Source organism: Schistosoma haematobium, chromosome 2 (genome assembly GCF_000699445.3).
Source record: "Schistosoma haematobium chromosome 2, whole genome shotgun sequence".
Taxonomy (NCBI): Eukaryota; Metazoa; Platyhelminthes; class Trematoda; order Strigeidida; family Schistosomatidae; genus Schistosoma; species Schistosoma haematobium.
In genome coordinates, this window is record NC_067197.1 from 44,157,035 (window position 1) to 44,276,428 (window position 119,394).

A 119,394-nucleotide genomic window follows, 5' to 3' on the forward strand; every position below is an offset into this window, starting at 1 on the left:
TCTGGAAACGCATCAATAATCACATGCCGTCTGAGATAATGTCTGCTCAAAAGTTAAGATGAATCATGTGGGTTGCTATTGTTACCATGCAACATACAGATCAGAAGCATGACAAACGAAATTCGGTTGATAACTATCGTGATTTGTAGGATTGAAAGATTAAACTTTACAGATTGCAACTTCATTATCAACTTGAAAGACACCTTATCCATGGGTTCTCCTGAGAAAATGGCACATAACGTGCAGTTTGGTGCTTTCAAATGCAAGACACCCGACTGCTTGCGGTCCACATTAGCCTGGTGTGTAAAACGAATGACTTTCGTATCGAAAAACTGTATTTATGGTAAAATAAGCTCAGGAATCGAGTGGCGGGTGACGTGAATGCACTCCCCATTACTAAAACAGACAAAAAGAGGAAAGTATAATCAAACTTGTTTGATTTAAGGCCGTTAAAAGCCTTGATGTAGTTAGTTCTATTCAGTCGCATCAAAGATCTCAGTCAATATAAATACCAACGATATTCGACAATCCTGGGCTTAATATTCAATTATGGAGTCGATATTGGACAAACCAATAACTTGCCACATGCAAGGAGGATTGACCATTCTCTCAGGCTCATCGTTGCTATAATCTACCGAACAGATGTTTCGACTCTTGCCGAAACACAGATGCTCAAACTAATGTTAATTAACTTCATGTACAACATCGATTACTACACAGTTAATTCGGAAGCAGCAGTTGCAGCAACGTGGAGACAATTTTGCCCCCAAATGCCCTGGCACGGCCGAGAGTGGGAAGAGTTCGCTCTCCCTCTCCAAATGCTCTCACATGACCACGCGTATATAGCCTCTGCAAAAGAAGTCCTACTCACTGCCTTCTCGTGGCGGCGGTGTTGTTTATGAAAATGAGAGGACGAAAAGCGAATGTTCGACGCTTTAACTGGATCCCAAACCGAGTCACTGGTGCACATGGGCTCCAGTATCCTGAGTGAACGAATGGCGTGTGAACAAATAGTTGGTCACCAGCTTCCATGGGACTGCATCTCCTTACGATGCTCCACTGCCTTGTGGATCAGATCTTCAGGTCGAAAGCTCTGGATGTGGCCCCTGAGAAAACCACCAGCTTCGGTTTGGGCACCCGGGCAGTATCACAGCCGTCACACATATCGAATGAGATTTGTGTGGCGCACATATATTTGGTGCCTCGTTGTACCAATATCTATGTGTTAAAATAAACAATAAATAAATAAGAGACAATTCTGGGGGTTATATGACCAAGTAACCCTGATGAATAAGAAGAGAACAACAACGCATGTTGCATGCCCTCTTACTAGGTAAAACCAGCAACTCAGCATTCGAATGTAGTTTTCTATGCAGGTGAGTTCACGTCCTATGTAACAGTACCGTACCCAAGCAGTGCAATGGGTTCGTTTTACGCCAAATATGTCAATGATTCTGGTTTGTATATTTGCAGGTAAGGGAACCAAACGAAAAGAAATATAAAGCTCCGTATATATATATATATATATAAAGCAACGAAGTACAGAAAACTCAGTAACAGCCTATGTGACAGTTTCAGTTGTAGTCCGGGAGAACCATAATACAAACCCTGCTAATTTATCTACGAAGCCACTGATCGCTCTAAAGGGCATAACTCTGGATCAATTGACTTCGGTCGGCAACCTATGATACAAGGCACTATCAACATAATCACATTGACTGAACTGACCACGAAGAAAACAAACTCATGTCACTTAACTCTTACAGAACTGAGAAACGTTTCTCAAAGCACACATATAGCAGCCGCTGTCTAGAAACATGACATCAGGCAAAAGGGAGCTGAGAATCTTCACACCACTGTAAGAGGATCTAGGGACGAAATGTGAGAGACCGAAAACATGTGCTTCGTGCATGGAATGAAGATCACAGTTTTGGAGGATACCTGGACCTCTAACGTAATGAACCACATATTGGACGTATAGGGCATGTAGTTATATAGATATGACAGGCAACACAAAAGGAGATGCAGAATGGGGGCATCTATCTCCAGCTACATCACTGCCGCAGTACTTTGATATGCTACCTGTTCAAGTACTCACTGAAGACGCAACAGATGCCATGAGAATGGAAGCAGACTACTTTCTTCAATCTTCAAAGGGGGGACATAGAAGATCCATCCGGTTGCAGATTAGTCATATTGCTCGAATGCAATCGAGGGATTGATCAGCGACTAAGTAAGCAAATACACACGCAATGAAAACGTCCCTCACGAAGCCTAACATTAGTTAAAAAGGCAGGTTTTCCATGTTCAATCTTCACCCAGAAATGGATGGCTGGATAAATCGCTGGTCCACGTAATATTACTCTATTGCAAGCACTCATCAAGGGGAAGACTAACAGTATGGTCTTTACAGGTCCGCCTCTATCTTGGTTTGAAAATTGCTTGTGGAACCTGACATTGCGTAATGAAGAAAGTAGTGTTCATGTTATATGGTGAGTCTCAACTTCAGCAGCCTCACAAAGAGCCGTTCATGACCCATTCCCCTTCTCGAATCTTACTGACGACTTTCTGGAAAAATTACCCCCCAACTTTCGTATACGCTAATGATGTCAAGACATGACGTTCATAAGAAGAGAAAAGGATTCACTCGAAATTAAGAAGGACCGCATGACTGAAATCGAATTGGCAGTGGATAAAATGTTAAAATTTAACCCGTCGGAATGTCATGTTATAAACATTCAACCACTTGGAACGAAGACAACAGAGACAGGTAACTATGTGGGTGAAATGGTTAGGAGATGAATCCCATTGAGATAGACTCTGGTATCTGTAATTATTCTATGTATGGGAGTGATGGGAGTTATGATAAGGGTGCACAATATACCATGTACGCCAAGGTACACCGACGCAGACATCCTTCAAAAAAAAATCACCACTTTGTTTGAAACAGCACCTGTAATACGGCACAATAGTGAAGGACGACCCACGTACGCTGTAATATTCTTTTAAAGTAATTACTCTCATTTGAAATGTCTACGGTTGCCTAGTGAGAACGTCTACTCCCTCGCAGATTACTATCTACTTCATAAACTAACCGTGCCTGACGCATTTCTCATAACTTATCCGGTGCCATCGTTATCACGTAATATCAGATTATTAATGTCTTCATTTCTATTCTATCCGTTTGTTCGTTATTCCTTCAGCTCTGTTGGCTCACACTGTTTGCATTAGTGCTCAGTTTACTTTCTTCAAACAATCATCTTATTTTTATTATTTTGGACACTGTAATAAACCGGCATTGTGTTAGGTAATTTGATAGTTATTGGTCTTGAAGACTCTAATGCACTCACGGAAACGTATACACACAGATCACAAGACATAAGTAACCACGGATAACTGCCAAACTTAATAGAACTAGTACAATAAAGTGGCCAGATTACCGCTCATTAGACATTATTAGACACCTGAAAAGCTGCCGAAACGTGGAGGAAGATAAGAAAAATCATTCGATGTATGGGAGTTGGTCACAAGGAAAGTCAATATTTAGAGGCAACGTTCTTCAGTTCTGACGTGAACTCGTTGACCTCCCACCAATAACTGGAAATATACACTTTTTCATTAACATGCAGTAACGTTTAAATATTTCCAAAGATATGAACTGCGTCCTCACCTTGTTGTCAGACAGCAAGACAAATAGACTTACAACCATACTGATCACAAACCTAAACCATTTTTCGGAAGCTCTAGCTTTCTCGGTCAATTTCTCTCCTCCTAACTGCCTTAACTGCAAAATACGCACATCCTGCAAACACAAGACTTGTGGAAAAGTCACCAGATCCAGTCCTAAGGCTTGGTAGTACAGTTAAACGTCACATTGCCAATTTAACAGCATTTCATGTTTTGTTATCATGCAACGTATATTCACTTGTCTCTGTTATATCCTTCCTAGGAAACTTCATCCCACGCACTTCCTCCTTAAATTGTCTCACATTTTACGCTGTGTTCACTTAGCGGTATGCGTATCAATAGCGATGCCACGAGTACTAACAGTATAGTCACAAAAACGAATAGCAGAGGTAGAGTTCTGAATTCATAAGTTAATAGTATATTACTAATCCCCGTTTGTAGCAACATGATCATGTGAAGCTCAGGACGACGCCAGAAAAAGGATCTCAGAGTAGTATGTACAATATGGATCTATCGTGCTGTTAGATACCCCTCGTTCTATTGACAGAAGAAACCAAACTAGTAGTGAATAGGTTTTTATTTTTATTCGTGGCACAGGATACAATGGAGCGCCAGGTTACTTGTTTGAACACACAAACCCTTTCAGCATTCAATGTCAGATAATGCTAAATATAACACTCATGCAAAATAACGGTTTGAATGAAAATTTGGGCTTTGTTGTTTTGACAAATACTTAAATGTCTAAGGTCAACTCTTAACTAATCGACACCTGTTACGGGAGAACTGAAGACATTTGGCGGATTAAAACCTTTTATTGTACATTAATAATTTACTGTTTTTTGGTGTAATTGTTTTACTTAACTTTTGAACCTGTTTGTTTATATCATTATTTCGGACATTTTGGTTTTGTTGTAACGGGTGACTGCATGTTTTGATAAGCAGCGTTATATCGATCGCTTCTGTGACACGTAAAACACGTAGTGGACGACCTAGTGCCCTGATTGGCCCTGCTTCGCTGTCTGTCCTAGCCAGTCGAGTCTAGAACGCAAGTCACAGCCTCTGAGTTGTGAATCGTTATATTTCAGACATACTCTATTTATATACCAAACAAACCACATCGTACCACAAAATAGAAAAAAACATTTACACAATATTTAACAAGTGAAACGAATATTGACCAATAGGGAGTGTGCATTTAAGGTCCAAGGCCACCACAGACTTAACACGATAATTATTGGTATATTTCTCCGACTATCCTAGCAGGTTTGTCTTTTGTTTGGTATTTTGGTGCTCTCTTTGTCTTTGCTTTGGTATTTGGGAGTTTTGCTCCGGGAACCTACAAAATTGAAGGTTTGTTTTGTAATTGTTATAATTATTGTTGTTAGAACGACATTTGGTCGATTATTTGTGAATTACGAATAAATTTGGTATCTAAATTGGAGCTTGGTTCCGTTGTTAATTTGGGTTCGTAATTTGCAAGTAGATCGATAGTCCATACTTCAATAACTAGAACGAGCAAACTTGGACGTAACATAAAGTTCTTCAATTATTAGTTCTGTTTTCGTACCTTGGATTTGTCTGGATATTTTGGGTTCAAATTCCTGGTCTTATTAGTCGATTTCGTTTGAATTAATTCAGATTTGTTTTGGCAATTGATTATTTGGAACAACGAATACGATGGAAACACGGAGCAAAAGGCTGAAGGAAAATGACGAAATGGATGGTAAAATTTCTAAAGCTGTTTGTGGTATGTCTGATGTTAATGATGATAAATGTGATAATGTTAGTATTAATAGTATGTCCTCTAGTCAGCTTAGTACCTCTAGATTAAAATTAGATAAAGCATTACTGAAGAAAAGGAATTTAGAAAAGAGACTTGAATTAGAACGGCAACTTAAGATGTTAGATCTCCAAGAAGAGGTTGACATCGCTGAATTAGAATACAAGGCCATCGAGGACGATGAACGATTACCCGTAGATAAATGTGGGATAAATGCTGAAGTGAAAAATTATTTGGATTATGATACTGGGTGTAATAATCACTCAGGGAAGGTATGTAACATCTCAAATATCGATTGGGTTGAGGAACTGAAGGACACGTTACATACAATGGTTAGTAACATGGTTTTACCTAGGATCGATATGATGTACTTTGATGGGCAACCGGGTCATTATTGCCGTTTCATTAGTCAGTTTAATAGCCTTATAGGGAGTAAATTGTCAGGTAAGGGCCAATTGTTGTCGTATTTGTTATACTATTGTAAGGGAAAGGCCAGGACAGCTATTGAAGCTTGCATTTCATTACCCATTCATTTGGGTTACGATAGAGCTAAACAGATTTTGTATGACCTGTTTGGTGAGGAACACCTTGTTGCTCGCGACATGATTACTGAGTTACTTAACCACAAATCTGTTGAAGGATCAGCCGATGGCTTAACTGACTTTGCAATTAAGCTACGTAATGTATGCATAACGTTTCAGGAAATGGGGTATATGTCTGATATGAATTCTCCGGCTAATTTGGAAAGAACTGTGTCATGTTTACCCCTAGAATTACAGAATAAGTGGGTGGAAGTTGCCGATAAGATCATGATGACCGAGAGGGAGCCGGTCTTTGAAGAATTTGTGATCTTTGTAGAAGAAAGAGCCAGGATTTCTCGAACACGTTTCGGTAGATTGGCACATTGTAACTCAAAGTCCAGTAAAAGTAATTATGAAAGCAAAGTTGATAAGAGATCGCGTCTTAATGTAGTTAAGCTGGAACCAAGCAACTCATTCACGGCTCTCAGTTGTGAAATTTGCTTTGCTGATCACAAAGAGACAGATTGTGCGAAGTTATTGAAAATGAATGTTACAGAAAGGAGACAGGAAATGAGAAGACGTGGTCTATGTTACCTGTGTTTAAGGAAGGGTCACATGGCTAAGTCATGCAACTCGGATATCAAGTGTGACGTTGGTAATTGCAAGGTTCTGCATAATTCATTGCTACATATTGATGGTATTAGTAACCGTGTAGTAAACGTAGTTAAGGATTGGAATTCGTCGAAGGTTTGCTTGGGTATCATTCCGGTCAGATTGTATGGTTCGAAAGGAACATTGGAAACGTACGCCCTTCTTAATAGTGGTTCAGATACTTCTCTTGTATGTGAAGAGTTAATTAATCAGTTGGGTCTCAAAGGTAAGGAGACTTCGATAAAGGTAACGACTGTGAATGGAACTACTACTTGTGAATGTTTGGAAGTAAATTTAGAGATATTTTCATTAGATGAACAGGGTTATGTGAAGATCAACAAGGCTTATACGACTAAGAAGTTTCCGATCGATTGTGTAGAACCTTTAACCGAGGAACAGCTGCGATCGTGGGAGCATTTGAAAGACATCACCCTCCCGACGCTGCAAAGTAATCCAGTAGGAGTGTTGATTGGGTGTGACACTCCAGACGCACATTGGGTTCTGGAACAACGTCTGAGAGACCGGGGACATCCGTTTGGTGTGCGTACGCCTCTCGGTTGGATGGTTTTAAGTCCCAGGGAGTCTTATAGGTCCATAAATACAGTACACAGTTGTCATTCTCATGATGTTTCTCCGGATCTAGAAAGATTATATAGTTATAAGTTCGAGGAGGGAGACTATTTTGGTAAACAGGGTTCACTTAAATCAAAGGTTTCTGTAACAGTGGAACTAAACGAAGAAATGTGTTTGGAAAATTCGCTTAATAAACGGCAATATAATGTAAGTGTTGATGGGTCTCGTAATGAATTTTACGGAAAGGTAGTAGACAATTCATCTGTATTTCCAAAAGATCTGATGTTCATATTGGATTTACGTAGCAACATTACCAGGCAGTGGTCCATACGATTTAATTTGTGGCTAATGATCATGGGAAAAAGATCTTTATGTTCTGCGGACTCAAATAGTTGTTTGTGTGTGAATATGGAATTGTGCCTCAAGCCATTCATTATGGTTACTCATTTTCTAAAAGGACTAGAAGAGTCTAGCAGTGTTGTGATTTGGAATCAGAATAAAGAGTTGGCGGTAAATGAAGAAATTAATGGCTTGGTACTCCATATGGGCTTATATGTTCATGTTTACGTTAGCTTATATGAGCTTCTATGGGGGATGAAGCATTTTGTTAAATGGTTGATATTGCGGTTGTTTATGTTGGTAGAAATATTTTGGAGACGTTTGTCTAAGGAATATTTTTCCTTGTTACAACTTAGACACAAATGGAATAGACCAGAGATAAACCTGGAAGAGAGTAACTTGGTAACGACATGTACTGGTTTTTTAGAGAAAGACAAATGGTTTTTAGTTCTGATAAGGAAAGTGATACTCAATAGAGATAAGTCAAGACCGATGGAGTTGAGGACAAGCCAAAGAATCTTGGTAAGAGACATTAGAAAACTGCGTCTGGAAGTTGTAGATATTAGGTAGCTACTCGGATCCGTAGGCGTACTGGTGTAAGTCCTAGGGATCACGAGATTGTTGGTGTATTGAATGTTTGTTGTTGATTGCTTGTGATGTATGTACTTAGATTCCTGCTATCTATTTATTTGTCTGTGAAAAGAACCAAGGTTCTTTTGGTCGGGAGTGTTACGGGAGAACTGAAGACATTTGGCGGATTAAAACCTTTTATTGTGCATTAATAATTTACTGTGTTTTTTGGTGTAATTGTTTAACTTAACTTTTGAACTTGTTTGTTTAAATCATTATGTCGGACATTTCGGTTTGTCTTTGGTTTGGTATTTTGGAGTTTTGCTCCGGGAACCTACAAAATTGAAGGTTTGTTTTGTAATTGTTATAATTATTGTTGTTAGAACGACATTTGGTCGATTATTTGTGAATTACGAATAAATTTGGTATCTAAATTGGAGCTTGGTTCCGTTGTTAATTTGGGTTCGTAATTTGCAAGTAGATCGATAGTCCATACTTCAATAACTAGAACGAGCAAACTTGGACGTAACAACATCAAAACCAAATCTTCAACTAATTAATCATAGCCACACTACAAACCAGGTTCGTACTTGTATTTGAAAATAACAGGATAGAAGGTAGTTTCAAGCTGCTCATGGTACTAACTACTACTACATTGCCGAAACGATACTCGTGTCGTTTGTTCGTCGTACATTAAAACTAGTGACTCCTGAAATGTCTGGGTTCACTACATTTATGATACTGCAGTAGTTTATGTTAAGTCACTCAAATCCATGATTCTGATACATTTGCCGACATATGGAAAGATACACCATTTGGAGCGATCGTAACAATCCCGACCAGTATGTTCAAATCTTCAAACAGATGCTGAAGCAAACATGCGACTATGGGAGCAACGACCCGAGTCCGGAAACTAATAAAATTGCCGTTTGTTGCTAATAACCAAAATATTCTTTGACGGAAGGGAACAGCAAATCCACCCGGAGTTCTTCTAGGGCTACTTCCGGTCCCCAGCTCATACCAAGTGGGAGGATAGGGAATGGGGTTGGCAACCACATCCCGTTGAAAAAACCTTGCCAAATAACGCTAAGGAGATTAAATAGATTAAGCCGTTTAAACTCCCCCCTGAAAACTGAAAGAAGAATTGTGGCACCTCATGATAAAAGCCAAGATACCTTGGAAGTCACAACTCCGATGCTCGTTCTAACATCCAGTGCAACCATTGATATAAGTGCGTGGAATATCCGTACAGTGTGGGAGACCGGAATGAACAGTCAAAAAACAACGGAAGTGCGAGGACACAACTTGGCAATTCTCCGAATCAGTGAAACCAGAAGGAGACGTTGGAGGTGGATAGGAAATAAATTACGGAAACAATCAAACTGCATCACGAGGCAAGCGATCACCTTGAATTCTGAAGGGAAATGGAAAAGTGGAAGACCAAGGAACAAATTGAGTCGGGAATTTTAAGCAGACATGAGTAGGCTTAATATAAACTGAAAAGGATCGCTCAGGGTAGATTCGGATGGAGAATGCTGATGGATGGCCCATGCCTTTTCACGAGGGGTAACGGCCTTAACTAAGTAATTAGGGCATAGTGGGTGAGTGAAGGGAAAAAGCATAGCTTCGGAATCTATAAAAAATAAGCGACGGATACGTCAGATGAATTACCTCATTCTATTTAACATCTCAGTGTTGGAGAGTGGTTTGCTATAAAAAAGGTCAACTTTTGACGAAGAATGGTGAAATAAATACTGTACAGTGTTACGAAAGAAAATCATTTCAGACAAGCTATCCCATCTACATCCGGGTCAAATCGTATTAAAAGATAAACCCCCTCCATTCAGGGTAAACTTAGATTAAGCACACGTTACAGAAGAAACTTTACTGACACCACTGAACCACTATGGTGGTTAGCGCGTCCAGAATACTTCGTCCGTTATACCTCACGACCATTAAGTCTCCGCTTTTGATGGCTGTAAACTTCAGAAACCGAGACGACTTAACTTGGGTTACCTGTTCTCTGGATAGAATATTTTAGGCGACAATGTTTTTAAACACCAGAAGACAAATGGTGCCGCAAAGTAGCACCAGGTGATGGGACAGAATGTCGAGTGTCTCTTAAGCAACGTAAGGGGAAACGCAGTAAAATCAGGAGTATGTATTTTCATTCAGATCTGAAGATTATATTCCTGACTGAAAAGTGGTTATCACCTAACATCATAGATAAAGAATTGAGATCGTAAAGTAAGACACTTTTCGGATACAAAATAGTACACAAAGTTGGTGGTGGAGTGACCATATATAATAACAGTTACTTCAAGCCGTAGCACCATACAGTACGGAATTGACCGAGTTGACAGAATTAGGCCAGAGTTGCTTCAATGTGAATGGCAACAGATTGGAAGAAAATGCTGACCCCCCCACAGGTTCAGACACCCAAAAAGATATAATAATACAGAGGATACTAGAGCTACAACACTTAGGTTCGGACAGATACTACCAAAGGAAGACATTAACACTCCATCCCTAAATCTCGGCAGGAAAAATACAACCCCAACAAGGTGGTCAACATTATATTTAGAAGTATTCTAATTAATGTAGTATCTAGGTATTCCAAAAATAGTGCAATTTACAACATGCCGAATTAGATGAGCATAAATGAACATACTATATTTGGGATTCCTAATAAGCAGGCAATCAAGTAAAAGAAATAACTGGTTCGTTCGAATACCACAGTTCCATAGGCGGCCTGTCACAACAATTAAAAGTTCAGGGCTGACAGAATATGTGAGATGGTACAGGACGGAAAATCTTCGCCACTATATTACTAGAACATCATCATATGGAGACAACTTTTGAGAGATCGCACGTAAAAGAGCGAGTACTTAGGTACGCTCCCACTTGTTCTCGTTAGGAGTTGTCCCTATTTGTAATTCTCCCCCAGAAGAAGTGACCACAGCTCTATCAGTGAAAAGCTTTAATACGGGATTTGAAAGACAAGTACTCAATCATGAATTACCATCTTTCTTCAAGATGATGCGGATATTTGTAGTTTGAGGACACTTTAGCTAGTAACACCTATAGTTGAATCGTGCCCACCCAGTGAAATCAATATTCAGAAGCGAGGAGGTTCGAAGATATATTTGGTAGGATATCAATGTACGGATCTAAACTGGCTAGCAGTTGCAAGAGAAGTTGGGCACAGTATTCCCACTTGTGATCTCGTGCGGATGCGTGACCAAGCGCCTTCATTTAAGTGAGTCCATTAAAAGTAATATGGTGAGCATTCAATGTCGGAAACTTACTGAGCTATTGATTTTGGGTATTTGTTTACCGCTACATCTTCTTCCACCATCTGTGTCAAATGAATGTCTCATAAATTACCACGATCATGAATAAAGGATATCAGTAACTAACTTCCACTTCTATTATTGCCATCTTCGCTCTCTCTTATTCCTGCAATTCTGTCTTCATATATCTTACCAATTCAACAACGTATTTATTTATAATTGAAACGATCATCTCTTTGCGTTTGAATTATAACTTTGTCGTTTACACATCACAACCAACCGACCTCCTGCTTGGTAATGTGATAGTTACTGGCATCTAGAAACGCAACTTTTCTGAGACAAATACTCTCACTCAAACTACATGATATTTTAATGACTATCAAACTGTCCAGAATAAGTTCAATCAGATGGCTAGACCTTCAATTACTGAAGACTATCAAATAACTGGAACTATACCTGGATAAAAAGAAGCGAGCGCAAAGAAATCAATAGGTTTACACAAAGATATTGAAGATATCTTGAGGACGACCTTAAAGTATGAGGAGATTTGAAACTGTGCGTTACAGTGACGTTTAGACTGGAGGTATGCTTTAGAGACAAACCAGTCAGTAATCCGAATATCACGTAAATTTATTAGTAAAATCATCTTTATATTCTACTCAGGATGTAGAATTATTTCTTAGAACCATCTTAAGAGATGATAATGCTGAACATATTGCACACCTAATTCTGTCAATTTTGATGGTAAACAATTGGAAAATCGACAATATCTTTAAGTTGTCATCTTAAACCCTTATTTCTGAAGCGAAGATTCATCTTTTAGAACCACATTTTATGGACGAATTAATCAGATGGTTTCTCTTGTGCTTCTGAGCAAAATTCATTTACTAGATGGTTAACCAGGAAAACATGTCGAGGTCCTTCAAAGAGTTCCACAATGTATATCTATTACGATATGTCAATCAGTTTCAGTTTCAGTTTGGGAAGGACAGGAGGCTCGATGGCCTATGTTAGTCCTGGCAATGGTGGTCTCTCAGTTGATCCAACTTTCTTTTGAAAGAGTCGACGGATGGAGCCTCAACCACGTGCTGAGGTAGTGAATTCCACTCGTTGATGATTCGATGGGAAAGTCGATAGTCAGCTGACAAGTAATTTGTTCTCGGCTTGTGAACTTTTTTGGAGTGTCCTCGTAAATTCTCTGTTTTGGAAGACAAGAAAAATGAGGGCATGTTAGGTGCAAATTTATCACTAAGCAATTTGTAGACTGTAATCAAGTCGCCTCTAGTTCTGCGATATGACAACGGGAAAAGGTTCAGCTTGGCCAGTCGAGATTCATACGGAAGCTTCGCTATTCCGGGAACCAGCTTAGTGGCCGTTCTCTAAACCTTTTCCAGAAGCTCACTTTCTTTTTTTAAGCAGGGGCTAGCCGCTTGTATGCAGTACTCAAGTTTAGGACGAACGAACACTGTATACAAAGTCAAAAACGTCTTAGCGTCGACATGACTAAAAGCTCTACGTATTGACCATAACGTTCTAAAACTTTTGGCGGCTATTGCACGGCAGTGTTCAGTAGTCTTTAAGTCTTGACTAACGATAACTCCTAAGTCATTATATGTCTGGACGACAGGTAGCTCAGTGTTATTCATCGTGTATGCATCTGTACCTTGATGACCGATATGCATCACAACACACTTGGAAGTATTTATCGGTAACTGCCAGGCTTCAGACCATTCAGATAATCTCTTCAGGTCATTTTGAAGTTCTAAGCTATCACTCTTACATCGTATCGTTTTCCATATCTTGACATCGTCAGCATATAGCAAGACCGATGATGATAGGAGACAAGGAAGGTCATTTACATACAAGAGGAATAGCACTGGCCCCAAAACTGTACCCTGGGGCACTCCACTAAGCACAGTTTCCCAGCTAGATAACTGTGAGTTCACCCTTACTCTTTGTTGACGCCCAACTAAGAAGTCTTTTACCCACATCAATAAATTGCCTGCAATCCCGACTTTTCTTAGCTTATATAACAGCCGGTTGTGCGGAACTTTATCAAAAGCTTTACTGAAATCAATGAAGGCGACGTCTACAGGTAGCTTTTGGTCCTTAAGAGCGCACCAGCTTTCACGAGCCACTAATAAGTTAGTGAGACAAGAATAACCTATTCTGAAGCCGTGCTGCTTCTCCGAGAGGATCCGGTTTTTATCGAGATACTTAAACAGCTCCTTCCGAATAATCTTTTCTAAGATTTTAACAACCACACTAGTTAGGCTAACGGGGCGGTAGTTCTCAGGTTTGTGTTTCGTGCCTGTTTTGAAGACAGGACTTACTATGGCGTTTTTCCAATCTTTCGGTAAGCGACCCTGCGTAACGGATAGGTTAAAGCATGTACTTAAAGGGCTTGCAACGAAGTTAGATAATTCCTTCAGTAGCCTAGGATGTAATTCATCGGGCCCCGTGGATTTACCTATGTCAAGCTTATTTAGCAGACCAAAGACATCGAGTTCTTTAATGGTCACGCTATCCAGTGTATGTATGGGGGATCTGTATACGCTGACGAGAAGGGCGCTTCTATGGTATACACGTTGCTAAAGTAGTTTGAGAACGCTTGAGCCTTACCAAAGTCGTCCTCCACTGATGATGAAGCAGTACTGTCTCCCCATAGAGCAGGAATATTTCCTTTTCTCCTTGTCCTTTGGTTTATATAGGAATACAAGCGTTTAGGACATTCTATGGATTCCTTAACAAGTTTTTCTTCGTACAATTTTCTAGACATACGGAGGGTCGAGGCACAAGTGTTCCGAGCCTTTCGATACTGAGATTTTGACTCATCAGTCCCCAGTATCCTAAATATATCCCACGTTTTCCTTTTCTTACGGAGAAGGATACGGATCTCCCTACTGAACCATGGTGGTGAGTTTTCGGCCCCTTTGGTATAGTCCAAGGGATGTGAGGTGTGGTAACTTTTAAGTATGAATTTCGAAATGCGTCCCAGGCCGTTTCAATGGAGGACTCTGGGTCTATTGTCCAATCTATTAACGATGCTGAGTGCATGATGTCTGGTATGTTTGCTTTCCAGACGTTGGGTCTGGACTGGACTGACGCGTCCTCATGACTGGCAGTTATATGGAAGTCGAAAGTTAAAACTGCGTGGTCACTTTTACCTAAGGGTGGCATATGATGGAGGTTCGCAACATCATCCTCATAGTGAGTCAGTATAAGATCTAATAAGGATGATTCAGTGTCCGAATCGTACCTTGTCGCTTCTTTCACATGTTGCACTAGAGCACATGTGATAACCCCATCAACTAGTTCCTGCTCGAGAGAATTCTCCGACGATTTAGTTCGCAGATTTTCCCAGTCTACCATAGGTGCATTAAAGTCCCCTAGGATTAGACATCGACCACTTTGTGGCCAAGTATTGAGACTGCTTAACAGGATCTCATTTGCCTCACAGCTTGGACTGCGATAGACCAAACCAATCAGCAGCTCTTGTCCCTTGCATTTTAAGCGAAGACTAACTAATTCACACGTCCCACTCTCATGGGATACACTATCGATAATGGTAAATGGGATAGCATTCCTAATGAATAGAGCTACTCCCCTCCTTTGCGTTTTTGTGTTCTGTCGGCCCTTACTAACGTAAAGCCCTCGAAATCAAGTTCTATACTATCTATAGCCTGTGTCAGCCAGGTTTCTGTTACTGCAATTATATCTGGCTTTGTAGATTCAATCTGTACACCTAGTTCCGATCGCTTATTAAGTAAGCTTCGTGCATTGGTGTAACAGATCCAAAGCCTCTTTAAGTGCCTTCGTGCTTCACCCAGAGTGGCTTCGGCATCATTCTCTGTCGAAGTCTTACAACCCGAAAATTTACAATTTTCAGGTCCTTTTCGCCAGCGTCTAACCTATGTTGTAGTTCTTTCTCGGCTTCCCGTCTTTTAACACGGTCTGCCAACGGTTGGTCCTTTCGGATAAAGACTCCTGAACCCTTTAATTTGTGTCCATTTTGTAAAATTAGGTCACGTTCGTTCGAAGAGCCGAATACTACTTTAAGCAGTCTGGAATGATTTGGTTTCGAGTCCGTTAGACTCCCTAGTCTGTACACCTTTAGCAAGGTGACCCCGGTCATATTTTGAGGCATGAGTTGATTAAGCAGCTGCCTAATCAGTACAATGTCATGCTCAAAACGAGCTTTAGGTTCAGAGCTATCGCTCTCCTTAATTCTATGAAAAATAGCTGATCTGTCGCTATAATCAGCTTTCGGTTTTTCAACCACTTTTACGGGGCAGGTTTCCCTTTTATATCAATACTTTTCTTCCTTACAACCTTTACCCATTCGTCAACGGTGCTGGTAGAAGCAATAATAGTTGCGTCAAACCTAGTGTTGGGTTTTGGGGGTTGTCGACGACCTGAGAGGTCGTGTTATGTTTACCGTTCGAAACCGATCGAGCCTTGCGATTGCGGCTTCTAGGTGTTTCCTGTTGGATCCCATCTGGAAGACGGGGAACAGAAGACCCTACTTTTCTTGAGCTTTTGTTTAAGGCAGGCCTCTTTGGAGACTGCTTTTCTTTCTTTGATGGGCGTGAGTCATCTATCACCGGACTAACCTTAGTTTCCTTCACGTTGATTTGCGTGTCGACAGATCGAGTGCTGTTTGACGCGTTCCGACTATGCTTGCTAAAATACTTCTTTGCAGCATCAACCAGTGAGATGGCCTCGGTTAGCAAGCTGTTTGCATCCGAGCAGCACTGTTGACAAAGCCACACACAACCCTTCTTACTGAACCGTTTGAAAGCAGCAGGCGTTAAGTTCGTGCAAACTTCGTGGTACCAGCCTTTGCACTCGTCGCACTGCATGCCGCTTTCAACAGGATAACGACAACCCGGACGTTGACAACTGCTTTTTTTACACTGTCCGGTCATTTAGGAGGGGTTCTTTTTTAAACTGTGATGACACTCAGAAACAAAAAAATTTATCAGTGACCAAAAGTGAAGAGCTGTAGATTGCTAGGACCAAAAGTACTAACAGATACAGTTGAAAAAGAGGTACTCAAGAGTACCAACGACAGAACAGTAAAAACGATACTTTAGTCGAATACTTTAACTGAAATAAATTCAATTACAGTGAAAACAGTAGTCTTGATACGTAATAAACGATCAAAACAAACAAATTTACTCAGCGAGGAAAAATACCACTGTCCTTTTTAAATAGCGTCTTTTATATTTATAGATAGAATAGCCTGTAGAAGACATTGACCGTCTTACTGAATATATCATATCGGTTCGTGCTGTGGAATATTATTATTTTCTTCACAGAATATCCGTCTACAATGGCTGTATCCTGACTGACTAAGAACTATCTGGGAATTCGTAATGGTTGTATTAAGATTGTTCATAAATTATACTTTTATTGTCACAAAAACATAAATCTTGGTTGAAGATGAAGCTACGGATCTTCGTCTCTCCCGAAACTTTTATGTCACCTGGAAGTAGTAATACGACGGGTCAAGGTAGGGAAACTCCAGTGGTTTGAAAGCGATGTCAGAGACCGGCTTTCGGAGGTAAATGATTTAACCATAGGTTCCAAAGTCTGATAATCCACCCTAGACATCCATGTATAAATCTACAGAAGGGGTCTAATCTTCTGCACCTACTAACATTATAGTTAGTTATGTAATATACCCTTGTGGGCCAGGGTCATTTTACATTGGTTTTCAGGAGAACCAGACACCATCCGGACTTTCACGTAAAAACCCAAACAGTACAGCTCAACCCCGTTTAGTAGGGGAACCGGACACTGTACAGGCTTTAACGCTACAATCTGAATAGTACAGCTCAATCCTGTGGCGCAACCACACAGGTACCAAGCACTCTGGTGGACCATTCGCACCATTCATATACACACTCACACCACGTGTATAGTTATTCCGACCAATGATCGCGTGAATCAATTATGCACAGCACGAACAGGCCAAAGTTGACTTATTCCGCTTATACGACAGTCAAACTCGTTAATGTTAGCAATGGCGGCATGCCTTACAATGTCCCAATGACAATGGCCCTCGGGAACACTGAAAAGCAACCACCAGTATGAATGAAATCAGTTAAACAGCAAACCAATTTTTCTCATGAACAGTCAGCAAAACTTGCCAAAGCAATGCCGAATCGTCCACAATAACAATGGCGAACCTTCAGCCTCATATGAGACCTTCAGCTCAATATAGCCACATAGCTACTAACATGTAATTAGTTTTCCAGGAGTTATGTAGGTTACAGATCAACTCGTTGATCAGCATTTGAAGTTTATTTTAAATACAGTGTTATTTGCTATTCTAAGTGAATGCGTTTTTGCCCCGGTTTAGTATTTCCATGACTGTTTTGGATATCATCAGTGGTTAGAGACCAGATGTTATAAAATGAAGTTGTAGTGGCACCGACATTTCTGATCTTTAAAACTATACTATAATAACCATAACAAGTTTGTTGTTTTTCTCTCCAAGTCTTCAATTTCACTTAAATCATCATTACTCCATTTTCTTCTTGTCTGGACTTTGTTAATATTAGTTAGAAAAACGTAAGCTAGTTCGGACCTGTTTCGTACTATATATTGTTAGTGTCTATTCTACTACCAAACTCAACGTTTACAGGTAGCACTTATTTGTGTGTAAGTGGTTACATTTAGTTATGTCTTATTTCAGTTTTTTTGGTGAGCATCACTATTTTTTATTCCTTGTGGTCTGACTTGTTAGCAAACATCATGTCTTAACTAATTGTACTTTTTGTATTATTTAGATAAATATGATCTATACACCTCTATCTATTTTTAAAGACGGTAAAAAGACTTTGTATACTAGTGTCCGCTTACAGATATAAAGAAGGCTGTTATTTACTTAAATCATCCAACATCTTTACCGGAGACACTTTTTAAACGACTATGGAAAAACGGTATTATCTCCTATTCATAATAGCTGTTTCTTTTATTCAGCTTACCCTGTAGCTTTTGTAGATGGGTTTGCAAATCATATTTACAGAAATATAAATCACAGAACTGGTTATTTCCCACATTTTTTGACTGGAGATTTTGATTCTATCCAACCGGAAGTTTTAGAATTTTATCGCTCAGCAGTAAGATTCTTTATTCTTCGTAATATTCTGGTGATTATAACCAGAAGAATGTTTCAGTCATCGAAACACCCGATCAAGAAGAAACTGATTTCACAAAATGTGTACGTATAATTATCAATAGTATAGAACAAAACAATGCAAGTCGCATATAGTTGAACAATTAATTTGAGCGTTCAGGCGGAATTAGATGTGCTCGTTGCAGTGCAAATGAGCGGTGGAAGGTTCGATCATGAAATGGGATTAATTAAAACTCTATATGAAACAAAGAAGTTAACTAACATTCCATTGCTTCTGGTGAGCGAGTGCTCAGTTACGTTCTTGTTGGATGAAGTAAGTGTCCATTTTTGCATATCATCTAATCTTGTAACAACACTTTAGGGTGAACATACTATACGTGCTAGCACAGGATACGAAGCACAACATGTAGGTTTAATACCTGTTGGACAACCATGTCAAGTAACAACTACAGGTCTTCAATGGAACTTGGGTAATTTTTTGTCAAAATTCTAAACAATTATTGTGATAATATTGCCGTTAACATTTTGTTGAAGAAACATAAAATCTGACTAATCTCTGGATGGTAAGACTATAATCCATGGACAACCTTTAAGCAACGTTAAAGTGACCTTGGAATATCCACCTACTTACTGGAGTTAAATTAGGGTTATATATTAGTGTAATGAACTAGGATTAGGATTTACAGTGGAATAGTACGGTTAGGAATTAGATTTAATGTTTTCATCACGTACTGACATAAGCTAAAATGCCAAAACGCTATTTAGCCAAATGAGTGAATGAATTTCGTGCCAAAATCTAAGACCCACTACCTCAGATGTGATTGGTTTGTCCATAAATTATAGTCTCTCCCCTCTGGATCAGTTGATATTGTTACACTAAAAATCGTTACTTTCTACTATAATTGAATATAAGTCATATGCATCATAAACATATAATAATTTACAACACAAATTGAGCTGTACGTAGATAGCACAAAAGAATAAGTTATTTAACACATACTCAACCTGTAAAATGATCATTTACTTGATCTATTGAATAAAGAAAGATCATATTATCATAAAGACACCTTGGTTATATTATGAAACGCAGCTACCGGATCTCATTATTAATGACCGATTAGAAGAATAGTCTTCATTGTTTAGGTAAACAGTAACAAGGATTAGCAAGTGTTACAACTAGAATATTCCCATAAGAATACTTTATTCTGATTGTCTGAACACTTTTACACATATATGATATATATTAATAGTATCTATGTTATTTTCCTCTACTATCGTTTAATAGATAATGGGACACTTTCATTTGATGATATTGTTTCAACTTCGAATCGATTATTAGATGAAATTGTCTATATAAAGTGTAATCGACCTTTACTTTTTACTATGGAATATAAAAATGATATGATTAACTAGCGTGAATATATGCCTAGATCATTGTTCTTGACTAGCCAATGATAATATAAGTTGAAAAGGTGAGACATTCATTACTTCTTTCAATGATTGCAATTCAAAACACATTTTAATAATAAGATAGTGACTTTTTATTTGAAATATCTTCGTTAAGTTCTTAATTCTCATGACTATTTGATGTTTATCGTGATCATCAATAGAACTGACTTCACCTATGTGTGTCAGTCATATTTATCATAACTTACTATGTGAGCATCGATATTAAGATTTCCCACAATGTATGTATACTCTAAGATATTTAATATTGTTTCTACCATGATGTGGTGGTTGCGCTTGCCTATCGTGATGACCAATCAAGCTATACTGACTGGAACAATCGTTCCTCAAGGTTCTACCATACCAGACAGGTCGGTTCAAGAGCGGCAAAACTAAAAGCAGCAAACTCAATGTCTGAAGGCGAAGTCGTACTGCTGACTGTACAGAGATGTGACAGCAGTAAGGTGTTCCCTTCAGACAACAAGCATAACAGCGAAAGTTGGTGTTAGAAAAGGTCGACCTTAAAAATGCACATCTCGCCTTATCCCACGAATATCTGTCTCCGGCCGTAAGGTCTCAACAAGTACGGAGCTAACACGAAAATTACTCACAAAAAGATTGTGTGTGACCGACTTCAAGCAGTTGTCTCTTGTGCACTGCGGTCAAGCTCTCAGGTCACTAAGATCACTTCTAACCATACTTCCTTTTCAGGTACCTCTAGAAGAACCCTTCCACAGTGTGAGCAACCGGGAAATGATAACCGCCCTCGTACCTCTAACAGCATTGTAATTCATGAATTAATACTGATGAGGTGGTCACTGTTTGTAAGCAGGTTTTCATTTAGAATGATAAATCATTCAAGAAATTTCATTGTATATAAAGAAGCTTGAATGCATTTTGTTTTTTTTAGAAAAGAACTCATCATCATACATATTGTAGAAAGTCAGTACAATACATAAACATGTTTGTTTCAGTTGAATAAATTGAAGGTAATTTAATTATTAAACTGAAATATCACAAAGTAATACTGAGTTTATGTTATTTCACTTGAACCAAAAAATATTTGGATGTTCCCAACTGAGCTCATTGTAATGGATGAGTTTCTTGTTTAGGTAAATCGTATAGGATATAATGAAGTGCTTTGGATAATTGTGCAGGGTCATATGCTAGAAAATAATTTTTTTTAAAAAAACAGTTGAATATTATAATAGAGCGATAGACAAAACACAAAGATATCGATCGGTCTATACTAGTAGTGAGATCATGTAGCACGTGGATTCCAGTTCAAAAATGTATATTTTAAATAAGACTACTGTTATTATGACCATTTTCGTAATAGAAGCGGTTTTCATTATGGTCCATCGGTGAGACTATAATTTGTGGATGACCTTGAGAGTGTCCACCTAATAACTAGGATTAAATGAGGTTTGTGAACCAATGTGAGGAATTACAATTATGATTTACAGTTGATGATTAGGAGTTTTCATCACAAACTGACATCAGCTACAATATCAAAACTCCATTTAGCCAAATGAGTGAATGAGTTTCGCGCCAAAATCTAAGACCTGTTATTCTATATGTGATTGGTTCGTCCATAAATTATAGTCTCGCCGGTCCATCATACATGGAATTAATTACTGATATGGGATGACAAGTGTTTTGTGATGTTCTATTGTACAATTGATAGGTGTTTGTGTTGTGTATTAATACTAGTGATTATCTAAATTTATGGAATGTGATCCGGTTCGGAATGCGATAAAATACAATAGGGAAAAGAAGTTAATGATAATCATATCGTAGTATTTTAATATTTCCTATGGAAAGTACGACGGAATATTACATCACATCCAACATCGAACTGACTTCGCACGATTTTTGCATTTTTATTTCTACTACTTAATAATATTCAGTAGTTTGTATTATTATCAATCATTTAGAAACTTGTGATATGACTGTGCTATTGTTAGGGATTCTAGATCTTCAGAATTCACTTAGTAAATGTCTTATTTTGGAAATTTAAATATTTGTTTTTGGGAATAAAGCATTCATTTTCTCTTTCATATCGTATTTCCCATTTGGAAGGACATTAAATACCATTGGTTCGTTTTCTCTTTTAATATGCTTTTCTGTAATGTTTCCCTAGGACATTTTTATATTGTATATATATATATATATATATATATATATATATATATACGCTTGAGTTATGCTTTTGGTTGTTGTTCGTTATGCTTCTAGTTGCTTGTGGAATATGTTTTCCCTCTTCTAAACCTGGAGTTCTCTCTTTAGTTAGCGGGGCTGGGATACATCGGGATAATTAGCTTATTTGGTTATTATGTTGCTGAATGCCCCCAAATGGCCTGGTACGGCTCTTCTTCCTCTCAATTTCGTAAACAACACCCCCGCCACGAAAAAGCAGTGAATAGGACTTCCCTGGCAGAGGCTATATACGCGTGGCCATGCGAGAGCATTTCGAGAGGGTGAGTGGACTCTCCCCATTCTCGGCCATACCAGGGCGGTCCGGATAGCCCAGTGGTAACGTTTCTGACTGTAAAGCTGGGCGACACTGGATCGAATTCGTCAGAGTGCACCAGTTCCCTCAAGATTGTAGGTACACTTTGTTAAAGAGTGCCAAGTAGCACATTTGATTAACAGATTTATCGTATACAAAAGTTTATGACTTTTGATAATACATTAGGACTCAGTATCTAAGTGGATAACGCGATGGCGTTTGAAGCGAACGGTACTGGGTTGGAGTCCAGGAGTGAACATCAACTCTCAGATGCAGGTGCATCCAGCTGACGAGTTTCAAATAAGACGAAATGCGCTTTGTCCTTGATTCCACTGTTAGCCATTATTCATCTTTGCTTATAATGCTTGTGAATAAGGGCAATATCGAGGCAATTCGCACAAGATGCACATATGTCAACAAGAGACTGATGATCAATGAGAAGATTCAAGTAAACTATACTAAATGAATTGAACACTTAACTTTCCTAACTATTTTGTATAATTAATGAGATTACCATATATAACATTTAAATTTTACTGTATACAACTTACGATCAACATTTTTTGATTGGAATTTCTTCACTAATATATGATCATTTAATATTGTACTATGTAAACTTTGTGCAGCAACATTATTTAAGCATAAATTATAATAAATTAATGTATTACGATCAAATGTTGAATAGATTAATACAGGTGAATTTCGACCAGGTTCTATAGCATATAAACCAGCTGTAAATGCTTGACATGAACGTCCTAATGGAAAACATAATGAATTATTATTTATATCAAATATATATGTAGTACCATCCCATGAACAAACAACTAATTGATCACCATCATCTTTCTAATAATATAGAGAAGAGAAAATAAGAGAGTTACAAAATTATACATATAGATTAGTCATTAAGGATAATTTGGTGTACTTGATCTTGAGTCATGATTTCCCATATCTATTGCTTATCTGTTTAACTAACCGATCAGAATAAGGATAAGACAAGTTCTGAACTAACAGGATCCAGTGATTGATAGTTGAATGCTTTAAATAGTAATATGTTACTTACTGATAAGTAAACTATGTTATACATAAGTCGTTTGAATTCAATTTTATCCTACTTCTGTGAAGTACTTCTAATAGGTAATCACTTACTCCCTTAGAGTATAAATGTCTCCCAACGTAGCATAGGCCGCCGACCAGTATTCTCCAACCCACTCTATTCTGGCCTTTCCTTTCTAGTTCTATCCAATTATTTTTCATTCTTCTCATATCTGTCTCCATTTCTCGACGTAATATGTTCTTTAGTCTTCCTCTTTTCCTTTGGTCTTGAGGATTCCAAGTGAGCGCTTGACTTGTAATGAAGTTAAGTGCTTTCCTAAATATGTGTCACATAATTCAATGTATATTATATATACTACAAGGAAGCGGAGGTCTAATTCATGGAGTTAAGGACTTATATTTTACTCCATCGTGTAACAGTTTTAAACTTCCAGAATAAGTAATCGTCAATGGTGTTATCCAAAACGACAACGGAGATTTGGAGTTTAAACTATCTGGCTTAGAGAATTCAACTTAATAACACCAACTTCACTTAATGCATAGATAACTACACGAACACAAAGTAGATATACTGTACAACCCCAATAGTAAGGTACCAAACTTTCTCTCTCTACATATATATATATATAGTAGTATGAAAATAAGAACTTACAGTTAATTTCATTTTACACAAAGCAAATAATTCACTACGTGTATGCACTTGAATTGACCATATAATTAATTCATCATTATCATTACCATGTATTGTTGGATCGACAAGTCGCATATTTCCATCAGCCGTACATAAACAAAGTAAACATGATGTCTTATTTGAGTTAATAGTTGTAGTAGTATTATTATTATGACAATTTGAATGTTTCACATTGCCAATAAGCCATGTACGTGTTTCTAAATTATTAGAACTTGTTACACGTGGAGGATAATAGGTTAATGTTGGTCTATTGAAAATAAGAATATCATCATTAAATTGATATATATATGAAAGAAAATACAAAGTTAATTTAATGGGAGAAGATAAAGCCATTTCGTTCTATTGTGGGACTCCTCAGCAGTGCGCACCCACGATCCCTCTCACGGGATTCAAACCCAGAGCCTTCGGTTTCGCACTCGAACGCTTAACCCCTAGACAACTGAATCGGCATCCAACGGTGTTAATGTCTAACTTCAACTTCATGACCTCATTTAAAAACCTAATGTTCTCCACAACCCTATACTGATAATTACCATGTGCTCACTAGTGACTAGCTTTTTCAGGGAATTCTAGTGAGAACCCTTGACCAGTGGAGTTAATTCATGTCAGATAGAGACAGGTATCTACTTCAGTACAATGAAAGATGGTCGCGTAACTTCGTGGACTGGTTGAAGTTAGACATCAACACCGTTGGATACCTGCCAGCTCAGTGGTTTAGAGGTTAAGCGTTCGCGCGCGAGACTGAATGTCTCATGAATTCAACTATTAAATAGTAGTATGTTAAGATTTCCATTTATTTTTTCACAGAACATGGAAACATTTGTGAAAACATTAAGATAGTAATTGTAGATTATATTCGGTTTGCTAGACCTGGATAGAGAGTGGTGGTGGGCGGACTATTCTCCTCCACGAGGGTTAACAGGCGTAAGTAATATTCGGTTTTTTTATTAACGAAATTGATGAATGACTTGATATCGTCAAGGAAACATTATTATCAACTTATAGTGGTCATCGTTAAACATCTGTAAAACGTCAGTGATCTGTTTGTTACAGAGTAAACCTATTGTTTGACAGAAAACTAGATAATTCACTGCTGCGGTGTGAGTTTGCAAAATCCAAATGAAGGCCTTACTAAGTATACTTAATTAGAGCCATAGAATAACTCTAATAACTGAATCTTTACTGATGTAGATGAAATATAAATCCTATTTACATCATATATTCTCTGTGGACAAATCCTATTAATGATACTCCGGGTATAAAAGTCAAAAACTAGTGTTTTGGATATTTATATTCCATTCATTAATTTCTGCGGATGGATGAAGAGAGGTCAAAAGTGCCTACTGAAAATACCACCCAATGCAAGCGTTAATACAGCCTAAAATGCCCCCCTGGTACGGCTAAAGGTGGAGAGAGTCCACTCTTCCTCCTACATGACCACGCGTATAAAGAGACTACGAGGGAAATCCTACTCATTGCCTTCTTGCGACACGCCTGTTTACGAAACTGAGAGGACGAAAAGCGAATGTCCAGCGCTTTAACACGGTTGGTGGACACGGAGGATCCACCTAAGGGAGTTGAAAAACCCTGATTCCATACCAATGGTATACATGGGCTCCAGGATCCTGAAGGAACAAATGACGTATGAACCAATTATTGGTGACCGGTTATCATGAGAATGCATCACCTGACATTGCTCCATTGTCTTGTGGATCAGACTTTTAGGTCGAAGGCTCAGGGTGCGGTCCTTCAAGAAAACCACCAGTTTCAATCTGGGCATTCAGGCAGTATTCTAGCTCCCATACAAATCGAATGATTTATGTGCCGCATATGTATTCGGTGCCCGTTTGTACCAATATTTTTGCGTTCCAATAAAATAAATAATAATAATTACGGTTATTCTAATGTAAACACTTAAAATCGGACATATTGAAGGACTTACGCAACTATATCGTGATATTTTTCAAATTTTCGATGTAAATGTGCAAATCCTCCACTTGGCTGTGAAGCAATAAGCTTGTAATTGAAACAAAAAGAAGATAATAATTACGTATCATATATGAATAATGCAATTTTGTTGACAATAACTTTATGAGAAAAACTAATTACAGACAAACTAATTGCAAGTGTTTCGAAAGGTTGAGATTATTCACAACGTATTCATGACCAGTAATTGTGTTGTAACTTTTCAAGCGTATTCCGTCTACTAAATGGATGTTGCTAATCTTTCTTTCCTACATAATCCTTTTTGTGCATTAAATTATACTACTCAATAATTTTCAGTACTCAACTTGATTTCGATAAATTTTTGAGCACAGTGTGTAACATATTTTCATGAGTCAATTGACGCTAGACCATCATGGAAAATCTGAATGCACTGGGCAGCCGTTCTATCCTATTGTGGGACTTCTCAGCAGTGCGCATCCACGATCCCATCTTGCGAGATTCAAACCAAAGACCTATCAGTCTCGCGCGCGAGCGCTTAATCACTAAATCACTGGGTCGGCATCCAACAGTATTAATATCTAATTTCAACTAATCCACAAAATTGAGCGACGCATCCACTCACCACAATTTTTGTGTTCTTAGTCATCATTTCGACTGTTGTCTACAACTATGGTTCTGGAACCAGCTGTGCTGTCTGTATCGTCTGTTTTGTAAATAAACTCGATGTAGATATTTCAGGAAGTGTTTTTTAGAAATGTACACTGATGTGATGAACACCATAGACATATTTTCGTAATGATGGTACCGAGGACAATGGGAGATGGTAGCACAATATTTTGAATTGATTACAGTTATACGTATACATCGTTGGATCCAGGCTCAGTGACCTAGAGGTTAGGCGTTTTCTCGCAAGACCGAAGATCCTGGGTAAGGTTCTCGAATGAGTGGATAGATAACCTAGAGCTAGCAAACATCCTAACTAGCAAGTAGCCTACATATCCCGAAAAAATTCATTTCAACAGTGAATAGTATCATGGATTGATTTCACGTCTTAGTTTGCTGGTACTTACTTATTTTCAATCTATTCCTGTCCTATCGAGAATAATTTATCAAGGTAGAAGATGACCAACACCATGCGTAATACATATATTAACTACAAAGGTTGATCAAAATTTACAGTCACAGAAGGCAACTTATATTGTTTAATGAATACATCATACGAGCTACCGATGTTATCGAAGGTAACACACAACCCGAAAGTGAGATATTAGGGTTATATATAGGCAGAGAGATAGTATTCATTCGTATACCAAGAGATTACAAATGTGATTACGTAACAAACATGTTACCAGGTAAAAAAGTCAATACTTACAATAAGACCATATTCCTGTGTTAGGCATGTGTCGATTCGGTTGACCTGAAGGTAATTTTAAGCAAGAGTAATAATAATATTATTATTATTACTGTTATCAACATCTTGGGAAGTATGTATACACATACAACGCATAGACCAATAAGCAAAGGTTCAGTATTGCACAATATTGTGTCTCACATCAAGTACTAGTTCACTCATGATTAAAAGTAGTAGTACAGTTTACTGTAGAATGCCAAACTTACTTACTTAGGCTTATTACCCCACGTGGAGGAGCATAGGTTGCCCACCAGCACTCTCCATCCAACTCCGTCCTGAGCAATCCTTTCCAGTTGCTATTCACCCTTTTCATGTCTTCTTCCAATTACCGGCGTAGTGTGTTCTCTGGCCTTACTTTTTTCCGTTTCTCTTCAGGATTCCAAGTTAACGCTTGCTACGTGGTGCAGTTTGGTGATTTTCGTAATGTATTTCCTATCCACTTTCAACGTTTTTTCCTAATTTCCTCTTTAGATGGAAGCTAGTTTGTCATCTCCCACAGTAGTCTGTTGCTAATGGTACCCAGACAATGGATATTGAGTATCTGGCGTAAACAATTGTTTATAAATACTTGTACCTATTTGATGATGTTTGTAGTAGTTCTCCACGTTTCAGCTCCACACAGTCGGACTGTTTTCACTTTAGTATTGAAGATTCTCACTTTGACATTGGTTCATAGTTGTTTTGAAGAATGTCAACTAGCACGAAATCTTTGTTTAGGGTATCTTGTCGATTACCCACAACCATTCAATGTTTCATGGATACATGGATACAAAAAAGTTTTCCTAACTACAATTAAAGGAGAGTAGCTGAAGCTTTCCATATAATGCTCAATCCTACTGCTCTCAATACAAAAGAAGGCCTAACTATACATCTGACTTGAACTATCTACCCAAGCTACCATGTCTGATATCATTCACACTTCACACTATTATCGTACATACAAATTAAACTCTACCGTTTCGCACCACAAAGGTCACAATTTTAAATCCCTGACCTTGTATACATACACATACATTTACATACATGTCGCTTATAAATGACCTTAATCGAAATGACATGACATTGACTTGTTCAGACCTGCTTTTTTGATTGATCGCACATCATGCTCTTGTTTTGTTTCTTTGTACTGTTTAAACTTGGATTAATTCTGATTTGGCTACTTATCCTCTGAAGAAGTGGCTTACACTGAGTCACGAAACTTATTGGGATATTACAAATATAATCGAAGAGGGGTTTTGTGGATATTATAGCAATTTAATAATTGATTACATGAGTCAATTGAAGCTAGACCACCATGGAAAATGGCTCAGTGGTCTAGAGGTTAAACGCTTGCGTGCAAGACTGATAGGTCCCGGGTACGAATCCCGCAAGGCGGAATCGTGGATACGCACTGCTGAGGAATCCCATACTAAGATGAAACAGCCGTCCAGGGCTTCCAGGTTTCCCATGATGGTCTAGCTTCAGTTGACTCATGAATTCTATTATTATATTACAAATATATATATTTTTAAGTTGTAGCTTTTTGTTACGGCCATAATTGATTTTTTAGTTGTTCTTTTTAATTTGAACATAAAATTCACATTTAATTCGACTACCTTTTTTTAAAAAAAACTTTAGTAAGGGTTCGAGCACAGAACGAAACAGGCGCTACTCAAATCCAACTGTCAGACATGTTCTATTTATTCCATAACGTTTATGAACTTCGTTTGAATTCTTATTATATTTGATACATGATCGCAACATACGTAGTTTACGTTAAAATTTAAGTAATTTCATCTCTTTAAAAGAACGAAAAATGCACTATATCATCATCAGTCAGTCGGCTACAACGTAGGACAAGGCACATATATGCATCGGTTCAAGTAGCCATACCGCATTAGCACGGCAAGGTGAAAACCGAATTAATAGAAGTAGTTAAGTCAATGGTGTGATATGTAAAAGAAAGATAGCATATAAGGATATAATACAGGAAGAAAGAATTAGTACGTAGAAAGATATGAAGCCATTTAAATCCCGTAGTTTAAGGGAAGGCATAGAGTGTATACACCTACGCCATTGTGATCGATTTAGAGTCATGTCACCAAGAATCTGACAAGTGGTCTGAGTCATGTCGGTAGGTGTAGACTACCTGATTGGGGACCGCGAGATGATGGCAACCGATGGTTAGAGACCCTGAATGACATGGCTCAAAATCGTTTGCAATGGCGCAGGTGCATACACTCTTTGTGTTCTCCCAAATTTTGATCTCCTTATTCCTCCTTGTCTCTTTTTTTTCTCCTCTCCAATTTATTTCACTGTATTATACTCTTTAAGTAACATCTCCAAACACTAATCTTCCCGACCACTGCTTATACTCTTATTACCTCTACTACTACTACTACTACGGGATTTGAGTCGACCATTGCATCTCTATGCTAATGTGGTGTGGCAACTCGAACTGATGTACGTACGTACGAAGTTCTACGTTGTTACTGACTGACTGAATCTCCAATAACTGGTTACGATAGTCACACGGACCGCAACCAATTAGTCTGTATCTAACAACATGGCTCAAACCACAAGTTAGTGACTTTATGGACTGATGCCACGTTTTGGTTTGACCACCCCAACCATACCCAACACCGATGGGCATTGAGCGTCGTGGTACTCGGTGTTCAAGCATACGCAGCACGTGGTCCAACCATCTCAGTCGATGAATATTCACAACCTCATCAACTGATTTACCATCATTCGCTAGTACCCTGCGTCTCACCTCACTATTACTTACTTGGTGATCATAGCAATATTTGTAAGGCATCTGTGGTCAAATACTAGTAGCCTACGAGTATCTTCTATCCTTAATGGTCACGTTTCACAGCCGTAAAGTAAAACGGAACGAACTTCTGCACAGTATATTCACTTCTTAATTGATAGACGGATATCTCGCCTTCGCCATAGGTGACGTAAGTTGGCAAAAGCCAAACGAGTTTTCTGAGTCCGTGCTGAGATTTCATCAGAAACCAACCGATTAGGGCTGATCAGACTTCTAAGATAAGTGAAGTGGTCAGCCCAAATGGGTTGGTGTCTGACAAAATCTGTGCATAGATTCAGAAAGCTCGTTTGGCTTTTGCAAACTTACGTTACCTACATCATTAAGCAAAATAACGATAGAGTTAAACGAAAAACAATTTTGTCTTTCAACAACTTCATTTACTATGAAAGTATCATATTTTCATTTCAGGCAGCTAGTAATAATATAATGAAATATCATGGATCCATGTTAGTCTACTTGAAGCTTCGGTTTTATTTTGTGGAAATCGTAAACTATTCTTGTTACTTTTCATAGTTGAATTTATGAGTCGATTAAGGCTAGACCACCATGAAAAGCCCGGAAACACTGGACGACCATTTCGTTCTAGTATGGGACTCCTTAGCAGTGTGCATCCACGATCCTGCACGCGAACTCGAACCCAGGACCTTTGGTCTCAGTCTCGCTTTAATCGACTCTTGTATTCAACTATTAAAAACTACTACAATATCCATAGGACTCCATTCTGATAATATTTTTATTATGGTGATCTCTATGGAATGTGCCGTTTCAGGATAACATGTGTATTTGGAGAGTTCGTAAGGCACATTTTGAATTTATTTAATTGAGTCTTTTTTTAATTGCATCAGTATGAACATCACAGGGATTCAAGTGAATACAGCTGATGAAATCCGCATTATGGATTCCACTGACGGCTGTGAACTATCTATCTCCTGTCAATATTAATTTGCTTTAATTGCTAATCAGCATCTGACCAATGATTTCAAGATACCGCAAAGTTCTGATTGATTAAATTGTTCAGTCGCAGTTCATAAAGAGCCTAGAACAAATGCATCTTAGTCTAAATTGTCATACATCATCAGTAAAAAGGGTAAAAATTTACAAAATAAACAGGGAAGAGATTAAAATAATTGTATTAGTAGTGACAATGAGAAAAACTAACACTGGAAATATGGTTCTAGAAGATGGAATGAAAAGAAAGTATATATGAAAGAGGTGAATAAAGAGCGAATTTACCTATGTTACTGTGATTGGTTTTGAGCCACATCACCCTAAATTTCAAACCATTGGTCAGGATAATCGCCTACGCCATAATTAGTACATATTGGGAGACACTGACCAAGCTTCTTGAAATCTTACCGATATTTCAGACACAATCTAGTATGATGATGATGAGAAATGTTACCCGGAAGTATTCGATGTCGATTAATGAGTTTCCAGGGGGGGATGGTGAAAGATTTGGGAGCAGGAAAAAGTGCCGATGGACTGGAAAGAAGGACACCTCATCAAGATTCCAAAGAAAGGAGATCTGAGCAAATGTGAAAACTACAGAGGCATCACACTACTGTCAGTGCCAGGGAAAGCCTTCAATAGAGTGTTGCTGGACCGGATGAAAGACAGCAGACGCCCAACTTCGAGATCAACAGGCTGGTGGCCGTAAGGATCGGTCGTGCACAGACCAAATTGCGACACTACGGATCATCGTCGAACAATCATTTGAGTGGAACTCGTCACTATAAATCAACTTCATTGATTACGAGGCGTTTGACAGTGTAGATAGAAGAACATTATAGAAAATTTTTTCGACACTATGGAGTCCCTGAAGGGAAGCGGAAAAGAGGAAGGCCAAAGAAAACATTACGTCGGGAAATAGAAGCAGATATGAAAGGTATGAATAACAACTGGAAAGAGCTGGAAAGGATTGCCCAGGACAGAATTGGATGGAGAGTGCTGGTGAGCGGCCTATGGTCCTCCACGACGAGTAAGTAAGGTGAATGATTAATAGCTGGAAAGTTAGATGAAGAAAGTGTGATTTTTGAGAAGATATCTATAATGAAGTCAAATAAAAAGGGAGATAGTGGTAAATCTTGAAGAACATCACTTGAAGTTAAAGGTTCTGATAACGGTAAACTATAAGCACTGATCAGACTAATAATGTTTAATTAAGGAGGATTCAAAAGGTTTACGCACTTTTCCAGTTAAGCTTTTAATGAGAAATACGACTATGAAATCTCACACTTAACAGAGTAGAACACCACTACAATATCGAGAAATATAATTATAGTCGAGCATCGGGTAAGAGGATACCTATGCTCCGAGAAAGTCAATTGTCCCATTTTAAACAAAATTAAACAATCACATTTGTATAAACAATCTACCTGACCAGCTAATTCCCATTTTATTAGTAGGATAAATTCTCCTAAATTTGATACTTTATTTGATGTTTTAGATTTATCATCAGTTGGTTTAAATGAACACCATGAATATAATCGAACAACACGATCAGAATGAGCTACTGCAATTTCTCCTAAAATAAGAAAAAGAAACAAAGGAGAAATTTTACAATAGATCACTCGAAATGATTCCGATTTATCTACATTATGACCACTATCAATTAGATATGCCAAGATAGAACTACGTATTGTTTTTATATGGCCCTTCATAAACCAAGCTGGGAGATGTTCACTCATTCGTTGTTTAAGTTGCCTGATAGTACACCCGATATAGTTATCTCCACAGGAGCAGCTGAATAGGTAAATGCACATTGATGAGGCCAACTCACGTAGAAATCGCTGGTCGACTCGAGAAAGTCAACGCAATATTGGCTGCGTAGAATGTCCTGCTAATTGCTTTCGCTAGCCTATCTTTCAGACTATCACTAGCCACATCCCCGTCGAATTGCAGTTTCATATATAGAGGCTTCTTTCGAACAGTCGAAATCTCCGACTTTTTTTATATTATACATGCACTTCTTAATGAACACACTGGGGTAGCCGATCTCGGTCAGTGAGTTGATAAATTCCAGCTCCTGACTTAAAGTATCTACTGGGCAGATCGTTTTTGCTCTGCTAGTGAGACATCTAACCAAATTTCTCTTGTAACGGATAGGTGTAAAACTATAGAAGTGAGTATACTGACAGACAGAGGGACTTTTTCTGTATACGCTTCTATTTAACGAACCATCACTTCGCCTGCTTAGTGTGATGTCAAGGAAATTCAGCTTTTTGTCACACTCGCCTTCACCAGTGAAACTGATCACCGGGTGTACACTGTCGAATTGTTCTAGGAGTTTTTCCTTACTGGTGTTCCGACCTATGATAATGAATGTGTCGTCGATGTAACGGCAATATAGATCAATCTTTTTAATAGCCTCATTCAGTGGTCCATTTTTTCGCTTTGCTAGGAAGAGATCAGCTAGAATCGGGCCTAGAGGTGAGCCTTGCTGCTCTTAAGATGTATGCTGAATGTCCATTTTGTTCTCAACAATACTTATTATAGACAAATAGACGGAATAGCTATGGGCTCAGTCTACAGACTGAAATCATTTACTTTTAAAAAAAAATAAAAAGTCATACTGTCATGTCAAGTATGGCACGTATCAATTCACAAGTGAATGGAATGGGTATATTTCAGTAAAATTCAATAAGCAACCCAACATTAGGATGTATGTCAATGAATTTATAAGTTTTGGTTTCGAACGTTAAAGACAATGGTCAGCTCTGACAAACTGTCATAGAGCAACTCCGACTTTACTTGATGACCTAGACTACAAATTTATGTTACTTGAATCTCAGTACGTCGCGAATACTGCATCGTTAAACGTACTATCCGAATCAGTTAGTTAAACGTTTGAAGAACGAAATGATCAACTCATCGATATTTGAAAGTTGGATACAGAATATTAGATTAGTTCTCAACAATGCATGAATCTGTAAAATGATGTGTAAAAACGCTTGTTGGTGAATTGAATACATTGTACAATGAGTAGTGTTAGTGATGAGTTGTCTGGAGTTCCGTTTGATATGATAATAATATATTATTTAAACATAAACATTGATACAAGGAGGCATCGAATAGATATGCGCCACATAAATCATTCGATTTGTGTGAGGGGTGGGATACTGTCCTGGTGCCCAAACCGAAGCAGGTGGTTTTGTTAGGGGGCCACACCCCAAGCCTTCAACCTAATGGTCTGATCCACAAGGCAGTGGAGTAACGTCAGGAGATGTAGTCCCATGGTAGCCGGCGACTAACAATTGGTTCATAAGCCTTTTGTTCCCTCAGGATCCTGGAGCCCATGTACACGATTGGTTTGGAATCAGGGTTTTCCAACTCCCCTAGGCGGACTCTCCGTGTCCATTAGCCCGGTTAAAGTGCCGGACATTCGCTTTTCATCCTCTCAATTTCGTAAAGAACAACAATGCCATGAAAAGGTAATGAGTTGGACTTCTCTGACAGTGATTGTATGCACATGGCCATGTGAGAGCATTTCAAGAGGGTGAGTGGACTATCCACACTCTCGGCCGTATTTTGGGGCAACAATATATCATGAAATCCAGCATTCCATTAACAAATGACAACTAAGTAGGTGAACTGGGTTTTAGAGGTAAACTGAATAACTTTCGTATTATGGGACTGGATTTGTATAAAATTACGTTGTATGGGAGAGTATTACTTGACATGGAGTCATGAACAAATTAGGTAATTGCATAAGTCACTACGGAATACACTGCTTTCCGTTTGAACTTATGACAAACATTGTCATTTGAATATGAATTATTTGTCAATATAGTTTATCTGACTAATACAAATCTTCGTAGATTAATGAGTAGAGAGATCTGATTATTTTTTGGTCATAATATTTCTGAAGCCCATCATCAAAATGAATCTACAGATCTTTATTGTCTAGATACAAACTTGAAACATAAATACCAATGAATCTTTCATACTTACATAGTGAATTATGTGAGGGTTATGGGAGCATAAACCGAACCAATTAGGTAAGCTAGACATTTATACGTTATTGGCTAACCTGAATGTTTAATATAGAGAGCAGTAGCAAATTAAGACGTTACATTACTATACTTGATAGTAAGTAAAGTAGATTTAGATTCAAAGCATTCTTTTTTTGGTCTTAGAATTTATGTGTAACATTCACTTGCAACCCAGTTGTTTGAACTTTTTTAGGTGAAGATTGAATTCGTTAACACCATCTTGACACTAGAAACTCTCGATCATTGCGCAACACTTGTGAGGAATACTTCCATCACCTAGAGGGAAGCGAACATAACTTCCATAGTTGAAGCAATATACATAAGACACACCAAAAGAGGATTTCGATATGTCAGTCAGCTACAACGTTAGACCAGGCACATATGTGCATCGGTCCAAGTTGCCATACTGCATTAGAACGTCAGTCAGTCAGTCAGCTACAACGTAGGACCAGGCACATATATACATCGGTCCAGGTTGCCATACCGCATTAGCACGGCAAGATGAACACCGGATTCATGGAATTAGTTAAGTCAATGGTAGTAATATGTAAAAGAAAGATAGCATATAAGGATATAATACAGGGAGAAAGAATTAGTACGTAGAAAGATATGAAGCCATTTTAATCCCATAGTTCAAGGGAAGACATAGAGTGTATAAACCTATGCCATTGTGATTGATTCTGAACCATGTCGCCAAGAGTATCCAACCATTGGTTACGATAGTCACACGGACCACAACCAAGTACTTTGCATCTACCAACATGGCTCAGACCAGAAGTTAGTGGCTTTATGGACTGATGCCACGTTTTGGTTTGACCGCCCCTAAATTTCTTCCAACCATTCCCAACACCGGTAAGCATTGCGTGTCGTGGCAATCGGTGTTCAGGTATATGCAGCACGTGGTCCAACCAACTCAGTCGATGAAGAATCACAACCCCATCAACTGATTTACAGTCATTTCCTAATACCCTGCGTCTCACCTCACTATTACTTACCCGATGATCCTAGTTGATGTGAGCAATATTTCTAAGGCATTTCGATATAATTTACTAATCCTATACATCACTGAACCATGTTACGACAATCAGAGGCAAAAATCCAGTAATAAATCCATCAACCAAGTAATTTAACATAGAGAAAATACAATTAACCTTAGGTAGTATTAACAGGTTAAGAACTCAAAAATACATTTTTTTATATTATTCCATAACCTATCAATCTTACCTTCATTAAATATACAGACATCTTTGGCATTGTAAGCTAATTCTTGATGATGAACCATTTTTAATGTATCAATTTCTGCTTTGATAGTTTGATCAGGCTTTGAAGAACCATGAACGTTAACTTTTTGTTTAGATTTACTTGAAATATTTTCCTATAGATGTGTAAAAATACAGACATTTATGAATAAAGTTTTGCTTGTTTTTCAAATCTATTGAGTGTAAATTAACAGAAAATATTATTTTCATAATGATACATGAAATACCTATATTATCAAACAACAGACAATGGAGGTAAATATACTAAGTATTAACAAGGTCATGACTACTTAATTTAATTATCTAGTGGTGTGTGATATGATGTTTTAGGTATGGATAACAATGAATAAAACAACGTCCTGGAAAGTATGTAATAAACATGTGATAAAACCAGCATAAGTAAGGGCTATGGCCTAGGATCTTAAGTATTTGATATGCGTTGACCACTGACTTATATGTTAAAAACTCGCTTCATTCATTTCAGCATATTTAACCCTTGCAAAACGTTGGGACTAACCCTGAACTTTCTGGATACGTTTACTGCTTCAGCATGACAGATCAACAAGGTGGAAAAAGATTTTCTTAACGATATACTACCGGTCCCCAGTACGAGACTTAGCTACATAAAATTTATCGGTAGTGTTAAGTAATGAGATATAAAAATGAACTTTGTCGGGGACAAAAAGAGGCACTAAAATATTTGAAATAACAATGTCCTACTACGTAGTCCATAGTTTATTTTTAGTCGAAGACCATATCATCTACCATCCGTCTACTTACTGTTTTCAGTCAGATGCAATGAATTATAATTGTTACCCGTATTACTACCGACTGGGAAGTTTTGGTGATACTCGAATACAACAACTGATTTAATTACAAGGTGGAAGGACATATGGAGTACAGAAACAAACTGTGGAAAGATTTATTCTAAGGACGGAGAAAACTGAATCTAAAGCTGAAATCCCTGAGCTGAATCGTTAAGTGATAGATATGCATTGCTGAGAAGTCCTAGAACAAGGATGAATAACTATTACGGTTTTCGAGAATTCATTTCACTTACATTAGCTTATTAAAAAAATCGCACGCTTTTTGAAGAAAACAGCAACTTATTTGTCATGAATGCATTAATATTAAGTATAGAAATGATAACTTACAGATTCTGGAGCGAGAGCACAAGCATCAAATGCATAGCAATGTGAATCAGCGCACAAAGCTATGATCCATGTCTAAAAAACAATTCATTCAAACAAATAAATCCATCAGAATGGACTCACTAACTTCATCGGGTTTGTATATACTACCTGCCGTAACACACGAAACCTGTAAAAAAAAGTCGAAATCCTCTTTTCAAGTAGAAAAGACGAACATACCATGCCAAGATGATAAGATGCCTTCCATACCTTCCTATATTTTAGCACGTGGACGGAACCCTCACTATTTGCTGCATTGGCTTCTCCATTTTCCAGTAAGGGTCCAGAATCCCAAGAGCCAATTATCAATTCATTATCCTGAGCAAATGAGAAAAAAACATTTTTTCTTAGAGAGATGTTACATACACATTCGCGTATAAATGGTGATAAATCCGTCCACATAATAAACTGGGCAATAGGGGTTATATGAGTACCATTGATGCACCCTAAGCTTTTGGAAATCAAATCGAACAACATGAAATGCAGCCTCTGACCCGAATACTGAGTTTCTAATAGCTAGGACATTAGACTACAGCTTCAGTTAGGATGTGATGACATTTACATAATATTTGAAACCGAATTTTCACAACTACTACGAAAGGCATTAGCACAACAATTAATGGGGTTCACATTAGTTCCGGCTGGCAGTTCTGAGATATTTACTACAAAGGTCGGTGCGACATGTACTAAAAAGGTGCGGGAAGCTTTTACACTGATATTTAATCCTACCTAGCGAATTATGATAAATAGTACCAATGAGGACGGAATCAAAAAGTAAAATCAGTTTAAATGGCAACTAAAGGCTAAGTATGATACATAGTCCAGGACTTTCCATGAAGTAACTGACAAGTAGTATCAATGGAGCAGATGTAGCCGTTATTTGTCTTCTCATAGACTATGGGTTTTGATGCTGTCCCGTACATTCTTTCCCTTTTTTTGCTTACTCTTCGTTATATTTGACTGTGGTCATCATTGATACTACTACCTCCGCTTTTTCCAGTTTCACTGTTGAATCAAAGTATGAAGACCCGTCAGATGCGAGTTTGTAACGAATCCTACTTCAACTGATTTTCTGGCTATTGGTAAGACAGAACTGTTCGGTTGCTGGGAGGTGAGTTTAAACCTCAAAAATTCGAAAGATGTGTAGATATTCTAGTCTCATTTAAATGAGCTTAATTAAGCTCACAGAAACTTATTTCGGCGAAATTTCAACATCAACTGGCAGGGAATTCTTAAAAATATTCACTGTTTAGTGAGTTTTGAAGTGGAATAGTCGTAATTAGGCTGAATATCATCATCTACATCGCATATTAATTTAAACCTTGTGAAACATGGGCTTATTGACAGGTAGGAATAAAGATAAGGTGTAATAATACCACAGATTACCCCATCATTGTCCACATCGTATAAGCAGAGATTACGTGAGTTGCTGGTATAGATATCTTTAAAAAATACACGATCGACTAAGCTTAATGAGCGCATCCGAATATCCGCTTAACCCGACCTTCAGACGTTGTAGGTCCAAATGGTTCAAATGGTTCAAATGGTTGTGGACGGAATAGAAGAAGCTTTCGCTTAACAGGCTTCCGTGTCTAGTAGCAGGGGGTCACCAAATCCTCCAGGCAGGAGCCTAGGTATGTTAACAAAAAAGGAGGAAAAGAAATTGGTAAATCATAGTGTGATGCTGTCCTTGGTCCTTAAGAATAGGTCAAGTGCCTCTTAAAGGATTCCTGAGAAGTCGCTTGGACTAGCTCGGCCGGCAGCGAATTCCAGCATTTGACAACTCTTAAGGAGTAGAAGTTGTGTCTACATTCCGTCTTGCTATGTTGTGTTTCCAGTTTCTGGGTGTTACCCCTTAGGTTATTATTCGAACTAAGCTTAAGTAGGTGTTTAAGAGGATGTCCAGAAGTGTTAAGAATACTATAAGCCATTAGTAAATCACCTCTAAGACGCCTATATTCTAGTGGGTAAAGGTCTAGTGAACGGAGGCGTTCTTCGTAAGGCTTAGATTTGAGTCCTCGAACTGATTTCGTGGCTCGCCGTTGGATACGCTCCAAAGTGACCTTGTCCTTATGGAGTGAGGGGGGAGTACTATGTTTCCGTACTCTAAATGGGGACGGATGAAACTATTGAAGATTGTATGGAAAGTTCGTCCGTCAAACTGTCCAAAAATGCGCTTCAACGTTACCAGTGCAAGGTTTGCTCGGAAGGCATTTTTGTCACAGTTAGCGTAAGACTTTAAATCATGGGGCACCAGGACTCCTAAATCTTTTTCGACTTGGGATACTACTAGAGAGGAGTTTCCTAAGTTGTAACTGTAGTTTGCGACATGTCGCAGATGGACTACTTTACACTTTGAAGTGTTAAAGGTAAGTCCGTTATCGTCTGCCCAACTTTGAAGTCGCGTCAGATCCTCCTGAAGTGCCTGTGTATCGTCTTGGTTGCGTATCTCTCTCCAAAGTTTCACGTCGTCGGCAAAAAGTAGTAAGTCTGACGTTACCTGTTGAGGAAGATCATTTATGTAGATCAAGAAGAGAAGAGGCCCTAGTACTGAGCCCTGGGGGACCCCACTAGGACATTCCATAGCCAGAGATAAAGTGAAATTAACCCTAACCTTAAAGTGTCGATTTTTTAGGTATGAAGTAAGCCAATCGATTAGAGGTGGTTTGATACCTAGTCGTTTGAGCTTGTTGATAAGACACAAGTGGTTAACCTTATCAAAAGCTTTTGAGAAATCAAGGTAAATGACATCAACCTTTCCCTTGCAATCGAGTATGCTTGTCCGTCTGTCCACCGCAGTCAGCAGGTTGGTTATACAAGAGTAACCCTTCCTGAAACCATGCCGTTGGGGTGAGAAGAAATTTAAGGACAGTAGATAGTCATTTAAACCGTCGCATATCAGGGACTCCATGAGTTTTGAAGGTAATGACAGAAGAGCCACCGGCCGATAACTTGAAGGTCCATTGCGTCGACCACCTTTGAAAATTGGTGTGATGTGAGCCAACTTCCAGTTTTCCGGTAATTTGCCTCGGCTAAGCGAGTGTGAAAACATCACGCTAAGCGGCGTTGCCAGGATTGAGGCTGCCTCCCTCAGTATGGCAGGATGAACCATATCCGGGCCAGGAGAAGTGTCAAGTCTTAAGTGCTGCAATTTCCGGAACACCAAGTCAGCGCTTAGGTCCACTTCAGAAAGTCCTGTGGAGTTGGAGATGAGACTGTCGTCAATAAAGTTGATGTCAGCCGGTTGAAATGTTTGAGAGCAATGGGCCGCCAGAAGGTTAGCAGCGTCGCCATCGTTGTTGGTCGGGCCGTTAAGACCTAGCAGTTGAGAAACTCCTGTTTTGGCTTGACGAAGAGAGGCTGCATAACGGAATAGGCTTCTAGGGTTAGAGGCGAATTTGTCCATAAGCTTTGTTTGGTACTGAAGCCTGTCTTCTCTTATAGCCTTCGTGCATGTGTTCCTGATATGTTTGTATTGCCTATACGCTCCATCGTTATTAGTTCGTTTGTATTCCGCCCAACAGTGCCGTTTGCGGCTTAGGAGGCGAAGGGTACGGTTCTTGATTACTGTAGGTGGCTTGAAGCTTTTGGGAACCGTTTGAGGAACTGAATGGTCTGTAGCACATAAGAGCGTGTGCAGTAAGAAGTCCCAATGACCATCCACATCGATTTGAGGGTGAACATCCCAAACCACCTGTTGTAGATAGTCATGTAGAGCTGGCACATTCAGCCGTTTAAAATTTCAACGCAAATTATTGTTGGGATACCTTAGCTTAGTTTTGATGACAAAACTGAAGGCTATGACGGCATGATCGCTTTTTCCCAGGGGAGCCAGGATTGAGAGGTTGTCGACTAGGAATTCTTCGTTAGTGAATACACAGTCTAAGCGCGATGGTGTCTGACTGTTTCTCCAACGAGTTGCCGACCTCACATTTTCATATAAGCCCAAGTCATCGATGAGGTTGAAGAACCGAGCTTCAATTGAGTTGTCGCCTCCAGTGTACGTGTGTTCCGCGAAGTTGACTCTAGGGAGATTAAAGTCCCCTAGAATCAGGATGTGTGTGAAACCGAGACGGATAGAGCGGGATAGTCCTTCCAGCATACGACTATCGTACTCGGTGTCGGCAGTTGGCTTCCTGTAAATGACTCCGACTAGACACCTGGAAGTACTAGACAATCTTACAGAGCACCATATGGATTCCTCAAGATTGTTAAACTCGAGGTTGTGAACCTGGTGCACCTCCAAGCAAGAGCTTATGTATATGGCTACTCCGCCCCCAATTCCTGTTTTTCTGTAGTTGCGGAACAAAGTCATCCCAGGCAATGCTAACTCTTGGTCCGAGAACTGAGAAGATATCCATGTTTCAGATATTCCTATCAGATGGGCCTTATTAGCGTTGCTTAGTTCACGTAGTTCATCCAGTTTGTTTGGTAGACTCGCGGCGTTCATATATAAGCAGTTTATGCTTTCAATTTGGAACGCGTGAGCTTCGTCCTGTTTTTCTGTATGAACCTTATGTGAATGGACAGGTAGCCCACCTATGTGAGGTTTGCCGAGGTGGTAGGCCCTGTCCTTTACACGTTTTTTTATCGTTTAGACAGTCCACAAGTGGAATGGTCAGCTCCAACTTGTCTTTGTTCTTGGTCCTAACTTCGTATGGCCTATCCGGGTGCATGTGGATTCCAGGTGGCAATCGACGTCTATTAGCACGAAATGCTTCCAGAACTGCAGCCGCCATGTGGGAAGATGGGAAGGTTATCTTCATTAGACGGGGTCTAAGATCACCGTCCTTCTTGGCTAGTCTCGTCACATGCTGAGTCAGTATGTGTTTGAGCCTCAAGGACTGTTTGATGAATTTCCATTCCCTGATGTCAGAATTTGATTGAGTAGGGTCTGCATTTTCCGGTATACCTTGGACAATTATGTTTCTTCCGCGGAAAAACTTCTCACGAGATTCTTTAGGGACGTTTCGTATGATACTGCGCTCAGAGTACGGTATGTCGGGCAGTATTCTTACGTTACCATCTGATTTCAGCAAGTGGCTTGCTAGCAAGACGTCCTCTACGTCGGTAGCAGCCTTAAGTGTTACTCGGAGAAGCCTCGGGTGATTTAGATGCTTAGAATCCTTTCCTCGAGTGAGCCGGGTGACCGTCAAAGGCTCTATTCTAGGAAGTTCGAGCTTCTTGTTCAATTCACCCCAGAGCATCCTGTCGTTTTTGTCCTGCAGACTGAGAGGAAGATCAGGCTTGTCAACGAGGTTCATGATAATGAGAGAATCGTCACGAACTGTTGTTAATTTACCAGGTTTCACGATGGGTTCAGGTTTAGTAACTTGTTGTTTGGAGGTCAGTGTGCGTTTATGAATCATGGGCTCTTTATTGACCGGACGAACAGTCTTGGGGGTAGACTGTGCGACTAAATTACCAGTTATTTTCCGTGCAGCAACTCTTGGGTTGCTCGGCTTAGGCGGTGATGTCTGGTTCTTTTGGGCTCTCTTAACGTGGGTCGAATCACATGCAGGGTTTTTGGCAACCACTGTTGTGTTCGGGGACCCTGAGCCGGGAGACCCGAGTTTGCCTAGGGAGTTCAGTACCGTCGACGTAATGATGGTACTGAGCCTCGACACGTCGTCGTTAGTGTGGGTGGATGCTCCATCGATGGAATACCTATCGATATCCCTGTTTTTGAGTCCGTTGCACTCTCTTGTTTGTATATCAGTTTTTTTACTATCGTATTTTAAGTTAACTGACAACTTGTTCCGAAGACTTGTCAGTAGGACAATGATGTTACTCAGCAAGACTACGGAGTCTGTGTTGCACGTGACACACACCCACTTTTGCTCTGATTTGCTGAGTCTGTTGTAAGCAGTTGCTGTCAGATCTGTGCATGCTTCGTGGAACCAACCTTTGCAGTTGTCGCACTGCATGCCAGTTGTGACAGCAAAACGGCATCCCGGACGTTTGCATGAGTTTTTCATGACGGTGTTGAAGCAAATTATGTTATAGATGCTTGCAAGAGCCTAGGACCTTTTAAAAAAAACACTAAAAAGCACACTGAAAACGGACAAAAATGGACAAAACGAGTGATATAAACTGAAACTAGTCTATAGGTGAAAAACAAAAAAAAAACCGAATAGTAAGCTGAGGCAAAACCACAGGTAACTATTAAATATAGTGAAACTCAAAAAAAAAGTAATCTACCGAACGTATAGCTCAGGATAGATTCTTTAGAACTGAAATGGTACTTTTGTTGCGTAAGAACACAGCAAAAGTTTGATAAATGCAAATCACGTTAGGACTAAACTTCCCGTTCGAAAAGCGCGGTCAACTGTCGGTCGAAATATGACCCTAAATATCCAGTTTCAAATATATTCAGGTTCAGATGCATGTACTGAGAACAGAAGGGTTTTTATAATAAGCTTATGCGAATGTATAAACGTCTCTTGAGTGAGACATATAAGAGTGTAGACACCAAAAGTTGATAACTCAGTTTGATAATGTTTATGCGACGTGCATTCTGTTTGTTCTTGGTTTTTGAACTTGCCTATTATGAGTTGTACTGATCTTGTAGGAGAAAAAAGAGAGGATGTGTCAGGCCCAAAATCATTTCTGACAGTTCTTTACATCAAAATTAGATCACCTCTTAATCTGAAGGAGGACCGATTTGAGAGGTCTAGCTTATCAAGCAATCCTGTATAAAGTAAACCATAAAGTTTTGAAATCAGATGGGTATCCGCTCAATTTATTTTTTCCAAGATATCAAACTTTTTCTTTAAACAGGGGATTTCAGCTTGATGACAGTTTTCTAGTTTCGATCCCGCCAGGGGTGTGCACATTGATGAACACGCATATGTTCAACTTCATAGATGTTGACCTTGATGCCAAGAAGTTCCGAAATGAATATTTGAAACTACCCTATAGTCACTTGTGGTCTTAGAGTCTTATCTCACTATTGCCTCTAGATCACTGTTGTAGTGGGTACTGGTGTTATTCAATGCTGTAATTATTTGCTTCTGTAGCCTGGATTTGTATACAAGCACAGTCGGACCTGCTGATAAGGATCATTGGCACTTGAGTCCAGCCAACCAGAACATCCAAGTCGATCTAAAATGTACATGTAGCTGCACCTCTTGTTACTTCTCGCTAAATATTGACATCAGCATAAACTAAACATCACTCTGGAGTTTAATTATACATAGAATATAAAGTAAACGGCTTATAACAGCCTTGCAGTTTTCCACTAAGTACTGGTTTTCACGAGAAACGTTTGAAATTCAGCTTAACTTCCTATTGACAACCCACTAAAAAGTTTCTGATACACTATAGTAGAAATCAAGAAATTTCTCAATTCTCCAGGTTCCAAAGAAGTCTAATATGTGGCACTTAGTCAAGTCACTGACTGATACCCTAGATATTATAGTAACAGCGATAACAACATATCATGCGATGCATCACATGACGTTAAGACTAAACTCATACAGTCCTGTTGACCTTCTGTAATGTGCAGATGAGGCACTGAGAAATTCTCGTTGCGTTGATGAAGAAACCCGTGGCTGTGTCCGTCAATTTGCATTTTGGAACTCCTTGTTATTTGATGCTTCGTTGCGCTCTTGTTCGTTTTCTTTTTAGCTCTTCATGCATTGGTTTCCCTATTTTCTGTGGCGTTTTGAGGGCTCACACTGATGGTTCTATTCACGTCTGATACCGAATCATGGATATCACTCACTAAATCTTCGAGAAACTACAGTTGCTTCGTATAATTTATAGTTTGCTTTTTATTTGAAAAAAGCTTTCAAACAGTGTTCAGCAGCTCAACTGCTTCGACAATTAGCAGAAATCTTGAAGATGCCACAGGGATTCGGAGTTTGACAACGCTTTAACCCAGCAACACCTAATATGAATCGTATCCACCAAGTGAAATAAAAAGATAGAAGCGAGGAGGTTCGAAGATATATTTAATAGGCTATCAATATATCGACGATCATCTGATCTAATCTGGCTAGCGATTGCAGGGGCTGTTGAGCACGGCGTTCCCACTCGTGATCTGGTGCGGAGGCATGACCGAGCGCCTTCAGCTAGGTGAGTCCACCAAAACATGCGGTCAGTATCCAATGTCGAAAACCTACAGAACTATTTATTTTGGGGATTTATTTACAGCTATAGATCACTTCCCCCTAGTGGGTTAGTGATGATCCTAAGACGTGGCCAGCCAGAAGGTTAAACCCATCGAGTTTGTCAGTGGTAAACACTCTTCTGATAACTTGCTAGGTTTAGCATCGTCTGGTCGTCCTTCCTTACTATAAGTGACTATGAAGTACAATATAGTAAAAAAAATCTACAATGAGAAGTTTGGTTCCTCGTAAACCTCATCATTCTTTGTATCGTCTTTTCCAGGATGGCTGGAAAAGAAAATAAGAATATGTAAGTGCATGTCGAAATATACTCGTACGCGCTTTAAGACAAAAAGTGGGCGAATAAAGAGAAAATAAACTAATGTGCATGTGATAGCGTAAAAGCGATTTTTACAAAGTGTTTTTTTTCAAATTTTTGATATACATATTAGCAAAATAATAAATATATGTAGATATAAGCATATCAAAATTGATTTTTTAATATTATATGTAATGCCGTGGAAAAACGAGATGAAGCAAAATGTTAACTGGTGTCTTATGTGCAGTAGTCGTCTAAATGTTCTGGAAATCTTACGCTTTTTCCAGAACGCGTTGTTTTAGGTTTATTTTCAGATTCTGTTGAAGTATCGTCATGCGTGTTGGCTTTTGGACGAGGTATTATAAGTGTAGGAGTCGTGTCATTCGATCGTACCAAAGGAAAATCGACGTGTATAGGATTTCCTTCTAAATACGCTGTTTTGAGGCGATCGATGCTAATGCTATCGTTTGTTCCGCTCTTATCGACTATGTAGTACTAGATCCGCGTTGAAGAACTTTGAAAGGTCCTTGATATGCTGATTCGAAAGGTCGTCGATGCGAGTCTCGACGTACGAATACGTGTGTACTATATTGCAAGTCAGGTTAAACGAAAACATCGGTTGATTGAGGTCGAGTGGAAACAGGTTTAACTGAACGCGTTGCGTTCGTAAGCCTGTTCGTGTAGGAGGTTAGATCCATGCCCATTGAAGAGGATGAAGGATCCATGAATTCCCTTGTAAGTCGAAGTGTCGTTCCATAAACCAGTTTATCTGCAGTGTATCCAATGTCTGCTTTCACTGCATTGCGGATACCTTGTAAAACGAGTGGAGTAGCTTCGGTTCACTGTGAAACGTTTGCAGCTGATAGCGAAGCTTTTAGTTCTACCAACCCATTTGCTTGTGTGTGGTAGGTGGTCTTTCGGAAGCGAGTGATTTCTAAAATTGTGGTGAGGTAACGGAAAAGTTCAGATTCGAACTGACGTCCGCGGTCTGTAGTGGTAGTTGAGGGACAGCTGAAGTTTGCTACCCATCGTTCGACGAAGGCACGGGTCACTGTTTCAGCAGTGATGTCTTTGTTAGGTACTGGCCATCGGGTGAGACGGTCTATGCAGGTTAAGAGATGAGAGTATCCATTTGGATCTGGTAAAGCTCCTGCCAGATGAACTTGGTCGAAACGAGCATCAGGAGTTTTAAATGAGCGTAAGGGATAATTGTTGTGTCTGATGACCCTAGATTTTTGGCAGCTTACACAGGGGTGTGCCGACTCCTTCACGTCTTTAATAGTACCAGGCCAGCAAAACCGTTCTGCTATAGGATTGATTGTTGCACGAACACCTGGATAAGAAAGTTTGTGCAACGTATTAAAGACGTTGCGTCGATAACGTTTTGGCACGATTGGGCGATCCCTTACCTGTTCCCATTTATTTGATGAGTGGCTTGAGTGTTGTAGACGACAACTCGTGCTGAAGATCAATGTCTTCTTTTTGAAGCTGGGAGAGTTTAAGAAGGTCGATTCCTTGGAAACTGTTCAAGGAAGTTATTCGAGGCAAGGCGTCTGCAACTACATTGTTTGCTCCAGAAATGCGTTGAATGTATGAAGGTGAATTCACGGCCTTGAAAATGCCATACAGCACAATACATAGCAAGGAGTTCTCTACCGAATGTGTTGTACCTCGACTCACTGTCTAGAAACCTTCTAGAGAAAAATGCCAAAGGTTGCCAGGATTTGTTAACCCATTGTTGTAAAACTCCTCCGATTGCTGAGTCAGATGCGTCTACTGCAATACTAATGGGTGCTTCAGTGTCCTAATGAGCAAGCATTGTTGCCTGAGCGATAAGTTCCATAATTTTGGAGGATGATTTTCGTGCGGTGTCGTCCAATTTAATGGATTTCGCATTTCCACGAAGTTCGCCAGTAAGGGGTTACATAAGTAACGCGCATTTCGGTGTGGACCGTCTATAGAAACTTACAAGGCCGTTAAACATGCGTAATTTCTTGATGGTGTTGGGTTCTGGGTAAACCAGAATGGCCGCCACTTTGGTTCTAAGGGATCGAATGCTTTGAGCATCCATAGTGTGTCCTAGGAAGTCTAATGAGCCAGTTTCGATCTGGCACTTCTGAATGTTTACAGTAATGCCATGTTTTTGTAGTCGTTCGAAAACAAGATACAGATGCTTGGGATGTGATTCCGGACTGGCTATTAGACAGTCGTCAACATACGCGTGTACGAAGATGAGACCTCGAAAGACATCGTCTATGAAGCTTTGGAAGGGTCGTGCATCGCCTCTTAGACCGAAAGGCATTCGCAAAAATTCGTAGATTCCGAAGGGAGTTATCATAGCTGTTTTCGGAATATCGTCAGTAGCCATAGGGATCTGGTTATACGCTTTAACCAAGTCGATTTTCGAAAAGACAGTTTTACCTCTCAAAGTAGCTGTCGAATCGTGAATGTGAGACAACGGGTAACGATCGTGAATGGTTTTCGCATTCCTTAGGTTTTCGGAAGTCAGTCGGCGCGCTTTCGAGAATACAGGAGGTCCTGTGGTCGTGATGTGATGTGTAACATTACTGGTTACACATGGTAATTTCGGTCGAGTTTGGTGTATCCCAGGATGTTTATCGAGTAGTGGTTGATAAAATGGGTCCATCGGATGCCTAATCTTGACTAGAAATAATCTGCAACCAGAAAAAGAAGTTACGACGTACATATCCAACAATTATAACCTTTTTCTAAAATACAAATTAATGCAACCAGTACGAAAACGCTAAATAATAAAGTTAATTACAGGGAAAAAAATAAACACACACGTGCTGAACAGTAACAGGGACACAATAAAATGTAATAGTAAAAGTGGTACAGTTTCACGACTTTCAGTTAAATAAGAAGGTTCAGAATGATAACTAGTCTTAGATTTAATGAAACTTCAGTAGTACAGGGTAAACTAAAATATTACTAGTTGATTAACGCTTATTGAGCAAAATTAATAATAGGGGTCAGATTAAAGTTTTTCAAGTGTAGAATAGTAAACCATCTAGTCTATTTCTAAAGCTGTCTGATGAACGAGTTGAGATTACACTGTTTCACAGTTCATTCAAGGTAGAACTGACCCAAAATGAGAAAAAGTAAGTTTATAAAGTCTTCGATTTGCTGATTGTCTTGGTTTATATGATAATAACCAAGAGTTCATCTAAGGTCTTTTTCTTCAACTGTCACCGATTTTATGAGCAAAGCCCTATGGAATTTTACTTTGAATATTGGTCGTTGTTAACTCAATCCATTCTTATGACTGACTGGAGTATTGGCGATGATTGTGAATAAAACAACTACAATTTTTTGGGGAATATTCACTGAAATATCACCATTTTTCAAACCTGTTTTAGCCTTCAGATCTCGAGTTATTGAAAAGTACTATAAATTAATCTCCCTTCGATTTACTATCGTCCAAGATTAATTAATAGCAATTAATCACCCACATTTTTCAGACATTACCTTTGTCAAGCAGTATAAATTCAATGATCGACTGTAAAGTTTTATGAATCGTGTTTCTTTCACACAATTAATAACAAGTGAAATAGAGAAGCCAGGATATGCATAGAATGTTCCTAAGACAAACAAAACATGCTCCTACGTCTTTAGAGAATAAATTGAAAGTCTCATAGTGTATTGACTAATAACTCCTGAAGAAAAATAGTTTCGTAAGGATTCCACATTAATGACGACTTTTGTTTTAATGAACACTATTGCCTGAAATATCTCGACTAAACACTCCCACAAGATTACAGCTCGAAATGTGATCTCTGAATTGGTTGTAACATCTAACTTTTAGAAAATATGCTACTCATAAGTAGTTAAAATCTTACCTAGAAATTGTTTTGTGATTTCTTATTACTTTAACACTTCGTTAATACTGTACTATCGATGGTTGACGAAAAAGGAACATCTGTGTGAATTGTAGCATTATAGATTACTTGCTTACTTCCATATTTTTTTACTTTACTTACTCCTTTTACCTTTCTTGGAGGAGCATAGGACACTCATCAGCGCTCTCCATCAAACCCTGTCCTCAGCAATCCTTTCCAGTTTCTGTTCATCCTTTTCATATGTGCTTCCAATTCTCGGTTCAGTGTGTTCTTCGACCTTCCGCTTTTCCGTCTCCCATCAGGATTCAAAATGAGAGCTTGCCTGGTGATGCAGTTTGGTGATTTTCGTAATTTATTTCCTATCCACTTCTAGTGTCTTTTCTTAATTTCCTCTTCATTTGGAAGCTGGTTTCTTCTCTCCCACAGTAGGCTGTTGCTGATGGTACCCGGTCAACGGATATTGAGTATCTTACGTAAACAATTGTATATAAATACTTGTAACTTTTTGATGCTGGTTGTGGTAGTTCTTCATATTTAAGCTCCGCACAGTTGGGCTGTCTTGACGTTCTTAATTCCTTATGATACCTTCCAAAATAATTTACTATGTATCTCATAGTCTTGTCTGACTGAATATTACATAGTTATACTGTCTTCACAGGTAAGGTTCACCAATATTAATAATACCATCAAACCTGTTCTTAGTTACTGATATTAGTTTTGTTTTTCTTATTTATTTAACATGTGCTTACGGTCATTTTGCGTCATGTTACTTGGTCCAAGATATGTATCAATCCTCATTCACTTACATTTCTGAAAGTCACTTACCTTTTGTGAGGTCTAGAAGTAGGAGGACCAAAAATCAAATCGATGGGAGATGCAACCAAAACAAAGAACCAATCACCATCGAGGTGAACAGGACAAGCTGTGAAATTCGAGCACTTCAATTCTATCTAAAGTTTTTACTAATGATATCGTTCAGAAGAACGATGAAAGCTCCACGACCAAACCATCCATCTCAGAGAACAAAACCCCATCAAAGTATTTTGTTCTATATGCAAAGTAGTTGCAACATCATGCTTCTGCTTCATTCACAGTGTTGACAGAGATTTGAATGTACGATTTAAATGATTTTTGCTAGACAGTAAGAGTTATTTATATATTTAATAATTGAACATGTACCTTTAGTTACCCGTTTGTAACCACCAAAACTATGCACTTAATGTGTACTTTGTGAATAAACTGGCTTACAAATATTACGTTGTTTTGACGGATTTGATTGATTTAGAATATGCAAACATACAGATAAATGTCTAATTCACTAAGGCTATTTCACTCGGATGACTAAATTATCCTTACTAGACTATGCCAATGACTTAAAGTCGTTCATTAACATAGGGAGGCCGAGGCAAAACCAGTTGTCTGGTGTAAGATCACCACAAAGATATTGGATATTGGGATCACTTTGTGTATTTCAGTAAACCACTACGTTAGTTACATTATTCTAAACTTAATTGTATATGTCCGGTAAATAATATCGATAATAAGAAAACTTTCTTCGATTAGTCGTCTGTGTTTCTTGTTTGGAATTGCAAGTGATCTTACCCATCAACAATCATAGAATAATGAACATAGTTCCTCTCTCACAGCCTATTGTGGAAGTGGACAAACCATATTCCAACTGAAGAGGAAATTAAGAAAAGACACTAGAAGTGGATAGGACATACATTATGGAAATCAAGAACTGCATCATGAGGCACGCGCTTACTTGAAATCCTGAATGCAAGAAAGCAAAGAAAAGAGGAAGGCCGAAGGACACACTGAGTAGGGAATTGAAAGTAGACATAAAAAGGATGAATAGCAACTTGAAGTAACTCGGAAGAATTGCTCAGGACAAAGATGAAAGGTGAATGCTAATGGTCGATCAATGCTTCTCCATGAGGAGTAACGGCCGTAAGTAAGTAAGCAAACACGTAATTTCAATGTCTAAATACTATATTTAGTTTCAAGTCATTTTTTTGTTTTTATATCCACAAACGGATTTAAACGTGAGCAGAATACGAAGTAAATAAGCAAACTTTCGTCGGATCAAACTATTGTTAACCGTTTCAATTAAATACTACAACTGTACAACCAGTGTATGTAACTAAGATAAACTAACACTATATATATATGTAGATACTCTCTTCCGTTACACCAAGATATGCATAATGTGAAACTTCTACACACCCTTTATAGATGTACAAATCGATTGAAGAGATTTCAAAATTGAGAAATGTGACTGACTCATTTAAAAGACCCACCCATTATTTGGCTTAATTTATTTAATTCCTAAGTAGAAGTCAAGTAATCCTAAGTGTTTACTTAAATAAAGTAGTCAGTTACAAATTTATTTATTTATTTTATTCTAACACATAGATATTGGTACAAGGAGGCACCAAATACATGTGCGCCACACAAATCTCATTTGATATGTGTGAGGGCTGTGATACTGTCCGGGTGCCCAGACCGAAGCAGGTGGTTTTCTTAGGGGGCCACTCCCCGAGCATTCGACCTGAAGGTCTGATCCACAAGGCAGTGGAGCAACATCAGGAGATGCAGTCCCATGGAAGCCGGTGACCAACAATCGGTTCATACGCCATTTGTTCCTTCAGGATACTGGAGCCCATGTACACGATTGGTTTGGAATCACGGTTTTCCAACTCCCCTAGGTGAACTCTCCATGTCCACCAACCCGGTTAAGGCGCCGGACATTCGCTTTTCGTCCTCTCAACTTCGTAAACAACAGCCCCGCAACGAGAAGGCAGTGAGTAGGACTTCTTTTGCAGAGGCTGTATACGCGTGGCCATTTGAGAGCATTTGGATAGGGAGAGCGGACTCTCCCCACTCTCGACCGTACCAAGGCATTTGGGGGCAGTCAGTTACATAATATTCAAATTAGTCAACAATCAACATGTAGTGAACGAGAACACCAATGTAGACAATCAAATATACTTGAGTATAAGGTGACAGAATCTCTTAGTAAAGTCTGAAATCATGATGTATATGTTATTGTCACGTAGACGTGGGGTTACATGATTGATGTTGAAAAGGGTTTTGTGGAGAATCTAATCATTTAATGGTTGAATTCATGAGTTAATTAAAGCTACACCAAATCATAGACCAGTGAAGTTCAACCAGGACTGTTGTAAAATAGTAACTCATTGAAAATAATGGTGGAAGGTGATGCAATTTCGTGAATTATTTGAAGTTAAACATTAACACCACTGAATACCGGCTCAGTGGTCTAGAGGTTGAGTGTTCACTCACGAGATTGATAAGTCCTAGCTTCGAATCTCACAAGGCGGAACCATGGATGTACACTATTGGGGAGTTCTATACTAGGATTAAACGGTCGTCCAGTGATACCAGGTTCTTCCATGATGGTCTAGTTGACTTTTATAAAGTAAACTGTTGATACATCAGTCTATCCTTCAAGTGTACGTAATACGTACGATTCATGTTATGAATGTCCTATAACCAGTATTCTGTTATTACCTAACACTTAACAATTAGCTACAATGTTTCACTTGTTTAACATAAGTTATTCTTAGTTGTTTTTAAACGACTTATATATATATTCCATTTAAATGTACCACAAAACTCAGCATTTCGATGTAAATACACATTAGGTAACTATATAAATATGTGGTACAGTGAGATTTATTGTTCAAAGTTCAATCAATGAACTAAGTGATTATTATCAGAATGGGGGGGGTGAATATTGTACTTAATTTGATAGTTGAATTCATGATTCAATTACAACTAGACCACCATGAGAAACCTAGAAGCAATGGACGGCGATTTCGTCGTAGTATGGGACTGGTGAACAATGTGCAACTACGATCTCGTATGCAAGACTAGAATCCAGGAACTTCAGTCTTCAAGATATAACTTAATAGTTGTACTATTTAACATTCACCTTAAAAGTAACTAGTTTAAACCATGATTTATCTATTTAATTTGATTAGTCAGATTTCATTATTAGCCTTTATACTATAAAGTAAGATTTATTGTAGATTTTGTGGCGTAATTTCAAGTCGCTCAAAGTAATCGAAACAAAAACCTGCAGGTCACCATTCATCATCAACAAAATAACACTAGTTATTTTGAGTGAAATAATGAATTTTTTTGAGTTCTGTGTATGGGATCTTGGACGCTCACTGCTGAGGAGTCCAATACTAGGACGAAACGGTCGTCCAGTGCTTCGAGGTTTTCAATCATAGTTCAACATTAGATGGTTTATGGACACGATCGAAAATTCTACATACTTCTCATAGTCCATGAATAGGGAGAACGGATAAAAGATAATTCTAGATTTGAGATTTTTCCTAAAATTGTGGTGTGTGCTACTGATGTCGACAGATATAAGTAATATGTATCATCAATCGAAAGTGAAATACATGGCAGCAGAAGGTTAGGAAGTTTGAAGAAAAGACAACAACAACAACAACAGAGAATGATTGATGTGGAAATGAAGGAACAATGAAGTTTGAGATGATTGATTAACATTTTGCAAATGAAGTATTTACTGTAGAGTTCTCAGATTTTACTAAGATGTTCTGTAAGGTACAGGTATTTATATATAGTTGTCTACACAAGATACTCAAGATTCATTGGCCGGATACAATCTGCAGCAGTCTACTGCGGGAGTGAAAAAATCACCTTCCGAATGAAGAGAAAATTAGGAAAAGACGATGGAAATGGATAGGGCATACATTACGGAAATCACCAAACTGCATCACAAGGCAAGCGCTAACTTGGAATCCTAAAGGGAAGCGGAAAAGAGGAAGACCAAAGAACACATTACTTTGGGAAATAGAAGCATATATGAAAAGGATGAATAACAACTGGAAGGAGCTTAAAAGGATTGCTCAGGACAGGGTTGTATGAAGAACACTGGTGGGTATCCTATGCTCCTTCACGAGAAGTAACAGGCGTAAGTAAGCAAGTAATTTCTGTAAGTTTGGTGTTCAAATACACACGATTATCTCCACTTGTATTCTCGCTCACTACAGTATGACATACTAAGATTTATTTTACCGATGAATGTCAGAATTCAAAATTTGTTTAATAATGAAAACTACTGATTATTTATCATTGTGACTTATGGAGACTTGTTTAAGTTACTTTACTAAACTAATTTCAGTTATGTTCGTCTTATTATAAGGTTTGTTGTTCAATAAAAACTAATATCCCAACCACGTATCAAGCCCATGGAACCTAGTGATCTTATGAGGTACTTGGGATCCCTAGATCAATGAGTTAAGATCCACTGATTTATATTCTGAACTTTGGTCAAGTTGCGATATCGCAACATTTAACATCACTGACTTTATCTATCATGGCTTCTAAATGGCATATAAGGAAATCCATCACAAAACTATTCACCAGTATGCTCATATCTGTCATTAGAATTTAAGTAGGTTGTTAAATAGGAAGTCCGTTTTTATAAAACTACCAGAAGGTTTCTGAATTTCATCATGATGATGGATGTGTATTTCTTATAGAATCGGTTGACACTAAAAGGCTAGACAAACATAACATTGGTCGTTACTGATCAGTGATCAATCAGTCGCAAATATCTCAGTTCTACTGCAAGCAAATCACTGTCCGAATAAGTCAATAGTAATACTACAGATTGCAAAACTAGGTGGTGTGGGCGTTAACCCCATTGGAAGTTTAAGTTCTATGGAGATTACAGATACGTCATGGTCACTATTGCGAACCACCACAAGCCTGTGTTCCCAACCAATTGCTTCCGGACATATAAAATCTCAATTAGGTGGCTGTATTCGAAGAATTATAAGCATAATCTCAACACAGCTTTGATCAAAGAATTCGACTTTTACGCCAGTTGCTTTTAAAGAAACTGAAACTCGTTAAATCTTTTTTTAATAATCGAGATCTTGAGTCAATTGAAGCTAGATCACCATGGAAAGCCTGGAAGAACTGAACGACCGTTTCATCCTATTGTGGGACTCCTCAGTAGTGCGCATCCACTATTCCGCCTCGCGAGATTCGAATCCCAAACATATGAGTCTCGTGCGTGAACCCTTAACCTCTAGACAACTGAGCTGGTATCCAATGATGTTAATGTCTAACTTCAACCAATTTACGAAATTGAGCGAAACATCCAAAATCATTTTCAGTGACTTACTATATTACAAATGACATGGATGATAAATGTGATTTTTCGTCTGTAAATATAAATTAACAAATTTTATTCACAATTATCACACTGTTTAGTGTTTATGGCATAACCACCCAACGTAATAACTCCGTTTGGCGTCCCTCCAGGGGCTGCTGCCAGTCCCAAGCCCGGATAAAGGAGGAGGGTAGAAAACTAACTCGCTATAAAATCGTCAACCAGAAGAAATTATTCAAACCTTTTAAACTCTGCCCTGGGAGTCAGAATGTTTTCATTTAGAAGATTTATGGCGCCTCATGATGAAAGCCGAGGTCCTTCGGAAGTCACGAGGCCGATGCTCCTCCTGACAACCCGAGCAACCATTTATTTAGGTAAACGGAATGCTCGTGCAATGTGGGAGACCGGGAGAGTCTTCTAAATTGCTGCAGAAATGAGGAGATACAACCTAGAGGTGCTTGGGATCAGTGAAACACATTAGACGGAAGTCGGACAACAACGACTAGCTTCAGGGGAGCTTCTGTTATACTCCGGCCATGAAGAAAAAAATGCCTCACATACACAGGGAGTTGCATTGATGCTGTCCAAGCAGGCACAAAATGCACTTATAGGATGGGAATCTCATGGACCGAGAATCATCAAAGCCTCCTTCAAAACAAAGAAAGAGGGCATTACAATGAACGTCATCCAATGCTATGTGCCTACCAACGACCACAATGAAGACGCTAAAGACCAATTCTACGATAGGCTTCAGTCAATCGTCTAGAAGTGCCCAAAAAAGAACTTGACAATTCTGATGGGAGGCCTAAATGCCAAGGTTGGATTGGACAACACTGGATATGAAGACATCATGGGACGACACGGACTGGGAGAAAGGAACGAAAATGGTGAGAGATTCTCAAACCTATGTGCCTTCAATAAACTGGTTACAGATGGCACCATATTTCCACGTAAGCGCATTCACAAAATCACATGGACTTCACCGGATCACACTACGCAGAAGCAAATCGACCATATCTGCATCAACAAGAAATTCAGGAGGACGATGGAGGACGTGAGAACCAAGAGAGGAGCTGATATAGCCTCAGATCATCACTTGCTGGTCGCCAAGATGAAATTGGAACTCAAGAAGCATTGGAGAACGGAGCGGACAATATCACAAAAGTTCAATACGGCTTTTCTTCGGGATACTGACAAACTCAGCAAATTCAAGATAGTTCTCAGCAATAAGTTCCAGGCCTTTCATGATCTACTCAATATAGAAGAAACTACTATGGAGAGCAACTAGAAGATAATCAAAGGGGCAATAAATTCAACATCTCATGAGGTTCTGGGCCACAAGAAGCACCACCACAAGGAATGGATCACTGTTGATACACTGGATCAAATTCAAGAAAGGAGGAACAAGAAGGTAGCAATCAATACCAGCCGAACAAGAGCAGAGAAAGCCAAGGCACAAGTTGAATACACAGAAGTAAACAAGCAAGTGAAGAGGAGCATCAGGACTGACAAACGTGTGGTGAGGATTATAAATGACAGGTAGTAACTAACTAACGAGGTACTTAAATTTTTGTAAACTATTTCTGAAGGGGTTCACTTGAAGATGTTCTGTCTCATTATATTAAGTTATGAGGTATTATTATAGTGAACGAGAATACAAGTGTAGACAGTCGGATGTATTTCAATACCACAGTTACAAAATCTCTTTGTAAAATCCGAGAACCATACAGCAAAGTGTTAATCAATCATCTCATACTTCATTGTTCCTTCATTTCTACAGCATTTACTCTTTGTTCTCGTTATCTTTTCTTCAATCTTCTTAACCTTCTGCTGTTAGGTATCTCACTTTCTATTGATGATACATACATACATACATACTACTACCACTACTACTACTTATATCTGTCGATATCAGTAGCACACACCACACCATAGCATATTATGTTGAATTTAAGTAAGATACCTTGATTGAAATATCAATCATCAGTGAATCAATGTATATGACTAATGTGAGTTGATAATGGTATTCTTAATGATAAATGAATTATTTCTCAGTTCACTAATCATTTAGTTATTTGTTAATTAAATTACTCTTTCAATGCATTTAATTGAACTAGATTTAATGAACTGAAAGGCAGATATCGAGGTCAATTTACATATTAGATTTTCATCCAGTATGTATTAAACTGTTGATATATTAACTTTATGTACAATGAAAAGGGGACATTCTTCAGCCTTTTGATCTAGAGGCTTACTCCACAATACAATGTAACAACGATAGACGATGGAGTCTTCTGGTGGCTGATTACCAATAATATGTTCATATGCCGTTTATTCCCCCCAGAATCCTACAGCACATTTGATCGACTGATTTGGAACTGGGAGTTTTCAGCTCAAAGGATTGCCCGGGACAGGGTTGGATGGCGAGTGCTGGTGGACGTCCTATGCTCCTCCACGAGAAGTTTCCAGCTCCTGTAGATGGATTCTTCGTATCCAACAACATGATTTGAGCGCCGGACATTTGCTTTTCGTTCTTTTAATTATTGATTAACATCGTGAAAAACACAAGTATATATTTTCTAGTTTATGGAGTTAAAAATCAATTATCCATGAAGGAAACTATTCATTGAACCAATATTTCTTATTTTATACATAAATCGGTATATTCTGTTCAATTATAATTCCATAGATGCATTTAATCAGCACTGAGAACTGGATATAAGTTCGAATCTCACAAAGGCAATCAGTTCACTTAAGATTGAAGATACGTTTTGTTATAGCGAATCAACTAGTAAGTGATCTAATTCCAACGTATCCCATTGATAGCCTCCAACCACTCAAGAAGACGTATATATATATATATACGCATGTAGATGGATAGACAATATAATATTTCACTAGTTTAAATCATGAGTCAGTTGAAGCTAGACCACCATTTAAAACCTGGAAGCACTGAAATGTAAGATCGAAGGTCTTGGATTCGGATCCTGTGAATGGGATCGTGGATGCTCACTGCTGAAGAGTTCCATACTAGGACGAAACGGCTGTCTAGTGCTTCCAGGTTTTCCATGGTGGTCTAGCTTCAATTGACTCATGATTTCAGCTAGTAGAATTTATAAAATCTCCATAAAACTCCTTCTGATAATATAATATTTCATCAAACCAGTATCACTATGAGTTACTTGTTTTTAATAAATGTTAATCAATAGTAATAAAAATGAGTATTACAGTACAAAAAATAATCTAGGTAAAAGGATCTTGTGGATGTTTGCTTATTTTGTAAGTTACATTCTTCACATATTGATCTCAGCCAGAATAATACTGAAGATCAAGAATCAATGGATTGCTGTTTGTTGTTAATACCCATGTCGTCGCTAGAGATCGAACCCAGGACCATAGTGTCTCACATTAAACAATTAGCCATTAATATGACTTGTTTAGAGTTGATTGGTATAATTTTAAGTTCAACCCATTTATGATATATTACAACAAACATTCACTTTTGCTGGCAATGACTGTTTTAATTTCAACATATTTAAAATCTATCAATCATGAGTTTCCACTAGAAGGTCATGAATATCTTGAGATTCAATCATGGACAAAGAATACCAATAAACAGTCATTAATCCTTTACATCATCATCAATGGCGTCATTTGTACAAATACGATCGAGTCTGTTGAAAAGACACTTTATCAAATCACGTTTGTATTGCACAGGGCAATAACTATAATAACTAAGATATTGACCTGTCCACGTTGGTTTTCTAAAAATAGATAGCTTGACTGAGCCATCTTCTCGTCTAATCCTTTCTCTTCATCCAATCATTTATTTCATGTAAGTTTTACAAATCATTAAACTGAATATTTTATCAGTATGAGGTTGTAGAGATGATTAAGTTTTTTGATTGAGATCATGAACTGACCACTATTGAGAAATTGGAAGCATTAGATGACCATTTTGTTCTAGTATGGGACTCTTCATCAGTGCACATCTATGATCCCGTTCTCAGGAACCGAATCCAAGACCTTCGATCTTGCGTTTCAACATTTAACCTCTAGACGACTAAGCCGGTATCCAACAGTGTTATTATCTTACTTTAACCAATCCATGATATTGAACGACTATCTTCTATTGTACTAAGGTAAATATCTGTCTCTTCCTGATATGGATTAGCTCGGTGTCTTCGAAACAAGTGTTTATTATATATATATATAGCTTTTAATGAACGTTGACAGATTGGTAAGTCGTCACTCATTCTCCTTTTTAACTCCACATGGAGCCCCTTTAGAGTAACTGCTACTCCCAAGTCAGGGATAAGGGAGGAGGGTTGAGGATAGGATTAGAGACCCCACCCGTTAGAAACCTAACTCGCTAAAAAGCGCTGACCATTCTCCTTCTTCTTCTCCTCCTCCCTCTTCTCCCTCTTTTTCTTCTTCTTCTTGTTCTTCTTGTTCTTATTATTCTTCTTTTTTCACCAATCTTTCAACCAAAAGAAGAAATAATCAATTTTGTCTCACACATAAATTAACAATTGACTGTTGAAGAAAAGCAAAAAAAAAAGAGAAAAACGGACAAAATTTAATTTACAAAAAGAAAATGTAGACTTTGCCAAAGCATTTTATCTTATCCAAATCTTATATGAACAAAAGTATATGTATGACAAAGTATCATGGTAGACAACCTTGATAACATAGTCGGTCTGTATATATCCTGACAACATATATATGTACACATGTATATGTATATGTATGTTGTCAGGGTATACACAAACCGATTATACTATTTAGACTGTCTAGTTAATATCATATTAGTAGTATTGGACTTGTTGAAAATCATTAGTTAATATCTATCTGTATTAGTTTAGAATATAAGTTAGGACTAATGACTAATGTTCAATGATTAAAGTAAGTTTAATAGTTTTAGGTTATACATGGTGGTCTAGATTTAATTGAATCATGAATTCAAATAATAAATAAACGACAATCTTCATAAAAAACCACTTCTGATACTAGTCAATATATGCTCACTAGTGACGGTTTCCAAGAAGGTATATCCTGGAGGTCTAGTGAGAATCAGTGACCAGTAGAGTTTAACTGTGTCTGTTGTGAGGCAGTAATTCACCGAAGGTAATGATGGATGGTGATGCGATTTCGTAGATTGATTGAGGTTACACATTAACACTGTTGGATTCCGGTTCAATGATCTAAAGGATTCGAGCGCGAGATCAAATGTTCTGGGTTCGAATCGCATGGACGGGATCGTGGATATGCACTGCTAAGGAGTCCCATACTGGGATGAAATGGTCGTTCAGTGATTCTGGGTTTTCAATGGTGATCTAACATTAATCCATTCATGATTTTAATCAAGCTGCACCACCATCTACCATTGTTTTCAATGAGTTACTGTCTCACAACATATCTGGTTGAACTCCACTGATCAATGCTTCTTTACCAGATCTATTCAATTTTTAGTGTAAGTTGAAAAGTTATCTTAACCAACCCCTGTCTCTCTTCATTATCGGGTTTTTTTATATTAATATACTCTATATATATACATATTCCAATTATTACTAATGCACTTTTTTAAAACCAATCATTCATTTATTATTTCCTGTGAAAAAATATTTCTGAGGAGTCCTACAGTAGGACGAAACGGCCATCCAGTTCTTCCAGGTTTTCCATGGTGACCTAACTTCAATCGACTCATGAGATCAACTATTGAAAGAAATATCATTCAAAATGTGTGTACTATTATTCCTATATAACACTTGAACATATTAACTTAACTAGTAATGGTAATAGTAACAGTTGTAATAGTTAAAAGGGAAGAGAAATATTAAATTCAGACAATTGTCAGACAAATAGTGTATGTATAGACAAAAGAGTTTACAAATGAATCACTGTAACAAGTACACAGATAATCAATGTAATTAAGGTAATACATTTTAATTGATTTTGTATATTGTTAAACTCTTTTTATTATCTATGAATGATTTATGCCTTGTAAAATGGTTAGTACATTAGAATAAGTTAGTAAGGATAATCAATAATGAACTTAGAAAACTGTCTTAGCTTAGCAGTAAAGATGGATAGTGGCTAGGAGTGGAATCTAGGACGTGTGTTTCGTCTTATGTGGGACTCGTCAGCTGGATGTGTCTGCATCTACAGAGTTGATGTTCACTCCGAGACTCGAACCCAGTACCGTTCGCTTCAAGTGCCATAGCGTTATCCACTTAGCTACTGAGTTTTAATTATCTCTCTAAAGTGATAGTAATAAAGTGTCAGATTTTCATAGGTTATAAACAAGATGTTCGTTCGATAAGATAGTAATGATTAAGCTTGCTCTGGATCTATTCAATTGAACACGGAAATATTGGTACAAAGGGGCACAGAATACATATGTGCTATACAAGTTATTTGATTTGTGTGTTGGCTGTGATACTAGCTGGGTGCCCAGACCGAAACAGGTGGTTTTCTTAGGGGGCAACACCCAGAGCATTCGACCTAAAGGTCTGATCCACTAAGTAGTGCAGCAACGTCAGGAGACACAGTCTCATGATAGACGGTGGCCAATAATTGGTTCATACGCGATTTATTCCTTCAGAATACTGGAGCCCATGTGTAGCATTGGTTTGGAATGAAAGTTTTCCAACTCCTTTAGGTGGACTCTCCATGTCCGGTTAAAGCGACGGACATTCGCTTTCGTCCTCTCAATTTCGTAAACAACAAAAATGCCGCCAAAAAGCACCTAGTAGGAGTTTCCTGACTGTGGCTGTATAAGCGTGGCCATTTGAGAGCATTTTGAGGGGGAGATCTGACTCTCCCCATTTTCGGCCGTACCAGGGCATTCGAGGAATGTAAACTATTGAAGTAATGAGACTTATCGAATAGGATTTAGCATATAATTGTAACTGTAACATTTTTATCAGTATAATATTCCATATCCAATAGAGGTGTAAAGATAGAGCTTCATATTACACTTCTCTATTTTTTACTCCATCATGACAGATCATTTTTAGGAATAGTCATTACTATTTCATTAACGTCAATAGTAAATGGAGCATTATACACTCTACATTACGAATATGGAACTGAAACACCTGTCAGTCAATATCAAAGTCAAAATCTTCAATGCAAACCTTCAGATATTGAATTGCATTGTACGGAGCTGAAACTTGAAGAACTATCACAACCATCATTAACAATGTACTAGTATTTGTAAACAAGTGTCTACAAAAAATACTCATTATCCGTTGACCGGATACCATTAGCAACAACTTACTGTGGGGGAGAACAAACCAGCTTCCAACTGAAGAAGTAATTAGGAAAAGACGATGGAAATGGATAGGACATAAATTATGGAAATCACCAAACTGCATCCCTAGGCAAGCGTTAACTTAGAATCCTGAAGGGAGATGGAAATGAGGAAGACCAAATCAGACACCACGTCGGGAATAGGAAGCAGACATGAAAAAGACGAATATCAACTGGAAAGAACTAGAAATGATTCCTGAGGGCAGAGTTGGACGGAGAATGCTGGTGTGAGACTTATTCTCCTCCAGGAGGAGTAACAAGCGTAATTAAGTTTCCAATCATTATTGATATGTAGTTCTAAACTGGAACAAAATGCACATTAGTATTCTCTAACTCACGGCGATATGGTATCACATTAAACTGAGAACCATCTTCATTGGAAGGAATTTTCAACGCACTGATTTTCCTGATCTGCTGTTGAATGATTTTCATTAAGAACATTCATTGATAAACTGTGATGTTTATTTGAAGAATAAAGGTAGAAATCTGGTAGGAACTAGAAGCAATACTGAGCTTAGTTCAGTATTATGGCAGACGTTAGATTATAATTGTCAATGTAAACTTTGAAGACATATGACTGCTTGTTTGTTCAACCACTGGACCTAGTGGACCACTTTCTACATTTTAATTACTTCTATCTGAGTATATACTGTTCAATAAAATTTTACCTTTGACTCTTCCAAAGAATAGATCATCAGTGTCAAGCATACTATACCCTTAGTATTGATTTAATAATATCCATAAAGTCACAATTCAACTATAAGTTTTGACGATCTGGTAATTAGACGGGGACAAGGTTAGTTACTTAGTTACACAATGGTCAATCAGCATAAATATCACAATCCTCAAGGAAATCAGGTCGGATAATACAAGGAATATCTACGTTTTATATTCACTTGGTATTGTTTACATGAATCTTCACATTGATGTTTAGGACTGAAATTGATCAGTCTCTTATTAGTATATCTGCATCCTATACGGATCGCCTTGATATTGCTTCAAATCACGAGCATTATAAGTAAAGATGGACAGTAGCTAGCAATGGAGTCCAGGACGTGCATTCTGTTCTATTTGGGACTCTTCAGCTAGATTTACCTTTATCCCAGAGTTGATGTTCACTTCCCTATTTTATTCTCTTTAATATCATTAGTTTTATGATTAATAATTCTTCAAACACATTAAATATTTTAATAGTTAAATTCATTAGTCGATATATACTAGACCACCCATGGATACTTGGAAGCACTGGATGGCCATTTCGTCCGAGTTTATATAGATTCATGAATTCTACTATTAAAATTACCCCATTCTGATCGTAATCATCATGTGCTCACTAATGAATGACTTCAAGACGATTTCCTATTATTCTTGTATGATGCCATAACAAGTGGAGTTCAATCCTTGTCGGATAGAGACAAGTATCTACCTCAGACAATGGATCAATAGTTACGCATTAACATCGTGGTCTTAAGATTAAATGTTCACACGTGAGACTGAATATACCAAGTTTGAGTCCCCATGTGCATGAACTTGAATGTGTACTACTAGAATGAAACAATCGTTCAATACTTCCAAGTTTTCCAATGATGATCTAGCTTACATTGATATATACATTCAACTATTGAAAATTAACACAATTCTTTACAAACCTCATTCTGATCATAATCATCATATGTTCACTAATGAATGACTTCAAGATGATTTCCTGTTATTCAAGTGAGAAGCCATAACCACTGGAGTCCAATCCGTGTCGGATAGAGACAAATATCTATCTCAGAAAATGAATCAATAGTTGCGTAGCCATTCATGGATCGATGGAAGTAAGATATTAACATCATTGGATGCTAACTCAGTGATCTAGAGATTAATTATTCACACGTAAGACTCGATATCCCAGGTTCGAGTCCCCATGTGCATGGTTGTGAATGTGTACTGCTAGAACGAAACAATCGTTCAATACTTCCAAGTTTTTCAATGATGATCTAGCTTACATTGATATATACATTCAACTATTGAAAATTATCACAATTCTTCACAAACCTCATTCTGAACATTGAATCTTACTATCATCACCATCATCAGTGCTATAGATCTTTTTGTTTATATATGTATATTATGTTTTCTGTACATTATAGACACGTGTAAACATGCATGCACGTACCACATTGAAACACTTACAAGTTGCTAAGCAAAAAAGTACCTCCTATACACATGGATACATAAATATATATATATACATAGTTACATATACATTCATAATAGTTTCTTTCTATTGGTTACTTATTCAGTCATATATAACATTGACAAAAAATTTATAAATTGGTTATTGTCAATGTATACTACTTAATACATAAATTTGTCCGTCTATCAAAATCTTGTTCATATTTAACTTGACCTTATGAGAAATGTATATTATGATGATTGTACGTAGGTGATATACATACTCTCTTATTTAATGTATGATTGTTCATATTTAAGCAACTATACAATAAATAGTGTATAAACTTGCAAAAATTCTATATTTGAAACATTAGTACATAGATTATCTAGTGTCTACGTTTAAAAGAAAAGATAATAGTCGCATAGCAACAACAACAACCACATCAGCAACCGAGTCAGCAACCGCATCAACAACCGCATCAGCAACCGTATCGGCATCCGTGTCAGCAACAGTAATATTGATCTATTACACTGGAATTACTTTTAAAACATTGACATATCTAACAGGAAACAATCATCAACTCAATTAATAATAGAACAAAAATAACAAATTCTGTATCATTATTTTGGATTTATATACATCTATCTTAATTACTTGTTTATATAAACATATTAGTCTATATAATAAACAACAATTTGATGAAATATGGGATCTAAATTGTCATGCATGTCTAAACAATCTGAAGTAAGTCTTATGATGTAATAATAATCAGAGGGCAGAGTTTAAAAGGTTTGAATAATTCTTTTTGGTTAGCGTTTTTTTAGCGAGTTAGTTTTTTTACGGGATTGCGTCGCGAACCCCATGCCCAACCCTCCTCCTTTATCCGGGCTTAGGACCGGCAGTAGCCCTCGGAGGGACTCCAGGCGGAGTTAATGATAATCATAATCATAATAATCTCTGTGAAGTGTATCAGTTATGTAATATTGCATTTACCCTGAGTTAATTGTTGATTTAATTAGAGTACTTTATTGATCCAAAGATATTTGATGTATACAATGAATAAAATAAATAACCAATAAATATTGATCAAAAGGGGTACTGAATATACATGTGATACATACATACATACTTACTTACGCCTGTTACTCCTCGTGAAGGAGCATAGGCCGCACACCAGTGTTCTCCATCCAAACCTGTCCTGGGCAATCCTTTCCAGCTCCTTCCAGTTGTTATTCATCCTTTTCATATCTGCTTCTATTTCTTGACGTAATGTGTTCTTTGGCCTTCCTCTTTTCCGCTTCCCTTCAGGATTCCAAATTAGGGCTTGCCTCATGATGTAGTTTGATGATTTGCGTAATGTATGTCCTATCCATTTTCATCGTCTTTTCCTAATTTCTTCTTCAGCAGGAAGGTGATTTGTTCACTTCCACAGTAGGTTGTTGCTGATGGTATCCAACCAATGGATGTTGAGTATCTTGCGTAGACATAAGTTAGTTGATTTGTGTGTGGGATGAGATAATGCATGGGTATCCAAACTGAAGTAGGTGGTTGGAGCAATCGACCTATAAGTCTAATTCACAATGTAATGGAGTAATATCAGGAGATTCAGTCACATGGTAGTCGGTGACCAATAATTGGTTCATAAGCCTTTAATTTCCTCAGGATCCTGGAGCACATGTTTAGCATTGATTTGGAATGAGGGTTTACCAACTCCCCCTGAGTGAATCCTCCATATCCACTAACCCGGTTAAAGCGTCAGACATTCGATTTTCATCCTCTTAATTTCGTAAGCAACACTCATAGCGCAAAGAGGCAATGAGTAGGACTTGTGTGATAGTGGTTGTATGCATGTGATCATATGAGGATATTTGGAGAAGGAGAGCTGACTCTCCCCACCCTCTGCATTATCAGAGGATTTGGGAGCCTTTTGTAACTAACGTAAGACTAAAATCAGTATAGTGTACTTTATCAATGAATCTATGAAATAATCACTCATTCTAACATAGGTACTAGTTTAAATCTTATATAAGTAGATTTCAGATACTCTGTTAGTTAATTACATACTTAAATGATGTAACTAGACATTATCCTATTCCCACTTTATAAAATTGAATAACGCTTGATTTAGACTACTAAGACATGTGTCATATCAATTCAACTATTAAATACTTTTAACTTTAGTTCCGGAAACGGTTTTGTGGATATTATAGTAATTTTAATGGTTGAAATCATGAGTCAATTGAAGCTAGACCAATATGAAAAACCTGGAAGAACTGTACGGCTATTTCGTCATATTGTGGTACTTCTCACCAGTAAGCATACACGATCTCGCTTCGCCGGATTCGAACACAGGACCTATCAGTCTCAAACGCGAGCATTTAACCACTAGACTATTGAGCTGGCCGGCATCCAATGGGGTTAATATCTAACCTCCACTAATCGATGAAATTGAGTGACACATCAACTATTGTCATCAGTGAGTTACTATCTCATAACAGAACCGGTTGAACTCCACTGGTCACTGATTCTCACTAGACCTCCAGGATGTAACTCTTGAAGCCAGTTACTAGTGAGCATATATTGATTAGTATCAGAAGGTGTTTTTTGGAGATTGTAGTAATTTGAATAGTTGATCTCATGAGTCGATTGAAGTTAGGTCACCATGGAAAACCTGGAAGCACTGGACTATTGCTTCTTCCTTTTGTTTATAGCTATCATACGGCTAAGTCGAAAACCCTCAAGTGATTGAAAAATATAAGACATACTGTTGGCACATAAAGTGTATTTACTTTTAAAGTAAACCTTTTTGGAATGTATATCGACTTGTAAATTAAATTCAGTGCTTATTCTTATAATATTTAATTGAGATGGTTGACATGGCTACAAAATATTCTATTTCCGTTAATAATATGAACTTCCGGTTACTATTTTGTTTATAACTTAACAAGTAATCACTAAAAATCAATAAATAGTAGTAAACTTCACCTTATCATTATCAATAGATTTATGTACTGAATGAGTTTAAGCTCATTAGTTGGGTGAGACTGTAATTTTCGGACGGTCAGTCAGTCAGTCAGCTACAAGGCACATATATGCATCGGTCCAAGTTGCCATACGGCATTAGCACAGAAAGATAAAAACCGAATTCATAGAAGTAGTTCATTCAGTGGTGGTAATATATAAAAGAAAGATTGTGTATAAGGATATAATAAAGGAACGAAAAATTAGTTCATAGAAAGAAAGATATAAAGTTATTTTAATCTCATAGTTTAAGGGGAGACTGAGAGTGTATACACCTGCGCCATCGTGATCGATTCTGATACATGTCACTCACAGTCTTCAGCCGTTGGCTACGATAGTCACGTGGACCCCAACCAAGTAGTCTTCATCTATCAACATGGCTCAGACCAGAAGTTAGTGACCTTATGGACTGATCCCACGTTTTGGTTTGGCCACCCCTAACTTTCTTCCAACCATACCCAACAACGGTTAGCATTACGCGTCGTGGTAATCGGTGTTCAGGCATACGCAGCACGTGGTCCAACCATCTCAGTCAATGACGATTTATAATCTCATCAACTGATTTACCACCATTCCCTAATACCCCGAGTCTAACCTCACTATTACTTACCTGGTGATCCCGGCATATGCGAGCAATATTTCTAAGACATCTATGGTCAAGTACTAGTAGCTTACCAATATCCTTTACTCTTAATGGTCACGTTTTGAAACCGTAAATTAAAACAGAACGGACTGCCGCGCAGTATACTCGTTTTTTATTGATAGACGGATATTTCACCTTCGCCATAGGTGACGTAAGTTGGCGAAAGTCAAACGACGATATTTGGGTGACGCTAAAGTGACCTTGAGAGTGTCTACCTACTTACTAGAGCTAAATGAGGGTTATAAAGCAGTTTAAAGAATAAGGATTATGATTTACAGTTGATGATTAGGGTTAGGAATTAGACTGACGGTTTTTTCATCATGAATTGACACCAGTTATAATGCGATGATGCTATTTAGCAAAATGGGTGAGTGGATTCCGCGCCAAAATTCCAAATCTGTTATCGTAAATCTGATTGATTCGTTCATAAATTATAGTCTCGCCATTAATTGTTTTAGAGTGTAGTGTCGGTTACTATGTTAAGTCCATATACCTGATTTTAACTTCTGGACAGGTCAGTTGATTCATTCTTCTTGAGTCCTGTCTCTGACCTTGTTAATTGTCCACTTATCAACCCTGACCGTTATTATATAAGCGTGTGTGTGTGTGTGTGTGTGTACATTTCTTATCCTATTCATCACTTGTCTGTAGTTTAATTTTGTCGGACTATAAATATTGATTAAATCGAATTGGCTTACGAGCCTACTCCACTGCATGCCATTTCGTTTAATTTCGCTCTCTTTTCTTTGTTACCTTCGCCACGTCTCTTTGATTGTCTGTTCAAATCAACGAGTGTATTCAAGAATCCATTCTTGTATTTGACTTATTTTAATTCCATTATTCACTAACGCGATTCAAGTCGATAATTTTATACGAGGATAGAAGATATGTGTTTCCGTAATAACCAACCATACAATCTTGGGCCACTAAAGTGGTGAGCTCGTCGACAATATCGTATGATTCAACTGACGTCAAAATGGAGGTTCCCACTAAAAGATGTTGAGTATAATAATGTATTGTCATCAGAGAACATTTGAAGTGACATATACTTAAAGCTCAAAAGTAAATATCTCAATAGAGTTTTGATTTAAGCATTAACCTTCAGTGCCTTTGGTCTTCTGAGACTTTATTCACAGTTATATAATATACCTTTGTAGGCTAGGGTAATTTTCCGTTGATTATCAGGAGAACCGGACACCATACAAACTTTCACGTGATAACTCGAAGACTAAAGTTCACTCTTGTTTAACAGGAAAGCCAGACACTACCCAGGCTTAACCTGAGCAGTACAACTCAATCCCGTTTTTCAGGAGAACCAGACAACATCCAGGCTTAAAATTTATATCCCGAACATTACAGCTCAACCCTACATCATAGGAGAACCAGACATCATGTAGGCTTAAACACTACAATCTGAATAGTTTAGCTCAATCCTATGAGGTAATCACACAGGTACCCAAAGCCCTTGTGGACCATCTGAGACTTTAACGTAAATAAAAAAGTTGATAATAGGTTGAAAGCTATAAATCAACGGCTTAATAGTTACATTATCCACTGTTAAGATTATAAGGTTATTAATTAACAAAGTAATGATTTATTGTCATAGTTGATACATCTATTCTATGAATTTTTGGTTTCTAATTCATAGACTAACGGTTTTACTTATGAATCTAGGAATAGTTTTATCATTTACAACTGAATTTTGATATTATTCTATTCGATAAAACGTTTTGTTTGTTCACATTCGATGTTTGGAAATAAACAAAATGAAATGGATTAGTTGAAGTTAGACATTAACACCATTGGATATCGACTAGCTCAGTGATCTAAAGGTTAAGCGTTCGCGTGCGAGACTGATAAGTTCTGGGTTTAGATCTCGTGAAGCGGGATAGTGAATACTCACTGCTGAGGAGTTCAATACTAGGACGAAATGGCTATCCAGTGTTTCCGGGTTTTTCATGTTGGTCTAAGTTCAAATGGTTTTATACTGGTTAGCATTTATTACTAAGATGTATGCAGAAGTAAATGATTGTCATTAACAACCAAAGTACTAGTCCTTTCAAGACAAAAGATATCATTTAGTGATAAATATCAATCACATAACATTGAACAAAGTTCATCATGATGTTAAATTACTTTGTCTGGTAGCCTATAAATGCAAATTTGTTAAATAGAATCTTATCACTACTTATAAACTTAAGAACATGTCATTTATTGCTTACCACTCGTCGAGGAGCATACGTCACACACCAGCATTCTCCATCTAACTCTGTCCTCAGCAATTCTTTCTAGTTCTTTCTAGTTGATATTCATCCTTTTCATGTCGGCTTCCTATTCTCGACGTAGTGTGTTATTTGGTCCTCCTCATTTCCGTCTCCGTTCAGGATCTCAAGTTAGCGCTTGCCTTGTGATACAGTTTGGTGATTTTCATAATGTATGTCCTATCCACTTCTAGTGTCTTTCCTTAATTTCCTCTTCACTTGGAAGTTGGTTTGTTCTCTCCCACAGTAGACTATTGCTGATATTATCTGGCCAACGGACATTGAGTGTTTTGCGTAACCAATAGTTTATAAATACTTGTACATTTATGATGATGGTTGTGGTAGTTCTCCACGATTCAGATCCGTACTGTAGAACTGTCTTGAGTTTTTTTATTGAAGATTCTCACTTTGATGTTGGTTGACAGACAGTTGTTTTGAGTTAATGACATTATATATTACACAGTTAATCAGCTTCTTTAAAGTCATTTTATTCATCATAAAGAATGACAAATTTCAACATTCATATCAGTTATGTAATTAATTATTTAGTAGTTGAATTCATGAGTCAATTAATGCTAAACCACCATAGAAAATATAGAAGCACTGAATGGCTATTTCGTCCTATTGTAGGACTCCTCAGCAGTGCACTTGTTTTACACAGTTATCATTTCAATTTACTTTATGTGGTAAGAAAACAAATTCAATTACTCACTTATAATCAGTAATTATTCAGAGCATACGCACTGCCCTAATTCACAAGTATGATATACAAAGATGGATACTGGCTAGTAGTGGAATCCAGGACGCACATTTCGTCCCATTTGAGACTCTTCAGCTAGATGTACTGTATCGAGTTCGAGTCCTGAAGTGGTATGCCGGCATATCTAGCTGACGAGTCCCAAATAGGACGGAACGCGCTTTGTCCTAGATTCCACTATTAGCCACTATCCATCATTGTTTATAATATCATTTTTATTATTTCCAATCAAATACAATAATCATTTGAAGTGTAATACTTCATCTTGATTATTATTTACTCAAGGATATTCACAGAAAAACAACAAGAACAAGAAAAACAAGAATGTTAACAAAGAGGTTTAATCTATCAACTAAACGAAACCAACTGACTAAACAAACAAACAAACGATTGAATATAAAACCATCACCATCACTACTATCACAACGTCACCACAACCACCACCAGCATCATCCTCATCATCGTCATTAAACAATACATAACAGAATCAAATGAATATATTATTATTGTAATAAGTTTAGTTACATAATCAATTTTAATTAGTTTGTGGTTGCTAAGCTGGTTTACTCATCATTTAGATTGTATCCATCTTAGTGATTAAATGTTATTGGAGAAAATAAAGAATATTGATCAAATTGAAAAATTGATCATTTATCGATTTTTTCTTTCCTCCTATGTACTGACATATATGTACATATATGAGTGGGATGTTATAATTTAATTATGTAATAGTTTGTTAGGCAAACAGACAGACAGACAGACAGACTAATTCAACTTGTTTACATTGTGGTTTTATCTTTATCAGTCAATATTACTGAATCTCAATTCATATTCAAATGGTTTTATGGTGATATGTTCATTTTGTCTTCTTTTGATCATCGAAATGATCTTTGTTAAATAAAAATTATGAGTCAATTGAAGCTAGACCACCATGGTTAAGTGCTCGCGCGCGAAACCAGTAGGTCCTGGGTTCGAATCACATGGGATGTGGGATCGTGGATGCGCACTGCTGAGGAGTCCCTTACTAGGACGAAACGACCGTCCAGTGCTTCCAGGTTGTTCATAGTGGTGTAGATTCACAGAACCCATTCTGAAAACAAAAATTAGAAATCTATAAGCATTGGATCGTTGTTGTGTCCTCATATAGGAAAGTCACGAGTAGTCTAGTGATTCCAGGTTTATAATAGTTATCTAAGTTAGGCTAGTTTGTAATTTCATTAAAACTCAGTGATCTTCACAACCATATATGGCGTTATTTCAATACGTCCACTGAAGTTTTAATATGAAGTCTTGTCTTGTATAGTTCAAACATGTTGTATTATCATTGCGCTGCACTTTAGATTGATTGGACACGATATTGTACCATTGATTCTAATGGTTAGAAGTTCATTGTGAAACTCGAAGGTCTTAGGTTCGATTTCTGAAGGAGTTATGGGTACACACTAGAACTCTAGGAAATGTATCATGAAGCCAATCGGTTGCTCAATATCGTAGATCGGTTGAAGTTAGACATTGGCACTGTTGGATACTGGCTCAGTGGTCTAGAAGTTAGGTGTTCGTGTGTGAGACTTAAGGTTCTGTGTTTAAGTCCCGGGTGTGGGATTGTGGATGCTCATTGCTCACCAATCTCATACTAGGACGGAACAGCTCTCCAGGGCTTCCAAATTTTCAGTTATGGTCTAACTTAGATCGATCCATGAATTCAACTATTAAAAATTATTACAGGGAGATTGTCTTTCTTTCTTTAAGTATACTGATATAAATGAATAAAAATCTTGATTATGTAATCAACGGGTTTTATAATTAGGATTTCTGGAGAATGATTTTATTTACAGATGACTTGTGAAATTTAGATTTGCTTAGAATGAAACAGCTATCGTTAGCGGCATAACTTTATCACATCAGTTGATTGAAGATTTAGATTTCTACCGTTAGGCCTTAACTCGATGGTTTAGTGTTAAGATCTCACTGTGAGGCATGGAGGTCGTGGGTTCAACTAATAAGTGAAGAAGTCATAGATATGTATTTCTCAGGAGTATTGAGTTGAAACGAAACAGTTGTTCAGTGTCACATGATTTTCAATCATACCCCAACTGAGATCAATTTGTGACACATCCCATATATTTATAATTACTCGTTAGTTATTATCTTTGAACGACTTGGATAACTCAGCGGTACTCTCTCTGATTGTGACACGGGACCAAAGACGCTAGGTAGCATCATTTCTTTCAAGAGTATAAGTAGATCTTACTGGCGAGTGACAATTAACACAAAACCTAGATCCAACCACCACCTCACCTCAACATAATGTACTCGATATCGAGTCACTTAGACTAGTGACCACATTTCAATTTGGTCGATAGAGTTCGATCTTCATTAAGAAGGGTAATGAACACACATGATAGTCTACAAAATCACTTTAATTGATTATGTTGGAATACAATAACCGATTATGTATTGTATAAATCGATTCCTGGTAGAGATAAGCTCCCTTCAATTTTCGGAATCCTTCTTTTTTTATTTTCGTTACCTTGTCAACTAATTATCGATTTCATTACTCTATGGTTAAGTTGTTGTTTGTTTATTCCATTGTCTTAAATAATACGTTAAGCAATAGAGAAAAGTCATTGAAAATCATATTAAAATTATTGATCTATTTATCTAGGGTCTATCTTTAATGAAGAACTTATGAAAAGAACCAATCACGAAATAAGGCTATCAGAATGAATTGACTTGACGCTTGTGAAATAACTAAGAAACTTACTTCTATCAATAGTTATATACTGATAATATAACTCGTTAGTGACTGATTTCAAAAGGTATTTCCTGAAGTTCTAGTAAGAAGCAGTGACCAGTAGAATTCAACTGAGTCTGTTGTGAGATAGTAACTCGATGAAGCTAATGATGAACAGTGAATTGGTTGAAGTTAGACATTAAAACAGTTGGATAATGACTAGCTCAGTGGTCTAGTGGTTAAGCGTTCGCTTGTGAGATGAAAGATCTTGTATTCGGGTTGCTTGATACGAGACGGTGGATGCACACTTCTGAATAGTCTCATATAAGAGTGTAACGACTGTTCAGTTCTTTCAGGTTTTCTATGGTAGTCTAGCTTACATCGACTCATGAATCCAATTATTAAGAATGATTTATTTTTGCTTTTAAAAAATGTGTTCTAAGGAGAGTAAAAGAAATAGATAGATAGATAGATAGATAGATAGATAGATAGATAGATAGATAGATAGATAGATAGATAGATAGATAGATAGATAGATAGATAGATAGATAGATAGATAGATAGATAGATAGATAGATAGATAGATAGATAGATAGATAGATAGATAGATAGATAGATAGATAGATAGATAGATAGATAGATAGATAGATAGATAGATAGATAGATAGATAGATAGATAGATAGATAGATAGATAGATAGATAGATAGATAGATAGATAGATAGATAGATAGATAGATAGATAGATAGATAGATAGATAGATAGATAGATAGATAGATGGATAGATAGATAGATAGATAGAAGGATAGATAGATAGATAGATAGATAGATAGATAGATAGATAGATAGATAGATAGATAGATAGATAGATAGATAGAAGGATAGATAGATAGATAGATAGATAGATAGATAGATAGATAGATAGATAGATGTGTGGATAGATAGATAGATAGATAGAGAGAGAGAGAGAGAGAGAGAAAACGAGATAGATAGATAGGTGGAGAGGGAGTAATTACCGATTATTCATATATATGTGTGACATAATTAAATATTATACAATTGATTTTCAATTTGCTAAACAACTTGAACATTGAACATGTTACATAATTTAAAAAAAAAAGAATAAATCAGTTTAAACAAAACAAATTAAAAAATTTTTTTGTTTACTTGATGTTGAATGAAAACATTTAAGTGTTATTCGAATGATTTTATGAAATGGTTATGTTATGCCTAAAAAAATGTTTCTCTCTCCACCCTCTCTCTTTTTCTCCCTCTCCCTCTTTCCTCCCACTCTCTTGGTCTTTCTCACTTGCTCTCTCTCATTCTCCCTCACTCTCTCAGTTTCTTTCTCTCTCTCTCTCTCTCTCTTTGTCTCTCATTCTCTCTTTTTCCCTCCTACTCTCTCTCTTTCTCTCCTACTCTCTTTCCGTTGATCGCTTGCTCGCTTACTCACTTACTCACACACACACACACTCTCTCTTATAGTAACTTAATTATGTATTAGTGATAAGATCCATGTGATTATGTTAGTCTAATAACTGGTACATTTATATTACTTAATTTAAACCATGTAGGTGGATACATATTTGTATTTTAAAATTGTTTATTGTTTTTTTCTCTTTTTTTTCTTCTTATAAATGAATGAATCAATTATTGAATTCACTATGTTCAGTATAGAATGGTATAGATTGTTACACAATTTATTTTGATTGAGATCGTGAATTGATTTATGTGAGATCATTGTTGAACACTTAGAAAAGAACTAGATGATTGATCAGTAATGTACATGTATAACAATAATACTGTTATGTAAACAATGATGGATAGTGGTTAGCAGTGGAATCCAGTTTGACGCGTGTTTCGTCTTATCTGCGACTCGTCAGATGGATGTACTTGCATCTCAGACTTAATGTTCACTCTGAGACTTGAATTCAGTATCATTCGCTTCAAGTGTTATCGCGTTATTCACTCAGCTACTGAGTCCTGATTGCTTGTACAATGGGGTGAAGTTAAATTCACTTGGTATTGTTTGGCTTGTATCTTTCCATTGAGGTTTAAGACTGCAATTGATCAGTCTGTTATTGGCATATGTGCATACTGTGCGTATGCCTCGATATTACCTTAATTCACAAGGTATTTGTAAGCAATGATGGATAGTGGCTAGTAATGGAATCCAGGACACGTGTTTCGTCTTATCTGGGACTCGTCAGATGGATGTACTTGCATCTCAGACTTAATGTTCACTCTGGGACTTGAATTCAGTATCATTCGCTACAAGTGCCATCACGTTATCCACTTAGTTACTGAGTTCTGATAGTCACTTACTTATGTATACTTGTGGAGGCAATACTCACAATATGCACATATTCCAATCAATGGAAAGATTCAAGTTAGGCAATATCAAGTGAATTTCAATTGTAAACCTGAAAAAAAGAAAAAAAATTACAATGCATATCATTTTCAGTTTCGGTATGGAAAGAAAGGACAGGAGGTTTGATGGCCTGTGTTAGTCCTGGTAATGATAGTCTCTCAGTTGATACAAATTTCTTTTGAAAGAGTCGACGGATGGAGCCTCAACCACTTGCTGAGTTAATGAATTGCACTCGTTGATGATTAGACGTAAAAGTCGATAGTTAACTGACAAGTAATTTGACCTGGGCTTGTAAAATTCTCTGAAGTGTCCTCGTAAATTCTCTGTTTTGGAAGACAAGAAAGATGAGGGCATATCAAGAGCGAATCTATCACTAACCAATTTGAAAACTGTAATCAATTCAGCTCTAATTCTCTGATGTGACAACGGGAATAGGTTTAGCTTGGCCAGTTGAGTATCATACGGGAGATTCGCTATTCCGGGAATCAGCTTAGTTGCTATTCTCTGAACCTTTTCCAAAAGCTCACTATCTTTTTTTAAACAAGGGCTAGTCGTTTGTATGCAGTACTCACGAACACCGTATACAAAGTCAAAAGTGTTTTAGCGTCGACATAACTAAAAACCCTACGTATTGACCATAAAGTTTTAAAACCTTTGGCGGTTATTGCACGGCAGTGTGCAGTAGTCTTTAAGTCTTAGCTAACGATGACTCCTAATTCATTATGTGTCTGGACAACAGGTAGCTCAGTATTATTGATCATGTATGTATCTATACCTTGATGACCGATATGTATCACAATACACTTGGAAGTATTTATCGGTAACTGCCAAGTTTGAAACCATTCAGATAATTTCTAAGCTATCACCTTTACTTTGTATCACTCTCCATATCTTGACATCGTCAGCATATAACAAGACCGATGATGATAGTAGACGAGGAAGATCATATGCATACAGAAAAAATAACACTTTATGTATTTAAGTTTCACGGTTGTTATAACATCTCTTCAACTTGATGATGTAATATACTTGTGTTACAATAGTAAAATAATTTGATATTCATCAAAACCTTAAATAAAGTTAACATCATCTTCATTACTGAGGAGTCTCACCATAGGACGAAACGATCGTCCAATGCTTCCAAGTTTTTCATAGTAGTCTAACTTCAATGAATTCATGATCTCAACTATTGAGATTACATTAATTTCCTATTCATTATAATCAATAGAACTGAGAATCACATATAAACAATTCATATGTAGATTGTAACTATGGCGTTTTTCATTTTATCTTCAAGAAAAAAAATCAATCAATAAAGCTCAATTCAAAGAAACACCTAGTAATTATTGATCTGTAATATCTATGGCATAAACACATTTATTGTAATGACTATATATGTACTTATTTGAGTTTTGACTGTATCTAAGGTCTATTATGATAATGGGATATATAATTCTTTTTCATTGTGTGAAAGTAAACTACCAACAAATGTAGATAAACAGTAAATGTAAATTAAATTATTGTGGATGCGTACTGCTGAGGAGTCTCATATAAGGATGAAACGGCCGTTTAATGCTTCCAGGTTGTCCATGGCGGTCTAGCTTCAATTGATTCATGATTTCAATCAGTCAGATTTCTAAAATCTCCACAAAACCTATTCTGATAATAATCATCTGCTCATTAGTGACTCACTTCAAGAGATACTCCTGGAGTTCTAGTCATAAGCCGTTACCAGTGGAGTTCAACCAGATCTGTTGTGAGATATCAACTCACTGAAGATAATGGTGTACAGTGGCACAACTTCGTGGATTGGATGAAGTTAAACATTAACACCATTGGATGCTGGGTGGCTCAGTGGTCCAGTGGTTAAGTGCTCGCGCGTGAGACTGATAGGTCCTGGGATCGTGGATGTGCACTGCTGAGGAGTCCCATACTAGGACGAAATGGCCGTTCAGTGCTTCCAGGTTTCCCATGGTGGTCTAGCTTCAATTGACTCATGATTTCAATCAATGAACCTTCTAAAATCTTCACAAAACCCCTCCTGATATTGTAATATTATCAAAAAAGATGGGGGAGAGTTTGTGGAGAAAGTTATTACGTGGATTGTTTGAAATTAGACATTAGAGGTTAGGCGTTTGCACGCGAGATTGGTAGGTCCTGAATTTGAATCCTACGTAGGGGATCACGGATGTGTACTGATAAAGAGTCCCATATTAGGATGAAACGGCTTTCTAGTGATTTCCAATGTCATACTGATGGAAAACTGCTTTGTGCAAAACATTATCAGTATGAGTTTGTGGAGATTGCTGAGTTTTTGATTGAGATCATGAGTGGATCGATGTTAGATCACCATTGAAAACCCGGAAGAACTGGATAATCATTTCGTCCTAGTATGGAACTCCTTATGATTCCAATCAAGAATTTTATAAGTTCAACAGAAAAATGGACTAACTTTTCATTTGCAATTCTTGATGAGACTATCATTTATGGACGACCTATGAGCGACGCTAAAGTGATCTTGAGTGTGTTCATCTAATAACTAGTACCAAACGAGAGTTATGAAACATTGTGGGAAATTACAATTATGATTTTACAGTTGATAGTTAAGGTTAAGAATTAGATTTAAAGTTTTCATCAGAAACTGACATTAGCTATAATGCCAAAACTCGATTTATCCAAATGGATGAGTGAATTTCACGTCAAAATCCGAGACTTATTATCTTTTATCTGATTGGTTCGTCCATGAATTATGAAAATCACCAAACTGCATCACGAGACAAGCGTTAGTTTGGAATCCTGAAGAGAAGCGGGAAAGCAGAAGATCAAAGAACAAATTACGTCGGGAAATAAAGGCAGATATGAAAAGGATGAATAACAACTGGGAAGAGTTGGAAAAGATTGCCCAGGACAGGGTTGGGTGGAGAGTGCTGGTGAGCGGCCTATGCACCTCCACGACGAGTAACAAGCGTAATTAAGTAGGTAAAGAGCCTTATACAATGACAAAACAGTTACTCAATGGATCTTGGTTTTCAAAAGTTATCTAATCAAAGCCAGTTCATGATGATCAATACAAAATTTGTATAGAATTATTAATACGGGCTATTGAGGAATCCATATAAGTCAAAGTACCTAATTGTTTTAGATTGGTTTTTGAAGGATTCTGTTGTCAGCAATAAAATTACTTTGAAAATAACTCTTAAACCGTTTCATTGACATTATATACCTTATAGGTTAAGGTAATTTTACATTAGTTTTCAAGAGAACCGGACACCATCCAAACTTTCACTTGACAACTCAAACAGTACAGCTTAATTGCCGTTTAACAAGAAAACCGGACACCGTCCAGGCTTAAACTTTATAACCCGAGCAGTACAGCTCAATCCCGCTTCACAGGAGAACCAGACACCATATAGGCTTTAACGCTATAATATGAATAGTACAGCTCAATCCTGTGACTCAACCACACAGTTACCAAGCACCCTGGTGGACTATTCGAACCATTCATATACACATATACATCGTATGCACAATTATTCTGATCATTGATCGCGTAAATCAATTGTGCATATCATGAACTGGATAAAGTTGACCTATTCCGCTAACACAACAGTCAAACTCATTAATGTTAGAAATAACGACAAGCCTTACAATGTCCCAATGACAATTACTCTTGAGAACACTGGAAAGTAACCATCAGTATGGATAACATCTGTTAACCAACAAACCAATTTTGAGTATGAACAGTCAGCTAAACTTGCCAAAGTAATGCCGAACCATCCACAATATCATCAGCGAACTTTTAATCTTATATGAAATCTTCACCTTTATATATACACAAACACAAATGCAATCATTTCTTTTATAATCCTTGTCAATCTGTTAAAAAGAAAAAAATTGTAACTAACACTTGTAATTCACTTTGTGTTGTTTAATTGAATCTTCTCATTGATCTGTTTAGGACTGCAATTGATCAGTCACTTATTGTCATATGTGTATACTGTGCGTATTGCCTCGATATTGCCTCAATTCTCAAGCATTCTAAGCAAAGATGGATAGTGGCGCAGTATGCAAATATGCCACTAAGAGATTGGTCATTTGAAGTCCTAAAGAGCAATGGAAGCATTCAAGTAAAACAATACCAACTGAATTTAAACTTCACCTTATTGCACGATCAAGTGCCGATCAGAACTCAGAAGCCAAGTGGATAACGTGATAGGATTTGAAGCGAAAAGTACTGAATTCGAGTCCTATAGTGAATATCAACTCTGAGATGCAGGTATATCCAGCTGACGAGTCCTAGATTAGACAAAACGCGCATCGTTCCACTGTTCCACTGTTAGCCTCTATCCATCTTTGCTTAGGAATGTTTAGGATAAATTAAAAGCAGAAAAAAAGGCAAACTATTTCAAGTTTTCCCAAGTTTTTCATTTTGTTATTTTTTCTTAATTCATTGAACCGTAAAAATAAATAGAAATCTTATTTTTCATTTTAAAACTCAACTGTCAAACGGTTTATTGATCAGAATATAATAAATGGTATTCAAGAGTTTTTTTTAATTTAACAGTTCATGAGTCAATTGAAGCTAGACCACCATGGAAACCCTAGAAGCACTGGACAGCCGTTTCGTCTCACCATGAAACTCCTCATCAATGCGCATCCAAGATACCGCCTTGCGACATTCGAACCCAGGACCTATTGGTCTCGCGCGCGAGCGCCTAACCATTAGACCACTGAGTTGGCCAGCATCCAATGATGTTAATATCTAACTTCAACCAACGCACGAAATTGCTCCACTGTCCGCGACTGTCTTCAGTGAATAACTGCCTCATAACAGGCACGGTTGAACTTCACCAGTCACGACATATTGATATTAGAGAAAAAGAAAGTTGAACTGTGACACGTGACAACACAACATTATGCTCAGTTAAACAAGCTAGTTGTTACCTGGTTGCAATATCTCTATGGATAGAGAGTTAAATTTTCTAAGTGAAAAGCACTGAGTTGTTGTAGTCATGGTGTAAATATAGGGATATAGTCATGTTAACAAAGAGGAAAATCTCAAATCTTAACAGATTTATCAATATTGGTTGACTAATATCTTTTAAAATTTACTTGAATTCATCGGGCAAGTATGTTCTGGTCTTCTTTTTAGAAGGTAGAAATAAATAAACAAATGTCTATTTACAGTTTACTTATTTTGATTAGACCATATGAGAAGAGAATGCTTGACTACTCTGATTACTAAATTATCATCACAGTATCCCAAATTGATTTATATTGTGGGTGTCTATCACTTGGTTGATAAGTCTGTTTATCATACTCATATTTAATAGTTGAATTTCTGAGTCAGTTGTAGCCAGATCAACATAGAAAACCCGGAAGCACTGGACGGCTGTTTTATCCTAGTATGGAACTCCTCAGTAGTGCACATCCAAGATCATGCACGCGTGATTAGAAACCAGGGCCTTCGATCTCGCACTCTAATGCTTAACCTCTAGATAACTCAGCTGACATCTAACGTTGGTAATGTCTAAATTCAACCAACTCATGAAATTACGCCACCCTCCACCATTATTAGACATTAACACCATTGAATGTCCTGGGTTCGGATCCAGCGTGTGGGATCGTAGACGCGCAATGCTGAAGAGTCCCATACTAGGATGAAACGGTCATCCAGTACTTCCAGGTTTGTCATGATGATTTAACTTCAAATGACCCATGAATTTAATTATAAAACTATTAAAATCTCCACAAACCCCCCCCTTCTGATAATATCTCATATTGTATGTGCATAGGACAATGATATTGAACAAATGTCAGTTCAATACAAGTATCCCTACATGTATATCTCATAGATAATTAGATGTAAGGATTATTATAAGCTCTACTTATACATTGATTAACATAATGCTAATCAGTGTTTATGCAAATATACACCATTTACAACTTGTTAATCTATTCATTAGTTAATTGTACCATTACTGATGAATATATTCAACATAAGTATCATAGTACTTCTATTGGAATACTTTAATTCTATGAAAGATATAATATGAATTTATAATGATCATCTAGATTTGTATGACATTTAGACAAATTTCTAGTAAATAAGATAGCTTAGAAGATATTAAGTTCTTTTAATTAAAGTTCCAGTTTGTATAAAACGGTTTATAACTTGGGGACCCAACACTATTTCATCGGGGGTGGATGGTACAGAGGATAAAATTAGAAGATCTAAATTTAGGATCTAAACTTCGAGTCTTCATAAAAAAGGGAGGGGTGTAAGGACAGCCCACGAATAAAGTTGGAGAAGCTCTAAAAAGCTTGGAAATAGTCAAAGATATTCTATCCAAACATTCCAGAATCTCTACGTGTAGCTTCCATATTGGACAAATGATGAAAAACTCCTGTATGCGGATTTTATTTTTACTAAGAACTATAAATACATGACAGTTTTGTACCATAATTGACACTGTTTAGCATTCTTCTCACTTGTCGTCTATTTTTTCATTTGCGAATTGAAGGGTTCTAGTGTTCGACTGCTCAAGTTGTACGCAGTATATCAAGATATAACAGGTTATGGAATCCCTTGAATATTACGATTTGTCTAAGATAAATATCATCAGTAACAGTGGTTAATATTCACTCACTGATTGAACTAAGAAAATGTAAACTATTCAATGTTGATTTAGTTGTCTTAAGATTAAACATTTATCATGAGACCTAAACATCACTGTAGAATGAATTCAGTTGATTTAGCTAACAAGCTGTTAACACAACAACTAGTTGTATCTAAGGTATAATCTACTTTGTGAAAGAGAGTAGACTGTTTAATAATCTTTCTTTTCGACGAATCACATTGCTAGACATTAACACCATTGGATGTCCTGGGTTCGAATCCCGCAAGCGGGATCTTGGATGCTCACTGCTGAGGAGTCTCATACTAGGATGAAACGGCCATCCAGTGCTTCCAGATTTTCCATAGTGGTCTAGCTTCAATCAACTCATGATTTCGACTATTGAACTGACTAAAACCTCCACAAAACCCCTTCTGATAAATCACTATTTATGAAGTATCTGATCATCGTTTAGTTACTCTAGTAATTTAATCAAATCTAATCTTTTCACATAAGATAAACCACTTAACTAGTTATAAAATATTATGAATATAGTTGTTATTCGTAAGACGATTCAAATCGACTGAATGAAGTACAACTTGTTGGGATGGTTTCCGAGATCTACGACAGAGCCTCCAAAGACTCTGAAGGAGCCGGAGAGTTTCCATGTAATCAGAACGTAATGTAGCTGTATTAAGTATTAGTGTGACATGCTACTATTGGACAGCAGAATAACGTACTTCTTTACGGAGTGGCTGATTCTGATATTGATATAACAAACGCTATTATCTATAAATACCCATGATTCTCTGTACATTTTGATTCTTATCCATCAAGAACTTCTCCAGTCTTCTGTATTTTGATTTGCGACAGCGGTGTTCTAAGTAAACACCAAGTTTAATTTTAATAGTTAAATTTATGAGTCGATATAAGCTAGACCATCATGGAAAACCTGGTATCATTTGACGGTCGTTTCATCCTGGTATGGGGCCTCTTCAGCTGTGTGTATCCACGACTCCACAAACGGGATTCGAACCCAGAAGCTTAGGTTTTGCGTATGGATGCTTAACCTTTCAGTTCACTGAGCCAGCATTCAACGATGTTATTGTCTAATTTCAACCAGTCCACTAAGTTTTATACTTATTTTAAATCAATAAACAAGGTTTTGAATTGTTTTATTCTACCAATTAACTTAAAGAAAAAACTTGACCTAATTAATCTATGCCAAAACATTTTATACAATTTCTCTTATAAAAAATAACAAAAAAATATGGCTTTTCATTAAATCGTCACCACATTTTGCTCTCTACTAGTATTGATTAGAAATAGACTCAAAGATGTTTGTTTTTTACCGGATCTATTATCTTATTTATTTATTTAAACACATAAATATTGGTACAAAGGGGCACCGAATACATGTGCGCTACATAAGTCACTTGATTTGTGTGTGGGCTATGATGCTGTCCGGGTGCCCAAACTGAAGCAGATGGTTTTCTTAGATGGCCACAACCAAAGCCTTCGACCTAAAGGTCTGATCCACAAAGAAGTAGAGTAACTTCAGGAGATGCAGTCTCATGGTAGCCGGTCACCAACGATCGGCTCATACGCCATTTATTCCTTTAGGATCCTTGAGTCCATGTACACCACTAGTTTTGAATGAGGGTTTTCCATCTCTCCTTGGTAGATCCTCCATATCCATCAACCGGGTTAGAGCACGAGATATTCGCTTTTCGTCGCCTCAATCTTGTAAACAACAGTACTGCGCTAGAAGGAAGTGAGTGGGACTTGTGTGGTACTGGCCGTATACGAGTGACCGTGTGAGAGAATTTGGAGAGGGAGAGTGGACTCCCCAAACTCTCGGCTGTACCAGGACATTTAAGTCTTGTTACATTGTTCAACATCGATATTAATATGAGGGAGTGAGAAAGAAACAGTCTGGTTTCTAGTACAAGTGAATCATAATTATATTTCAGAATAAGTAATTAATAAAGTTTAAGCGTTCATGCTTGAGACCTATAGGTCGTAGGTTGGAATCTCGTAAGGCGGTTTCGTGTATGCACACTGCTGACGAGTCCCACAATCGGATATAACGGCCGTCCAGTGCTTTCAAATTTTTCATGTTGATCTAGCTTCAACTCACTTATGATCTCAACTATTTCAAATAAATACAATTTTTTTAGAATTTTTTACTAATCATTATATTAATAGTATAATAATATAGTTGTCGTGGCCCGGATAGCCTAGTGGTAAGGTCTTTGACTGTGAAACTGGATGAGACTGAATCGAATCCGTCAGACAGCACCAATTCCTTTAAGATTACATGTACACATTGCTGACGAATGCCAAGTAATACGAAACCCGTGTCCAGGGTTTTCTATTGACTACCTTTAATCACCATCCAATTATCCACAATTTTTCAGACAAATCAATATCTAAATTCATTGATTCTATGCTGTTTTAATGGATTTGATTTGTTCTCCCTAAATTTATTTTCTTATTGCTGTTTTTCTGTTAGGGTTTTTCTCCTTTTTTCTCTTTTTTGTTGTTGTAAGATTTATCGATTTATTTTTGGATTGAAAAATAAGCGAGTTAGTTTTCTACTGGATGGGGTCGCTAACTCCATACCCAACCCTCCTCTTTTATCCGGGTTTGGGACCGGTAGTAACCCTAGAAAAGCTACAGGCGGAATTATTAGATTTTACAAAATTTTAATTGAGATCTCCCTATAGATTTGGAAAAAAAGATCAAATCTATGGATTCTAGACATAGTTATGAAAAGATCCAATCTTATTGATTTAACCATTGAACGAGAACATAAATGGGGACAATCAAATAGATTAGGAGATAAGATTATAGAATCCTTTAGTAAAATCTGTGAATTATATAGTAAACGCCCGATTTGCATAATGTCATTCAATTCTTTCGTTTCCATACCAACCATTGTTTGTCCTCATTCTTTCTTTTTCAATCTTCTTAACCTTATACCACCAGGTATTTCACTTTCGATCGATGATATATACTACTTATATCTGTCGACATTAGTAGCACACATCACATTATTATTATCACTTGTTTAGTTTGGTGTAGATTTAGATAACAAGAAGACTAGAGGAAAGTAAACTACGACATAATTTCAATCTATGTGATTGTTAACTCTTAAGCTGGTCTATATCAAGAAGTTTAGACTTGTTAGTTAGGACTCGTTCGATAACAGAAATATATATCCTCGGCAATATTGGGTAATACTATTTGAAATCGGTTGTTGAGTTACAGTTGGATTCAGTTTTCATCCTGCATCTAACTTTTTAATCTAGTTTTATACCATACTCTTGGTTCTTTGATCCCATTCGTTTCCTTTTAAACTATCAGTCAGTCAGTCAGTCAATCAGTCAGTCAGTCAGTCGAGTACAACGTAGGGCCAGGCACATATATGCATCGGTCCAAGTTGCCACACCTCATTCATTAGCACAACAAGATGAACACCGAATCCATAGAAGTAGTTAATGCAATGATAGTAATATATAAATAAAAGTTTGCATATAAGGACATAGTACAGGAAGAAAGAATTAGTTCGTAGAGAGAAAGATATGAAGCCACTTTAATCTCTTAGTTTGAGGGAAGACGGAGAGTGTATACACCGACGCCATTGTGATCGATTCTGAGCCATATCACCGAGAATCTCCAATAAGTGGTTACGATAGTCGCGCGGACTCCAACCAAGTAGTCTGCATCTACCAACTATATTTCGTATTTGAACTCTACTAAAATATATTTTATTATTCTTTCTACTTTACTTTTCATCTTTTTGGTAATACTTGTTTCACTCCAACAATCTTTGAACTTGCCATAGTTTCTCAATAAGGCTTTAGGAACCAGATCTATAAATTAGTTACAGGTTGGTATATGATCGTTTGTTAGTATAGGGGCAAATGTTGATATCACTGTATTTGATAGTATTATTATCAGAAGGGGTTTTTTGGAGATTTTTAAGAAACTTCACTGATTGAAATCATGAGTCATTTGAAGCTAGACCACCATGGAAAACCTGGAAGCGCTGGCCAACCGTTTCGTCCTAGTATGGGACCCCTCGACAGTGCGCATCCACGACCCCGCCCTCCGCGAAATTCGAACCCAGCACCTATCAGTCTTGCGTGCGAGCGCTTGACCATTAGACCATTGAGCCGGCCGGCATCCGACGGTGTTAACGTCTAACTAAAATTGATCCACAAAGTTGTGCCACCGTACACCATTGTCTTCAGTGAGTTGATATCTCACAACAGATCTGGTTGAACTCCACTGGTAACGGCTTCTCACTAGAACTCCAGGAGTATCTCTTGAAGTGAGTCACTAATGAGCAGATGATTATTATCAGAATAGGTTTTGTGGAGATTTTAGAAATCTGACTGATTGAAATCATGAATCAATTGAAGCTAGACCACCATGAAAAACCTGGAAGCACTGGACAGCCGTTTCGTCCTAGTATTACACTATTGACTAACTTTAGTTTGATAACCATTGAAAGTTTAGTTATTATTAGAATGTTTATTACTGAAGAATCTCATACTAGAACAAAACCGTTATTCATCACTTATCTGTTTTTAATGTTTCTCTATCCAAAATCAGCTCGTACCACAAGTTATCTAATTTTTGAACTGAAGATTTTGTAATCTTACACACACATATACATATATATATATATATATATATATATATATATACATATACATATATATATATATATATATATACCATGGGATTGGATTCAGTCACGCTCAAATGTGTGTATGTCTATGTATTAGTGAAGAGAAAAGAATAGGGAAAAATACTATAACGCACTGTGGTACCACGTTTTGTCTGTTACAAGTATTAAACTAAAGTTTTCATCCAAAGGTATTAGTTATAAATTTGGGGTGGGGGCGGAGGTAGGGGTATGAATTTTCTCGTTTCTAAGTTGGGAAAACCTGTATTGTTATTGCACATTTTGCGTGTACAGTATTGAAATCTGTCAATCAATAAAGAAATGTTATTTAGAGTTAGCCAGGAAACAATATGATTCATTCATGATTATCAGATAAGCGGAATAGCTTTTTGTCAATGAATGATAGAAAGTAATGTAATTACAGAAAAACAATATGATGGGAAGTCACGTTGACCACAAGTAAGATATTAAGTATAGTTCTATGATATTTCATTTGAAAAACTGTCAACAGTTTGAAGCTAATCCGTCGTCAGCTTCAACAATGACTTACATAATCACAGTTAATATTGGTTGAATAGTTAAAGGAAACGGTGTAAATAATTGTCAAGATCTTTCTTGTCACCTATGGAATTATTAAAAGTTAGGAAGCAGTAGATACTAAGACCTCTCATCACTGTACTGATGAGTTGCATGATCATCATGCTACATCAAAACGAATGATTACAGTTGAAATTATACCGTTGAACGTTTACCTAGTAGGCTTAAGAATTATAAGTTAGTTGCAAGACTTTCAAGTCTCAGATTTGACTCCTTATGGGTTCATAGATAGGCGCTGCTCCATAACAACACAAGATAGTTGTCCAGTGGTACTCCAAGTGAAATTGTAATCGATAAAAAACAACTTCTTTCAGAGAGAATATCCAAATGTGAAAAAGAAAGAGATTCAGCAAGTGAATAAGTGAAAGGTAGATCAATAAGGTCATACCTAATGAAAATAATGAAATAAATAAACTGATTACTATGACTGATAAGCAATCAATAGTTTCTACATTACAAGTTGATATCTCACAAAGAACTATTGGGACATCCAGAAGTACTCCTAGTCCATCATTGATTAACTACTTAAGTTTCAACATTGTTGACAAAATCGATTACTAATAATGAGTTGAATAGTTCATAGAAACTTCATTAAACTCAAAGATATGCTTCATTCAAATTTAGAATGATTAATTTCCACGTAAAAGATTAACCGAAAGCCATGAATGTTATGGGTTCAATCTCTAATCGGACATTAGTTTTAGGGATCTCATACACGAACAAAATAACTACTCAGTATTTCCTGGTTTTCATTGTTTGTCTAACTAAATATAATCTGTGATGAGGAACTTTAAATCTAACAATCTCTATCATTGTTATGAGCAGAGTTCATTTAATAGTTAAGTTTACGAGTCGATTAAAACTAGACCAACATGAAAAACCCGGCAGAACTAGATGGACGTTTCATCTTAATATCAGATTCCTCAGTATTGTGCACCCACAATCTCGCTAGCGGTATTCGAAACCAGGGCCTTCAATATCGCGCACGAACACCTAATTTCTAAACCGCTGAGCTAGCATCTGACGGTGTTAATGTCTAACTTTAACCAATCCACGAAATCACTCCACCGTCCACCATTGCCTTAAGTGGGTTGCTGCCTCACAACAAACACGGTTGAGTTCCACTGATCACGGCTTCTCACTAGAACTCTAGGAAATATCTCATGAAACCAGTCGGTCGCTCAATATCGTGACTCATTGGATTTAGACATTAGCAGAGTCAGATGCCAGAGCAGTGTGCTAGAAGTTAATCGTTCGTGCTCGAGATCGAAGGTCGTGTGTTCGGATCCCACAGGTGTGATCATGAATGCACACTTCTGACGAGCTCAATACTAGTACGATAAAGCCGTCCAATGCTTTCGGGTTTTCCCTGGTGATCTGGATTGAATAAACTCATGAATTCAACTATAAAACAATTTAATTATGATTTAATTAGACCAAGTTGAATGAAAGCCTACGTTATTACTTTCAACTACTTACAAGTAGAATGTATTTAAATGTATCCATTTCTTACCATTACTAGTTTACTATAAAACATGAAACTTACTTATTATGTATATATGTTGAATATTGGTCCACCAGGGTGCTTGGTACTTGCATGGTTACGTCACAGGATTGAGCTGTACTATTCAGATTATAGCATTAAAGCCTATATGGTGTATAGTTCTCCTGTGAAGCAGGATTGAGCTATACTGCTCGGGTTATAAAAGTTAACCTTGGATGGTGTCTGGCTCTTCTGTTAAACGGGATTGAGCTGTACTGTTTGAGTTGTCACGTGAAAGTCTAGATGATATCTGGTTCTCCTGAAAACCAATGTAAACTTACCTTGGCTCACAAGGGTATATTATATAACTATAATGTTGAATATACAATCGAAATTTATTCCATTTTTCTAATATTACAGAATAATGGAAAAATACCAAAATCAAAGAAACCAAAATTACTTACTAAAGATGAAGCAACAAACGAGGTAATTACAGTGACAACAAAGGTTATTGAAGGTTAGTAACAATTTGTGAGCATTTTGATATCATTATTATTACTATTATTGCTATTACATCTATTATGTAATCTGTCTAAATACACAATAACTTATGAAGCATTATGTAATCAAGAATAAATTATTGATTGAAAGTAGGTTTTCCTCATGACGTGATAGTATGTACAACATTTTTGAACTATTGACCTTAGAAAAGGAATCATTTCAAGTGACTTCTAATCATAAAGGATTAAGCAGACGATCTTGCCCTCCTATCGCAATCGCTACAACAAATGCAGGAGAAAACGACCAGTGTAGCAGCAGCCTCAGCAGTAGTAGGTCTCAATATACACAAAGGGAAAAGGAAGATTCTCCGATACAACACAGCATGCACCAATCCAATCACAATTGACGGAGAAGATTTGGAAGATGTAAAACCCTTTATATATTTGGGCAGCATCATTGATGAACAGGGTGGATCTGATGCAGATGTGAAGGTGCGGATCGGAAAAGCAAGAGCAGCATATTTACAACTGAAGAACATCTGGAACTCAAAACAACTGTCAACCAACACCACGGTCAGGATTTTCAATACAAATGTCAAGACATTTCTACTGTATGGGGCAGAAACCTGGAGAACTACGAAAGTCATCATCCAGAAAATACAGGTGTTTATTAACAGTTGTCTACGCAAAATATTTCGGATTCGTTGGCCAGACACTATTAACAACAACCTACTGTTGGAGAGAACAAACCAGATCCCAGCGGAAGAAGAAATCAGGAAGAAGCACTGGAAGTGGATAGGATACACATTGAGGAAAGCACCCAACTGCGTCACAAGACAAGCCCTCACATGGAATCCTGAAGGCCGAAGGAAAAGAGTAAGACCAAAGAACACATTACGCCGGGAAATGGAGATAGACATGAGAGAAATGAACAAGAATTGGATGGAACTAGAAAAGAAGGTCCAGGACAGAGTGGGTTGGAGAATGCTGGTGGGCGGCCTATGCTCCATTGGGAGTAACAGGCAAAAGTAAGTAAGTAAGTAAGTAAGTAAAAACATGATTATTATGATGAGGTATTCATCAAGTTACGTAACAATGTTATTTTATTAAGACTTTCCCAGTGTAAGAAGTATTAAGAAGAAATATTGGTAAGACTTTAACTTATGGACGAACCAATCAGATTTGAAGTGATAGGTCTTGGATTTCGGTGCGAAATTCATGTATCCATTTGGTTAAATGGCATCTTGACATTTTAGTTGATGTCATTTCGTGATGACAAACCGTAAATCTGATTCTTAACTTTAACCATCAACTATGAATTATAAACCTTATTCTTTAAACTACTTTCTAACCATCATTTAACCCTAGTGATACAATACATGTATGTAATTGTGTGTATATTTGAATGGGTAAGCAAAATATGATATTTACAATGTTGTGAAATAGATCTGATTTTTATATATGTGTTAGTGATATGAGATTTGAACAAACTCAACTTGGACAGATAGGTTAAACCCAGGTTGTCTATTCATTGCGATGGAGTCAGCTAATTATTTCCCTTAATGATTGGGGATATCTTTTCAAATTATTCATTTTCTGAAGAAGAGAAATATCAGATATTCAGTTTTCTACTTATTAGAATGTTTCACTCTGGGACTCGAACTTAATACCGTTCGCTTAAAATGCGATATCCACTTAGCTATTGAGTCCTGATACCTACATGCTTATGCAAGGGGGTTTATATTCACTTGGTATTGTTTACTTGAATCTTCCCATTGATCTGTTTAGGACTACAATTGATCAGTCTCTTATTGGCATATGTACATACTGTGCGCATCGCCTCAATATTGCCTTCATTCACAAGCATTCTAAGCAAAGATGGATGGTGGCTACCAGTGGAATCCAGGATGTGCCTTTCGTCTTATTTATGACTCGTCAGCTGGACGTGCCGTTCGCTTCAAACTTCATCTCATTATCCAGTTCGAGTCCCAGAGCGAACACTGTAATACAGGTACATCTAGCTGATGAGTCCTAAGTAAGACGAAACGCTCTTTAACCTGCATTCCGCTAATAGCCATCATTCAGTTTTTTCTTATAATATCTCTTTATTTTTATTTAAATTCATGAAGAAATAAATGAATTTAATATGTATGTGACGATAAATTCTTTCTGATCTCATTGATGAGAAACACAAGAAGTAACAAAACTCTTGTTCGTATGTTTTCCTTGTCCCTAGTCATCACGAGAAACAAGTGAATAATACTACAGAATTAATCGATGTTCATAAGTACACATAGGTATATAATAATATAAAGGGATGTTATGGAAGCATAATAGGTCGTAAACATTTATGTATGAACATAAATAGTAGCTAGTCGCTGTTAAGAAACTGTACTTATACACATGAAGAAGGTTTGTAGCTTAGGTGGATGATTTTAATGACGTTTCGTTCTTTGAGCTAAATGATTCGGTCGTGAAGTTTTCATTATTCTTTTGAACGATATCATCAGTACAAACTTCAGTGAGACTATAATTTATGGACGACCTTTGAACGAATCTTAGGTGAGCTTGAGAAATATTGATCAATCAGCAAGCAATCAGTATAGAGTCGAAACCTATTATACAAAACCAAAGAAATAAAGTGGATACATTTCTTATACATGGTTCAAAAAGTTGTCATTGTTAGAAAGAGGTTCACAGGTTCTAAAATCGTAATGAACGCAGTAGAGGAAATCATCCATACGGCTGCAGAATAGTTAGCCTCTGGAGTCACCATAACGTTTCGTATACTCATTCAGCCTCGAACACATAGCTTCATGATTGCCTGCGTGTACTCCGATTGTTCAGAACACAAAATGTCACTTGTACATAACGATACGATGCAATTAACCAAGCCTATGAGATGGTCTGTACGCTCTCCAAACATCCTCATATATTGTAGTGGCTGGCCGCAAACAGTGTTAATGGTGCTTTTGTGATCCAGTTAGCAATCATTGTCATAATTTGCCTCAGTTAGGATTTATATATAGGGTTTTCATCACGAACTGAAATTAGCTATAATGCTACAAATCTATTCAGCCAAATGGATGAAAGGCTTCCGCGCCAAAATCCGAGATGTGTTATCTTATACCTGATTGATTCGTCCACAAATTATAGTCTCGCCGTTTTATTTGTTATAGCCACTCACTTATCACGTTTTGCACGAAATCTCTTATGAACCGATCGTTCGTTAGCATTAGGCCCCGAAGTTGGCCTCGCAACCATAAAATCTCTCAAACGCTTCTGATTGTCTCGTCCATAAATTAGAGTCTCACTCAAACTTCAAGTAGAACTGAAGTGTTCAAAGTGTTCTCCATATTTATATATATAAGAGAGAGAGAGAGAGAAGAAGGATGAAAGCTCAACGACCAATCTATCCAGTTCATATAACCACACATGTTTTGAATATTCACAATGATCAATCTATAATTTTATTACAACACAACTGTTTATTCTTTCTTCCTTACGTTCGAATAAACATATGATATTCTTTGCAGTACATTACAACATAAATCAATTCCATTGTAAAATATGTTATTTTACAATGAATGACGAAAGAGATTACAATTACTCTACCTATTTACAACTAAAGTATGACATAACAGAAAAAAAACAATCTGGTTGTAATGTATACTTCGAGATGTTTTTTCGAAAACATACGTTGAATCATTTTAATACTGATTTTGAATAGTACTACTAACTAAATAACAGTAGTAAGAAGAATTAGAACTAACGTATTGATGATATAACTGATCATAAAATAGAATATGTGAACGAATATAAGAACTGTTTATTGATTGATCAATTACATCATCAACATCATCATCATCATCATCATCATCATCATCATCATCATCATCATCATCATCATCATCATCATCATCATCATCATCATCATCATCATCATCATCATCATCATCATCATCATCATCATCATCATCATCATCATCATCATCATCATCATCATCATCATCATCATCATCATCATCATCATCATCATCATCATCATCATCATCATCATCATCATCATCATCATCATCATCATCATCATCATCATCATCATCATCATCATCATCATCATCATCATCATCATCATCATCATCATCATCATCATCATCATCATCATCATCATCATCATCATCATCATCATCATCATCATCATCATCATCATCATCATCATCATCATCATCATCATCATCATCATCATCATCATCATCATCATCATCATCATCATCATCATCATCATCATCATCATCATCATCATCATCATCATCATCATCATCATCATCATCATCATCATCATCATCATCATCATCATCATCATCATCATCATCATCATCATCATCATCATCATCATCATCATCATCATCATCATCATCATCATCATCATCATCATCATCATCATCATCATCATCATCATCATCATCATCATCATCATCATCATCATCATCATCATCATCATCATCATCATCATCATCATCATCATCATCATCATCATCATCATCATCATCATCATCATCATCATCATCATCATCATCATCATCATCATCATCATCATCATCATCATCATCATCATCATCATCATCATCATCATCATCATCATCATCATCATCATCATCATCATCATCATCATCATCATCATCATCATCATCATCATCATCATCATCATCATCATCATCATCATCATCATCATCATCATCATCATCATCATCATCATCATCATCATCATCATCATCATCATCATCATCATCATCATCATCATCATCATCATCATCATCATCATCATCATCATCATCATCATCATCATCATCATCATCATCATCATCATCATCATCATCATCATCATCATCATCATCATCATCATCATCATCATCATCATCATCATCATCATCATCATCATCATCATCATCATCATCATCATCATCATCATCATCATCATCATCATCATCATCATCATCATCATCATCATCATCATCATCATCATCATCATCATCATCATCATCATCATCATCATCATCATCATCATCATCATCATCATCATCATCATCATCATCATCATCATCATCATCATCATCATCATCATCATCATCATCATCATCATCATCATCATCATCATCATCATCATCATCATCATCATCATCATCATCATCATCGGTTGTGTTATTGATTGGGCACGTGCATATAATTACAAATGCAGTTAAAATCAAACAGGCTTCTCAACACTCACTCAGCGAGTTTCCCATGCAAGTTAGAAAATAAGCGCATGTTTAAAAATGCTTTCATCATCATCATCATCATCATCATCATCATCATCATCATCATCATCATCATCATCATCATCATCATCTTTTTGTTGTACATGAATAGCAGGTAATATGAGGTAATAGAAAAATAGTGTACTGATCAGATAGTAGTGAACAAAAAGTGAATTTTCTATAAAAACAAAGTGATTATAGTTTGATTATGATATGATCATGTATATCATTTTTATTCAAAAACGTTAACAAAATGACCTTAGTCATGTTAAATTCAATGAATACATATGACAATATAAATAATCAATTATGAATGGGTAAGTAAGTAAATAAGTAAGTAAGTAAATAAGTCCCCGGTTGTCATTTACCTTCTACTGAAGAACAGTTGGTAGTTTAATTTCATATGACGTTAGTGTCAGTATTGTGTTCATTCATTAAGCTAATGTACAAGATTGAATCATACCCTTACTTGTTTAGATCAAATAATACAATGAACTATAGATCTACATACTTCTAAGATTCATCTTCAAGTCCATCTATTGAACCTTTTTTTTTGTTACTATATATTCTTACAATAGTGTTCAAGAACATCTTCTGAACTTCATCTTTTACATTCTTTTTTTCTATACTTAGATAAATCTGAACCGCCTATAACAACTGACGAATCAATCAATAATCATATTATACCCATTGATAATGAAACGATTAAACTACGTTCACATATATCTATCTTAGAACCAGCACCATCTAATTATGAATTACCTAAACCATTATCTATGTCACCTACAATGAATATTTCATCAAATTCAATTAAACCAACATTAGATCCATCTACATTTACTAAACAACTGATTATTAATAAATCAACATTAGATGATAATCATATTGCTCAACCTGTTGATAGTATAGCACGTGAATTAGCTAGAAGTCATACTAAACCAGCAACATGGAAAGATTTATATTGGTCATTAATTGGTAAACGTAATCTAATCAATGATGAATTAAAAGTTAAAGCATTATTTTCATGGTTATGTTCAATACCAGTTGGTTCCATACCATTTTTAACTTATGATGAATTACAACAAGCTGAACAAGATGATATACAATATGCGAAAGAAGCTTTAAAGAATAAATCGAAAAAATTAAAATTAGATTCACCAGAATTTATATTAAATGAAATGTCATATGGTAAAGCAACATATCTTCAAGTAAGTGATTTTGTTTATCTTTTCTAAATTCACATTGCCCCCAAATGCCCCTTGGTACGGCCAAGAGTGAGGAGAGTCAGCTCCCATTCTCGAAATGCTGTCACATGCCAGGGAAGTCCTACTCACTGCCTTCTCGTGTCATTAATGTTGTTTACGAAATCTAGAGGACGAAAAGCGAATATCCGGCGCTTCAACCGGGCACATGGATATGGATGGTCCACCTAGGAGAGTTGGAAAACCCTCATTTCGAACCAATGATATAAATGGGCTCCAGTATCCTGCGGAAACAAATGGCGTATGAACCAATCGTTGGTCACCAGTTACTATTGGAATACATCTCCTTACGATGCTCCATTATCTTGTGGATCAGACCTTCAAATCGAAGGCTCCGAGTGTGGCCTCCTAAGAACACCACCTGCTTCGGTTTGGGCACCCGAGCAGTACCATAGCCCTCACACATATCAAATGAGATTTGTGTGTCGCATATGTATTTGGTGCCCCTTGCACCAATATCTACGTGTTAAAATAATATAATAATAAATAAAGGATAATCATTTGGCGTATGAAATTGAGGCTTTTCATATAGTCTTAGTTTCCTGTCTGTGAAAAGTTGAACGGTTCAGGCCATAGGAACACGATAATGATTAAGTTAGAAAGCAAAACACAATATATGTTAATCCATTGAGATTATGTTGTAGTGAAGAAGAATACAAGTAGGGACAATCGAATGTAATTGAATATAAAATTACAAAGCATCATAGTAAAATCTGAGAATGATACAGTAAGTACTTCATTTGCAAAAAAATACCAATCAATTGTCCCAGACTTCATTGTTCTTTCAGTCCCACACCACTCACTCCTTTTTTTGTTATCATTCCCTTCTCTTTGATCTTATTAACCTTCTACCTTCAAGCATTTTACTTACGATTGATGATATATACTATTTATTATTTATTTATTTTAACACATAGATATTGGTACAAGAGGGCACCAAATACATATGCGACACACAAATCTCATTTGATATGTGTGAGGGATGTGGTACTGCTCGGGTGCCCAAACCGAAGCAGGTGGTGTTCTTAGGAGGCCACACTCGGAGCCTTCGATTTGAAGGTCTAATCCATAGGGCAGTGGAGCATCGTAAGGAGATGCATTACCATGGTAACCGGTGACCAACGATTGGTTCATACGCCATTTGTTCCCTAAAGATACTGGAGCCCATGTACACCAGTGGTTTGAAATGAGGGTTTTCCAACTCCCCTAGATGGATTCTCTATATCCACCATCCCGGTTAAAGCACCGGACATTCGCTTTTTGTCCTCTCGATTTCGTAAACAACATTAATGACACGAGAAGGCAGTGAGTAGGACTTCCCTGGCAGAGGCTATATACGCGTGACCATGTAGAGAGCATTTGGAGAGGGTGAAAGGACTCTCTCCACTCTCGGCCGTACCAGGGTATTTGGAGGCAGTAGCACACATTGCAATATCACTATGTATACAGAATTTGTTTTCATGAATACGATTTACTTAATTAAATAATCATTCATTTACTTCTTCTTCTTGTTCTTTTGAAAGGCTTTTGAATCATTATGTCATTATTCAAATATACCATGTGTAACAGTGAAAGGTTTAGCTAAAGGTGTTGATTATGTAGTTGGTATGCGTTTAAATGATATAAATGATCAATTACAACAACAACAATCATCATCAGCATCATCATCAATTATGCATCGATTACAACATGCATGGAATGCTGTTTATTTAGATAATAAATGGGCATTATTTGATCCAATGTGGGCAGCGCAACGTTTAGCTGTTAGTGCTAATACACGTTTATCTCAATTAGTACAAACTGGTCAAATGGATTATGAAACGGATATGTTTTATTTTAATGTTGATCCAGCTAAATTTATTTATTCACATTATCCATTTGATGAAAATTGGCAAATGTTAAAACCACCAGTTACATTAAAAGTAAGTATGTGTGTTTTGTTGTTTTTCTTTTCTTTTTCGTTTTTCTCTTTTCTTTTCTATTATTTTCTCTTTTCTACTCTTTTTCTTTCCTTCTCTTTCCTTTTTATTCTTTCTTCCTTTCTTTTCTTTTCTGTTTTCCCTATTCTCTCTGACCCTTTTTCTTTTCTATTCTTTTCTCTTTTCTACTCTTCTCTTTTCCTTTTCACTTTTCTCTCCTCTTCTCTTTTCTGCTCTTTTTCTTTCTTCTTTTCTTTTTACTCCTTTCTCCTTTCTTTTCTTTTCAATTTGTTTTCCTTACTTTTCTACTCTTTTCTATTCTTTTCTCTTTCTTTCTTTTCCCTTTCTCTTTCTTTTCTCTTCTCTTTTCTGCTCTTTTCACTCCTCTTTTCTATTTACTCTTTTCTCTTTCCTTTTCCTTATTCTTTTCTTTTCGATTAGTTTTTCTTTGTTTTCTGCTCTTTCTATTCTATTCGTTTTTCTTTTTTCTTCTTTCTTTTCCACTTTTTTCTATTCTTTTTCCTTTCCTTTCTACTCTTTTTCTTTTCTCTTTTCTGTTCTTTTTCCTTTCTTTTCTATGCATTTCTCTTTTTTTCTTTTCTCGTGTTTTTCTTTTCTTTTTCTTTTTTTTCTTTTGAATCGAAATGTACTTGAAATTGATTACAGTTTCATATTCCAAAAAAAAACTGATTTCAATTGAACTATCATGTTTGAACAAAATCTGTTCAACATACACATAGCTGAACTAAGATGTTTGAGAATACAATGAATATAAAAACACTGGAATTTAGATGTATTCAGTTTGACAGTTAATCGCCCTCATACCTCTAGTAGCATTCAAGATTGACAAGATGTATTCAATTGACAAGTTCCAAAAATATACATCTTGGATTTCATTTACTATATAATGCGTTAGGCTAGACTATGATTTAAAGACGAACCAGTCAGGTATAAGATAATAGGACTTGGATTTTGGCGCGAAATTCATTTATCCATTTGAATAAATAGTTTTGACATTATAGCAAATGTGTCGGTTCGTGATGAAAACCTTAACTTCAACTCTTAAGCCAAATCATCAGCTGGAAACACTGGTTTATAGTCCTCATTTGATCCTAGATATTAAGTGGACACTTTTAAGGTCAGTCTAGCATCATTCATTATAGTCTCACCATGTGGTAAATAACAGAATCCAACTATTGATTATTATGAGTTTTATTGACCTATTGGTTGTACGAAAACATAGACGGTATAACAAGTTTGTTTTATCAACAGAAAAGGGGTTTTGTAGAGGTTGTAGTAATTTTTACTAGTTGAATTCATGAGTCGATTAAGGCTAAACCATCAAAGAAAACCTGGACGACTGTCTAAAGGCTAGGCGTTCGCTCGTGAGACCTAAGATCTTGAGTACGAATCCCACAAGCGGGATCGTAGATGTGCACTGTTGAGATGTCCCAAACTAAGACGAAACAACCGTTCAATGCTTCCAGGTTTTTAACAGTGATCTAAGTCACATCGATTCATATATTTAACTATTAAAATATTCGATAAAATAATTTTTCGTAGACCAAAGTACACAAATAAAGGAATATTCTAAATGAAAGAATCGTTCGTTCATTTGCATCATATGTCGCATATCTTTTTTGTTAATCTTCCATCCGTTTATGACGTAACTGTGAAAAAAGAAAAGATGAAAGTGTGAAACTCTCTGTCACTACTTTCAAATATCTTATATGCATCTATGGGCATGTTTCTTTGTGTATCATAATAATGAGGATAGTTGAAAGAAATGTAAGTGTGAACAACCTTTGTTGCAATTCACTTTGTGTTGCTTGCTTGTATCTACAATTAATTAGTCTCTTATTAGCATGTGTACATTCTGTACGGATTGCCTTGATATCGTCTTAAATCATAAGCCTTATAAGCGAAGATGGATAGTGTTCAGCTGTGGAATCCAGGACAAAACGCGTTTCATCCTATTATTGTACTCGTTAACTGGACGTACCTGAATCTCAGGGTTGATGATCATTCTGGGGTTCGAACACAGTACCAGTCGCTTTAAACGCTACCGCTTAGCTACTGAGTTCTGATAGCCACTTGCTTGTGCAATCGGGTGAATCTTTCTTCATATTACATAATTCCATACTCACCAATTTCTAATAATGTTTTGCTTTTTTTTGAACTACTGAAATACTGTAATAGTAGTTTATATCCAAAGACACCAAATGTGTTTTTTTTTGTGTTTTTTTTAATCTAGGAATTTGAAAACAGTGTTCTATTGAAACCAGCTTTCTTCCGTCATGGTCTTGGATTACTATCACATCAAGATTGTGTTATACTTGCACCGAATAAACTTGTTATAAAATTATCCATGCCAAAAACTTTAACAGATACATTGAAATTTACATTCAATTTAAAATATGAAGGGAAGGATGATAATCTAGATGTAAGAATATGTGATTATTCATTTACATATATTTATTTATATTATTTCCTTATATAAAAGGTTGCTTCTTTCTTACCATTTCTACAGATGATGCTTTATGCATGTCAGTCAATCAATCAGTCGGACCAGGCACATCTATACATCGGTCTAACTTGTCATACCTCATTAGCACAACAAGATGAACACCGGATTCATAGAAGTAGTTCGTTCAGTGGTGGCAATATATATAAAAGAAAGATTGCATTTAAGGATATAATACAGGAAGGAAGGATTCGCTTGTAGAAAGAAAGATATGAGGCGATTTTAATCTCATAGTTTAAGCGAAGATAAAGAGTGTATACATATGGCTTAAATTGAAAAAGAAACATTTGCCTTGGTTGCATATCTATCTACTTCAACATCATCCAATTTGATTCAAGCAGACTTGAGATAATAATCTTATCGGCATTTAAATATCTATATGAAGGTCTGTGGAGATTGTTGATCATAAACCAAAGTAAGAAAGCCACTGCAAATCTGGGAGTACTTGATAGCTGTTTCATTTCCTGGGTAATGCGCTACCACGACTTCACCAGGGATCAAACCTAGGGCCTTTAGATATCGCTACGATACCTTAACGTTTAGACTAGTGAGCCTCTATCCGATAGCGTACATGTTCAACCTCAGTCAATTCGCAACATTACGTAACCATCTCCCATTGTCTTCAGTGAGTGCCTCGTACACAACACGGCTGAAATCTATTGGTCATTACTTTTCATAGAAGCTCAGTAAATATCTTTTCAGAGTTATTTACTAGTGAGAACATGGTAATGACCAGTATAGAGATGCTTACACGTTTTTAATACGTTATACATTAACAGGGTACATTGGTCACATGTTATAACGATTGGTGACGTAGTGAAAAACAAAGAACCATGGGTACAAAATCACAAGTTATAACAGTTACTTAAGTTCGTATCGATCTCTTCTTCATGTTATGACCTATTTCAACTTGTTTTTCTTCTTCTAATTTCAATAAAGTTGCCAAATCTAAGTCAATTTGGAATACATGAATTATCAAGACGTGATGCAACGGTTACATTTCATTTTCGTTTCCCAAAACCTGGAGGTTATAAGCTTACTTTATATGCACAACGTATTGGTGAAAAGGTAAGCTTAAAAAAATTGTGAATAGAAATCTATATCTATGTATTATTTATCAAAAATCAAACATACTTTACTTACTTACGACTGTTACCATTGATGAAGGAGCATAGACCACCCATCAGCATTCTCCATCCAACATTGTCCTAGGTATTCCTTCCTAGTTCTTTCCAGTTGTTATGTATTCTTTTCATGTCTGCTTCTAATTAACGACGTAGTGTATTATTTCGCCTTTCTCTTCTCTGTTTCCATTCAAGATTCAAAGTTAGCGCTTGCTTCGTGATGCAAATTGTTGATTTCTATAATGTTTGTCCTATCCACCTCCAACATCTTTTGTTAATTTCCTCTTCAGCTCTAAGCTTGTTTCTTCTCTATCCCACAGTAGGTTGTTGCTGATGGTATCCAGTAAACGGATATTGAGCATCTTGCGTAGATAATTGTTCATAAATACTTGTATCTTCTTGACATTAGTTGTAGTAGTTCTCCAAGTTTCAACTCCGTACAATAAAACTGTCTTGACGTTCGTATTGCGATAAGTCTTGTTAACTGAACGCTATATTCGGTTCCTAAGCTATTCTTATAACCCCCAAGCTAGAACTACACAGTGACCTGAACACGAGAGAAAAGGCGTAAAATATGCAAGAAGCACTTTACTCCAAAGGTTAGTTTTAGTACAGAAAGTATAGGGTTTTGTTATAGTATTTCAGATGTTCCTGGGTTTCCCGAAAATTCTGGAATGCTACTAAACATAGTAGCCGTATAGTAATCAGCCAATCAGAAATTCTACATGTGATAACTACTGAATCTTATGAATGAAGATCTTTTCATTTATTGAAATTAATTATCGTTAAGGGCTAAAATCAAATCGTTAGTTTGATTTATTTTGAGATTGTCTAAGAATAATCATTCTCGATCATATACAAGTTATTGTAATCAATAACTACAGAATCAAGTGGTTTTCTTAGAGGGCCACACTCGGAGGCTTCGATCTAATGGTCTGATCTACAAGGCAGTGAAGCAACGTCAAAAGATTCAGTCTCATGGTAGCTTGTGACTAACAATAGGTTCATACACCTTTTGTTTCGTCAGGATCCTGAAGCCCATGTGCACCATTAGTTTGGAATAAGGGTTTTTGAACTCCCTTAGATGGATCTTCCATGTCCACCAACTCGATTAAACCGTAGACAACACCGCCGATGTGAGAAGGCAGCAAGTAGGATTTCCTGTCAGTGGCTGTTAACGCATGGTCATGTATTTCGAGAGACAGAGGGAGAGTGTGTGTGTGCGGATTCTCCCCACCATCGATCGTAACAGGGCATTTGAGGGGCTAGTCACTAGTAAGTACATGATTATTACTTAAATAGTTCGTTAATTAATATTTATATCCCTTGATCGATTGATTGATTTATTGATTTATTCTTATAAACATTAGTTATTTGCAGATATATGTGAATATCGTGTAGAATCAAAAATGAGTACCGATTTACAACAAACAGAACCGGTTGTTATGGATACTACTACTACTACTACTACTAGTAATAATAATAATAATGATACTTCAAAACCAGCTCTTACAATTTTACCATTTCCTCCAACATCACAAGGACATTATGGTCCAGCTGAAAAAGCTAAAGAATTAGATATTATTACTATACCAGAAGATTTGGAAACTCACTTAAACTGTCATACTGGAATATTAGAAATCAAATTTACAACTAAAGATCCAGTAAGTAATGTTAGTCATTGTTGTTGTTAGTATTTTATTTATTCTGTTTTTAATCAGTTTAATAGTTGAATTCATGAGTCGATTGAAGTTAAACCAACATGGAAGACCGAAGAGCACAGGATAGCCGTTTCGTCCTATAGAGCAGTGCGTATCCACGATCCCTCCTCGTAAGATTTAAACCCATTACCTATCTGTCTCACTCGTGAACGCCTAATTTCTATAGGATGGCGTAATTTCATGGATTGTTTGAGGTTAGACGGCTCAGTGATCTGAAAGTTAAACGTTCGCGCATGAGACTGATAGGTTCTAGGTTCGACTCCTGCGAGTGGGATTGTAAATGCGCACTGTTGAGGAGTCCTATATTAGGACAAAATGACATTTCAGTACATCTAGGTTTTCCATAGTGATCTAGCTTTAATTGGCTCATGAATTCAACTATTAGATTCCTACAATATCTACAAAAACCTCTCTCTGATGTTATTTAATTATACCTTTTTTTCATAGAATGATTTTAATTATACACTGCTTGTACATCAGGGAACACTAGACAGCCATATTTCCCTAGTGTGAAGCTCTATAGTGGTATCCATCTACCATTCCATAATGATTGGTAATAAGTCATTTTTAATTAATATAAATAACTACCTATTTTTGTACTCAGTTAACTCAACTATGAATGTAGATAGTTTGTCATATTTTCTTCTCATGGTTTATTCGGGTTTCGAGTGTCATAGTTATTTGATAAGGGAACAATGTTTTCTACCACCATTTTGTTCTGTGTTAAACAAAGCAATTTATATTAGAGTGTTGATAAAAACCTAAAGCTTTCAATAGTTGAAATCATGAGTCAATTGAAGCTAGACCACCATAGAAAACCTGGAAGTACTAGACGACTGTTTCATCCTACTGTAGGACTCCTCAGTAGTGCGCATCCACAACCCCGCCACGCGAGGTTCGAGTTCAGGACCTATCAGTCTCGCGCGCGATCGTGAATGCGCACTGCTGAAAAGTCTTATAGTAGAACTAAAGGGTCTTCAGTGGTTCCAGGTGATCTAGCTTCAATTGACTCATGATTCCAACTATTTAAATTACTATAATATCCACATAACCCCTTCTGATAAAAATCTGGAGAGTTTGACGTTTTTATATGTTATACTTTCATTTTTCCCTCCCCTGTTCATTGCTTTTAGCAACGCAAGCTTCCACGTTTAACTGCACGTTTAAAATCATCAATTCATGAAACATCAATGCTTACTGATTGTATACTATTACGTAGTATTGAAGCAACATCATCGGGTAGTTTAATTTCTGCAACAAATCGTTTATCTGGAACACAAACTATACAAGGATCACGTATTAATATGATAATATTGACAGCATATTTACCAACAGGTGGTGAATATGCATTAGAAGTTTATGGTGCACCAGCTGATTCAGATGAGAATACTTCATATTTCTTGGTAAGATTATTCGAGTATTCATTTGTGATTTACTTAACTGTATAGCAGTCTTGATTTGTCATTAATGAGAGGTTCCAAATTCGTAGGGGAGAGTTATCCAATTACTTTTTGTTTCACTCAGTGGTCTTGAGTGCTGTTAGAGGTATGAGGGTGGTTATCACTTTCCGGTTGTACACACTCTGGAAGGGTTCTTCTGGAGGTACCTGAAAAAGAAAATTGGGTTAGAGGTGGTCTTAGTGACCTGAGAGCGTGACCGCAGTTCACAAGGGACAACTGCTTGAGGTCGGTCACACACGACCTTTTTATGAGTAATTTTCGTGTTAGCTCTGTTATGACTTTATGTCCGGCTAGTTATCACATGATTTATCCACCAATCAAAATACGGCTTATACAGTCTTAGCACTGTGCCAAACCAATGACGTTCGACCGGTATGAGCAGCCTGGCTTCCTTATTGGTTCTATGTCCACCTAGCCCGTCCACTTGAGTCCAGAATGCCAAATACCAGCTTCCACTATGCGAATCGAATCGAATCATTTATTTCGGACATACTGGGTTTATATATCAACCAAACAAACCATAACGCACCATAAAATAAGAAATAACATTTGTACACAATACAGCCAAAAAATGACTGTAAACGTGGGAGACAGTAGTCAATAAACTGAACATAGCTTAAGAACAGTAAATCGTATAATAATAAATTATAGATCAAAATAAAGCTGATAATAAGAGGAATATAAATATACATAATTTAATTATTGAATAGTTATACCATAAGAATGTATAGATAATATTAGTCAATTAATATGTCTCAAAAGTTACTCGTGATTTAATCTTCGCTCGGATAAAACAAACTCCGTACGGATATCCACGAGATAAGGCGAGGTGTGCATTTTCAGGGTCAACCTTTTCTGAACTCATCCCTCCTTGTGGGAAGGCAGCATCGCTGTCATACTGGTTGTCTGAAGGAAACACCTTATTGCCTTCACATTTTTGTAAAGCCAACAGTACGACTTCGCCTTCGGACCTTGGGTTTGTGGATTTTAGTTTTATCGCTCTTGAACCGACCTGTCTGGGATGGTAGGACCTTGAGGAACGGTTGTTCCAGCCAGTATAGCTCTGTTGCTTCATCACGATAGGCAAGTACGACCACCACATCAAGGCAGCAACAACGGTCGGGTTTGTTTTACTTATATCTTCCCACTGTTATTTAGGACTGCAACTGATCAGTCCCGTGTTGGTGTATGTGCATCCTGTGGGGATTGCCTCGATATAGCCTTAAGTCATAAACTCTTTAAACGAAGATGGATAGTGGCTAGCAGTAACTAAAGCAACGAATAGTGGATGTGACAGTTCAGTGTGGGACAGATAGCTGTATGTCAAACAGGACGAAACACGGGTCCTGAATTCCATTGCTAGCCACTATCCATCTTTGATTAAGAATATTGAAAGTTTATACATTGTATTTATAACAAATCTGTTAACAGATTTGTATGTTGGTTTCATTTGTAACGGTAAACAAATTCCCAAAATCAATAGCTCTGTAAATCTTCAACATTTGACGCTGATCACATTTGTTTTAATGGACTCACCTAGCTGAAGGCACTTGGTCACACATCCGCATTAGATCACGAGTGAGTACACTGTGCTTAATTACTCCTACAACCGCTAGCTAGCTTAGATCAATCACTTCTAAATATACCAATAGTCTATCTTAATATATTTTTGAATTCCTTCGCTTCTAACTTCTAATTTCACTGGGTTGACACATTTCCATTATAGAAGATGTTAATAGTTGAGGTGTTTTCAAAACTCCAAAACTACATATGGCATCTTTTTTCAGCTGAATAGTTTAAATGGGCAGTATTTATTTATCTCTAAGCTACCAATCTTCTTCATTATTGAAAGAATTGATGGTTTTTGTAGGATGTAAGTATGTATTCTTAAGTGATACAACTAATAACTTATTATTTGTTCTCTGTTATTTTCAGAATATTTGTTAGCTTACATTAATCGACCTAATGTCTACGTAATTGTTATTTAACCAATACGTTATGGTACTTAAAAGACTAGTATTTTAGTGTTGTTGAATTTCACTCTCCACGATTGCGTTTCAGTCGATTATAGTTTTGAACTACTTATAAGTAGTATAAAATATACAACAAAAGTTAGTAAATATATCGGGAAGACTATAATCTATGAACGAATCAATCAGATATAAGATAACGAGTCACAAATTTGGGCACGGAATTCATCCATACATTAGGCTAAATAGAGTTTTGACATTATAACTGATGTCAGTTCGTAATGAAAACCCTAAATCTAATTTTTAACCCTAATCATCAACTGTAAATGGGAATTCTAACTGCTTTATAACCCTCATTTAGTTCTAATTATTAGTCGTTCACTCACAAGGTCACTTCAGCGTCGCTCAAAGGTCGTCCATAAACTATAGTCTCACCAATATATCAATCTTGTTTACAATTGCTCCACATGATTTGAAATGTCATTATAACTCCAATTATCGTTTACTATTTCATTTAATTTCTACTTTTTTCTTTAAATAATCTTACAGGTTTGGCAGTTTTTAATCAATTCTGAATATGGAGTTCGATTATCTACTCCAGTTAGAAAACGTTTAGCTACAATGAATCTAGGTCCTCAAGATGAAACATGGTCTATATTAGGTTTAAAATTACTTAGTCATGATGATCCTTTAATTCATGTTCCAACAGCTGGTTCTATTGAATTAAAAAAGACTCGAAGTAAATCAGAAATTATGAGTCAGTATATGAGTCAAGGAGATAAAATAATGAATGGTGTATCTACAAATGATTCATTAATAGTTCCTACAACATCACCAGATCAAACAAATGAAATAGATGATGAAGTACAAGATCCACGTAGTTGCGATTTGAAAATAAGAATTTCCAAAGAATCTCAACAAAAACTTTATGTCGTTGGACAGTTTGTAGATATAAGTACACCAGAGGAAGAGGTAAGTGTTGTCATTTTTATCGGTTCATGTGCCTATTTTTTTTAAGGCAGAAATTAGGTTCTCGAACCAACAACCCAGTTGTAGAAGGGAGAATTACACAGACGGTAATAGGACAAGCGTCAGGACGAACTAATAAGATTTGAGGTTCATAGAGTAGGCTGTTGGTCTTAGATGGATAAATCATGTATTCACTCTTAGTTCAGTTAACCTCATAATAACAGGTGAACATAAGCCTAATAGAAATAAATACAGTAAACTACACTTACTGATCACTGGGACAGTTGAAGAGTCCCATACTAGGACGAAACAGCCGTCCAATGAATCCAGGTTTTCCATGGTTGTCTAGCTTTAATCAACTCATAAATTCAACTATAAAGTAAATTCACTCTATTTCAAGTCTTCTCATTAGCTGGAAACGGCTTAAGGTTACAATTATTAATATAATTAGAAACATAGAATTGATCTAATTGATTAAATGAATTGAATATGGGTGTACGAATGGGATCAGAAAATCACAATGAATATAAGGAGATGAAAGATACTATATTAAATCAATTTCGACTTTGTTTTACTGAGTTCAGGAATCCATTGACATTAGACCGTTATTGAAAGCCTGGAAGCGCTGGATGACTGTTTTGTCCTACTGTAGAACTCTTCAAAAATTGATTTTCATTTATGTCTTGGAAAGAACATAAGGCATGAAACTTACTATCCATATAAAGCGATATAGTTATTAACATAGTGATACTACAATGTATGGATAACTTTCGAGCGATGCCAAATTGACTTTGACAGTGTCTACCTATTTGATAAACCTAAATAAAAGTTATAAAACAGTTTGAAGAATAAAGACGATGATTTACAGTTGATAGTTAAGGTTAAAAATTAGATTTATGGTTTTCATCATGAATTAACATCAGCTAAAATGCCAAGATGCTATTTAGATGAATGAATGAGTGAATTTCGCACTCAAATCCAAGACTCGTTATCTAAAATCTGATTAATTCGTTCAGAAATTATAGTCTCGCTACTAACATCAATGATAAAATACAATAATCGATTGATTCATAATGATATTAGCTACAGTTTAGATAGTAAGTCAGTATACATACAAGTTAGAACTGAGATACTTGATTGAAATTACCTCTTCAAAGTTGTATACTTAATCAGTATCCACTCTTATTGCACCCATCTCTCGTTTATTTCAGCACATCCATGAACATCAGTTTAAACTTTATTTAATATGATATTATCATATCTAAGGCTTAGATTCTTTATATACCGCTTACAACTTGAGCATTGAAATACAAGAACCTTCTAAGCTGCAAATGAAAAGATAGAAGATAAATGAGAAGGAATACTATTCCAAACAGTGTCATTTATGGTATAGAACTGTCAGGTATTGATAGTTTTTAGTAAATATGAAATTATCATTATAGTCATCCAATCTGCATACAGAGAGTTATTAGCATTTGTCTTATAAAGAAGCTATACGTCGAGATTTTGGAATATTCTTCTAGAAAAACAGATGATTGAATGTAAAGTCTTTAGCTCTTCCTGAGCTTATTAAAGCTTCCTTGAGTTCATCTGTGGACCATCTTCAAAGATATCTTTCAAACATTCGTATTGAATTCACTTAATAAATTACATCAACTCTTCATTTTTAGATTGAGATCATGATCCGATTAATGTTAGACCATCATTGAAAACTTAAAATCACTAGACAGATGTTTCGCCCTATCGTAAGACTCATCAACAGTGCGCATCCACAATTCCACCCGCGGGATTCGGACTCAAAATTTATCGGTCTCGTGCTCGAACGCTTAATCTCTAAACTACTGAGTAGACCTCCAACGATGTTAATTATGCTAATGATTGTAATCTTAAGCCCTTTATAGTCTGATAAGAAAATTTAAAATAGACTGAATTATTAACTAATCTTACTTACTTACACCTGTTACTCCTAATGGAGCATAGTTCGCCAACCAGTATTCTCCAACCCATTCTATCCTCCGCCTTCCTTTCTAGTTCTATCCAATTGTTGTTCATTCTTCTCATGTCGGTTTCCATTTCTCGGGTGTTATATATTCTTTAGTCTTCCTCTTCTCCTCATTTGACCTTGATCTTGTGACACAGTTGAGTATCTTAACTAATCTACAATGATTGAAATCATGAGTCAATTTAAATTAGACCAACATGGAAAACCCGGAAGCACTGGATGGCCGTTTCGTCCTAGCATGGGACTCCTACTCAACCCAGTACTTATCATTCTCGCACGCGAGCGCTTAACCTCTAGACCACTGAGTCATTTCCCATGGTGGTCTAGCTTCAATGGACTCATGAATTCAATTATTAGTTGGTTAAGCGCCTAGTGCGAGACTGGTAGGTCCTGGGTTCGAATCTCGCAGGGTGCGGGATTGTGAACACGCACTGCTGAGAAATCCCACGCTGAGACGAAACGGACGTCCAGGGCTTCTAGGTTTTCCATGATGGTCTAGCTTCAATTGACTTATGATTTCAATCAGTGAAATTTCTAAAATCTACACAAGCTCCTTCTGATAATAATCTACAAATGAATCAATCAATTATGGTTATCATTTTTATTATTATTTAGGATTGTACAAATTATCTATTACAACAATGGGATGAAATTGAAGAACCAAATATAAATGAACATTTAACCTATTTTATTCGTATACCAAAAGGTGATCATTTTTATAAATTATATATATATGCAATACCAATTAATAATAATGAATTACCACAATCATTACCATTAGTTTATACATATTTAATTGAAGCACCACCACGTATTATGTCATCTGAAATACCATATATTGGTGTAAAATGGGGTGGATTTCCTGAAAAATTAGAGCAACAACAACAACAACACCACCACCAACAACAACAAAACCACCCCCACCACCCCCAACAACAACAACAACAAATAACTATTACATAATTCTTGAAATCGACTTCTGTTTTTTTGTAATTTTTTTCGAGCGCCATTTTAATATTGTAAAAAAAAACAAAACAGTATGGTATTATTTTCGAATAAGTAATGAACTTGGACTCATGTTTTTGTCTTGTTTTTGCAATTTCTTCTTTATTGATTTTGTGTCGTTGATTAAATGAATGATGATGATGATGATGATGATGATGATGATAACTTATAAAGACTTTCTGCTGTTGTTGTTGTTGTGATTGGTTTTTCTTCTTTTTTTTTCTTTTTTTTTGCTTGTTGTTTACTTCATAAGATTATTCACCTGAAAATTCTGTTTTGTTTGTTTTGCTTATCATTGATTATGGTTCATTTGATTGATTGATTGATTGACTGACTGATTGATTGACTGATTGGTTGGTTGATTGATTGATTGATTGAAATGATCCATTTATTAGGTTCCAGCCAAAAAAAAGACAACAAACAAAAAACAATGATCAGATCTTCTTTATATGCTTATTAGGATCATTTGAAGATAAATACGCTTATAGATATTATGTAATAGTGACTTGTTTTGGTTTTTTTTTGTTATTTCAGTGCCTGTTTTTGCAATATGTTCATGTGTAAGAATGTTAATGTGATACTTTGTGTGTGTGTGTGTGTTTAAGTTGTTATTCTTATATGCTTAAAAGTGACTCAATGAATTCATATTCAATTTTGTTGTGTTTTTTTTGTTTCTTTGCAATTTATTTCGAAGATGTTATAACTTGTGAGTTTATACCCTTGTCAATAATATAAACGTAATGATATCACCAATTAGTGATACAGTGAATTATCGACTGGATCAATGATGCATAAAACCTATAAGGCCGGTCTAGAGTCTTTATCGGTCCCGTTGCCTGCCTGACTTAGCCTGTCGGAATACAGAATACTGATCTCAGGATCTGTGATATGAATCATATATTTCAAACATACTGGGTTTATATACTAGCCAAACAGACCACATCATACCATAAAATAGAAAACAACATTTGTACAAGATCTGACCAAAAGTGTCTGTGAATATGGGAGACTATAACTAATAGACTAGGCATAACTCAAGAACGGTAAATTGTATAATAATAGTCTATAAATCAAAATAATGCTTATGATAAGAGGAACACGAATATGTATAGGTCAGTTGCCCCTTTCAGTTAAACAAGTTGGGGAAGACTAGTAGACTTTTCTGGATAGAAACAGGCCAAATCAAAGCACGGCAAAACTACTGGAGCTAGAATAGCTGTTTTTGCAACCGGTTGGAGTTTGCCCTGTAGGGCGCAACCTCATACAATAAATGCACCACTTTTGTAGATTTTTTGTCGTTTTTCGATCCAGGAGAAATTATGCTGTGATTCTTTGTGGGTATCGGTCGAGTGGGTGATTAGGCCCAATCTCTACCACACGGATTACTGCTCACGTTAGTCCACGAGACTGAGTCCCACTAGCCAGGAGGCACGATGAAAACGTGTGAGTTGGGTTTCGCCTCCCGAATAGTTTAGTTACTTAGTGTTATACGACAATATATTTACAAATTATTAGTCCAGAAATAGATTCTAACAGTTACCATTCATAAGTCTCACAAGGAACATAAAATTAGGAATGAAATTAAGAAAAAATTTAAGTAAAATCTATAGTCTTGTCATGTTCATGATAACACTTTCTTTGAATGAATGACATACAATGTTCGATTCAAGTCAAGTATTCATTTAAAAGATTGATATTTGTCGATAATCTTATAAGAAATGTATTGGTTTTGCAATGTTTTTTCTCCCACGATATCCAATTGTAATCTGCGCTATAAATAATACTGTAGCGGTAAATAAATCCCCAAAATAAATAGCCCTGTAAGTTTTCGACATTGGATGCTGACCATATGTTTTAGTGGACTCATCTAGCTGAAGGCGCTCGGTCGGGCATCCGCACCAGATCACGTGTGGTAACACCGTGCTCAACATCAACCGCAATCGCTAGCCAGATTAGATCAGAGAATTCCGATATATTGGTCATCGCCAAATATACTCTTCCGATCTCCTCGACTCTGTCTTTTGATTTCTCTTGGTGGGAACGAAATATATTAGGTGTTACTGGTAGAAGCGTTGTCAAACACTGAATACCTGTGACATCATCAATACTATTTGTAATGTTAATTATACTTACATATTTACTTACTTATGCCTGTTACTACCTGTGGAGGAGCATAGGGCGCCTACTAGCATGATCATACGAACACTGTCATCGGCAAACATTTTCAGTCGTTATTCATCCTTTTCATATCTGCTTCCAATTTTCAACGATGTGAGTTCTTCAACCTTTCTTATTTACGTGTCTCTTCAGGACAGCTTGCTTCGTGATGGAGTTTGGTGATTTTCATAATATATGTCCTATCCACCTCCAACGTCTTTTTCTAATTCTCTCTTTAGCTGGAAGTTGGTTTGTTCTCTCCTCAAGTAGGCTGTCGCTGATGGTAATTATGGTATCCGTAAAATAACCTAATATAATAACTGCATACTGTAAAAAAGCGATAATATTATGTTATTAAAAATTGTTATTATTATTATCAGCTTTATTCAATATTATATTTTTGGTACAATATAGAATTCTCAGCGTAAAGCATTTCAACAAGTTTCCGTTTCTTTCTTCTCGGTCGGTCCTGGCGATAACTATTGAGTGATCGCTAGTTAGATGTTAGCAGTTCACTGAATGAACATCTGAATAATGTGCAGTCTTTCCGTTGTATATTGTCAGCAACCACATTGTCTCTTATTGAGTTTTTTGTAACTTTGACAGCGAAGGGTTGTACACTTTTCAGAAACGCAGCAGAATAGGTTATGCGATTAATAAACATAATGATATATTAAAACAAACAAAAATAGATAACTTGTTGAAATACCTAGATGGCAGGAACAGGTAGCCCAGATGATCAAGCAGGCCGCCCTTGCCTTAATGCTTAACAATGTATGATGACTTAGATAAAATTTATCAACTAAAACAGAACTTAAGATCTAGATAAATTCTCATTCAGTAGAAGAAAACATCAACATAGAACAAAGGTTCGTTTCGATGATCAAGCATTCTTTAATAGTAATGAGTCTGATTTCATAATTTCAACTATTATCTCTGAAGACTAACTACATATAAAACCAATGACTTGTCAAATTAGAATTAAAAGTAAAGCAAAGCGCAATTTCCGAGGATGATTAAACTGTTGTCAATCTAATCTAATCATAAACAACTATTTAAACCCCCTTCATCTACTGTTACAGTTATAATGTCGGTGATATATGGCTAGAAACAACTGAACGCACAGGCATTATGTAAAACATGGGTTCCCAATAAAATACCTGGAAAAAGATACAACTACCTAGGTAATGTTTATAGAAACGACTAAGTCATATTTTAGTATGCACCCTATCCTTTGAAATTATTTTACAGTTTTTTTGCAAGCCTAAGAGCATTTCGAAGGGCTTTTTGCTTGGGTTATCTAGAACCAGAATGCCGAATAAATGTGACCTTTTATTTGGTATTCATGCTATATTTTATAAGCTAAATTTATAAGTCCTATAGAGAACAGTCGTCATTCTAAACCATTAGTTACCGTGGCATTGGTCTCTCACCTATAATTATTAGTAACCTTGATAGCCACGAGACTGAGCCGTTTTGTTTGATTTGCTCTGGGTATTATTCAGACCTCGTCATAATTTGGGAATCGCGATGAGTTCTTTAGTTACAAAGGATGACGCTTGACTGAAACGACTATCCTTTTATTGACCGTAAAAATGGGGAAATATGAGGTTCAGAAAATATAGGGAAAATTCAGTGTCTTACATCTCTGTTTTTCATCGTACCTTTGTAATTAAAGTTCTCATGCTCAGATACACCGGAAGTCAGGGATGGAGGTGGTTTGAAGGTATATTTGCTAGATATCCAATGTGTCTTCAAGTATAAGATCTAGGCTCATTAGTTTTTGCGAGGTATGTATAGCATGGCCTACCAAATGGTGATGTGAGCCAAATGTTCGACCAAGCATTTTTGTGATGTTTTCCATAAATAAACGAGTTCAGCATCGATATCGAAGACCTGGACAACTACCTATTTTTGGATTAATTTACTGCTACATTTATAAGTGTTAGGTCTAAACTGTAGGAACCGACTTGAGATATTTGTGCTTGTTTGTAGAGAAGAGGAAGTAACAAACCCTTGGCATACTTTGTCCCGGTAAGCATAAATACTTCTTAAACAACATTTCTAAATCACTTACCGGAATATCCCTACTCCATTCTGTCAACGAAGCAAGCCACTAACTTTAAGCAATGGCAGATAAGGATATTTAGGTTTTCCTAGAGCTAAGCCTTATACAGCTTGTTTTAAAGGTATAGATCCACATCTTGCACATCAAGGGGAATAAAAGAAATATTATCATGATATATCGCATATTTTTCAACTCACTCTATTCCAATAAGCTTTTCTAATTTAAGGTTCGAAGCAGCCTTTTAAATGGCACCATCTAAATCTAAAAACTATGTTTTGTGTTATGTCTGAAGGTTTTCCGATCGCTTTCCAAGGATTGTAGTCACACCATCGCTCGAAACTTTGAAAAACCGTGTTGTCCACTATTTCCTCGCTGACGATTCTTAGGAATTATTTGAGTTACCCTTGCTGATATTTTCGAACATATTAGCAAGGTAACCTCACTGATGAAGCCAAAGAGGAATGCAACAACGCCCAAGAATAACAGTGTATTTACTTATAAACGGGTGAACCAGAGTGCATCAATTCGGCTTGTCAGATGTTCTGCATTAGCTTTTACCACGGTAAAACCCATCAGTTTGACTGGAAATTAAGCTGAAAACCGAGCAAATCGTAATTGTTTTGTTATCTGCTATTTTGTGGATACATTGATTTGTATGATGTTGTTTCCGACGACATACTGATTCGGGACTCATTGAACATATATGCAGAGTTTGAAATTTTCAGTGAGCGAAATATCTCTTTTCCAAGTGACCCCTAGAGAAGCAAAGACGAAAGTTGAGGGTTACGTTTCGTAAACTTGTATTTAGCTCAAAAACTGATGAACCACAGTGTAAAGAATCTTAAATGGTCGAGGAGAACCAAACGTGATAGGTATGGAAACTTGAAGGAGGGCCCTCGGCTAAGGGTGTATCCAGTGGATCTAGTAAGTTCAGCATTAACTTCGGAAACTGACAAGGTAGTGATTTTGGGGTTTTGATCATCATCACATCACTCCATAACCACAAAAGGATGTTCGTAGACTGGTTAAACGTATCAGCATTTTGGATAACTGCTCTTGAATAATCATATTCTATGATGAAGGTTTAGTACAGGAATATCGACTGACAACGATCGAGGTGGAGTACTCAAGGTGCATGAAGTGTGAGCCGGCCTTCACAAGGATGGGGATAAGTCCAGGCACACTCAGGTTGAAGAGCAGATCTTAGTTTGTGCTCTAAGTCTTTCGGTCCATTGCTACATTACAGATACTAAGTAGGATGGATAAAACTTACTTGTCCAACATGGTGTGTAACGGAAAGAAAACAGTGAAAATCCTTCTGCAGCTTCTTTGTCGAACAGTAATTTCATTTGTCTGTTCCTTCTCCTTTTTGTGTATTCCAACATTTGTTCCGATCTCGTTTAACCATGTCCTTTGTTCTTCAGTCCTCCCCGTTTGAGCCTTTATTATGTGATTTTGATTAAAGACTTATTTTTCGTTACCTAAGTTTTTGTGGCATGTTGCCGGACCATCGACAGTAAGGTCGTGTTTGACTAAGCTCAAGGTCACGGCGTGGTTCAGTTTGTGACTGTTAACCCTCTGGCTGTCTGCTTGGGAGAATTGCTGCAATCCCTGCAGATAGATATTTGATCCCATCTTATTGGGAATATTTGTATTGATTCTCAGGTATCAAACTCTTTAGTATTAACTGTCTCTTTCATTGTTTAGCGCGCTACTTCTGACTGTATAGCACAGGCTGTACCGTTTGAGGTATTTTGTATTTTTGATGTAATTTGTTCTGTTTTCTTAATTAGAACCGTATATATTGAGCACAGAGTTTGTGTTTTGGTATAATATAATACGAGTATCTCAAAGACGCGTTGTAAGCTATACAGAGGAACTTGGTCTGGTCTAATCGAATAAATTTTGGGTTCGTCAGTCCGTTGTTCCAACCGAAGATTGGCTGTTCGGTCGTTACATGGTGTACGTATAGATGTAGGGTAGGTAGAGCATCTATGACCGCGCGGATACTATGAAGGAAAAAGTGTCTAAGTGGATACATTTCTTTTAGTCACTTAACTATCTGTTAACTGACACAGGAACGAACATATTTCTTCATTTCTCAAAGCATTATGAGCCAATAAGAAAGCACAACTCGATGATCCTGTTTTGACACGTTCTGTTACGTTCGAAGTTTGCTATCTTTATCTGGAGAATCTAAATTCCTCCGGTCATCGTTTTTTGGTCAAGAGTCAGGAATATCAAAGTATACGGTTCACGAAGTTTTTCTAGCTGAAACATCCATGAACTACATCACTCTTTATGGAGCGATTTTCTTAGTCTAATGTAAACAGGGATATATGTCTTCAGTAAAATTCGAATATACACTTTATGGTGGATTTCAAGTCAAAGATTTATATAAAGACTAACAGT

General features: G+C 37.0%; 5 protein-coding genes across 8 annotated transcripts; 3 read left to right on the forward strand and 2 right to left on the reverse strand.

Annotated features, from left to right (window-relative positions):
- Positions 1-5,364: 5,364 nt before the first annotated feature.
- MS3_00007053 (uncharacterized protein) lies at positions 5,365-8,591 on the forward strand (the record flags this gene model as incomplete). Its single annotated transcript, XM_035730926.2, has 2 exons — positions 5,365-7,722; positions 8,505-8,591. 2 exons carry the CDS (start codon positions 5,365-5,367, stop codon positions 8,589-8,591), a joined length of 2,445 nt encoding a protein of 814 aa, XP_035588649.2.
- Positions 8,592-11,946: 3,355 nt separating this feature from the next.
- On the forward strand, positions 11,947-20,089 carry TPK1 (cAMP-dependent protein kinase subunit). The gene is made up of 6 exons (XM_051215309.1): positions 11,947-11,997; positions 18,212-18,251; positions 18,287-18,544; positions 18,589-18,874; positions 18,923-19,031; positions 19,847-20,089. The coding sequence occupies exons 4-6, from the start codon at positions 18,752-18,754 to the stop codon at positions 19,972-19,974; spliced, it is 360 nt and encodes a 119-aa protein (XP_051068518.1). The 5' UTR covers positions 11,947-11,997; positions 18,212-18,251; positions 18,287-18,544; positions 18,589-18,751; the 3' UTR covers positions 19,975-20,089.
- Positions 20,090-20,880: 791 nt separating this feature from the next.
- ITFG2_2 (integrin alpha FG-GAP repeat-containing protein 2) lies at positions 20,881-39,399 on the reverse strand. Of its 4 annotated transcripts, none has more exons than XM_051215313.1 (11): positions 39,263-39,399; positions 38,057-38,194; positions 37,965-38,006; positions 37,841-37,912; positions 36,652-36,802; positions 32,812-32,960; positions 27,586-27,630; positions 26,209-26,282; positions 24,228-24,513; positions 23,071-23,274; positions 20,881-21,173 (listed from the first exon to the last, which is right to left on the reverse strand). In XM_051215313.1, the coding sequence occupies exons 1-10, from the start codon at positions 39,356-39,358 to the stop codon at positions 23,233-23,235; spliced, it is 1,095 nt and encodes a 364-aa protein (XP_051068520.1). In that variant the 5' UTR covers positions 39,359-39,399; the 3' UTR covers positions 20,881-21,173; positions 23,071-23,232. The 4 variants fall into 4 exon arrangements, with proteins under 4 accessions (XP_051068520.1, XP_051068519.1, XP_051068522.1 ...); XM_051215311.1 differs by having other exon boundaries at positions 21,053-21,173; positions 23,071-23,365; XM_051215312.1 differs by lacking the exon at positions 27,586-27,630 and having other exon boundaries at positions 23,071-23,365.
- A 5,345-nt stretch (positions 39,400-44,744) lies between these two features.
- TY3BG_2 (Transposon Ty3-G Gag-Pol polyprotein) lies at positions 44,745-51,278 on the reverse strand. Its single transcript, XM_051208133.1, has 3 exons — positions 50,283-51,278; positions 50,167-50,246; positions 44,745-50,125 (listed from the first exon to the last, which is right to left on the reverse strand). The coding sequence occupies exon 3, from the start codon at positions 49,011-49,013 to the stop codon at positions 48,228-48,230; it is 786 nt and encodes a 261-aa protein (XP_051068523.1). The 5' UTR covers positions 49,014-50,125; positions 50,167-50,246; positions 50,283-51,278; the 3' UTR covers positions 44,745-48,227.
- A 184-nt stretch (positions 51,279-51,462) lies between these two features.
- Positions 51,463-113,500, forward strand: CCDC39_1 (Coiled-coil domain-containing protein 39). The gene is made up of 12 exons (XM_051215314.1): positions 51,463-52,124; positions 58,468-59,141; positions 63,359-66,569; positions 91,428-91,524; positions 97,435-98,009; positions 99,587-99,985; positions 102,237-102,425; positions 103,446-103,574; positions 105,001-105,294; positions 106,485-106,754; positions 109,331-109,753; positions 112,368-113,500. The coding sequence occupies exons 3-12, from the start codon at positions 66,531-66,533 to the stop codon at positions 112,713-112,715; spliced, it is 2,763 nt and encodes a 920-aa protein (XP_051068524.1). The 5' UTR covers positions 51,463-52,124; positions 58,468-59,141; positions 63,359-66,530; the 3' UTR covers positions 112,716-113,500.
- The last annotated feature ends 5,894 nt before the right edge of the window (positions 113,501-119,394 follow it).

Bases quoted from the DNA above. Each gene is read 5' to 3' on its own strand.
- CCDC39_1 (XM_051215314.1), top strand. From the start codon at position 66,531: ATGGGATCTAAATTGTCATGCATGTCTAAACAATCTGAA. The intron at 102,426-103,445 runs GTAAGAATATGT...ATTTCAATAAAG, and splicing joins GGAAGGATGATAATCTAGAT to TTGCCAAATCTAAGTCAATT. The intron at 106,755-109,330 runs GTAAGATTATTC...ATAATCTTACAG, and splicing joins AGAATACTTCATATTTCTTG to GTTTGGCAGTTTTTAATCAA.
- TY3BG_2 (XM_051208133.1), bottom strand. From the start codon at position 49,013: ATGTACGTCGTAACTTCTTTTTCTGGTTGCAGATTATTTCTAGTCAAG.
- TPK1 (XM_051215309.1), top strand. From the start codon at position 18,752: ATGAGCGGTGGAAGGTTCGATCATGAAATGGGATTAATTAAAACTCTA. The intron at 18,875-18,922 runs GTAAGTGTCCAT...ACAACACTTTAG, and splicing joins TTACGTTCTTGTTGGATGAA to GGTGAACATACTATACGTGC. The intron at 19,032-19,846 runs GTAATTTTTTGT...ATCGTTTAATAG, and splicing joins AGGTCTTCAATGGAACTTGG to ATAATGGGACACTTTCATTT.
- ITFG2_2 (XM_051215311.1), bottom strand. From the start codon at position 39,358: ATGCGCTCATTAAGCTTAGTCGATCGTGTATTTTTTAAAGATATCTAT. The intron at 36,803-37,840 runs GTAAGTTATCAT...ACACATCTATAG, and splicing joins GTGCTCTCGCTCCAGAATCT to GAAAATATTTCAAGTAAATC. The intron at 26,283-27,585 runs GTAAGTATTGAC...TTCAATTACAAG, and splicing joins CACAGGAATATGGTCTTATT to CTTATTGCTTCACAGCCAAG.